Raw genomic sequence first — 144,179 nt, forward strand, 5'->3', positions numbered from 1 at the left:
CAATAAATGACCTCAAAATGCGTGAAAACAAAAGTACGAAGATGAAAAATTGATGACTCACCAGTGAACCGTAGTTTGTTGGCCGGTTGTGTCATCTAGAGCACTCAAAACGATGATATCTCACGTTCACTGTCATGTCTCTATCAGAACTCAAGATCACTACAAGACAAAAGCACAAATGAATTGAAAATGACCCTTTGAGCCCTTATATAGGTGTTGACCAAATTTTTCAAAGTGCTCGAATTTGCGCAAAAATCACACCCTTGGCTAATTGGACCGTTCTGGATCCATTTTCAGGATCAAATTCGAAATCTAACACATCTAAGAGCCTCAAAAAAGCATTTTAAAATTTTGGGGACCGACGCAATCGAACGCTTGTGCAGCCCAAATATTTCTGATACTTTGTAATCCTTGGAATCCTTTCAACTTTACATTCTCCATATTTTCAAAATTCATTTTGAAAATAGTCAACTCAAGTCAACTATGGCTAAATCTGGTCAACTTTTGGTCAAACTTGGTCTTTGCGACTTCGCAATCATTTCAAATCAACCTTGAATCTTCTTTAGATTTTTTTGATCTCTTCTAGATTCTGCTGAATCTCAAATTTCTTCTATATCTAATGATATACTGCTTTAAATCATATTTCTGGTGTGTCATCTTTCGATTTCGCTCCCGAGGGGGCAGGATGATTACATCATTAAATACTTAATGCTCGGGGCATCTAGTTCCCATCTTATGTTCTCATCACTTGAGGCATCTCATCGCTCAGGGCATCTTGTTCCCTTCTATCGGGCATCTTTGCCATCTATCTTATCTTTTCATCAATTGATCAACCTTATAACAACTCTTCTCAAAGTTCGATGGACAGGTATTGGGATAGTCTAAACCCCGACTCCTGAGGATCAAGCCTTGTTCTGGGGATGATTCTACGACTCATGATTGGACCTTGTTATCTTTTATCAATCTTAGGTATCTAGGTGTTCTATTTGGATCCTTGAAGATTAAACTCCGTTCTAGAGATAATCTTCTAAATGCTTATCAATCTTAGGTATCTAGGTGCTCTATCTGGATCCTTGAAGATTAAACTCCGTTCTGGAGATAATCTTCTAAATGCTTACCAATTTTAGGTATCTGGACGTTCTGTCTAGATCCTTAAAGATTATGCTTCATTCTGGAGGTAGTCTTTTAAATGTTATCGATCTTAGGTATCTAAGTGCTCTACTTGAATTCCTTGGGATTAAGGTCTGTTCTAGAGATAGTCCTTAAAAGCTTATCAATTGGTCTCTGTGTAATCAACTTCGAAACCAATCTCATGTTCGCATCATGCTTTCTGATTATCTTTGAATTGAACGTGTTGCTCGTACATTCATTCAAAGAGGGGCAAAATGTAATACTCCAAAATTGGCTCATTGCCATTATACCAATTCTAGTCTATTTTTGATAATTTCTACGTCCTATTCTAATAGGCAATTCTCATTCTGCTATTCGCTACTTGACTTAATTGTCAGATGCAGAAAACGCTAATCTGCATTCATCATATTTCTTATTTAATTCTTATAGTACGTACTCATATTAGTCGCATTAAACCTACTTGATATAATTGTAATTTAATTATTAAGTATTTATACTTTAATTAAATTAAATTATATCCTAAGGCTAATGTACTATGAAATTAAATTTATTTAATTTAATAAATACGCCTATCTTGATTAATTAAATGTAATTATTTAATTAAATAAGAAAGGTATTTCTAATTAATTAAACGAAATTATTTAATTAAATGGAGTACTTACTTCTAATTAATTAAACAAAGTTATTTAATTAAATGGGAAGTCATTCCTAATTAATTAAATGAAGTTATTTAATTAAATAAGAAAAGTGTCTCTAATTAATTAAAAGATTATCTAATTAAATAGAAATAGTAATTATGAGAGTATATCTCATTTTATTAAATTAAATATCTCAACAAAATCTCTCTTTAGTTCAAAAAGGGAAATTTCCAGTTCACTATTGATCAAAAATGAGTTAAATCAGTTAACTCCTTTTTCTACTCAAATTAAATCAGTTAACTCCTTATTCTACTCAAATTAAATCTGTTAACTCCCTTTAATTTGGGAATTTCCCTTTATGACTGAACTTCACCTTTAATCCTAACCGTTGATTGAAATCGATCTCAACCGTTGATGGATTCCAGGAAAGTCTATTTAAGAGACCCTCATCTCTTCATTTTAAGAGGAGGTTGAATGAGAATTTGCATCGAATTGCTGCTGATTTGTGCAATCATTTGAGCTCCCTACTTTCATATTCATTTTCTAGTTTAATTCTCATATAGATTTAATATGCATACATTTAGTATAATTTCTTTTACTTGTTCTTAGATTAAATGCATACTCCATTCTAGATTAATCTGCATAATCATATAGATTAATTTTGTTTCAAATCTTTCGTTCTTACAGGGTCTGGTTGCTTAAACACCTCGAATCTAAGGATATCTAACAAGCAATTCCCTTTAGATAGAAGGCAACATGTCGTCTTGCCGGCTGATTTTCATATGAACAATCCACAATGTTCATTCCGGGATGAATCCGCAAACAATGACCATGTTGAAGTGTGTGTGTGTTAGCATAGGCCACATATTCACGCATACAGCTATGCCTCCCAACCACAAACACACATAAAGCACAACATCCAAGGCTAACACTCACGCCAGATAGTATGATGGTTGAACCAAGAACCTAAGACAATGCAAGGAGTAAAGGTCCTGGTCAAACACTCAATAGGCTACTATGTAGGCACTAACATCATGGAGAGTCGCTTGGCATCCAAAAGCCCAAGCTCGGATCTGTGTAGCTCAACTCCCTCAACGGAAGGTCAATACACCGTGTAGCTCAACTCCCTCAATGGAAGGCCAATACACAAAAGTACCATTTTATTATTTTAAGTTTTATTACCACACACCCATTTTCTTTAGTTATCACTTAATCAAGCTCCTCTCAGCCATATCCATGGCGTCATGATTGTCGAGGTGCAAAATAAAAGCTCCCTCCATATGCTACCCTACCCTACCCATGCTTATCCTACGACAAGTGCCCGTGGGCATGCATACTCCTGTCCCAACCCCAATGATCATAACTTCTAGCAATACCATGGAAGATTGGGCCTCGCAAGTCACCTGACAAATGTACGTGCACGTACTCATGTGTGGCGCACCACTATCACGAAGATCACAACACAAGGACAGGAATGAGAACACAATGCAAAGAAAACACCCAACTGAAAGCAACACGGGAAGGATGGATTCTACATTAATGTCAAAGCCAATAAAACCATACATCATAAAATCACTCAACCGACCTCAATCCGAGAGGATGGATTCTACATGAATTCCAATGATGCAACAAGACCAAACATCATGAACTCACTCAACCAACTTCAATCCAAGAGTATAGATTCTACACAAATCTTAGCGCTCATGAAACAAAAGCAAAGGTCTAAAAGAAACAATAACACTAGGTATAAAATCACTTAACTGAACACAACGTCGGGAGTACGGATGCAACACGCATCCCAATGCAACATAAAAGTGCAAAAGTGGTATGACTGATATCCAAATGGATCATCCAAGTCCACGACCCACATTGTGCCAAGAAAATTTGAGAAAACAGGGTGGCACACAAAACGAGGTAAAAAACCCAAATTTTAGAAAAATTCCAAAATTAAAACCCATTTGACCTTTGGGTTCAAAAACCCCAAAAATCCAAAAATAAATGGAATTAGACACCGTATGCAAAAACGGCCAGCATAACAACGTAAAATCCCAAACCCTCATCCCAGAAAACAAGGAAATGTTCATACCAGCCCAACCGGGTAGAACTAGCATACAAAAACAGAGGGGAACACTAGTTCTCAGCCTCCAAACAAATGGCTACCAAAAACAGAAGCAGAAATGGAGCAGAAACAATAAAATAGGAAAGCCCTACCTTACAGCCGCAAGGGCAAAATGGGAATCTGAACCATAAAATAAATATCTCGCAGAAGTAGCTGAAAATCGCGACAATCCAAGGTTTCCCCGAGCTGGATCCAACGAGCCCAACCTCGCGACGATCCCACGCCCGTAGCTCCCTGGTGCAGGAGCACCTATCAAGACAATGAAGAAGACCTTGGTACCAAATAAAGACAATGGAGAAAGGACCTCTTTGAAGATTAATTGGAACATTCTAAGGCCAATAATGGCATATTGTAATGGACAAAGTACATTGAAGGTCAAAGGTCCTGATAAAGCCCGATGGGCAACATAATGTAATAAAATGGCCAAATGAGCCATAAGTGATAGTTGGGAGTAGTTTCTTGTTTTAGGCATTTAATAAGGTCATAGGACCAATTCCAAGTCAATAGCATAAGTTAGAAGGTTAGAAAATGCATAGAAACCATAGTTTGTAATTTGAATTTTAAATCCAAACGGTCATATAGTGTTTTGGAAGGAAAATAGTAACTTGTTATTTGTTTGATTAAATAAACATTTCCAACCAACTTGGTCAGTTGGGCAGGTATTCTAAGGTCTATTTAAGATGTCTCAGCCATATGAAAGGGAGAAACATTGGTATGTACAGAAAAGCACAGGAATTGTACGGACAACCAAGAATTGAATAAGATTTTTGAGTTTTTCTTGCTTATTTGAAGTATATTTGATGGTGTAACCTTTCTTTTATGCTGATCTAGGGTTATATTGTGAGGTTTTGCATCCATCTTGAGATGTTTTTTTTATCAAATTACAGTTATTATTGCTGCTGTCACGCTGAAACTGTGAGTTTTGCTTTGATTTTTCAATAGGAAATGAGGGTACCATCCTAGTTTTGTACATCTAACCCACGGGATGGACCCTAAATGCCCTAACATGTCTAACTAATTATGAAAATGCAAGAAAAGTGAAGATTTGCAGGTTATTGTGAAAGAAATGCAAAGTTGAGTGTTGGAAGGATTAATTTGGGTACCCAAATGAGTGCTAGGTGTTATGCAACCGTACATATGGATTAAGAAGGCATATTTTTTATATGATATTCTTTGAAGACATGATGAGTGGATGGTGAATCCTGAGTTTTAGATCCTGGAAGTGTGTGCTTGATCCAGATTGGTGATACCCTTGATTTTGAGGGTTTTAAGGCTTGGATTTCAGGGTTTCATATCAAAAGTCCTCATAGGATGAAATTGATGATGGATTTGTCTAATTAGGCACAAATTATGATGAATCTATGAATTTGGTGGAATTGGGATAAGTATTTTGCATAGTTTCTTGGTAAAACCTCATGTTTTACCCTTGAAAAACAGTGACAGTCATGATCTTTGGCATATTTTTCCAAAGGAGTCCATATTAAGTTTTGAGTATGTTATAGAACTCTGAAAAGGGTATCTGAAAAGCCTATTTATTTTCTTTGTGTTTTGGAAAATTTTGGAGAAAAATCAAGAAAACAGGGTCTGCTGATCCAAAGAAGAGAATAGCCTAGTAAAGGGCAAAACTGGTCTTTTTTGTATCTACCGAAGATTTGAGGGTTTGGAAACCTTAGAAACATGTTGGTTGAAGTTGTTTAAGGTGTGTAGAGGTGGAGGAAACACTTGGTGAAGGTAAATCCAAGTTTGGAGTCTTTGGTGGCATTGTGTGCTTTTGGGCACACCATTGAAACATAGGGGCTTGGGTCCATACTGTGTTTGAATTTGCAAGTTTGTGGGTAGTTCCTTCAACCTCTGCATCACTCCCACAATGAACAAAACAGTAAATCCTCATGAAGAGGATTTTGGGTTTTACTCTCCAACTTTCCAATTTGAAAGTGAGAAGTGAGGAATTAAATTCTTCTTTGGATACTTATTCACTTTTCGAGTGAATAATCGATTAGGGCAAATAACCAGCCAACCTAGTTAAACCCCAAATTGACCCAAATGAAAACAGGCTATTCCTATAAATAGAAATTCATCTATGGCAAAGCTGCCAAAAATTAAAATAAATCAATTAAAAAGCCCGAAAATCCAAAAACACATAAATTTCCTTAATAACTTTCGTGATAATGCGAACCTCTAAATGCACAGACACGCTTACTGGTCTAATCACATAATGCAAATGAGTTTGAATTTAATAATCACCGAAATTTTTAATTTAAACACTTTACTTAAGGATATGTCGACCATACCAGGACGACATTGGTAAAATATGAAAGGCTGAATCACTAACTCCATGTACCACTGCCAGGGATATAAATCCTGCACACTAAACAACACGATTAAGGGCAATTGCATATAATAACATATCCGAAGCAATAAATGCATTAAATTACCTAATTTAACCATTTAATTAATTATATTAAAATAATCTATTTACATCACTCACGTTCGCATAAAGCATAACAACGCAGGAATGAAGTAAATAACCATAGCATTAAATCCATCACATAACATAATCAGAGATATGTCCAAATACCAAGTAACCAGATCTCAACATAAAACACACTGTCATTTCAAAATGGCATCATCATGCAATATGATTAACTGAACAACATAATAGTATAACATCTACAATATTGGAATCAAAGTGTAACATCTGACCTTCAGGTCCTCTCAAATGTAAACATAACATGAGTAACAAATATCTCTCTAATAAAAAATATAACAAGGTAAATGTCTGCAACACATAACCAAATAATCCCACATGAACAATCCATTTCTAATCATTAATGCATTTAATAAAGATTGATTACTCTACATTAAAAAGACATTTAAAACACATAAGCAAATACAGTCATAAACATGACTAACTACTGCTGCAGGAACCTAGTCTAGTGTAGCATGGTAATAGAACATAGTGCAATCTATGCACACATCTCAAGGTAATCACAAAACAACCTCATGATACCACATTGATCTTGGTAACCACTGGCACAAACCTCAGTGAACCAAAAATCACATCATAATCTCAAAGATCAGTCAAAAGCATAATCAAAGCAACTGATACAGAAACATAAATCTGAACACCTCGACGGTGTAGACCACTCAGGGTCACAATCATGATCCCATCACAACAAAAGATCAGCAAGGTTGCATCCATCAGGATGACTTACAAAAGTCAAACGGGAGAGGCACTACATGCTTGAAATTTTGCTTGGAAATCATTTTGCGCTCTTTTGTTCACGATGGTGAAAAATGATTCAAAATGCGATCATATACCCTTATTTCATAGCATTTAATGCTTAGTGCGTTTACAACTATCCACTCGACTCCTTAAGCAATTACGCTTAACTCGGCTTCCATTTTCTTTCTACCACTCAACATATTCTAAAGTTTCCCTTACTCAATTAGAATTTCCTTTCACTCGGCATCCACTACTAATTCGGCTGCAACTAATCACTTGGCTTCTACTAATTTTGGTAGACAACTTGGCATGTATTGGGATTTTTACTTGGCATCTGAAGGCAACTCGGCGACACTTGTGAAAACTTGAAATTTTAATTTTGCATCTCTATTCATGCTGGTCTTCTCCTTTTCAATACTCACTTGTCTTGGAATTGATGTATGATAAAACATTAAATATTAGTCCCACGTACCTTCTTTTTCTTAGTTGGATGAAGTGTGACCACTTGACCTTTTAGCGGAAGTGATCCCTCCATTGGATGTGTTGCCTCCATCTTTCTTCTTCCATGTCTTATTCATTTCTCCTTTAATGTGTTCAACATCTACCTTCTCTTTTCCTTTGTTGAACTCTCAGTTGGGTGCCTTTGACCTTGTTGGACAATTTTTGCTGATATGATCAGTCTTCAAACAACTAAAACATGTAGTTTGACTCAACCATCTGCTATAGTTTCCACTAAAATGTGTTCTTATGCAATTTTTATGGATGTGTCCATATTCTTGACAATAGTGATAGCTATACCTAGTGTTGTAGTCCCAATTGTAGTGATATCCATGATTATCTGACCTTGCTAGCTGATTAGGTGTCCACATAGGCTTTGATCTACACTCAAAAGCTCTCTGTCCATACTTCTTGTAGTTGTAGCAATGACCTTCAAATCTTGGTGCTATGATGGTTCTAGTCATATAGTCATGTGCTTGATGTTCTTGCTTGTTGCACTTGTGGTAATGACCCATGTTCTTAGGTTTGTCATACTGATGGGCGTTCTTGCTCCTACACACACTAGAAGTATGTCCTTTTTTTACCACAAAAATGACAAGTAGGTTTAGTGTTCTTACCTTTGTCACTTCTTTCTTCTGCAGTCTTGGATGACTCTCCTCTTTCAGTGCTGGTGTATCCTAGTTTTGAAGTATCATTGCTAGCTCTTGGTGATTTCAGAAGTTGTTCAAAGTACTTGATAGCTTCATTGGGTTTGTTGAAGCTTTCTACAATCTCCTTCTCTCTTTTTAGGACATTTTGTATCTTTAATGTGGACATCTCAATGTCCTTGACATTTAGTTCATGATGTGAATTCATCATCTGGCTTAAGGTGTCTAGCTGCATATTGGAAATTCTTGCAAGCTCAATTGACTTTTCCTCCAACCTGTTGGCAAGGTTTCTCTTGTCTTCTTCTATGATAGCCTTATCTTCAATGGCTCTTTTCTTCTTTTTAGTCACTTCACAAAGCATCATGGCTTGTGATTCTTGTTTAAGCTTGAGAGTTATGATCTCTTCTACTTGGGCTCTATTCTTTTCCATCAGGTTTGCTATTGCTACATAAAACTCCTTGGAATTTCCATTTGCAAACACTTTTGAGGTGTCAATCTCCTTGTACTGTGTATCATTCTTAGCTATGGCAATTTCTCTTCTTCTCTTTAAGGATTTCCTCAGTTCTTCCCTAGCTTCTTCCAGAGAATGCAGAATGAGGTGTATCTCAATCTCCTAGTTCTCTATGATCTTCCCAAGTTTGCAGACTTCCATTTCCAGATCTTTTTCTCCAAGCTATAAGGCTTCTCCTTGTGAGAACTTAGCTCTGATATCAATTGTTGGAATTTACAAGTGGAAAGATTTACTTTTGAGAGAGGGGGGGGGGGGGGGGGTTGGTGAATGAGAAGTAACAAACTTTAACCTCTAGAACTTTTAACTGAGATCAATAACATGCATCTAACATCTCTAATAAACATGAAAGTAAAGACATGCATGAAAATAGATAACACAACATTTTGGTCACCCAGAAACCTTCCAAGATGAGAAGGTAAAACTGGGGTGGGGATGACACCCACAACTTATCACTACAACAATATGTAACCAGTTAAGGTTACAAAGTTTGACCATAAAAAATGGTCTGCCCTGTTAAAGGCTTTACACCCTGTTAAAAGTGACCTGGTTAAAGGATTTACAAACATTCACTTGAAATGTCACTCTATTAAAGGATTTACAACCCTATTAAGGATTTATAATATGGCCACTAAACCAACCTATCATCATAGGATTTTCATTCTCCTAATACAATGGTTAGAAAGTATAGTAGAATGTCTTGACCTGATAACTTACAATCTTCAATTGCTAATTCTAGATCCTTGTTCTGCTCAATCTAATATGATCCTTCTTGATTTGATATAACTTTGTTCATAGTGCTGATGCTCTTGTTTTGATCCACTTGATTGTACAACATTGTTCTTCCTCTAAGTCTTTACACCTCTTAAAACTTTGCTAACTCATGCATTCCACATGACCTCTTACTCTTCCATTCAATTCTCTCTCAACTGTAATTATGGGGTTTTGACCTCCTTATAAAGGTTTTGGAGACTTAGGGTTAGGTATGAATCTACAATCGAGATTCATCCTTCTTTTCCTGCTCAAATCTTTACACTTTCCCTATTGGTTGCATGCTGATTACATAGGAAATTAATAGATTCGATCTTATCTTTTAATCCTTCGAGATTCATCTTGAGTCGGCTCAAAAATGGTTTACATCTGAGTTTGTGAAGGCACAAACTCATATGTTGATTTTGTGTTACTCGACACTTACTGATTACTGATGCTTGACACATATAGGATTTATGTCTTGCTCGGCTCCTATAGTAACTCTGTCTCGCTCGGTATCTACTTTGCTTGGCACTTGTAGTGACTCGACACTTGAAACTTGCTCAACACTTGAAATTTACTCGACACCTGTTGGATTTCTAGCTTGGCACATATTGTAGCTCGGCATCTATATTATACTCGACATCAACCTTAGAATTTTCTTAAGTGTATTGACACTCAATTGTCAAAACCAATCTGAGACCAACAAATACAATGATAAGCACAAAGAAACCCCCATATTTAAATGAAAAAATGAAGATGGGGTCAAGAATCATAAAAAACTACAACACCAAGTAATAATTGAATTGACCATGTACACTATTTCTTTACCATCTCCTCTAGTTATTTCTTTGTATCACATTATGTGCAATGATTTCAATCTTAAATGATTGAAACCTACAACTATCAATGCAGGAACATCATTACAAATACATATAGAACGAAAAACAACCATCAAATAATCATTTTTTCATAAGATAATAGATAATCCACATAAACCATATTTTTAAAATGATAAAAGGAAGAAAGTGTCCAGTTTCACAAACAATACAATACCAACTAATGATTATATGGATAATGCACACTATTTCTTTATCATTTCCTCTATTTATCTCTTTCTACCATATTACATGCAACAATTTTAAGCTTAAATGATTAAAACCAACAACTATCAGTGCATGAAAATAAATACAAACTCATATTAAACGATAAACAACCGTGAGAGAATGGTTTTTTCTAAAGAGAACATATAACCCACCCCAATTAAAATGAAAAATGGAAGAAAGTGTTGTGTTTCACAAAAAATACAACACCAACTAACGATTATATGGACAATGTACACTATTTATTCCCACTTCCTCTAATTATTTCTTTCTATGACATTACATGCATCGATTTCAAGGTGAAACAATTGAAACTTGCATTAATGACTGCAAGAGAATCATTACAAACACTTTGTGAAAGTTTTGCTACTTCATTATTGATGATAACCCCTTTGTCATTGCTACTTAAGGATAACTCACTTGGTAGTAAAAGAAGATAATCATTGATGAAGAACTACAAGCATCGAGAAACCTTTGCAGGAGCTTAAGTTTGCAGTAAAAACTCAAAAAAAAAAGCAGTTATAGGGTTCAAAGGACATAGTAATTGGGTAACCCACATGTGCTAACATGACATTAGATTAACTACACACATGTTGAGGTGATTAGTTATAGGGTGAGGTGCAATGAAGTCAGGTGCTCCATTGGGCATAATAAGATAGGGTTTTGATTAATGTAAGGGACACCGTGTTTTAATAAAAATGACACCTTCATCACCTTTTGTACCTAGTGAACAATTTCACAGTACAAACAACTTAGTCATTCATGGTTAAGTGATTAGTTACTAGAGTTATGGTCTTTTAGTTTTGACTATTCAATTGTCAGTCTCTGGGGGGTCTAGGGAATGAGTTTCGGGTGTATGTTTTGAAATGAGATTTGTGAACCACTTCCAGTTCTGTAGTCCCTATAGAGAGATCTGCAAATACCTAAAAGTCAAAACTTTAGCTTCAAGGTTTACCATAAAAATCAGTAAAATCAAACATACGATTTAGAAAATTTAGATTCACTAAGTTAGCTTAGGCAGTTACTAGACCATTGCACTTCCTTTTTAAGATAAGTACTAGTTATTATTAAATAAATATACAAGTAGTTGCATGTTTTTGTACATGCAACAATAAGCCGATAGAAGTTAGGATTTGAAAAAGTAGATCATTTATAATATGTAGAAAGAATTGTTAAAATAATATATGTCCAATCAAATCTTATTTATTAAGTTATTTTTTTAAATTTAAATTTAATTTAATTTTTTAAAATTCTTTAAAATGTCTAAAGTTTTGAGTGTTGCAAAATGTACCATACAACATCAATAAATAAAAATTCAATCCACTAATAAAATTTTAACTTTTGAAAATACAAATGTGATTATATATAAGATTAGAGGCTATGATTTTGATGTGGTAAAGAAATTATCCTTCATGACATTTATTATATATTCTTGTTTTATGTACATCATGTGCTAAGCATATTAATTGAAAATTCAATCAAAGATAATATGATAATAATTTTTTTTTTTTTAGACATTTACTATTATGTACAACATTTCAATCACAATCTACAAAAATAAACATGAAAGCAAAATAATAGTAAAAATGGACTAAACTTTTCTTAAAAAATCAGCAAACTTTATTATCATATTTAAATAAATAAAATAAGTAAAGTAAAATATAAAAAAATGAATGTTAATGTCAAATATAAAATGATAAATTTTGGAATTATTTTTTAGTGTTTAAAAAGAAATCCTATTAAAATATTAAGTCATTAATGTCTAGTTAAAAAACATGAGTAATTAAAATAAAAAAAAATCTCAATACTTAGTGAGTTTATTAAATTTATATTATACTTATTATTATGAATTACAAATCTTAACATACAATAAAAAACTATAACTAATAAGAGAAATAATAAATTACCATAATGAAATTCTCAAAGAGGTATTGAGTACCTAAAACTTGTTTGTGGATGACCTCCAAAAAAAAGTTAAAAATTTAAAATACTTTTCAAATTATAGTTTTTTTACAATATTTCATAAATATTCATCTCTCATTCGTAGTTCAATAATTGCATAATTTTTTATTTTAAATTGTAACTAATTTTCCTAATAATGTAATATTTTATTCAATCACAATTTGAAAAAATAAACATGAAAGCATTTTTTTAAAAAAGGAGTTGGATTAAACTTTTCTTAAAAAATCAAACTTTATTCATACATTTAAATGAATAAAATAACTAACCTAAAATATAAAGAATTGAATGTTAATGTCAAATATAAATGACAAATTTTCATGAGAGTTTGTAATTTTTTTTAAGTATTTAAAAAGAATTGCTATAAAAATATTAAGTCATTAATGTTCAATTTAAAAATTATGACTATTTTTTAGTTACACATTTTAAAAATTAGTAACAAATTAATTAGAAAAAGGATCAACAATAGTAGTTAAAGTTATATAAAATCTTTAATAATTAGTAAGTTTCTTATATTTGCATTATACTTATTACTAATAGTTGCACTATGTATGTTGAATGATTAGTCCATAGGAGTAATGTGACTTGTACAATGAAGACTATATCTCCAAAAAAAATGGTATTAAATTTGTCATAGACAGCTTAAAAGATAATCCCAAATAACAAATGTAACATCTAATATCAATCTGAATGGACATTTTTTTGATACAAGAAATACAAGATACATGTTCAAATTATTTTTTCTAATTTTTAATTGTACATTTGAATAATTTTTATTCAAATAATATTCAAATCACTTACAATTGTTTTAGCACCTAGTTTAATCTCATCAAATATAATCAATCTTATTCTTGATATCAAAAGTTGGGAGCACAAATGTAACATCATGACACATAACATTGTCTTGGTTTAGAATAATAACTTTAGAAAAATACCATAACTCATTATTTATTCACAATATCTAGTAGCATACCGAAAACATTGAGTCAATCAATTGACATCAATGCCAATCTAAGAATTAATTCACCTCTCATCAAATTTGTATCAATCTTCATCAATGTAATCACTTAGCATCACTACACTAGTTAAACATAACATAAAGTAGCTAGTACAAATGTTATTTAATTAAATTTAAATTATAAATATTGTCTTTCTTTTGAACAAATTAGATAATGTTCAAATCTCATAAGCTAGACAAAATAAAATCTTAGTAATATAAAAAATATCAAATTTTTATAAAAACATTATATTACTCAAAATCTATCATTATGATACCATATCATTTTAAAAATATGTTCAAATAATTCAATGATATAATGAAACAAAATAGTAACTAATAATTAATGATATAAATAGATATAAAATACATATTATAATTTTTAATATAATTTAAAAATATTTTTGAATTCAAATGATAAGTAGATATTTAGAGAAAAATAGAAATCTTAGTTAATCTTAATTATATTTAAGAATAAAATTCAATTATATAATATTTTTTAATCTATCATTTATATCACACTCTATAATTTATTACCAAGAACCATAAATTAAGAAGAATAAAATACGATAAAATAAAATTTGATTGAAAAAAATAAAAAAAATTAAAGTAAACTTTTCATGAATCACAAATTTTATAAATATATTTTTACATAATTACAATATTTCAAATTTAAATATCTACAATAGAAAATTTTTATCATGCAAATGCAAATTCTAAAAATTTCATTCTCAACAAAAATTAGAAACTTGTTTCTAGAATTAAAATTGAAAATCTCAAAATTTAAAAAAAGAAAGAAACTTTCATTATTATAAAATTAAATAACTTATTTAATTTTTAAAATTAAAAAGTATGCATCTTATCTTTATAAAATTCATTTTTTTAAAACATGTTATACAACTATAGTTTAGCTTGGCAATTAAAAGTTTAGGCTATGCTTTTAATTTTTTATTATATTTCTAATAAAGGTTTGAAAACAAAAACAAAAATAGAAATCAACTTATAAAAGGAAAAAATACAATCTTTAATGATGTTTACCATAACAAAATATAAATAATAACAAAGAAATTAACAAAATAAAAGAATAGTCTAATTCTTAAAAATGAATAAACAACAACGAAACAAAAATATAATGAGAGATCTAAGATTTTAAAAAAAAAGCTGCACATTTTGAGGAAAATAACTCATCCTCGTAAAATGATTATAAGTCTTTTACTCTCAAATCCATTTTTGTATATTTGTAAATTTTGAAATATACTTACACAAAAATAATTTTAAAATAGATCTCTCTGTTCTCAAACAAAATTGCACAATTAAAAATAAATGAATCTACCAAGAAAATCAATGGTTCTCTCTATTCATCTACAAATAAAAAATATTATTAAATAAATATATTATCCAATTTATTTATCAAGCATATATATTATTGTAGACATTCTATCATTTGCGAGAGGCCACATGTAAGGCATGCATGGTGTCTTTTTTAGAGAGCACTCCCTCAACAAACCAAGTGCCATTTACATGGAAAGACATTCTAAGCTTAAAAATAGTTCCACGCCGAGGTAGGAGAAATTCTTCTCCATAAAAGGAAAAAAAAATAAAAATGACCGACCTTCTGAATGTTCAAGCTAATACATTCTGTAGTAATTCAACGACGGTACTTGAAGAATGCCTCGCGATTATCTCTCTGAGAAAATAAACAACAATAATTATTGCTGCCGTCATATCTCGCATATCCACGGTCTAAGAAACGACCTTGAACAGTTACAGGATTTTGATTTTCGCGCGTTCTCTGTAACCTTCAGCTTCGCTTCGTTTCCCCTGCAAGTACTTCCATTTCTATTTCATTTTAGCAGAGAAGCTGCCAATGCAAAGCGCCCTTGCTCCTATATAACAGGTGGATAACGTGCATTTCAAAATACTAATTGAATTGTATGTTGGTTTCTTGATCACAAGCTTGAAACCCTAGTATGGAGACACTTAATTTGAATTCTACAAAATTATCAGCGTGTTTATCAAAGATTAGATTTCCAAATAGACCTTATACGTGGATAATGGAAATTGCTGTTTTTGTGTACATTTTTTGGTGTTTTTTTGCAGGATTCGGCACGATATGAGCAGCAAGGGCAATGAGGGGATTTTGGAAACCATGCGGGCTGTTTTGGGCGCGGAGACTTCGGACATGGAAATGATTCGAGCTCTTCACCTTGCGAAAAACGACGTTACGGCTGCTATTAACATAATTTTCGACGCCCCCAGTTTTCAGAACAGAGAAAAAATTAATGTTAAACGCACTACTTCTGGAAACGGAGCCAGGGTTTCAAGTGCAGAGAGCAATCTCAGTGGAGGTGTGGCGCACTCCGATATCAGGTGCTTGGATAACAAGGTTCCCCCTTCTTCTCAAAATGCGCACGGTTCGTTGAGTTTGAAACGGGCAAGTGATCGCATGGAAAGATGTAGCAATGGGGTTTCTACTGTTGTTTGCATTGATAAGTCTTCAGTTGCCGATGGGTGGTGGTTAGTAGGCTGTGCGGATGTCACGGCTTATTCGACATGCAAGGGCCGAAAGCTGGGACTTGGGGAGGCTGTAATATTTTCTTTTCCTAGGAATAATAGTAATAATGGTACCGCTGCTAAGGGCGGTTCTAAAACTTGGGGAAGGGGAAGACCTGCTGCTTCCTTTTCTGAAATTGTGAGGTTTTCCACGAAGCAGTCCGGTGAGGTGAGTTTTCAACGCTCTTTTTTCTAAGATATATGCATGTTTTTTTGCAACCATGGAAATGTGGTGTAGCCAAACGAAAGTCTTATTTTGCGCATTTATGTTAAATAATAAATACGATAAGATTTAACACTTCTCTGTGAATCATAATAAATAGTAATCGAAGTAAGGTTGTAGCCAAATGAGTCTAAGGTTTGTCTTACAGGTTTTTCCGTTGTATACCGTAAGATATATTACCAAAATTTATTGTAAATCACAATAAATCACAAATAATACTATTTGCGCAGCCAAATAAGTAAGGGTCCGTGTCTATGCTTCACTACATGGACTTGTACAGCACCAGTGGAGTGTAGTGATCGATAGTAAGATTACTTGTGAAACTCATATGATATGTCCAACTGCTGCCTTTCCGCATTCCATTCCGTTCTCTTGACAGCAAGGTCATACAATCTTACTATTTATCATGTTGCCTGTCATAGTGGAGAGGTTTCAAGTGGTCTAAATTTTAACGCGATAGACCGTTGTTTGTGGTCTTCTATGCAGATCCGGATCTTGTCTCCGTCACATATATGTTCTTTCTGATATCCAGGAGGTTCTTTGCTCGGCCTTCTTTTAGTTCGTTGTCACTCGTTCTACATGTGTAGGGTCTTGGGTTTCTAGATCGACATTAATGTCTGAAGTACGATAAATTCTCATTGACTAGGAAAACTCCATCATATATCTTGTAAGAAGATTGTGTGTATAATGAGAGTGTTATAATTGACTCAAAGTTTACAAAGTAGATAGTGGACAGATAGGGGAGCAAAAAATGATTCCAATATGTCCTTTTTGGTATTTTGAAGATGTTTGGAACAATCTCAGATACTTCAATGGCTGACTGTCGACATCTTCATCCCGTGCTTGATTTATTTTCTCTAAACATTGGTATCACCTTATTTTTCCTTCTGTGCATCCAATACCTGACAGCCTGGCTTAATCGTTGGCTGCGGCTGTCATTAATCGTGGTGTATGAGAAGGCACAACAAGTGGGTTTATTTACCATCTAGAAGCAGTACATTTTTCAGCAGATCTTGTGCTCACTCAATTTGGGATGAGAAATGCAGGTTGGCCGTATTCCTACAGAATGGGCCCGCTGTCTTATACCTTTGATCAACTCGGAGAAGGTCAAAATAGAGGGACGGTGCAAAGCGGCTCCTGAAAATCTTGGACTTATGGACAATATACTCCTTTCCGTCAGGTTAGTGCGGACTTCCTTCACAATTTATTACATTGCTATAAAGTGAATAACTAGTTGGAACTTTTCCTGCAAGGCATTATTTGAAGTGTGAAGCTTGAGTAACCAGTAGAAAATTGCAGTTACTTGTACGGTGTCCGAGTCAGTACTGAAGGCACTCTACGTTATTCTGCTTTTAAAGTTTTATGTACGGACTAGTGTTTGCTTGCACATATTCATCATGCTGAATCGACATGTATTAAGCATACCTATACGATTACACTTTTGTGATGGGATCTTGTTATAAACTTTTTTGGTGCTGTGTACAGCTTGTACATAAATAGTGCTATGCTTCAAAATTGTGCACAAAGTTCATCAAAGCTGGTTCGCTTTTCAACAGATGATGCTACTTTTCATCCTCTTCCAGCTCTGTTTAAATTGCTCGGCAAAGAACCTGTTAAAAAGGTAAGTTCCTTGAAATTTGATAGGATGTGAAAGTTGTTCTATTGCATGATTCTTTTCCAGAGGACTTTCTGTGATGTTTGGAAAGGATGACTACATGTAGAAGGTAGAAATTTAAATAACAAGTGAATTTTGAAAAGCATACCAAGATATGGCTCAGAACCTAGATGCTTTATATCCTTTGATGATATTGAGCAACAGAACTCCTCAAGTCTTTAAATAATTTATGTACTCAATTCTTTGGTTTTCAGGCAGATTTTACTCCTGAAGATATTCAGCTAACCCGAAAGCAATCTCTAGATGCTAAGGTATTCAAGAGAATTATGTTTTAACTTTGTGTTTGTCCATCCATTGACAACCTTTTTCTTCTGCAAAGGTTTCTAAACTTCTGGCTGGTGACCAGGGCACTTCTGGAATACCATCATCATTGTTGCCTGCAGACAAAAGGAGGAAATTAGCTTCTGATGGAAGTAAACAAGACGTTGATATTGAAGAGTGTCTGTCTGATTCTGATTTGAACAAGCTTGTTGGTACATCAGATAGCTGCAATCTGGAGGTGATTAAGCATATAAAATCTTGATGCTTATTTTGTCCATCGTTGATTAAATGTCAAATGACAACACATTGATCTCAAAACAATAATTCCTTGCAGGAGATGGAGCCACCCTGTACTCTGCAGTGTGAATTGCGCCGATATCAGAAGCAAGCTTTGTACTGGATGTCTAAATTGGAGAAGGGAGCAGAAATAGAGGCGGCAGCAAGAACTCTTCATCCCTGTTGGGATGAATACCATCTTGATGACAAGTACGAAGTACTCAAACTTGAAGTAAGGCTTTGCTGTTTTACTACATTCTATTAAAAAGGTTGTTGATAACAATATATTTTTGCAGGATGGCAACTGCAGTATTTATTAATTCATTTTCGGGGGATGCCACCGTTGAGTTTCCCAGTGCCTTGCAATTGACTCGAGGAGGGGTATTTCACGTTTCCTTTGATCTATTAAAGAGTTATATTTCTCTGCATTTTTGCATGCAATTGCTAGTTAAGGTGGGTGAATTTGCTGTGCCTTGAAGATTTTGGCAGATGCCATGGGGCTTGGAAAGACTGTCATGACAATATCACTTCTCCTTGCTAATTCTGGTAAAGGTGGAGTGAGCGGTATGGAATCTGTTGATCCATTCAATGAGAACAGTTATTGTGAAAGAACAGTGATTGATCCTTCTGGGATGGCTGTAGCTCCTGAATCACCTCTGTGCCCTAGCAAAAGGCAAATCGTAAGTATGCTAAAGAAGCCAAGCACCAGACTGCATAAAGGAGGGGGAAACCTTATAGTATGCCCAATGACATTGCTTGGTCAGTGGAAGGTATAACAGACTTTTCAGCTGAATATGTTTTACTTCGGAACCACAGCATTTAAGCTTTTGGCTCCTTTTATTTACAGAAGCAGAAGCATGCTTGGTGAAAATTGGTGAACCTGATTTTGATTCAAGCATCTCATTTTTCATGCTTCTTTTAATACCAAGGTTTTTCATGCTTCTTTAGTACCAAGGTTGTGACATGAATGCTATTTAATGTTCATTTGTAGACGGAAATTGAAACACATGCACAACCTGGAGCCATGTCTGTGCATGTTCATTATGGACAAAGCAGAACAAAGGACATCAAAACTCTTTTGCAACATGATGTAGTCTTGACAACTTATGGGGTCTTATCATCAGAATACCAACCAGAGGTTGGTTGATAAAATTTCCATTTTAAATGGTTAATTTGTCTTGAAGCTTGATACAATCTATACATAGCATGAATAGCCTTTTCCTTTTTAATTTGCAGAATTCTCAAGATGAAGGTGTCCTTCACTCGATACACTGGTATAGGGTAGTTCTTGATGAAGCACATAGTATAAAGTCTCCTAAGAGCCAGTCATCCCTGGCTGCTTATGCACTTGTTGCTGATTGTCGTTGGTGTCTCACTGGAACCCCAATTCAGGTATATGGTATGTTTTTTTCCAAATGTTACAGACATTGATTTATTGATTTAAACATTTTAGATTTGTATTTTAGATACAGCATCAGCATGGATCCCTGACTTATTGAGCCTTAGTTGCGTCTATGAGATTGTTGTAATACTGTGCTTACTATAGCTTCTGTTGGCTAGATACATAATCCCCTAGAGATACATAGACAAGCCTATAATAGAGCACGATGATGTCTATAAATTCAATAATTAATTGTTGAAAAGGTAGACCATATGAAACTATTATTCTCATTGCTGAATACTAGATGATAGTAAACACAGTCACAACCGTGCAACTTGTAGAACACAGTTATGTATAGAAAATGATAAATCATCTCATATATTCTTTATCTTTCAACTTGTCAAATCAGCATTTGTTTGTGTAACCTCTTTCCCTTTTTTTGTAATCTTTCTTCATTTTCTCTTCCTATTTAATCATTTTTGTTCCCTTGCCCATAGGACATGTCCTTTCTTCAGTATTTCTTCTACCGTAATTTCTTTGCTATAATTTTTTTGATGTTATTTGTTGTTTCTGCATTAGTGTTTAGACATAGTTGCACAATTCTCTCTTAATGTTACAATTTGCATGCATTTTTTCTCAATTTGTTTAGCCTTTGCAAATTGTTATACATGTTTTGTAGAATGTCATAATGCTTTAGCTAGCAATTGTTGCTTGAATCCCTGAATTATCCATCATGAAATGGCAATTAGTACATATCATGGTAAATTAGCCAACTTAGGAAATACTTATATTTTTTAATATAAGTCTAGGTAGGTGAAACACGCTGAATAAATGTGTCAGAAAGTAAAGTCCACCAATACAATTGAGGGGGGGTGGGGGTGAATCATTTGTATGCTTTATCAAACTTAACTAATCAAATCGAACTTCAGTAACCAAAACAATATGCAATACCAAGAGATACAACATGCACAATTACACAATGATTTGTTAACTAGGGAAACCCTTGATCAGAGGGAAAACCTGATGGGGATTGAACCCACAAAATGATGTACTAATATAAAAGTTCCTTGTGAAAGGATGTGACTCTATCAGGAGCCAATTACAATACAATTAGTGCATATAGTCCTTGTTAGGAAACTTTGAATCCCTATCAAAAGATTCTAGCCCTGTTAGGAGCACAAAAAAGACAATTGAACCCACTCTCCAAATTGCTTCAGCATTGTTACATATAATAGATCTTTAGGATAACATATCTAAGTAGTGAGCTGGACCAATACAACAACTCCTTGGCCAATAGAGTTCCTTTGAAGTTCTCAAACCAATCTCAACATTATCCTTATCTCTACTCTTATCAAATTCACATCCTCTGACCACATCCATCAATACAATACAATGTGATACATACAATCAAGGAAACAACCTTTCCTTTATACCTTGTCCTAATACATAATTGAGTTGGCCTTTTGAGCTTCCCCAGTGTACAATTGATTACATAGGACCTCAATAATATATCACAATAAAGTTTCACATGCTTTTACACTTTACAACTTCCAAACTAAATCCCATTACAAGAGTTGACTACCAGTGAATGTATCACACGTTAGACTTCAGCCACCTCTACAAAATAATCTCTAGAATTTGCTAACATGAACATAGTGTCGCGAGCATGTCTTCAACCACCATCTAAGCTCGCTTACCTTGGTTCCACCTCTCTTACCACTTACTGCCAGTTCATCGATAGCTTGTTTCTTGCATATTGGCTTGCAACTAGTCTTCACTAAATCCATTGTAAGTGATCCAACCTTCATATTAATATGCGTGAACACAGATGTAGCACCTGAACATATCCCTAAATATGAATCTAAGCCCACATAGCTTAACTTGTCATATCCAAACCTCACTAATCAAATCTGCCATTGTGACGTACAAAAACTCTGTCAGACATGAACTCAAACACATATGTTGACATCAATGACAAACTTGTTATTAGTGCAACACATAAGCATCCAATCCAAGTGCCAACCATTGCCCCCTAAATCCTAACAATTTCCCCCTTTGGCATTGATGGTAATATATGATGAAAAACCAGAGTAACAAGAATTACTGTGATTCATGCGATTCAACAATTAGACTTGACACTCTTGATTTCTCTTAACTCGTTGAATCACCTCTACAATTTTTGAGGCATACATTGCTTGAATTGCCGATTTAGGTGATCTTGGGTGATTTTTGCCTAAATTGCTAAGTTATGTGTCTTATGACTTGGCAAAAAAAAAAAAAAATATAAAAAAACAATTCTTTTGCTGGTTTCATTTTTTTGGTTGCATCTCAATTATGAGTTATGATTACATAATTTTTTTATTGTTTGATCAATAGATATTGGTGTTTTGAAAACACAATAGATATATAGTTATAAATAACTTTGAGAATACCTTCCTTGACCAAATATACCATTAACTCCAGCATTCTTAGAAGATTAATTAGATCCTCTTTAACCTTTTTCAATCATATGCAACACTTAAAACCTTTCTTTAGATCAGATTTATGATATATCATGTTATCAATTTTTGTCTACTTCAGCTACAATTTACATTTTACATATGTGATGGATTTATTATTTATGTTTCTTCTTTATGTATGTTGGCTTCTATTTGATGATGTTATAGTGTGTTTAAGTTATGTTCAATGAAGGGTGCATGAAATAAGTTTTAAATTCTTAAAATGTTTAAATTTTAGGGGTTTTTTCACTTTGCCAATTCGTAGCTGATTCATGATTTGAGTAGGCTTTGCCGGTTCCGATCCAATTTCGAGTTTTGGTTCTTTGCTTTATAGTCATTAGGATCGCTGCCTTCTATTTGATAGTTCGACCTGCTCTTGAATTTGGTGAAATGAATTGCTTTGCACTTCTTTATATAGGCAATTTAAGGCGAACATATATGACTTTTGGCTAAGTCGACCTATCTATTAGTCCAAATGAATAGAGCTTTGATTGTACTAGATTAATGCAATCCTTGCATCAATTACTTTGAATCAGGTGGGGACATTTCCTAAAGCATACCTCTAAGGTATTCAAAAGTATCCTTAGCCAAAGGTTTATTGTAACAAACGAATTCTTTTAACTAAAAAGAATGGAACTAATATCCAATTTCAAGTAGAAATGAAAGTAATTCTTCAAATAACTTGTGAAACATAACATCTTAAAATCCATTTCATGAGATTTTAACTGAAATAACGATTAATTGAAATATCTACTAACTGAAATAACCATTTCCTATGATTCTTTGTATACAAGTAAATTATTACCATTTATACTATGATACAGGAGGAAATAGATGCATAGCAAGGATAGAGAAAGAACATACAAAAAGTAATTGGTGATTCTTTAACTGGTTGTGCAAGCCTTGACTTTCGGGTAAGAGGAGAAGCATTGACTTAGGGTTAACCTCCCAATAGTGGACCATATCCATCCCCACACAATCTTTTGAAAAGAAAGGTCCTCCCTATCCCGAGGCTAGGCTTGGGGTACTACTAGTCCAGCCATCCGAGCAATACCGCTGTTTACAATGTCTGCATAGTTATGGACGGACATGGTTGAATAATTGGTGCTATTGACATCATGTGATCTTTAGAAGGAAAGCATGTCTTTAACGACCTTGGCCAAGGTTTTTGGATGGGTTTCTAATACCTGATTACCATCGCTCGACTTGACAACAGAAAAACAATATAAATGGACATGCATGAGCTATTAAATGATTCTTTTAAAATAATATATTTATTGTATCACATCTGATTCTGTTTCATGTTCTTGCAAATCTTTCTCTCACGTCTTCACCCTCTTCCTTGGCCATACAACTGGGTGAGTCCTAGGTGTTCAAATCCTAGAGTAATCCAACTTTTTTTGCTGAACCTTAGTTGATGTAAAGAATATTATATATTTTCACTATTGTCATATGAAATATCCCTAACCGGATATTTGCTGATTTCTTTCCTAGGTAACATTCAAAACACACATATGTGAAGTTGCATAGTAAAAGTCGGTAATATAAATACCAAAGAACATCCCCAATAGTCGTATTATCCAGTTATTTCCTCCAAACCAATATTTAGAACTTAAACTGAAGGCATATGAATTACGAACAGCAGTAGAAAACCAGTTGATTTTCCAATAAATATGAACTTGTTCTTTTCAGATTAATATTCGGGATTTCAAGCATATAGAAATACATTACAGACCCACAATGATAAAACCAAAAAACTCTAATACAACTCCGTAAACACATTATTATATTATACAACAACAATACAATAACCAATACAAAAACCCAATCTTAAATACAAATTAACAGTCAGATTGGAATACTAGAATAAGAACTTGTAAGCGCAAATGAAACACTTGAATTGATGTCTCCCGGGACAATGAGTTTGTATTCACTGTCTGCTAGTACGAGGGGCTACGTCCTCAAACTAGTTGAAAGTTGAAGCTTTCTGAAAATTCTCACAAGAGAGAAAACTGAACTGAATCATAAATCAAGCATATCCAACAATGAGCCTCTTTCCCCCTTTAATACACAAACTAAGACTCTTCGACTGTCCTCTGGCTTTCGTTTGATTCCTTTGTGACTCTTCAACTTCGCTATGGCATTTTGTCTTATTCCTCCTTGACCTTTTGCCCTCTTTATAACATTAAATTGACCTTTTAATAATTTGAGTCTACATCTAATTGTCAATTTTAACATTATATAAAATAAGACTTCAATATTTCTAATGTCCCAAAAAGGGGACGTTACATCATACACAGTTTTTATGACCCAAGAACTTCTCTTCATGGACTTACAAGGAAAATAGTTTGATTCTGAAATCCATTAGTAACAGAGACATCTGACCATATCATATTCATTTGATCTCGACTTAACATGGGAATAATGGACTCATCGAATGCTTATTCAATATTAATGTATGGAATTCATGGACACATTTCTTACTGCTATAAATTCGAATGCAAATATATATATATATAACAAATTATGATTGGAAATGTTGACCAATCTAACCTAGTCAGGAAGACTTGGGGCTTGGCTTGATTCCATGCAGTCGATTCTTCTTAACGTGAGCAATCCAAAGTGCAGAGCTTAGAGTAACAATGAATACAACTTGTCCTTAATCATTCACAACAAATAAAAATAAGAGAAACATAGGAGAGCAGAGGTAAAAAATGTAGAATATGGGTTTTTGGTTCTCCTGACTTGTATATATAAAAGGAGGCATTTGAAATAATGAAGGCTTCCAAGAAGCCGTGATTCAAAGAGCAGTAATAAGAAAATAAGAAGAATCATCTTCTTGAATCATCGATAAAAAATGCCAAGTGTACATTCTTGCCTCTTATAAGGAAAGAATAAACATGAAAGAGAATTTGAAGGTTACGTAATCAAAAGGATAATTTATAAAGTTATATATATATATATATATATATATTATTATGATGGCATCATATTTAATATTTATCCAAGGTTGTACCTACTAAGTTATGCATATTTAAATACGTGTATCACCTGGAAGATTATTTTATCTCTATATCTTCTTATGGATATATATATATATATATATATATATATATATATATATATATATATATATATATATATATATATATATTATTATGATGGCATCATATTTAATATTTATCCAAGGTTGTACCTACTAAGTTATGCATATCTAAATACGTGTATCACCTGGAAGATTATTTTATCTCTATATCTTCTTATGGTGTACGCACATTTAGATATACATATTTCAATAGATATAATCTTGTTAGTTTGTGGTGATTGATCAGGGAAGTACTGTACATACTTCATAATTCTTTTGGTTTCGGGATTTTGGGCTGACATGTATGAAAAGCCCTCCGCTTCAAATAAAACATTTCTCATGAAGTGTTTATTTAATATGAAGATGGCAGAAGGTGGATCTGTTGTGGATCATTTTTAAATGAGTTTAATACTATTACTAGTCAATTATTTTCCGTGGGTATTAATTTTGATGAAGAAATTAGGGCTCTCTTGATTTTGTGTTCTTTGCCTTAAAGCTAGAATGACTTGGTAATGGCTTCGAGTAATTCTATTTTTGGATCTAATACCCTAAAATTTGATGATGTGATTGGTGTTATTCTGAGTGAGGAAACTCAAAGAAAAACCTTAAGTTTATCTACATCAGGAAGTGCTTTGAACGCACAAAGCAGAGGTAAAACGATTGAGAGGAAACAATTCTGGAAACAATGGGAAATCAAGAGGAAAGTCAAAGGGAAAGAGGTTTCAATCTAGAGGACCAAGAGATTGCTGGAATTGTGAAAAATTAGGGCATAAGAAGAAATATTGTTGGATTCGAAAAAACAATGAAGAAGATAAACCAAAAGGGAACAAGGAGGCAAATGTGGTATGTAACAAATTCAAAGAGGATGTTTTGCTTCTTTCTTTAGAACGTGTTGACGATTCATGGGTTTTAGATTTTGGTACTTCATTTCATGCTACAACTCATAGAGGTTATTTATTGATTATGTTAAAGGGGATTTTGGGCTAGTTTATTTGGGGGATAATGAACCCTGTCAGATTGTTGGAAAGAGAAAAGTTAAGATTAAGTTGTAAAATGGGAATCATTGGCTACTACATGAGGTAAGACATGTTTTTAGGCTGAGTAAGAATTTAATTTCAGCAAGGCAACTTGGTGATGAGGTTTGTGTAGTTACTTTTAATGATAAAAATTGGAAGGTTTCAAAAAGTTTCCTTGTAGTAGCAACTGTGTGAAAGTAGGCACCTTATATCTTTGTACATGTCATACTGTTATTTCTACTTTAATTGTTTCAGAGAAAAATGAATGTTCAAGAACAATTGTTATAGTTGAGCAGGGAGAACAAATAGTTGCTGTAGATTCTGATACAACGCTATGGCACAACAGGCTTGGGCACATGAGTGAGAAAGATATGAAAGTACTTCATTCAAAGCAAGTTTTACTAGGTCTGAAATGTGTTATATCTTTGTACATGTCATGCTGTTCCTTCTACTTTAATTGTTTAAGAGAAAAATGAATGTTCAGGAACAGTTACTGTAGTTGTGCAGGGAGAACAAATAGTTGCTGTAGATTCCGATACAACGCTATGGCACAATAGACTTGGGTACATGAGTGAGAAAGATATGAAAGCACTTCATTCAAAGCAAGTTTTATCAGGTTTGAAATGTGTTAACATGAATTTCTGTGAAATTTGTGTGTATGGAAAACAAAAGAGTGAATTTTGTGAAGAGTGGGAAGGAAAAGAAAAGTGAGAGATTAAAGCTTGTGCATACATATGTCTGGGGACCAGCTTAGGTATCTTCCCTCGGTGGCTCTCATTATTATGTTGCATTTATTGATTATGCAATTAGAAAAGTATGAATTTATTTCCTTGGACAGAAATTTGATGTATTTCAGACTTTTAAGAAATGGAAATGCTTGGTTGAGAACGAGACTGACAAAAAGCTAAAATGTCTTAGATGTAATAATGGTGGTGAGTATTGCAGTCATGAATTTGAAGATTATTGCTCCACTAATGGTATCCGTAGACATAAAACTGTTCCAAGGACTCCACAAGAAAATGGAGTGGCTGAACGCATGAATAGGACTATAATGGAGCGTGTAAGGAGCATGGGGTTGCATGTAGGCTTGCCCTTATCCATGTGGGCGGAGGCTGTCAATATTGCTGTATATATGATTAGTAGAGGTCCCTCTACTCATTTGGGTTGTGGTATTCTAGAGTAAGCATGGACTAGTAAGAAGGCGAGTTATTCTTTTCTCAGAACCTTCAGTTGTGAAGCATTTGCTCATATAGATTCTGAAAATAGAACCAAGCTGGAAGCTAAGACATTGATGAATTTGGTTATTGGCTTTGGGATTTTGAAAATCGTAAAATTGTAAGAAGCAAGGATGTCATATTCAATTAGAAAGTGTTGTACAAAGATCTACTGTAGCAACATGAGAAGAAAGAAGATGATTATGTAGTGCTGGATGGTATTAAAAAAGATGATGTTCCAACAATTCTTCATGATTTGCAACAGTCGCAACAACAAATACCACACACCCCAGTGAGTGTTAGACGGTCAACAAGGCTAAGTAGACCTCCAGAAAGATTTTCTCCTTCTTTGTACTCTATTTTACTAACATATGCTGGTGAACCTAAATGTTATGATGAAGCTGTGTAGGTGGATACTAAGATTCAGTGGGAGTTCGCAATGGTAGATGAAATGGACTCCTTGCTAGAAAATAAGACTTGGGATTTATGCAAGTTGCCTGCAGGTAAACGAGCTTTACAGAATAAATGGGTTTACAAGTTGAAAGAAGAGGATGGAGGTAAGAAAGAATTTAAAGCCAGGTTAGGTGTAAAAGGATTTGCATAGAAAAAGGGCATTGATTTTGATGAGATATTCTCTCTTGTTGTAAAAATGGCTTCAATTCGCACTGTTTTAAGTATTAGTTAGAAAACTTGCCAAAGCCAAAAACCCACCAAGCCCCCCAAATGTTTATTCAGGAAAAACTCGACGATTTTAAAAAAAAACTTGGGAAAACTCAGGAACTGAAAAAAACTGTTGAAATTTAATTAAAAATACGTTGGAACCCTTCTTCTCTCCCCTCCTCAAGCCTCTGATTGCACAATACAAACTGGTGTTGAAAAAAGTGAGATTTTTTGCCCTATATTGCTTTTCCAAATGCGCAGTCGAGTTTTTCTTAAAAACTCGCGGGTTTTTGGTAAAAACTCATCGATATTTTGGCGATTAATCAACGAGTTTTTTGCTGGAATCGAGTTTTAAAAATGGCGAGTTTTTCTGCTATTTACTCGCCGACTGAGAAAGCTTGGCGATTTCCTACTACTTGCCAATTACTTTGCGAGTGTGCCAACTATGATTGTGGCTACTAAAAATTTGCATTTAGAGCAACTTGATGTTAAAACAACCTTCCTTTATGGTTATTTGGATGAAAAGATATATATAACACAACCATAGGGATTTAAGGTCAAAGGTAAGGAGAACTTAGTGTGCAGATTGAAGAGAAGTTTATATAGCTTGAAGCAAACACCTCGACAATGGTATCTGAAATTTGACAATTTTATGCATGAGCATGGCTATAGTAGGTGCCATTCAGATCATTGTGTTTATTTTAAGAGGTTGGATGATGATAGTTACATTATTTTATATTTATATGTTGATGATATGCTTGTAGCAGGGTCTAACATGGATCACATTAAGAAGCTGAAACGTCAATTAGCACATTCATTTTCTATGAAGGATTTGGGGGCAGCAAAACAAATCTTTGGTATGAAGATTTGTAGAGATAGGAAGAACAAAAAATTGACATTATCTTAGGTTGATTATATTGCGAAGGTGTTGCAATGTTTCTCTGTGGAGAATGCTAAAGTTGTCAGCACACCATTACTTGGTCATTTGAAGTTGACTAAGGAGATGTGTCTAAAGACAGAAGAAGAGGAGGATAAGATGTCGAAGGTAACTTATGCTCCAGCTGTAGGAAGCTTGATGTATGCTATGGTATGTATAAGGCCAGATATTGCACATTTAGTGGGAGTCATTAGCAGGTATATGAGTCATCCAGGGTTTGAGCATTGGAATGTAGTAAAATGGATTCTCAGATATTTGAGAGGAACATCCAGTAAGTGTTTACATTTTGGGGGCTCTACTACTGACTTACAAGGATATGTTGACTTAGACTTGGTAGAGGATATTGATACCAGGCGGAGTAATATAGATTATGTATTTATTGTTGGTGGGGCAGCAGTGAGCTGGGTTTCTAGGTTATAGAAGGTGAATGCTTTATCCACTACAGAGGTAGAGTATGTTGCTGCTACAAAGGCAATCAAGGAGATGATATGGCTGCAGTTCTTCTTGGAAGAATTGGGACACCCTCAGAAGGATAATTATTTGTTTACAGATAGTCAGAGTGCCATTCATTTTGCAAAGAATTCTGCTTTGCATTCAAAGGAAAAACACATACAGTTGCAGTACCATTTCATTCGGTTAGTTTTGGATGATGGATAGTTAAAGCTGGACAAGATACATACCGATGACAATCCAACAGATATGATTACAAAGGCAGTGACAAGGGAGAAGATGAACTCCTCTTCAACTTTGGTTGGTTTTCTAGACTAAAGAGAATAAAAGAACAATAGAGTCCAGGGTGGTTTGATTTAGTGGGAGCCCTATGTGGTAGTGGTATTGCTACAAGATTAGTCTCCAAGTGGGAGATTGTTGTCTAGTGTGGAGCTTGATCAGTCCCCAAGTGGGAGATTGTTAGTTTGTGGTGACTTATTATCAAAGTACTGTAGATACTTCATAATTCTTTGCGGTAAAAATTTTTGGGCCCTATTTTATCTAGATTTTGGGCCGACATGTAATAATTAATTATAACCCTAAAGCGGTAAAAATACTTGTATAAAAGAGCTTAGGGTTAAGGATTTTCATTGAGTGTGATGTGATAATTGTTTCTTGCGGTGGTATTGCACTATAAAGGATTACAGATTGTAATTAGGTTGTAATCAGTGGATCGTAATAATATTGGACTTGTTGTTTGGTGGATGTAGCCTAGGGATTGGGTGAATTACGTTAAATCTTGGTGTCTTGTGTTCTTTTCTATGCGATCTATTATTTTCTAATATTGTTTATATTTACATGTAATTGTTATTTCTGTGTAAGGTTAATCCTAACAAATTTTGTATAAATTAATACTATGGTGTCACCTCTTTTTTATATCTATGTGCACGTACATAAATATGTATTATATTGAAGTGATGAGAGTGTCAACCATAAGCCATTAAAGGTATTTACTTTAGTTAAGTTAAAATGTCTAATGATTTGATGTTTATTCAATAGCTCATGCGTGTTCAATGATTGTATCTTGTTATACAAGTCACTAGGTCCTTATCAAGATAGTTAGAGGTCATACCTATTTATCAGATAAATGGACTAAGGTAGTACCCCATTCTGTAGATCCCGTTAAGCAATACTTCTCCCCTTTATCTGCTCCTGAAATCACTCTTGCAACATTTTCCACAATAATAACAAGTTCCATGATAAATCCATAATAACAATTAATATAGATATTAGTAAGGAAATTAGTTAATAACCATAATTTCGAAACCAAGCAACTGCTAACTACTATCATCATCATATGACAAATAAGGGATATTAAACAGTTATACAAACTAATTGATGACAACCAATTCCATAGGATACAATAGTAATATTTAACCACCCTTTTCACATGAATAGGAAAGAAAAATCCATTCAACTCAACGGCTATAATAATTTAAATTAGGTCAAAATTCGGGATGTAACATTTAGTAAAGATATCTGCTATTTGTTCCTTTGTACTAACATCTTGATTTCCTTTTCTGCAACCTTGTCTCTTAGAAAATGATACTTTATAGCAATGTGTTTTGTCTTTGAATGTAAAATTGGATTCTTTGACATGCTTATTGTGCTTGTGTTGGCACAATGAATAGTAATAGGTTTTGGAAACTCAATGCCTATATCCTTTAAAATCTGTTTCATCCAAATGATCTGATTACAATTGTTTGCTCGTGCCATATACTCTGCTTCTATTATAGATTGTGAAATACACTCTTGTTTCTTGCTTAGCCAAGAAACCAATCTTCTTCCTCGAGAGAATGCACCATCACTAGTACTCTTCATATGGTTGACATTACCTGTCCAATCTGCATTACTGTATGCACAAAGAGTGAAATCATACGATTTATCATACCATAACTCAAAATATGATATACTTTTCAAATATTTGAATATTCTTTTTACTGTTGGCTAGGTGTGTTTCTTTAGGGTCTGGCTGAAATCTTGCAACAATTCTAATTGCATTTGCTGTATCTGACCTTGTGTGAGTTAGATATTGCAATTCTCATATCATTGAATTGTACCTTGTTTGCATTGCACTAGGAGGCTCATCCTTACTTGACAATTTGCATCTTGTAGCCATAGGTGTACCAACTGGCTTATAGTTCTCTAATCCAAATCATAGACATTTCAAATTCATTATTCATTTCCTCCAAAAATTTGTCACTAGCCTCATAATTGCCTCCAAATACAATATTATCGAAAAATACTACAATTATCAATAAACCATCAAAATTCTTGCTCAAATACATGTTATTGTTTTGCATTACCTTTCTTGAATCCCAAGCTTAGGAAGTGGTTGTTTAATTTTGCATACCATGCTCTAGGAGCCGATTTCAGCCCATATAATGCCTTCTTCACTCTGTAAACCATGTCTTTTTCTTCTGTAAGTGCAAAACCATCTAGTTGCTCAATGTAGACTTCTTCCTCAAGTTGGCCATTCAAGAATGCTAACTTGACATCCATTTTATATAACTTAAAGTTTTCGTTAGATGCATATGCTAAGAACATTCTTACCGCTTCAAGTCTTACAACAGGGGCAAAAGTCTCTTCAAAGTCAATTCCTTCTTGTTGTCACTATCCTTTGCAAACTAATTTTGCTTTGTTTGTTACTAGCATTTTTGTGCCAATAACATTCTTATCTTTAGGTCTAGGTACGAATTCCCAAGTCTTATTCTTTTTTATTTGATCAAGTTCTCTCATATTTTTCATTCAATATTTATCTTTGCATGCCTCATCTGTTGTCTTAGGTTCAAGTTGTGAGATCAAACATATTTCTTCATTTACCTTGTTCCTTATCATTACTCCTCTAGTTGTGCTTCCAGTGATCTATTCCATAGGATGATTTCTTGCAACATATTTTGGTGTCCTTTGCTCTTCTCTAGGCTCTTGTCCAAGTTCTCTAGTTTCCTCAGTATGTACCTTCAAATCATTACCTATCTCATAGAACAATTCTTGTTTGACATTTTGATTATTAGGCCTTTGACTTGTGCTTGCTTCATTATCATAATCATAATCAAGTATTCTCTCTTGTATCCTAAATTTTTCATAAACTCTTACATTTGCACTCTCAACTATCATTCTCTATCTCTAATTATAACATCCGTATGCTTTTCTCTTCAATGAATAACTAAGAAATATACCTTGATCGCTTCTAGAATCAAACTTTCCTATGTCAACTTCTCTCTATATGTAGCATTTGCTTCCAAAGATTCTAAAGTATTTCACTGTAGGTGTATGCCCAAACCAAAGTTCGTAGGGTGTCTTATTAGTAGCTTGTTTGATCTGAACTCTGTTCATAGTGTATATTGCTATAGTAACTGATAATGAGAGTACTTCAAATTCTTAGATTGACATATTGACACCTTTGTCATTGATGTCAATGAGGGAGAATAGCACATGAAAAACTCATATATGTATAGTATATGTATGGGGGAGAGTATTCAAAAGAAAGAGAATTACTATGTTACCCCGAGTTTTCGGTACGGGGACAGCGGGACGGGTTTCCGGGACGACAATTTTTTTTGGCTATTTTGGGGACGAGGGGGTTGGGGGGGGACGACAAACAGGGATGGCTATATATATATAATATAGGGAAATTTTAAAATATACATGTCATTCATATGAAACTAAGCACAAAGCATGTCATTTAAACATTATAGAACCATAACATACAACATTTGAATGCCATCTAGGAAATAATAACTGATTTTAATACTCAATTGTCAAAATGCATATCAATATCAGTGAACAATATCATAATGATAAACATGATAAATTTGAAAATCTAAATCTAAATATGCCTAAAGCTATATGCTCAAAGGCTAGACGACTAACATAAAGTAATAAGTATCAATGTATCATAATCATGTTCGCGTTCAACATAAAAAACATAACATAGAAAATGAAGCAGACTGCTGCTCCTATTTTGCCTCACGTTTGGAGGTGTGGGGTCCACCTCGGCAACCTAGTAAGGAGCTTTAAAATTATTCTTTAATATTTGCTTTTAAATTATTTGCATAAAAGAAATTAATTATTTTTTTAAAAATTAAAAATAAATAAATTTGGGGACAGCTAGCTGTACTCGGTATGATTGGGGGACATCTAGGCATCCCCTTTCCATTTCAGGGACGGGGACGACCAGCCGTCCCCCTTTGTTCTAGCCGTCCTTGAGTTTCGGGGATGTCCCCTAGTAATTTGCCTTTTTTGGGGACGGCTGGGGGATGTCCCATACTCATCCCCTTGTCCCTTGGACATCCCTGTTTCCGAAACTCCTGTTTTTAGGCCAGGTATGCATCCCCAGAGAACATAAGAGAATTGAGAATTGATGTCAATAAGGAAGTATTTAGAAAGTTAGATTTGGTTGATTAATTTTTGGGAGATCGTTAGGATGTTGGCATTCATGTTTTTTCATCATATGTTTCCATCAATGACAAACTTGTCATGAGTGCAACACATAAGCATCCAACCCAAGTTCCAACTACTTGACAATCTCCCCTTAATCTTAACAAAAGGATCATTATACATGTCTGTAATGTCCGTTCTTAAGATCTTCTTGATTTTGCCCTAAATTAACAATTCCAAACTAACTTAATAATAATATAATCAATTGCAATAGGTAACATCCTACAACACAATGATAAGTTGCGAGTCTCTCATCTGGGAGGTCTTGGTTTCGAGTCTACTCGAACTTAACAAATAATTGGGTTCAAGTCTACTCAAACTTAACAAATAACAATAATTAATCTCACCAAATAATAATAATTGATCTCGACTTCTACCCATTATCTATAAAAAAAACAATTGCAATGCTTAAAATTGGATAATCCTGGTAATAAATCTTGCAAACAATAGAAGTAGGAATATGTGATAACAACTAAATTTACAAAGTATTAACATTAAATATCAAGATTTCATGATAATGTGTAAATCCATATGAACATCAATCATATTTATTTTGATGTACCTCAATAGCATAAATAAAATTTCCAAGGTATATTCATATGGTAACCATATCTACAAATTTATTGAAAATGTTTGCAAATTGTAATCTCAAGGATGGTTTTCTTTGTATTGCAGAGCACAGGTGAATTCCCATCAATCCATCTCGTGGTGGTGTACGTGAGAAAACCCTCACATGTAGATTAACTTGTTTGCCTCGTGGCCCACAAACACGGTAGGTTAGCAGGTTCATTCCATCTCTTAGTCGACCTTGGAGGCTGCTATGCTTCTCAATCAAGCCTATGAACACTTATTTGCCTCCCAACTCACAAATATGGCAGAATTTTTGGTCCATCCATTTTGGGGCGGTTTGCTTGATAAGATCCTAAAGCCTAGAGGCATGATTGGATTTCTGGTCCTCAGCAAAGCATGGCAGGATTTCTTGTTCATCAATCTTGGGATTGCGTGCTTGGTATATCATGAAATTAGAGGGTTGACCATCCTTCCTATTTGCAAGCTATTTCTAATAAAATTAAAACTGCTTTCCTATAGGAATTGGGTAAATGCATCCACTAATAAATAATCATAGAAGAAATGTTATAAAATTGCTCACAAATAAAAATTACTTGATTTCTTTGAATTACATCTGTATATCTTAATTAATTCTAATCCAATATTATATTCAAACTTATCACTAATTATGAGGAATGCTGAAGCAATATTATTTATTCCTTACATGTTGATTTTCCTTCTTGTTTTTTTAATTCACATTTGATTTCTTCCTCTAATGAGGCTTCCTCCTTTTATACCCTCCAAGGCAGGAAAGGTCTCAATCCTTAGTCTTAAAAAGAGACATGTTATACAACTGTCATCTTTCTACTTTGCATCTGCTGCCCTTCCTGATTGAAGTAATCAAGGAAAACAAGGGGCTGCTTTTTACAATAATTTCTGCCGCTAAGGATGAATATCTCTATAAGGAAAATGCTAACTGATTATGATTATTATTTCTCTGCTTTCCTTTAAGAGGAGAATGGTTAGATTTATAAATATGTATTTATTTATGACGAGGATTTGATAGTCCATGCTTCTCTAGATTGCTTTGTCCTCGAGCAATTTTAAATTGGGATGATAAATTTTTTTGGTTCCTTTCCAAGTGGAATCTTCTGTAGGGAATTGTACCATTGGGCACGGGTGGCGTTTGATAGCTCAAGATGTAACCATCCATTCCCAACTATCTGCTCCCATGGGGCAGTCAAGTGAGGAATAGGATCCCTTCCCGCTTCAGTTGTTAGTCAGGTGGGTGGATCACCGCTAATGACCTAGCTGCTGGCCCTACCATTTTAACCCGAGCCCTACAATTCTATGGGTGATGGCCGTTCGATCGAACATTCCTTATAGCCGCCCCCCGGGTGCAGCGGCGAATCATTCCAAAAGATGCAGAGAACAAAGCTAAATGGTGTGTAGAGGCCTATAGATAGTAGGGGCTTATCGATGTGCGTGCATAAGAGCATCAAGAATGAGTTTGTTCCATAACTTTCTATCTAAGATATTAATGATGGCCTTGGGTTACAAAATTAATTTCCTTGTACTAGCAAGCGGGGGCAATTGTTGACATGGTATCATGTTGACCTAACACCCTCTCAAGACAAGAAACATGGAAGTAACTTCAGCTCGTAAGAAAGTTTGTCTATCCTTTATATAATCATATATAGGCAATAGAATCATGGCTTGATTTTTTAACACAAGCACCCTTGACAAAATATTGTTTAGAAAATTGAGTTACTCACTTGAGCTGTTGTTTCATTTCTTCGATCAGCATACATCTTCTTTTGGTTTTACGCATGGTGCAAGTTATTTTTAGGTGCATTTTAAATGGTTATACTTTGTTGCATTAAGTGTCTAGCTCTCATAACTATTAAAATAATATATTTAATATAATGGTCATGTAAGGCTCTATTTTTAGAGATAGATATTTTTAGTGCTTTATGTTGTTTTTTCTATGCTCATTTAACCATGGGTACTGATTTGTCCTCCCAGCCATAAACACCCCATGATTGTCTTCCTTGAGCAATGCTTATTATCCATAAAGCAAATTATGCGTAATGTATCTATGCCTTTTGTGGTGCCCTTTTAACTAAGAGATGCCACTCTTCCAAGTGACTCCACTTATTATATTATTGATATAATATAATACTTTAACATTATAATAATAATAATAATAATATCACATAATAATATAATTATATTAACTCACAATAATAATAAATTAAATATAGTATCAGTATAATTAGTATATGATAATAATGATACTATCACAACCTTTGTGTTTTCTACTGTTGGTCTGAAGGAATTGGGACCATAGCTACAATATTATTAACACTCCCTCTTAGCTAGGGAGGAATCCTTCTTGATAGCTTCTAGTGCGTCATCCTAACACAATCCTCAACACTCCCTCTTAGCTAGGGATGATCTACTTAGATATTTGAGTTTTAGAGTAACGTCCACCATGATTACTCCTGAAGGATGTGATGTAGGTGCATCTTGGCTGTAAGAGCGATCTTGCATCGACCAAAAATATTTCATTTTAGTTGTTTGAATAAAGGTTGTCTTAATGCAGAGTTGTTGTCTATGGAGGCTTGCTAGTCTTACAAGCTCGAAATGGCCTAATTTTAGAGGTGGATGTTCATTCTTGGATATTTCAGTCTACCAGTCGAGGCTCAGTGCCATATCATGAGTATTCATGGATTTATTGTGGATTTTGGTTTGCAATTTTGGTATAAAAACTTCAGGCTCATTGTTGAAGGCCTAAAAGTGCCCGAAGGAGGCTCGAAAACTCCATGGATGGGTGCCTGTGCAAATTTGAGCTTGTAGATTAGAAGCTAAGGTTTTCGAAAAGTGGTTATAATAGCCAATCAGAGCAATGGTTCGAGAGTTATGGCCTTCCGAAGTTCGGCTGACCAAAACTTCCAAAATAAATGTCAAAAATGTATTTGGTTGACTCTATATGTATTTTTAGGGTCTATCGACCCTAGGTATTGAGTTTGAGTATCTAGAACCTTCCCGGGTGGCATAAAATTGCCTATTTAAGAAATGCCTGAACATTGTCTAGGACAACGCTGGGTGATAGTTCACAGCTTTGTCTTGTAGATTATTGTAATGAAGACGCCCATGCTGGTTAGCATACTGTAATTCTGCATTTGCGGCGATAATAAGAAGCCCATATTCTATTCTCGCAAATTGTTGTTATTTCTTTTTTCCCTTATGTGTTTATAGTATTTAGGGGAGCACCATTCATCAAGATGGCTCTATAATGGTGGCTCCATCATGGCTGTTCCCATGAATGCAAATTTTGGCAAACACAAGTGTTCATCATAGAGTCACGAATGTGATGTCGGCACCTTATGATGACAGTTACTATAGCTACTCCAAGAGGGTGACTTAACACCAATGTTTAGTCATGGAGTCCCTCACATGATCACCATGGCTACTCCTAGAGGGTGGGTCCATCATGGCTACTCCCATGAATGGAAATATAAATTAGCACAAGTACCCATCGTGGAATCACTTGACGTGATGTTTGGTGACTCAACACCAGTGTTTAGTCGTGGAGTCCCTCACATGACCACCATGGCTACTCCCAAAGGGTGGGTCCATCATGGCTACTAGGAAATATAAATTAGCCCAAGTACCCATCATGGAATCACTCAATGGCTCCATCATGGTTGTTCCCATGAATAGAAATTTTGGCAAACACAACTGTTCATCATAGAGTCACTAATGTGATGTCATCACCTTATGATGATGGTCACCATAGCTACTCCCAGAGGGTGACTCAACACCAGTGTTTAGTCATGGAGTCCCTCACACGACCACCATGGCTACTCCCAGAGGGTGGGTCCATCATGGCTACTCCCATGAATGGAAATATAAATTAGCATAAGTACCCATAATGGAATCCCTCGAAGTGATGTCTGGTGCCTCAACACTAGTGTTTAGTCATGGAGTCCCTCACATGACACCATGGCTACTCCCAGAGGGTGGGTCCTCATGGCTACTCCCATGAAAGGAAATATAAATTAGCACAAGTACCCATCATGGAATCACTCGACGTGATGTCATCATCTCATCATTACATTCACCATAGTTACTCCTAGAGGGCGGATCCACCATAGCTACTGCCAAAGGGTGGAACAGGGCTTTCACTTCAAGCTTCTCTCTCACAGAGAAGAATGCATTACAAGGGCTGACACCTTAAATTTCTCCATTTCAGAGAAAAATGCAACAAGGGCTGATGCCTCAAATTTCTCTCTCAAAGAAAAATGCTAAGGGCTGTTACTTCAAATTTCCCATTCTCAGAGAAAAAAGCTACAAGGGCTGATGTAGTCTGTTGAATGTGCCAATTTAATTATGTTGTAATTGGGTTGTTAGTCCACAATGAGTAGCTGGCTAGTTGGCTGTTCCCAATGGTCAGTAGTTTTAACCGAGGACTCCTATATATGTACTCATTTTGTTGTGTTAGGGTTGTGATTCACCGTGCATGCATTGCATATCAAATTAAGTGGTATAAATGCTCTATCTTATTGGATTTATACTTCCCATTTTATGTTATGTAGCAATATCTTATGTTCAGCAAGTTATATTCTCGTCTTCTTTAGGTAGTAAGTAACATCACCTTAGTTGAGTAAACACTGACATTAAATTATAAAAAATAGCAATAAAATAGAATATGTTTGAAATTCAATTAGGTTTAATGAATAGTCAAAAGGCTTGAAACAAAGAGTTGGTACTCCCTCAAACAAGAGATGTAAAAGGGCGATCATTTTCTTTGAGGATGACATCCATACATAATCATTATTGAGTAGATCATCAGTTGTGAACAAAGTTAGCAATCAGTCAATCGATAATAAATTATTATTCTCAATGGTAGTAATGAAAGAAGACAGCTCTATTCTTGTGAAGGGTGGCAACTAGTTTTGTGTGAAGGATGGTGACTTCTCCAAGAAATTTATATAAAGGGTAGATCATTTCATTGAGAGCATCATTCAATAAACAATCAATTCATAAAGGAAACAAGGAATGATTAATTTGGGAATATAATATTACATGATTCTGCAAGTAAACTAAATTATGTTATCAAGAGTGGTGACAGCGTGAGAAAGGGTGTGACTCTTTCATGAAGAAGATATATATAATCATTTCAAACATCAATCTTTCAATCCATCATTTAAAAAATTAAATATCAACCATTTAAACATTAATTGTTCAACATCAACCATCCAAGACAACAATTTAGAATATAAACTCAGCAGAAATTCAGAAATACTTGACAATAAAAATAATTCCGAAAATCAATCCAAGCAATAACCTTTTATTAAATTCCAGATCAACACGTGGGGCACACAGTAGAATATTAGTAGGATAGTTTCAGAAAGTGCCGGGGGTGTAGGAAGGGTAGGGAAGCTACGTAACTACCATTCCAGATGCCCTTTTGAGCAGACTCAAAGATTTTTAGGGTTTCAGGTGCCTGGCCTGTTCGTACAACACCAAACCCTAAGTGGGCCAATTTACAAAAGAACTAGGCTTATCAGCAACTTATGTTTTGAAAACACCTTCAAATGGATTCATTAACACTTCAACTCATCACAAGAGCTTCTTCAGATTCCAACACACATCCTCATAGCATTGGTTGTACAAACAATTGAACTCCTGCAAGTATTTGTTCACTGTTGTTCTTCTTCCCTAGCCGGGCTATGGCAGAGCTCGCCTAGGGTAAGAGGTTAAAAATAGCAAAACATAGTTTCTGAACTTCTCAAAAAGGGAACATAAAGTACATGGGGTCTACTATCTATCCTCAAGAGGAGAATTCAAGATAGGACCATTTTATTGAGCCAAACCTTGAACAGGCCAGTAAACTGGCCAGAAGAGCTTGAATTTTATTTTCCTAATTTAAATGTACAAAAGCCTTTACCAAAACACGAAAATCAAGAGAACAAATTAATCTAACTATACACAGTGCAAAGTGTGAAGATTTAATCCATTAGGCACTAGTTGCAATTGGACTATGATAAATTTTCCAGAAAACTATGCTGCAACTGTATCGTTCAATCTTCACTACACCATCCAATCTCTATACATTGTCATAGGAGGGCTTAAAAATGTCCACTCATTGTGATCCAACAGTTGGTTTGGGTCCCTAACTGTTTTGGATTGAAATAATATTTCTTGCAAATGTTGTCATGCAACTTTGCAGAGTTGCAAATGTTGTCATGACAACATTTTGACAACTTGAGCAATTTTCTATTTCCCTTTACAACCTTGACTCCTACTGATGCAGAATGACATGAAATTATCCCTTAAGTATGTCTAACATCAATATACCTCATTTTGTGTATTTTTGAGCTAATTTGCCTACTATGCCAAATTTGGGTCATATTACAACTTTTGGCCATTACAATGACAAATTTTTGCCCATCCTTGGCAATGTCAAACAAACACATCTAAAACCTTCATGGACTCACTTTTTGGACTCTAGGATATTTCTTATTCAAACCATGACCCTTATAGGGTCTTACACACCAAAATTTTGAGGGTTGTGAACACATAACCCTAGGCGTTCCTGCACCAGACGGCTTCTAAAATTCAAGGTTTTGTCATGCAAATTGCGTCTCACAATTGTAGGCTTCTTGTGCTTGGTGTTCACATGAGCACAGCTTATCACGAGAATATAGATCTGAATATCATGTCTCATCTTTGATCTTTAAGACCTGTAATGAGGCTCTTTTTGGATGGCCCAATTTGACTTATGATGACCATTTATTTGCAATTGTGTGACTTCTGTTATCTGAGCGAACATGTGGCAACATTGTTATGTTATAGTCTCTTTTCTTACATAAGTACCTGTGGGAAAAGTGAGTGACATGTTCCTATATGTAATACAGAGAAGAAAAGATAGTCCTGCTCAGGTTATATTTTAATTTGAGAATTATTACTTGTTTGAATGTTGCTATAACATTGAAAAAGTAAGGCAGATTCGTGCTTTGGTGTCTTCCTTAAGGCTTATATTTCAAGTAGGAGTTAAATGCATGGTTGGAATGAATATCCCAATGATTCTTAATGCTTCAATACTTACATAAGTATTGGCCATATCATTTGGAATACTACAAGGGCAATGGTAGGGTTTTGTATTCAATATTTCATTGCTTGTGAAACTGGCATTTCCTTTATGGCAACATAATGTCTTAATTGCTGTCAGCAATTATCAAACTATGAATAAATCAAAATAAATATTTTTTGAGTACTTTACACATTTGCAAGAGATTGATGCAATTTTGAGTTTGATTTTGCATTATTTAGATGTTTATTTTTTGTATTGCTTTCTCATCTATGGTTAATGAAATAATAATTGATTCATTCAGGAATTAATTACAAAGGAGACAAAAACTCCTTAAAAAGAGATTACAAGCGAAGTTCTAAACAGAAACAAAAGACTGAAAAGAAACATTCTAAATAAGAACTAACCACGAAATGGAAACATCCTAAGTGAATGACCATTATAGAAACATTACGTGATTCCTTTAACATCCTCTCTTAATGTTCATTCTAGTAACTACCCTATAGAAAAGTTGACATAATATGCAGGTTCTTCCTATGTTACCCTAGGTTTCTGGGATGAAGGGATGGGGAAATTGGTTTCTAGGATGGAATTTTTTTTTCTCTGAGCAGGGTACGACAGGGGATGGCAGTGGGAACAGCTATATAAAAAATAGGGAAAATTTTAAATTAATAGGGAAATTTTAAATATTCATATAAAAACTTGAATAAAGCATATGCTTATATGAATTATAGAACCTTAACATATAATGTTTGTACTAAATAATTTAACTTTAGAGTTAACACGAGAGTGGAAATATAACAAATTATCAGAATTGATTCATTGAACCATTAATTTTACAGGACAACCACTGAAAGGTTTCCGGAAGTTATTGGGTTTCCGGGACGTCCCAGAAACAGGGACGGGTCAAACTTTGCTGGAAACACCTCCCTGGGTAACACAGGGTTCTTCAAAAGGCTCTATTACATGAGCCTGCTTTGGAGACCCTACCTGGTTGAACTTCTGATCAGCCAACCGACCAAGTTTACCATAGTCCTTCCAGCATGATATTGGGTAGTAAAATTATTTCTCGTATACAGAGACACGAGGATCAGCTCCAAAAATCATCAAAACCTTTTTTTAGGAAAAATCCAGAACGATATTTTTTGTTTATTAAACCTTAAGATAACAGAAAATCCACGGCCAGAGAAAACCAAGATTTTTGGGAAAAAATGATTAAAACAATAAAATCCTTTAACATCAGAAAAATCATGATTTTTGGGAGAAAATCATGAAAACAAATGCAGCTCACAGAACCCTTCTTTTCTGTAAACCCTAGGTGCAATTTGCAAGAACCTATTATTGTTAAAAATCATCAAAACAAAGCATTCAGATTGGAGATCTAAGAAAAAACCCTATGTGCAGCGCAAAAGAACCAGAAAGTTCCTTTTGTGCAGTTTTGTCAAAAAGAAAAAAATGTGGGGAACAAACTGAAGTTTTGCTAGGGAAAATAGTGTGTGCCCTGAGAAATAAATGATGCAGTCTGTAAACTTCTTCTGGGCTTTAAAGTAGCTTTAGAAAAAACAATGGAAATAAAATCACAGCCCAATCGTGCCTGCAAATCCATTGCTCAACATAAAAAACACCGCCCATAAGTAGAAATTAAATTCTTCCACAGATTTTCACTTGACACCTAGAAAAAGAATGCAAAAAAGCTCACAATGATGAAAATGCAGAAAACTCTTGATCTGGAAAACAAAAACTGTTCTGAAAACATTATCAAAAAACTTCTACTTACGATTTTTTATAAAAAATCCAAGTTGCTGATTCGGGTATGGATACGGGGTTAGAGTACGTGGGTATGACAAATTTTTCCCCCTTTGTGGATTCCGGTTTGTCTAGACTCTATATATGTATGTATTTATGTTCAAACATCTAAGTTATGATAACCAAAAGAAGAGTGATACTCATAAATCCATATTGGCCAATAAAATTATAATTAAATAATTGTAATATTGTATTACTAATATAGTTTCAGATTACATGCATTACAAATTTACATCAATCCGAACATGATCAAAAAACGTAACGATTGGCTGGTTTATACAAATCTATCAACAATAATATACTCAGATCTTAAAATAAAATAAAAAATCAATCCTTGACCTTGAAATGAATCGAAGTGGGTTTCTGTTCGCTACTGTCATAAAGTGAGGGCATTACATAGACCAATTTTAACTTGAATAATATTAGCAAGCTGTTGCAAGACACTATCTAAAGCTGATACAAAGAGCATGCTGATGAACAAATGAGAAATACATACATAACTGACCTACTGCCTTGGGGTACTTCCTGGGTGCCCATGTTCATTGTGTGTCCTTCTATGAAGGACCCACAGAGAACCCATGAAGTACCCTGGAAGAACCAGTACCAAAACTGTACCATTACCAGGACCCGGGCCTAAACAGCACTACCCGGCAACTGAGTAAAAAATTGTAAAAAACTACTGGAACTTAATTTCAGGTATGAAACCACGAATTCTAAAGTTTCTATAACAAAACATAAGACTGAAAAGAAACATTCTAAATAAGAACCGAGTATGAAATGGAAAGATCTTAACTGAATGGCCACTATAGAAACATAACATATTTCCTTTAATAGTTAAATGGCCACTTCATTTTTTAATGCATAATTTTATAACCATTCAATATTTTGGTTTTTGGCGTATTATCTTTGCTTCTTGTTATTAAAATTTGGATTCTATCTGGACATGTATGAACAACTCTATTTAATTTTCCATGGTAAGTCTTGCCGGAGCTAGGGCATGGCACACTGATTATGCTTCCAGAGCAATATTGTACTGTGAAAGACTCCCAATTTTTCACCTTATCATGAGCTGTTTTTTATGGCGTTAGGTAGGTTAGCAAGCTTGAGTTAGGATGACACTGTTAAGGTGGGATGTAGTTTTGTGATTATATGAAGTTTACCACAAGGTCTTGAAGATGCATGATTATGCTCAGGAAAGTATATTAATTGGTCACTGGCTTACAGGGTAGTAGTATGCTATTTTTATGCATTTGATCGCCTTGGTGTTGAATGGGCTTTGGGACTGTGGGTTGCCAGGGGACAGTTGTTCATGTGGTAGCATGAGTTGATTGGTTGCGTGGGTGGCCTCAGGATTTAATAGTTGATACTATCAGCTGTATGCTTTTCTTTTGGCACGAGAAACTCTTGCAACACTTACTTTGCTGCTTCTTGTAGTTTTCTGAAAACCAAGAGAAAATTAATGTCTTATTCAACTTGGCATAGCTTATACCTTTTAGCTCTGTGGTGTAACATGACTAAACTACTGAACCGAAAGAATGCAAATACTAACATACAAAATTTAAGAAGAAAAACATTAAAACATTCTAATCTAATTTTTTTTACTAGAGATATTACTAATAAATCAATTTGCATCTTTTAAATGAAATAGGAAGCTTATATTAAGGAAAGATATCTTTTCATTTATCGGTTCTATCTAAATAACTTCATCAATCAAGTAGAAGAGAAGCTTAGAAATTTACTGTGATTGTATAAGCATTTGGAAATCACTCCAAATTCCTTTGTCCCTCAAGTGTAACAATGAGGGAAAATACCATCATAGTTTTTTACTTTTTACCTCCCAACCATGGATCTATTGATCTTCCCACGTGGTTCAGCCCTTTGTAGTGGTGTAACACGATTGATAGGTTAAGCCATCAAAGCCCAGTGTTTGGTTCCTACACAACTCTAATCAGTTACACACCCTATCTACTCCTAACTAGTATGATCTCTGACTAGTTAATGTATCTCGACCAACTGAACTTATTGAGACTAGCATAACATAGCGTCGTCACCTTGGCCAAGGTTTCTAGTTGCAAGTGCAATTAAGACATGAAGACTTGTTCAAACCCCTACATGACTTGGTTAGACAACTCGCATCTTGATCTAAGAAGGTCATTTTCGTTCAAGATTCACAACTCAACTAGTCCTACGCCTAATCTTTTAATCTCTGGATGCAATGGAACAACAATGAAATTCATTTTCTTTTTCACACTTATGTAAGGACATACTTATCATTAACATCTAGTAATGTTAATCAATTGTTCTTGGTTGTTTATTGTATTGATTTACCAAATTATTGTTTCTACTATATGTTAGCTTGTGGTCTAGGTTTGCTTTCCATTAAGCATTACCTTGGATGATAATAATCCTGGTATGTAAAGGGTTAAGTGGACGTTTCTTACTCTTCATGCTCTCATGAATGTACTGTCTCTTCCCTTCTTCATGCATCTACATACCGATCGTCTTGCCACTTAACCCTCTACACACTGGTTTACTCTTACTAGTAAGTGATTTCAGATACTCTAGTGTAAATATCTCATTACCTCATGATTTCAAGTTCCCTATACATTGCTCAATGTTATCCAGAATAGAATTACATAGATGTCCATGACAGATTAAAAGTGTCTCTAGTTGACTCAGTAATCAGGTCTAGAGGTTGTAGTAATAGAATGGAAAATATCTCATTTGGTTTATATTCAATTCTAATTTTCTTGCAGAAATATCCTTTACTTTGCTTCCAGAACAGCGCTATAATTAGCTTACAAGTGATCTGTTAAACCACTATATCATTTTTGTCTTTACATTTGACAATAAGAAAAACATGATCTGCTGAACAAGCATAAATAACCTCTAACCAGCGGTCTAGTATGTCTGCTGTAATTCCTTCAGGAATATGATAGTCAGCTGTAATTCAGCTTTAATTGTAGACAGGATTATGTTATTCAGCTGTAATTCAGCTTTAATAGTGGACAGGAATATGATATTTGGCTGTAATTCCTTATGAAAAATAGAAAAGACATTAGCTACAGTTCGTGACCAGGAAATATGTTTTCCTTTCTGGCTTAGGTTGAAAGATCGTTCTGCCAATCCACTCTTTACTTTCACAGCTGCATCTCTGTCTCTTCCTGTGAGAATGAAAAACCTAAAATGACATCGTGTGAGAGAAGTGTCTGTGTTCTAACACTAAGCTTTCTCACTGCCTATATAATATTTGGACTTCAAACTTTTCCCCATTTTCCTCTTTTAAAACGGTTTTGGAGATTTTACTTGATTTGCAATTTATTTCACTGAATTTGGGAGTTTATTATCAAATCTTCTCTCACATGCATTAATATCTTCACTCTGAAGGAGTTGCAAATACCTTTTCTCATCATTGCTTAAGCCTTGGATTTTATTATCCACATGGCTGAGTAATATCTCTTCCATGTGCATTCATATCAATTTCCCAATTTCTTAATCTGCAGCAAGTGCTGTTTTACATATTAAATTACAATTTCATTTATCCGATAAATTTGGATTTAATTCTAAGATATCTTTTGGCGTTGCACAACGAAGAAGCAAATATCTTTAAAGCAGCCTTAACACTCGTGTGGCCGATAACTTATATGCCCAAACTTGTGTTACCCCAATGGCATTCGGCCATTTGTTATATCATTTATGAATGGAATATGATATGAATTAGACCGTACTATTTCTTTAGTGAAATTCAACTACATGTGAAATTACAATTTCATTTATCCGATAAAATTAGATTCAACTATTAGATATCTTTTGTTGTCGCACAAGGAATAAAGAAATATCTTATAAGCAGTTTAAAAATATAAATGTTAGTGCAGCCTTTACACATGTGGCCGATAACTTATATGTCCAAACTTGCGTTACCCCTATGGCATTTGGCCATTTGTTATATCATTTATGAAGAGTATGATATGAATTAGATTGTACTGTTTCTTTAGTGAAATTCAATCTTTCTTAATTGGGAATAGGATTCAATACTTATGTTTACGTGTATTCATTTTTGTGTTTATTAGTTTAATAATGCACACATTTAAAGCATGTGTGTTTATACATACTATGTATATACCCATATATTTCTTATATAAACAAAATGAATTTATTAACAAAGTATTAAGATTAAATCCAGATATTTTGATTAATTTAACATATATTTAGAGGTTTGTAAACAAAGGCTAAACTCATGTCATAAGTCTAGTTTAGGTGAAACCCTAATCACTTAACTATCTAGGTTTGATAGATATAGAAACCTAGAACACAATTCACTTTTTTGGGCTTAGTATCAAACCTGACCTAGCCAATGCTTACAAGTTAGGAACTTAGATAGCTTTTAATCTAAGTTACCGATTCAAATGTGGATTCCGAAGCCGATTCCGAAAGCGGATACGAGATGTGGGGACTTTTTTTTTCAATGCAGATGCAGGAGGAAATGTGTATCTATATTGAAAAAATGTATATAAATATATATTATATATATAATATATGCAAAGAAATGCAAGAAATATCAAATATACTAATATATGCAAAGAAATGCAAGAAGTATACAAAAAAAAATTATTTGATAGTATGACTATGAATCTATGATACTTAACCCTTTACTAGAATTCAAGATATTTCAAAATTCATATGATATATCAATTTCAATATGTGCTTGTCCAACATTAGCATTTAGTCTTAGACAATAAGTTCAAATGGACCATGTTCAAGATTCCAACAAAATAAAAACATAGTTAATGATTGAAGATTCAATCAATCAGAGTTTGACTCTGAATCATAAGGATTCGCAAGAAAATCCACATTCACATCATCATCTCCAACTGCTGAAAGATCATTTGAACCAAACATGGTTCCACTTATGCTAGATGCACCACGTGCCACGCTATCATCATCACCGTCTCCAATTGTAATAAGATCATGAAGTGTTGCATCCAAATCTGCGCACTCAGGGGCTACATCCCAAAGCTTTAATTGCCCCTTCCTTGTAATGATCATTCTTATGTGACAAAAGACACAAGTTGGTGTGGACAAAGACCAAGTCCTCAGCTTTCTTGGAGCTCAATTGGTTGTGCTTCACTAAATGAATAAAGGAGTATGTAAGGAGTATGTACTCCAATTCCTTTCAGCAGCAGAAGAACTAGCAACCTAGATAGTTGTCACAAAACATACAAATGAAAAGCAAATTAATTTTAAAGAATGTGTGAAACACTAAATTCTAGAATGCAAGTGTAAACATAAAAGTTTAAAGCAAATTTAGAAAACAAAATAAAAAACTTACTTGTGATGGGACCTTGATTGCAAGAGGTTGAAGATGCTTGAAAGGTTGACCATACATGTACCACCATGTGATAGCTCCTATTCTATTTTGGTCCTTTAGTGCAAATGGAGAATGCCTTAACCCTAAAGCAAACAACTCAAATTCTTCCCTCACCTTTTCATGCATTTCTTCCAGTGGGAAGAGTCTTGTAAGAGCTTTGTGGCACCCCTCAGCAACCTCCTCATCCGCAAATGGTGCAACTCTACCCACCATACCAACTAGCTCCTCACTATAGTACCTAGGAGATAAGGCATATGCAAGGAGGTGCAATGGGGTAGTCATCTTATTCCAGCGATGGTGGATAATTGCTTGCACTTGTTTGCATAAGGCTTCCCATTGTGTGGGGTCACTCTCATGTGCTTGTATAGAATGTTTTACCTTCTCAACCATGGTGTCCATGCCGTCATACACATCCCCCAAGCAAGTTGTATTTGTATTAGCAAAACGGAGCATAGTCATGATGGGCTCGGTCAAATCCAATACATATGCCACACGAGCCCACCAACTCTCATTCAAGATCAAATCCCCGATCCTTTGTGCTCTTTCTGAATTTGAGATCAACCATACGTCCCATTGATTACCAATGACCATTTGGCTTAATGCAGCTTTTACCTTGAGGAGTCGTCTCATAACAATTGTATGAGATGCAAAATGGGTATCAGCAACCTAAGCAAGTTAACAATATGTCAATTGACAATATAATAATAAATTTTAATTTTTAATTAAATTACAAAACCGTGAAATTTAGTAATTAAAAAAAATTAATTTACCTTCAGCAACTCCAATTTGGAGTATGTTCTAAAAATGGATTGTGACACGTGATGGTTGGTCACAAACATCTGTATGTCCTCCCCCCTCTCTGTATATTTTCTTCACCCACTATACTTCAGTGCCAATCCTCTGCATGATCAAGTTAAGGGAGTGAACAGTGCATGGGGTCCAAAAAATATGCTCATACCGACTCTCAACCAAAGTACCCGCACCCCTACAATTTTTGGCATTGTCTGCAACCACCTGTATCACATCCTCACTACCCCCCATCTCGATGCCCTTGATGAGAATTCTAGAAATGAATTCGAAATCCTTCACTTGCCCCTCACAATCAATAGCCTTCTCCTTTGGGGGAAACTGCAATCACATTAATCAGTGGCCGATTTCTTGTATCCTTCCAACCATCTGACACAATAGTTAGATTCGAAGTTTTCCAAGATTTTTTGATTGGTTGAAGGTCTTTCTCTCTAAGTATCTTCTTTTTTTGCAATAGAGTGCTATGCACCTTTTCATACCCCAGGCTTGTGTAGTCAGTGGGTGATTCTTTGGTTGCTGCCACCATTTCCTTCCAATATGGCGATCTCACCAAGTTGAAAGGAAGCCCATTCACATAGAGGCAACGAGCAATAGCTTCATTAGTGCAGTCTCTTGCCTTGAATTTTAAATGTGGTGTGCAATGGGCCTCTTTTTTGGGTACCATTTTTGCCTTTGCACATTCCAAATCCTTTGCCAGCAGGGCCCCATAAAATGAAGCTTCACTCGAGAATATGAGCTATTGAAAGGTTTTCCTTTGTTATTTTGACAATAATTGCACTTTCAATAGTATGAGCCACATCCTAAAACTTGTGATATTTGTGTTGTATGTCTCCACAAAGATGAACCTATATCAATTTTGAAATTATCAATCCCTCCCCTCCTTGGCCCCCACTGAACTTTGACTAACACTACCACTAGTATCCATTCTTGCCTAGTTTTTTGCAACCTATTCTATAAGAAAATAAATAAATTTTAATTAGGTCTTAACAACTATGAACATCATGCATACAAGTGGAAAGAAGGGAGAAAAAATGACTAAAATAGATACCAAAGTTGCTTCTATGTATCTTTCAAAAAAAAAAATTGAAAAAAAACTATAAAGAAATCTTCAAGAACTTGAAAAAAAAATCAAAAACTCTAAAAAATTCATCTAAATACTCAAGAATGGGATTGATCAATTACCTTGAATGATTTAAACTCCTTTGAGAAAGCTATCTCTCCCTCTTCGATTTATCCTCTTCAAAAATGCTGAACTTGGCTTCACAATGACAATGAAAACTAGAGACCAAATGAGAAGTGGTTGTAGGTGCAAACAAAGTTCCAAAATGAGTTGTGGATGCTTCAATATCCACCTTTAGGGTTGTTTTAGGGTTTCATAGCAAAAAAAACCTAAAAAGGCAATTACAACACATGTTTAATTGGCAACTTAAGTCTTATAAAATGTTTTTAATGGTTTTTTTTTCACTTTACCAGTTGTAGGGCCTGTGGATGCTCTAGGATGCGTCTTGAAGCCCTGCGTATGCTGCCCGGAAGCCAGCCATAGGCTCCCGGTTGCGTCTTGAAGCCAAGACGCATTGGGGAGCTTGCGGCCAAGACGCATCCGGGAGCTTGCGGCTGGCTTCCAGCCAGCATCCACAGGGCTTCAAGACACATCCCAGAGCCTACGGCCGGCCAGCACCCGCAGGGCTTCCGAACACATCTCGGATCCGTCTGCATCCGATGCGGAAGCCTCTGCCTTCTGAGACGAATCGGTATCCTAGCTTTTAATTCATGATCATGTTTACCTTCCCTTCTTGATGATACCTTTCCTACTTTCTCGGAGGATTATGATCTCCCTGCAACCACTAGGTCAAAGAAATTTAGTTAGCCCAAAATCATTTCCATTATTTAACCCGTGCAATATGTGTAGATGTAAATCAAAATTATGATCATAACATAAAATCATTCCACATATACTGTATAGATTATGAACCATTGTTCCATTGCATTTACATGAAATCAAAGCATCTATTTATAATTTAATCAATACAATCATAACAAAGCATAAGTGAACAAGAGGATTGTAACATGTTGCCAATGTGGGATAGTAGTTAAGAGGGATGTGACATGTTGCCATAATAGAACAGTAGCTAACAGTTCTCAGAAGGTATTGACTGAGCCAATAGTTGGCTATACATGAGTAGCAAGATTCGTTTATAGTTTGGTTGTCATCATTCCATGTTGCTTTGCACCTACATTGTTGAAGGATGGAGATCCCTGTTAGATGGACTCTTGCAAATTAAAAGTTAAAAATTTATGCAATTTCTGCAATTTAAGGGAAAGTATTTGTAGTTTGCACACTTTTGTGTTATTGATTAGACCTTTTTGTTGAATTGCTTGAATTCTGCGTAACTTGAGTATTGCTATTGTTTTTTAACTGGTGCAGAATAACTTGGAAGATGTGTACAGTCTTCTTCGCTTTCTTCGTGTTGAGCCTTGGAGCAATTGGGGATGGTATATTTAATTGCCTGGTCCCATTTTACCTTAGTAGCTAGATTATATATTACTGTTCTGTATGTCCAGAGATGATCTTGTACATACTCGTGTACCTGCTTTGATTTTATTTGAGCTTTTGAAGTTATAAATATTTTTTCTAGGGCTCTGTTTCTTCAAGGAAATAGTATCTGCATAAATCTGTGATCAAAATGATATTGGCAGCCTTAAAAGAATAAGTAAAATGGATAATGTGTATATTTTGCTTCTGCCTTACATTTATATATTTTATAAAGAAACATCAAATTTGCTTATGCATATTATGTGACAGGTGCTTCTCATGCCTGCTACGCTTCAGAAGGCTAATAAATTAGAAACGCATTGTTTGTTTGTTGATGTTTGTAGATATTGTAATAAGTGGATATAATATGAATTTTGTGTGGACTTTGGACATGTTTCAGTCTTGCTGTAGTTAATGACTTTCATTTGTTTGGATGGTTGACAAATGTGCAATGAAATCAAAGCAATTAGAATGTTCTTTTTAATATTCATTTCTAGTTGTACGGTTATCAAAATTTATTTTATTCTCCTCCCTTTTCCAGGCATCTACCCAAGCAAAACCATATGTCATCTATTTGTATTTAAATGATTTTCTTACAGCTTCACAGCACACCCAAGGCATCTTGTTTTGGCATGCACAATATTGTGCCCCATTTGATAGCTGCTAATAAGATTATGTTGTGTTTTTTTATAGATATAAGGATGCTAACTTCTTTTTTACATTGGTTAGCAATAAATGAACAGAAATGACAGACTGACATGGAAGAATTACAAAAACAAAAAAGAACATTTACACATGTTAGAGGAATGGTGATTTTGTTTTTATAATCTATTTCATCATCTTTGTATGAAGATCAGAGAATTGCAAGAATGTTATAAGGATTGAGTTGCTGAGTTGAAATGAGAATATGACCTTCATTGTTAATCTCTTCTTCAATAGCCGCCAATTCTTTTAGGAAGTACAAAGGTTCTTCTTTACAATCCGGTTCTTGATAAGATAATATGTGATAAGGTTGATTATGTTCTTTAAGATGCTAGGTGCTCTGATCGCGACCACCTTTTGTTAGAGTAATTATTTTATTGTTTCCATGACCTTGTAGTCCACATGCTGGTTATTTTGTTGTTCCCATGACCTTGTTCCTATACCCACAATTTTGGCGACTACACTTCTTATGCCAAGAGATATAACTACAATGACAGGGAGTGGGTGGTATGACTGTGTTCACAACCACCTTTTTTGATGGCATATAACAAAGTTAAATCTCTAGTAGGTGGCTATTGAATCTCAAAATATAGAAACTATGATTGCCTTTTTAAAACAATGATAGTTTTAATAATTGATATAATTATAGTATTTGAATGTACACATTCAAAGCATTGTATATAGAAATTATAATTATAATTTATAATATGCTTTTTGAAGTCAAGGAATCTATTGGGCTTCTCTCCTATAGCTCAAACATATAATGTAGGAGCATCTTGGGTTTGCTCGGTGGCTACTTTGGAGTTCATGGGAGGAGGCTTGCTAGTTGCTTTGGAGGGTGCTTGGACTGATACTCGGTTGAAGAAGAGGTGTTCGGTAGAGGTTACTCGGTCATCTCTTGGCAGTTCTTCGTTGAGAACTCGGTAGATCAATGGACTCAGCGATCCTAGAGGTACTTGGTTGTCGAAGGAGCTCCACATAGCTTGGGCACTTGGTTGTCAAAGGTCGTCAAAGGTACTCGATGATGCTCGAAGAAATCGACACACTGGGAGTTCGGTGAAGCTTGGTTACAATGTTGCTTGAGTTGCTCGATCTTTGAAGGAGTTTGGTTGCTAGAGGTACTCGGTCACCAAAGAAGTAGAACTCGACATATACTGGGGAGCTCGACTTATACTGCATGGTTCAGTTGCTGTGTTGACTGAGTGACTCAGTCAATGAAGGGGCTTAGTTATGCTTGGAGGATTTGCAGATACTCGGCATGGTTTTTCTGATGCTCGGATTGGTCTTGGTTCTGTGTTAACCAATTTGTTTATGGGTCGACTTGAGCATTTAATTTGGGTTGTAGGTATTTAATATTGCAACCGACTTGTTGCTTGCTTGGGCATTTAATGTAAGGGTTTATTTTAATTTGTAATTGCTAGGCTGACTTGTGGCTTAGTTGGGTATAAGTAAGGGGTCTTGTGGAGTCTTAAGGCATTCATTGGAGTGGAGTGAATCATTATGATGGAGTGTGTGAAATTCAGTTCATAGTGGGAACAACAGAGTAGTTGAAGGGCGAGTTTGTGAGTAGAGCTAGTAGCTAAGGCTTGGGAAACAAGGAGATTGCTTGGTGGGCTTGCGAGCACAAGTTTAGATCTTCCTTAGAGGTTTCTACCAGAGTCTGGATCTGGACATAGCTTGGGTTTGGGTTGAATTTTGAGGGATCTTGCATAACCGTTTTATTGTAATTGCTATTGTATTTGGACATAATTGGGAAGGCCTTATAGCTTGGCACATTGAATGTAAATAGTTATTTTATGAATAAAGTGTTGTGAATTGGTATCAAATCTTGCATTCTTGTGTTGTTTCCATTGTGTGGTTATTTGTTGGGGGTATCTCCTTTGGGGATTCTCCTGCCTTGCACTGCATCAGATGGTGTCAAAGCGAAGGTTGTTCCTGAGCGTGTAGACAGATTGCTGAAGTTGAGGCAGTTTGCACCAGGACCTTGAGTTGGGAGAAGTTGATCTGGTGGTGGATTATTCTTTCTGGAGTCTTAGATAAATTGGTTGTGAGGTGGCAAATCGTGGTTCTAACTTACAATTGCAGAGGACTTACAGATGGATCGATGGATGCAAAGATGGAAGGTTGATCTTGTTGGAGCATGATCACAGAGAGTTTGTGTGATGTGTATTGCAGATCTGTTTTCTAGGACTTGCGATTTGTTCTTGGTTGGTCATGCGAGGTGGCGGGTTGCGATCTGACTTGCAAACAACTCGATGTTGTCACAAGGAGCGTGGCAAGGATTTGTTGCAGAGGGTTTGTGAAGATCTTGGAAGATGTCTCTAGAAGATTTGACCCAAGGATGATTGCAAAACTCCATGATGTGGTGGAGAAGAGGCTTTTTGAGATGTCTGTTCAGTTGGAAGCTAGTTTGGTTGATCGAGTTAAGGACGGGATGGTTGAGTTGCATATATGTTTGTGGAGCTAGAGTCTACTGATCTGGAAGAGAGTTGTCTAGCTGGTTAAAAGACTTGTCTGTGAGAGAAGATGGCATAACAAGGTTGCAGAGGAGGTAACAAAGGTATGTGAGGTTGGTTTTGATCAGTTTGTGAAGTCTAATGTGAAACTTGCAGAGTAATCGGTCGTTGTTGCTGAAATGCCTAAGCTTATTGGGGAGATTCCTAATCTTGTTGATGCTGAGGTTGATGCTTGGTCAATGAAGGGGCTCGGTTATGCTTGGAGGATTTGCTGATACTCGGTGTGGTTTCATTGATGCTCGGTTTGGTCTTGGTTTTGTGTTAACTGAGTTGTTTGTGGGCCGACTTGAGCATTTAATTTGGTTTGTAGGTATTTAATGTGTTGCAACCGACTTGTGGCTTGCATGGGCATTTAATGTAAGGGTTTATTTTAAATTGTAATTGCTAGGCCGACTTGTGGGTTAGTTGGGTATAAGTGAGGGGGTCTTGTGGAGTCTTAAGGCATTCACTGGAGTGGAGTGAATCATTATGATGGAGCATGTGAAATTCAGTTCAGAGTGTGAACTATAGAGTAGTTGAAGGGCGAGTTTTCTTGAGTATGTATCGAATGTTGAATGTGAGGCAATTTACAATACGATTGTGGCGGAGTTGAGAGTTTGTGAACCGAGAGGCTTGGGAAACAAGCAGATTTCTTGGTGGGCTTGCGAGCACAAGTTTAGATCTTCTTTAGAGGTTTCTACCAGAGTGTGGATTTGGACTAGCTTGGGTTTGGGTTGGATCTTGCAAAACTGTTTTATTGTAATTGCTATTGTATTTGGCCGTAATTGGGAAGGCCTTCCAACCTGACACATTGCATGCAAACATTTATTTTATGAATAAAGTGTTATGAATTGGTATCAGATCTTGCATTGTTGTGTTGTTTCCACTGTGTGGTTATTTGCTGGGGACTAGGACATCTCCTTTGGGGATTCTCCTACCTCACACTGTATCACATTAAAATAGTTTGAGAAGAAACATTCTCATTACAATTCAAGCTGTTTTACTATGAATTACAAACCTCTTTGAGATGAATTGACCAAAGCAAGAAAGTAAATTTTGCACCAACACAATATGCCACTTGGAGAAAATTTTACATTTGGAACTATTTCCTAATCTTCAATTCCTTTATTTAGTGAAGCATGCTACTAATGCACTTGTACATCTTCCCAAGAATATGAGTATGTACATCCTCCTTAGAACACGAATATTCAAATCCTTAAGTTATATGAGGGCGAAAACAGGTTGTATGGATATGACTTATTTCACATTCCACCGAAAAGGTACCAGTAGCCAATATTTCCTTCTCCCTCTTCCCTTTTTGGCTTCTTCCACTTGTATTCTATTCATGTGTCACTATCATAAGTTGCATTTGTCTTCGTAATTTAAGCATCCTTTGTAGTAGAATGAAATTAAAACATGGATCAAAAATTGAGTCTCAACTATTTTGAAGAATGCCTTCTTTGTAAAGGTCCAAAACAATAGTAATGACGTGTGGTTGTTGCAAACCAACATTTGTCCTCCTTTCCATCTACCTGCACTTGTTTTATCCTCTTATTTCCAATGTATTTGAGTGCATAATTTGTACCATACATGCAACAAGTGGTTTAGTAGATGTATTTGATGTAGATAATACTATCTACCTACTATCTTGAAGGCTTATGCTGCATTAGTAAGCATGTGTGTTGCGTTTTCAACCTCCTCAACTATTCTCCTAGGATCTAAAATTGAATCTCAACACCTGTGTGTTTCTTAAGCATTAGGAGGCAAGGTCCATCAATGCATTTAACCATGATTTTGATGAGCAGGTGGTCTAATATTCATCGACTCTTTCATTATTATGTTTGAGATATTTATTTTATCCATTTTTCTGTAACCTTGATGAATGGGTTAGCATCAGAATAACTTTTATATTTCTTCTAAGAGAATATTTTTCAAATTAGTCCTACTAGGGCCCACGTGGGTGTTGTCTAGCATTCATCCGACCATCCATGATTAGCTGCAGCCATATATTATCCATTTTGCCTTCTATGTCAATAGGTTTACTTTAGAATTCTTCTTTTCAAGAAAATGGTTCTCAAGCTAGGTAAGCTAGGTACCACATAATTCAAGATCATCTTTACTTCCCTTGTTGACAAGCCTTTTTTTTTAAAAGGAGATTGAGCAACATAGAAGGAACTATCATTACCAAAATAGAAATTGGTATCTACCTCATCTTTGCAACCTTCCTTGTCATCATGTTTAACATGTGTAATTAGGCCTAGTGATGATGAACCTATGGCTAATATTTCCCCTTTGGTTCATTTCACTCACCTCAAAAGAGGGAGATGCAGGTTGTCTACCTGAACCTTGTGGTACACACAACAAAGCCCCTCGCAAATAATCTTAATACCCTCACTCTTCTCCTTAATCATGTCTATTCATCAAGACAAAAAAAAAATCCCCAGTAACGTGTCCAGTTGGTAAACAGATTTGTCATTCTAGAATTTAAGTGACTCGCCCTATGGAAAATGACAAATGTCTTAAAAGTTGGAGGCAATGAAATATAAATCTTCTTCTATGTTTGAGAGAGGCAGGTCCCTTGTATGATGTTTTTTTTGGAATTTTATTTACTTTGAACTTGAGACTACAAAAAGGAGAAAATATAAAGCCAAAGGAAAATAATCATCATGAAACCTACTGGCATACATAGGGATACAAAACAGGAATGCAAAAATGATAACAAGCACAGAGGGGATTTTTACGATAAAGGTCATTTTGATATGTAATGACAATGAAAGAAGGGTGACAAATATTAACCGAGGAAAAGATGGGTAGCCTTGACACTTTGAACAGACAAGAATTAGTAATAATATAGATCATCCAAAACATATGATTCCAATGTTTCCTTCATTCTTCGTGAAATTATAGAAATTCCTAAATAATTATGTATAAAGTGTGAACATAAAAGTTCTCCAAATTTCTCTAGAAAAATGTCTGTTATTTCCCTTCTTTAAAACTCTTCCTCTCTACATTGCAAATGGCCTTGTGTTTATAGGCTTCATAGGATAACTAGCTAGTAAGTAACTTGATGACCGTACCCAACTAGCTTTAAGAAATAAAGATTATCTGGTTAGGATTTCCATCATTTTTACACAAGCGAGGCTCATTCGCTAGCTTCAAGCTACGGTAAGTGACATAATTTCAAAAAAGGCAAGTCAAAATGGTTTTCATGAAAGAGAGAACAGATATTTATCTTGTCCAACTGGAAATGTGTGTTCTTGTAATCATGAATAACTTGGTCTGTGAGGAAACTGAACTTTCCTTCTGTTTGGTTATATGTCTCCACATATTGTTTGTGTACTTTCAGAGTACTTCTAACATGATGTGTTGTTTTGTTCTTTTAAAATGTTTTCTCATGTAGCATCAAAATAAATATGCTCGCTTTGGTTGTCACTTTTCATATTTGAAATAATATGCATTTTCAAGTTACCCTCCACATGAATTATTTTCCCCTTTGCAAAAGCATCTGTTTAATTACCTAATTCAGAATCCGATAGGCTCACCATAATCTCCATGTTGTAATGCACTACAGTTTGACCATATAATACATAAAAAAGATCTAAAATGCTTCATAATTGAATGGTGTTCACATTTAGATGTCCCATACAAATTGTATTTATCAATCACATGTTGGTAAGAAGATTGCTGATAAGGTTCCGTAGTATTTTGTAAGGCCAAGCTTTTTGTATTTATTAAACTCATATGTCCATACTCTGACATGACATATTTGACGTTTACATCATGAATGAGGTTTGCAGTACACAAAGTGCTTCCTAGCTGTGCAAGATTAGACATCCAAACTGATTTACAAAAGGAGGTCTGTTGGTTGTATTTGGAGTATGATTGGTATCAAATGTATTTGTTAAAAATAAAAAGGGACCATAACACCAGTGAGACTAAGAATATATATACTGTAGTCCTCATTACACCATGCTTGAATTCAACACTTGGTCCCTTTGCAATGAAAACTGCTGTACATTCTGCCATCAAAAGTTGACTCATTGTCTGGTTTTCATTTAATTCATAGGCCTATTATTTTGGTCTTTACAAAACGATTGTCAATTCAGTGCAGTTAGATTATGATTGCATTTGGTTTTACTGTTAGTTCTGTTATCATGCTGATGCTTTTTTCTGCATAACAAATAACTTAATAAGCATTCCAGTTTTGTGCAGTTCTAGTTTAATGATCACAACAAATTATGTTTCATACATTGCTTCATTCTCCTCAAAGATTAAAATTTGTGTTCTCAAATGTTAATCTACTTGCCATTTTTTGAAGAAACACATTGTGGTGGTTTATAGGTGGTACAAATTGATTCAGAAGCCATTTGAGGAGGGCGATGAACGTGGATTGAAGCTTGTTCAAGCTATCTTGCAACCATTAATGTTGCGGAGGACAAAAGATAGTACTGACAAGGATGGCAGGTGTATTTTTAGTGATCATTTTGTTTCCCTGAAATTCTGAATCTCGTTTGACTTTTGAGTGATTGCTGATGCCTTGTATCATGTTCTTTCCTGTGTATCCAGACCTATCATTGTTCTTCCTCCAGCCAGTGTCCAAGTAGTCTATTGTGAGCTTACAGAATCTGAGAAAGATTTCTATGGGGCCTTATTTAAAAGATCTAAGGTCGGTTACACTGACATTTTTAAATCTCTGAAAACCTAGCCACAATTTCCCATATTCACCTAGTTAGTGTAAACTTGTAACATCCATTATAACATTTGGAGTGTACTTGCTTTGCAGGTCAAGTTTGACCAGTTTGTGGAACAGGGCAGAGTTCTCCACAATTATGCTTCTATTTTGGAGCTACTTTTGAGGTTACGCCAATGTTGTGACCATCCTTTTCTTGTTATGAGGTGGGTTTATAATTTAAAGTGCCTTGTACACAAATTATGGACATGTGTAATGCATATTAAGATGCTGAGTGCCTTCCTTTTGATTTGAATTACTTAGTTTGTAAGTAGTAGAGTATTCTAGAAAGATCTCTTTAACAGGAAGGTTATTTGTTTTTGATCGATATCATAGGCCTAGTTATTTGCATTTCTGACAACTAAAGAGAAATAACACTAATACAGGCAAGTTGCATCAATCTTTCAAACTCGAAGGAAAAATTGGTTTCATATATAATTTTAAATGATAAAGGTAAAAAGCACAGACCATTTTTGTTTGTACCATCTACATAAATGAAAATACAAGCGTAAAAACACACGATATAACATTGTGAGTTTAATAGATTCAAGTTTCATTTTTTCATTCCAAGTGGGAGTGACAAGTACTGGCTACAAGTACGTAAACTATTTTTTTGACTGTTAAATGGCAGCCTTTTAAGCTGTGAAACACACCATAAATTCAAACCCACAAGCACACCAGCCCAATGTAGGCAGAGGGCTTGCAAGTACAATGGACTAGTGGGGGTTTGAAGTTTTGAACCTTGGTGGTAGCCTCCTCAACAAAGTGTTAGAAGTTAGAACTGCTACTCTAAATGAGTCACCTGCCAGTATATAAGCTATTTTTTAAGTTAGCGTGAAAATTTTGATTTGTTTGAAATCTCGTATGCTACAATCATCTGCCCTCTACAATATTTCTTCAGATGAAAGTAGCTAAGTTTGAGAATTAAAGCTTCAACTTATCTGAAGTGTTCAATGAGCTGAGATGAGTTAACAAACGTTGAGTTGCAGTAGCAGGATCTCACACAAAGATTTCAGATCTATAAAAAGGCAAGAGACTCTCTGTAGGTAGAGTAGGTATAAGAAAGAAATTTTGAGTTGACAAATAAATGCTTCATCGATTAGATTTATTTTGTGAACATTTAGCATCCACATCACAATATTGTTTGTGTCTGACATAGCTACATAATGGAAGAACCTTATAGTAAAACATCCTCAGGGATTTTATATAAATGTAGTGCATTACTCATTTATTGTCTTGAAAGTTCTTGGTAAAAGATATCTGATGACTCCTTTATTGCCATCAGCCGTGGTGATACACAAGAGTATTCTGATCTGGATAAGCTTGCAAAACGTTTTCTTAAAGGAGGTCAGCAGGCTGAAAATGGGGAATCCAAATCTGCACTTTCTAAGGCTTATATTCAAGAGGTGGTTGAAGAAATTCGTAAAGGGGAAAAGGCTGAGTGTCCAATTTGCCTTGAAGCTGTTGAAGATGCAGTCCTCACTCCGTGTGCACACTGCATGTGTCGTGAATGTCTTCTTGCAAGCTGGCGCAGCACTATGAGTGGGTCTTGCCCTATATGTAGGTATTGTCTTCCTGACATCATATTTTTATATTTTCACATTTGACCAATTTTATCTGGAAATGTTAAATTTATGTAAAAATGGTATAATTGATTTTAGATTACACAACACTATGAAATGGTCTTGTCCAATGCATAGGTTTTATTCTCACTGTTGGTTTTCCTCTTGTATATGTTACTTCTAAGTTCTGGCTCCTATCTAATTGTGTGGTGTATGCAAAGAGCTACAAATGAGATCTAAATGTTTATGTTGTGTATATCTTCTATTACTTTCAGGAAAGCATTAACTAGGCACGATCTTATCACGGCGCCCAGAGAAAGTAGATTCCATGTAGACGTTGAAAAAAATTGGACAGAGTCATCAAAAATTTCGGCTCTGCTAGGATATCTGGAAGACCTTAGACCATTGGGATCTAAGAGCATTGTCTTTAGCCAGTGGACAGCCTTTTTAGACTTGTTGCAAATACCTCTTTACAGGTACTTCATTCTTTCCCACTTAAAACAATTTCATGCAATATTTTCTGTAAAATATGATTTGACCATTGGTCATACACCATGGCAACTGGCTGGATATTTCATATTTGTTAGGAGTAGCTTTTCTTCAATACCCAGTTTATGAATAGCTTTTTCAAATGCAGATCAAATAAGTTGGAAGAGTTCTACAAGAGGTTTTGCTTATTATTAGTAATTCCTGTTCCTTTGTGGATATTTTTGACTTATGAAGTGAACATTGTGTAGAGATTGTTAACCCTGAAAATTTTGTCATTTTTTATAGTTATTGGAGTTATCAGGTAATGGCAAGATCTTACTTCCACACATCCTTAGTGCAAATATTAATTCCAAATGGGATTGCAAGATATTTCACTGTATTATATTATAGTGTCTTTTTTGGCCTAGGACGTAGCCCATGGTTTAGTTAATATCAGTCAAGTGGAATTCAATTTTGTGTTAACTACTTTGGCATCTGAAAGAACTTAAGATGCCTCCAGGGCCTCAAAACTTCCTGCTGTGAAATGAGGCACTGACAAACATAGCCAAGTAATTTATAAATAGACTTAGCTCATTTCCGGAATTTGTAAATTCATAAAATAGTTGACTTGGAAGATAAGTGGGAAGATGCATTTTCTGTGTTTGGTTGTAAGAATTGGAATTGGAATAAGTTTCCTGTATTTCAATTAAAAAATTGATTCCGACCTTAAACCTAGTTTCAAGTTCTTTAGCTTTAGGTGAATGTTAATTGTCTATTGATTATGCCTTTCAGACTAATCTGTGCCCTGATTTACAAGAGCTTGCAGCCAAACCTCAGATCTTAATCACACAATCTGAGGTGGTATATAAATGTTAATGGTTAACCGTCCATTTGTTATGCCTCGACTCACACCTGGCTGACAGCCAACCTTAGTTCTCCGTCACAATACATAAATGCAGGCACAATTTGAATCCACCCCAAATATGGAGAGAAAAATTGAACTGACTATTTATTTTAAAAATCTGCAGCCACAGAAACACATTATACAGTGCTAATCTTTGAACAGTCCTATGAAAAAATAAAGAAATGTTAACGGGTCTTAAAGAGGAATCTGGCCTACAGAGATTCACTACCTTTCATGTGATACTGAGTAGTAGTACCTTTGAAATGATATTTTAGAAAACTGCTGATTAATTTCAGTTTGTGCTGAATAGCAACCTGGACTGAAAATGATGTCTCGTATTCCCGGGGTATAACGAGATGTATTCTTCTTTACCATAGTCTGCACTAATCATTGGTAGAATAGCTAATACCCAGATTGAGAAAACCATGGACAGGCACAAAGAACGTTATTCTAAAAAGTGGCCTATAACCAGGTGGAGAAAACAAAGAAACTTATACTCTATCATTCAAAGAAACTGTATCAATGCTCTCGATGAGGGTTTTGTCATAAAATGCGTCCAGCAATTTTCAGTGAGAATAATGTCTATTCATGTGGTAGTCTAGGAAGGCAAGCAGACCTGACAACCCATCAAATTGAGGTTACAAAAAAGTGGAATTGGAATTTGCTTTTTTAGTTCCACCTTTTTGGAGGGAAAAGTGGTATACCCATTTTGGGCTAAAAGCAGTACTCCGGAATTCTATTTCCACTTTTACATTTTACAAACGCATGTCGAATTTGAGAATGCAGCTATTTAGATTTTCCAATTCCTGCTCAATTCCTGCTACCAAATGGGGCATAAGTGTTTATGGGTTATTAAATTATTCTCATCTGTGTTTCTAATCTATGTAAGATTGCATTAGACTCTAGACTGAGATATTTCTCTGATTGTTGCTTTTGAATTACAGTTGTACTGTTCCTCTTTTTTGTATTTTTTATTTGAGGTACTCAATGAGCTTAATCATTAATTTTGAACCCTTTTTCAACTTTTCAGCAGTGTTGACAATAACTAGGCCACTTGCATCAATTTCCTCCCTTTTGTTGATGCAAGTTTTATGCCACTGCAACATGTAGAACTGAATACTTACTATTCCGGGACCGAACACCAGACCTCCAACTCTCTTTTGAATAAGGATGCTCATATGCTAAACAATGTACATTAATTTTGTGATCAAATGAGACAACCTCAAGGATCCTTCTTATTGTGGACTTTCACTTAGTTACAATGATGTTATTATAAAGGGACATACACTATTCATTTAATGGATATCAACTTGACTTTAACTTACTTCCAATGTACAAAGTATTAGAAACTACTAAGGGAAAGGGTTTAAACTTTAAGAAGCTAATCCACTCTTAGGACGCAAGAAATGGTGGATGTGTTTGTGATTCTACTAGATCTAGTTTAGGAGAAAGGGTTTAAAAAGCTAATCTACTCCTAGAATGCAAGAAATTGTGAATGTCTTTGTGACTCTACTAGACTTAGTTTAGCCATCGACATCAACCAAGCTAGTGCAATATCGTTAGTTAAATGTAAGATGTTCAAACTACCACCATTCCATTAACCTCACCCATCGATGTATATCAATGTGCAAGCAATAATTGAAGTTAAGTTCATTAATATGCCATTCGACGATGTAAAGCAAACTTACAATCAACAAATAGCTAGTGGTTTGGTCTAAGTGAGTTTACCAAAGGTGCATCCAAAATATCATCCATTCAACTACTTCTACATGGAATAAAATCTACTTTAAGGGAGGAAATGTAGAAACCATGCAATACTATAAAGCAACACATTTAATCCACCATGAAGACCAATAATATATAAATAATTACTCAGATAAATTTATAGCAACAATTTCAACAAGTCTCCTCTTCTACTCGAAAACGAATCTTAAGTCTCCTCTCACAATCTCCTAACCACTTGAGTTACAAATGAGGAGGCTTTGGCCTTTTATAGTTGTTCAATTACTGTGAAGGACCAAGACTGATTCAAGATGAAAGGCTAGGATTGATTAATTACAAACCCTAATTAGGGTTGCATGAATGCATGACCTTGCAGACCAATAAAAAAATTACAATGCTTTTGAGAGCCAATGAGAAAATAGATAAGGTATAGACACTAGATGCCTGCCATAAATACACTTAGTGTAGTATGATTGAATGTGCTTGAACATGTGTAATTGGAGCCTTCTAATTGGGTGATGACGAGTGGGAAAACATCTCATAGATTTGATTGTTTCTTTCATGATGAGGAAATTTCTCTTGATAGTCAACATTATCAAGCCATCAATTGTGATGGCATATTCCCAAATTGCTTCATCTTATAAGATATCTTCTCATTGCCACAATTTTGAACTTGTTTGTACACACAAACTTGATGCCCCTTTCGATGCCTTGATTTTGATCCTCTTCAAGTGATGCTGTTTTTCATATAGCTGGATCTTTCAAAGTGAACTTGGATTTCCAGAAGAAATTCAAGTTTTTGACAATTTTTTTTGCTTGTTGGCTTGTGAATTTGTTCTTTATCACTGTCCTTTGTTTTGAACCCCATTTTGATCTCATTACTTTCAACTTTGAGCATCATCTTTCTTGTCCTTTAGCATCTTCACCTATTCTTTCTGATCTCAAACCACTTCCTTGTTTGAAGTCTTGAACTTGGTCTTGCCACATCTCTTTATCCTCTAAACATCTTCTTGCTCTGTATTCAGTATTTGCCTACAAAACAATTGGAATTTAATAAAGTCATTAAATGATAAGCATAAATGATATTAAGGAATTCTGAATGTCTACATGATATAAAATTGCATCTACATCAACTTTCCTCTACTAAACCAATTTGATCAAGAACTCTCAATTTTCTAAGGTCCAATTTTTCTAATTTCTACCCAGATTTCTTGTCTTGCAAATTCTAATTCTCATTTCTGTTGTTTTTAAGATCAGTTTGCTTTCCTTTTGCAAGTTTTAAGTTCTGATTTTACAAAATCAGAGATTTATCTCTTCAAACTCTTATTCCAAAATTGACCTTTATAGCAAAGTAATGAGAATCGTTGCGATTCGTCCGATTTAGATGATTCAACTTGACCCTCCCGATTTTTTCTAACTCATTGAATCACCTTGGCAGTTTTTGAGGCGTAAATCGCCGAAATCGGCAGTTTAGGTGATTTTGGGCAATTTTTGCCTAAATCGCTGAGTTATGTGCCTAATGACTTGGCAAAAAAAATTTAATTTTTTTTTTCGGTTTCTTTTTTTATGGTTGCATCTCAATTATGAGTTATGATTATTTAAATTTTTTATTGTTCGATTAGCAGATATTGGTATTTTGGAAACACATAAGATATATAGTTACAAATAACTTTGAGAATACCTTCCTCGACCGAACATACCATAACTCCAACATTCTTAGAAGATTAATTCGATCCTTAACCTCTTTCAATCATATGCAACACTTAATACCTTTCATTAGATCAGATATATGATAAATCATATTATCAATTTCTATTTACTTAAGCTACAATGTACATTTTACCTATGTGATGGATTTATCATTTATGTTTCTTGTTTATGTATGTTAGCTTCTATTTGCTGATGTTATAGTGTGTTTAAGTTATATTCAATAAATGGTGCATGAAATAAGTTTTAAATTGTTAAAATCTTTATATTTCTAGGGTTTTTTCACTTTGCCGATTTGTAGATGATTCATAGGCAATTTGCGATTTGAGTAGGCCTTTCCAATTCTGATCCAATTCCAAGTTTTGGTTCTTTGCTTTATAGTCATTAGGATTGCTGCCTTCTATTTGATAGTTCGACTTGCTCTTGAATTTGGTGAAATGAATTGCTTTGCACTCCTTTGTATAGGCAATCTAAGGTGAACATATATGACTTTTGGCTGGGCTGACCTGTCTATTAATAAGCCAATCAAATCAATTCCATTAAAAAATTAGAATTCCTCCCATAAGGCTGACTTGTTCGTATAATTTGAAATTGTTAATTTTAGCAATCTGAAATGCTCAATATCAATTTGGACAAGCCCAGCCTTAAATCATCTTGAATGAAGTCAAATTCCACTTCATTGTTTCTGAGTTTTTTTTATCAACTCTGACTGATTTTTTTCTTGAGCTCTAATCAGGTTTGGATGGAGGTTTTGTAATGTTGAGATTATAAATCCCATGTTTGAGAAAATCCTATCTAGGATGGAGATCATGCATCCATCCTTCATACATTATTGCTTTTCGCATTTCAAGATATGCCCTTTATGGCAGAGATTTTGAATTCTTGAGATTTTAAATCTCAAGTTTTGAAGAATTCTGCTCTAGGACTGGAGCAATTGTTTTTATTTTCCAACCCACAACCTTCCCTAGACTATGGCGGAAATTTTGAAAAGTTGAGAGTTTACTTGGGTGGAAATCCCAAGATATCGAGATTTTTGATCCTAAATATGGAGGAATTCCACCCAAAATAAGTTTTGTAATTTTTAATCACCTTGCTATCAAATTTTCATTTCAAGCTTTCATAAAGGAGTCCAATTTTGTATTTAACTAAACTCTTTGCATCATATGGAGTCATGACGGAAATCCTAGGCTCTTGGAATTGCTGATCTCCAATATGGAGAATGGAATGGAGATGCTGTTTTGAAATCTCAATGAAAACTCATGAAACAGCAAGGTTGTGGCGGTTTATTGAAGATTTGGAGATTATAAATCCTAGCATTGGGCAGATTCTACTCAATGTCAGGATTAAACTTGATTTTTACATGAATTTTAACTTCCCTTCAACTCTTTCCAGCATTACTCCATGTTCACCAACAGTAACCCTTGGTTTATAATTTGCATTTGGAGCTGACAAGAGCCCCATTTCAATCTGATTTCACTCCACTTTGCTCTCAAAGAATTGGCCCTCCAAATTTCATTGCACCCACTAGTTTCGAGATTGCTACCATCAAGTCAAAAGGCAACTATAGCTGGGGCAGTTTTATTAGATTCCAAGAATTTTACAAGGGCAAAGATCCTAACATTTTGAGATTTCTGACCTTTTACTTTACATTGCTTCATTTAGTCAATCCAAGTTTAAATTTTTGTTTGAAAATGAGTTTTGTTCCATTGCAACATGCAGAATTGAATACTTAATGTTTTGAGGAGAAACGCCAAACACTCAATCCTCGCTTGATATAAGGTCATCTCTCGTGCTAAGCTTGCAAAGTTAGATTATGAAATGACTTCAAAAGTAAGATTATGAAATGACTTCAAGGTTACTTATTAATCGTGGACTTTGCTAAGTTTTATGATGTGATGTGCTGGTTGTCACAAAGGGACTTACGCTATTAATTCAATTTATATCAACTCTTGCATATTTAAAGATTTGGCTTCACAACTTCCAATGAGAAATATGATTTTGATCTTCACGCCTTTCCACTTCAACTGAAACTTGAACTTATTGCTACTTCTACCTCTAACTAGGAATGAAAGGAATCATGGATGACTTGGACTCTACTAGATGTAATCTCACCAACGACTTCACCCATCTTGGACAAGATTATAAGGAACACTTAGAATGGTTTTCAAATCAATATCTCATCTCCAATCCCATCAAATTGATGCGAACTAAAGATTAAACATCAATTGAAGTTAAGTGCATTCTATCATTGACTTACCACACAAGGTACTCCTACCATCAACAAGAGGCTAGTAGCCCAAAAATGTTTGAGTTTAGCAAATAAACATCCACAACAACTTCCATTCAACTAATCTACTCCAACATGAAAAGAAATCTACTCCAAGTGAAAGATTGAGGAAATCATGTAAGACTACAAAATAATATTACTAATTTACTACAAAGAACTAACAATGAATTATCAATTACTTTGACAAGCACTATAGCAACAACTTCATCAAGTCTTTCCCTTAGTTTATCTATTTTGGTCTCCTATGCTAGCAACTCTCTACTACTATAATCTCCTAAGCTCATTACAAATGAGATCTTGGCCTTTTATTCTAGTTCCCTTACAATGAAGGGCCAAGATCAATCCAAGATCAAAGGCTAGGATTTCTTCCCACAAACCCTAATTAAGGTTGCCAAACTTATAACCAATTACATGGGGTCTTCAATTTATGGGCCAATAAGAAAATTACAATGATTTTGATAGTCAACAAAAAACAAGACATTTTGTATGTTGTGATTGGCTATGGTTGAAATTGAAATTTTTAGATTGGAGGAGACAACCAATTGCCACCTCATCATCCTTATCTTGTGGTTGGAGTCTTGGCTTGTAAAATGTGTTTGTTAAAATTGCAAATATTTCTTGCTTGATTGTTAGAAAGTATTTCTCAACATTTGAGATTTTCTCCATCCTTTGAAATTTCCTCCTGGAATTGACTTGAATCCATAGTTGCCGGATTTGTCCCCTGCTGCCCGGATTCGGGTTCGGGTTCGTACGGGTCCGGATTCATCCTTGGGTTCGGTTCGGATCCGGGCTGGGTCCTTAGTTTTGACTGTGGATTCGTCTGGGTCCTTGCTGAAGTGAACCCAGATGAACCCACAACGAACCCAAGGCTAAAACAACATTAAAGAGTGTATTTTTAAAATTGTTGTCTTATGCAACTCTCAAAGGAACTTAATAAAAAACATTTCACTCATCTAATCCCTTATGTCAAGGAGGAGGACGATGATATAGCAGCATATGGGACTAGTGGAACCAGTTTGGGTTCCAATGATGAAGATCTAGATACAGTTGCAGTCGGGGATGAAGCCATTGATCCCTCGTTTTGTGATGATCCATTTGACCCTTGAAGGGCATTTGATACTATGATTATTGATAAACTACTAAAAACTTGTCATCTATCATCATGTTTCAATCTTTATTACTTGATAAACTAGTCTTTCTTTTGCAATTTAGTAATTCAATGTATTATTTGATGAACTAGTGTATGTTTTGCAATTTAGTAATTCAATGTATAATTTTCTTTACAATCATGAAGATAGATTAATGAGCGAGTATTTAATGCTTTTAGATTCAGGTAAAAATAGGTTTTGAAGGGACCCAAAACCCTTTGGCATTTGGCATTGATCAATGATCAAGCAACAATTGTTCATATTGTGAAATGACCTTGTTTTGCAACTATGCATGTTTTCTCTTGTGTGAATGTGTTTATATATATATATACTCACGAACCCACCCACGAACCCAAATGGGGAAATAAAAAATTGCCCGAATCCACGAACCGAACCCGAACCTGAACCCATCCCCGAACCTGAATCGGCAACTTAGCTTGAATCACTTGTATCTTGGTGAATCCGTGAACTTGATCTTTCTTGAGTCTCTTTGAATATGTCCTCATGTAGCTGGATCTTTAGTGCTTTACTGAATATCCTCGTGATTTCAATTTGAATTTGTGGGTTGATAGCTTGAACATGAATCTTTCCTTCTCACTTGAGTCCTCGTGCTTGAGTAATCTTCTTGTGGCATCTACTTGGTTCTCGTCTTGAAGTCTTAAGCTCATCCTTGATGTCATCTCCATCTTTCGCCTTGCAAAATGGAAAATAAAGCTTCATTAAGTTCACAAAAGAAATCTGAAAATAAATTCGCATTAATAATGAACGAAAAGGATTTCTCTTATTCAAGATTAAGGCTTTTTATCTTCTTGAAATGATCAATGTTTTGGGTATTTCTAGAGGCTTGGAAGAAAAAATTCTTGGGTGGAAATCCTAAGGCAAGAGAATTTGCACAGTGGCAATCCTCTGGAGAGAGGTTTTGCACCAAGCATGATAAAATAATCATCCCAATTTTAGTTAGCATTAAAATTCCTTTCTTTTACATCTCTTAAATCTACCCATTTACCCATTTGATTTGACTTTCATTTTGCATGAGCAAAAATAAGGCTAATGGGAGAGGGGAAAATTCTAAGTTGGGAGGATTATTATGGTGGGAATCCTTTGGAGAGAGGATTTGCACAGTGGGAATCCTTTGGAGAGAATTTCCATGGTGGGAATCCTCTAGTCAGAGGATTTCCACCAAATATGATTTTGCCCTTTTCCACAATCATTTTAAACTTTTCTCTTGTTGTCATTAAATCTCTCCCTAAGTGGCATCCCTCATCTTCAACTCTTGTTTAGAATGATAAAATGGAGTGGTGGAATTCTTGACATTGGAGGATTCCATTGGTGGAAATCTTGAGCTTAGAGGATTTTCATGGTGGGAACCCTCTGGTCAGAGGATTTCCATCGAATTCACTTAGTGCTTCATTTCCTTACTTCTAGAAATCCATCGTTTCTCATCAATTCCACTTCAACACGCCATCCTTTTAACTCTAACACTTGCTTGGAGTCAATTGTGACACAAAATAAAAAAGGGGGAAATTTTGGTTTGAGAGGTTTAATGTGGCGAGAATCCTTTGGTCAAAGGATTTCCAATAAACATGATTTTGCACCTCCTTGGCTTAAAGTTCATCCCATTTTGACCTTCCTTGACAATTTCTTGCTCTATTTTTACTCAAGATGTTGAGTTCATGCTTTAGTGTAATGACCCCAAATCAGATCCTTACATTTTGGAGAAGAATTAAAAATTATCATATTGGATGCCTCCCTCTCTCCTTGCTTCTCCCTTATTAAATACTCGATATTCCCAATGGTCGTGTCCCTTGAAACTTATTTTAATAATAATGTTATAATTAGAATATAATTAATTTAATAATCTATTAAATTTCATTAATTTATTGTTATTAGTTATGTTTAATACATTAATATTATAGTATATGATCATTATATGAAATATATCTTTTTATTATTACATCAAGATAACTATAGTTATTATTATTCCCTCATAATATAATTATATTTTATTCTTTTTTATTATTTTAATAATTACTTATTATTTAATCCTATTAAAGTGGGGTTATTAATTTTATTCAATATTTATTTCTTAGATTACTATATTTTAATAATTATTTAATATTAAACCTTATTTCAGGGGGGATATCAGTCCTCCCCTCTTGAATTTGTTTGTCCTCAAGCAATTTATAACTCAAATTCATTCTTTCCCCTACATATGTGTTAAAATATTTGCAAAGTACACATGTTAGTATATAATGGTCTATGAATGAAGACACAAAGTAGACACATTAATGCAAGAAGACACAATGCAAACACGAGGTAGACATAAGGATGCATGAAGACACAAAACAAACACATTGATGCATGAAGACACGATGTAGACACAGTATACATGTTAGAATGTTGCTTACAAATTGAAATAAGAAAAGGTAAGGAAATGTTTTTACCACTTTGATCGTGAATGTCGTGCTCCTTTCCCCTATCTCGAAATCAAAAGTTCTTGAAGATGCATATTTAAAACAACTTTTCTATAGCTAGTACTATAATAGGGTGTATCATTCCATAGTGGATGGTAGATTTACTATTGCTCGAGGTTGGACACATGTAGCTTGGGGCTTCCTTAGATTTTTAATCTATATTGGGATTCTCTTGCCTCAACGCGATTGATTTACTCCTCCCCCTATGCACACTCCCTACCCACTAGGAACATGCTTAATTTTGACGTGGATGGTAGATTTACTGCTTCTCGAGGTTGGATATGGTCAACGTTGGGCTCTCTCAGATCTTTAATCCATAATGAGATTCTCTCGCCCCAAGCGACCAATTTACTCTTCCCTCTGTGCACACTCCCTACCCACTATGTATATGTTTAGTTTCATTATGGATGGAAGGTTTATTGCTTCTCGAGTTTGGACACGCTTAACTTGGGGCTCCCTCATATCTTAAAATCCATATTGGGATTCTTATGCCCCAACGTGATTGATATATTGCTCACCCTATGCACACTCCCTATCCATCATGAATTTAAACACAAATCATGTCTCCTTTTGAGACCCAAAAGGGATTTTTATCCAATTTACTTATCCTTTTATCTTTCAATTTAGTCACAACATTAGTTTAAACATGTTACGCAAAACATTATTACTCATATAAGCATTAATATGGTAATCTCTTATTTAAAAAAAAAAATCATGTTAATCATTTAAATATATTCCATGCATGCATTTATCATCATGAATAAAATATTTATTGACCTTATCTTACTTTTGATTTTTTAACATATTATAATTATATTAAAATTTCAATAGTTAATAAGAAACAATACAAGCATACCTCTAGAAAATCAATCACAACTCCACGTCAATGTCCATGTATGGTTTCCTTGGTAATTTAAATTAAATTATGTGCCATGTAATATTGTACCTATTTTGGAATTGTGTTCCAAGTTTAATATGATAACTTTATTTTCCATGGGCTGTAATTACTCTTTCTTTATAACCATTCAAACTGATTTTCATTTTAACATAATGTAGTCTTTTGTCTTTCAATGGAAACAACTTGAATGGGATAAGGATAAACTTCAAACACAGCTCGGTTACCGAAAATTCGTTTTGCCTCCACAAGGCTTCTTTTGCATATACATCTAACTCATCTTGAATCTGCTGATTTACTATTGCTTCTATCTAGTACAGCCTTCAATGCATAGTTTAACATGTGAATGCATGTGTGATTGGGAGCTATAAGATCCTTCCTTTCATAGTTCTACAGTACATGACTTTATCCCCAACACGTGTTTTTCCCTTAGAACAGAGTCAACATAAAGGACACAACCACTGTATATTTGGGAATTCCAAACATCAAAAGATCCATATGGAACCGCACAGATTTTAATGTCATAGATCTGCCCTCCTTCCTCTGCATAAAAATTTGTAATTCCAAGCGCAATGCTAACATCCTCTCCAGATGAGACAAAATCTATGAATTCCGATCTGTTATAGATTGCTTTCACTTTACTGGTGTGACCTTGAATTCACACAAGTTCATCAAGGAAAATCGATTTGAAATGACATCTGATACTGTTGATAGTACCCATGTCATAAATCACTAAACATCCTGGACTGTTGATGCTGGCAATGACCAATGATAAATGCAGTGATAATGAATTATATCAGAATGTACATATGACTGGTAATTGCAAATGTAATGATGAATCCTCTTAATACGGGTGGACAGATCTAAGCAATGCTGCAGTCCCAGAATGCAGTTTATGTAAGATGGTTGTTTCTGATTTTACAATATAATATATGCACTATATCCTGTATAGCTGTCTTTGATCTTCAAATATATTATATGCTGCAAGTTACAGGATAACAAGTAATCTCGGCAGAGATCTGCCGTCTGTGATATTTAGAATTATACATGCAATCTTCTTTGTCACACTAGCCATCTCAGATATATCTCTATTGATATATGCTCTTATATGGATGCCGTCTCTGATATACAATTATGATACTTGCAGCAGCTGTTGCAGTCACAACCTTTCTATACTTTATACACGAGTGACTCCTTAAAGGGAAATATAGGTGATAATATCAAATCTTCTTTTCTGGTACACCTGACTGCAAGCCTTCCATTGATATTTGAGACTCAGAGTCAAAAACCATTATAGATTTTTCTTCATCAGATATATTGTTTGCATTATCGTTTACAGGATGGCAGAATTGTTGCTCTGATACCAATTGTAATGACCCCAAATCAGATCCTTACATTTTGGAGAAGAATTAAAAATAATCATTTTGAATACCTCCCTCTCTCCTTGCTTCTCCCTTATTAAATACCTGATATTCCCAATGGTTGTGTCCCTTGACACTAATTTTAATAATAATGTTATAATTAGAATATAATTAATTCAATAATCTATTAAATTTCATTAATTTATTGTTATTAGTTATGTTTAATACATTAATATTATAGTATATGATCATTATATGATATATATTTTTTATTATTACATCAAGATAACTATAGTTATTATTATTCACTCATAATATAATTATATTTTATTCTTTTATATTATTTTAATAATTACTTATTATTTAATCCTATTAAAGTGGGGGTATTAATATTTATTTCTTAGATTACTATATTTTAATAATTATTTAATATTAAACCTTGTTTTAGCGGGGATATCACATTTAGACCAGATTTTGAATGCCTTAAGAGGGTGGTGGAATGTTGAGCTTTGGAGGATTAATGCAATGGGAATCCTAAGGAGAGAGGATTTCCATGGTGGGAATCCTCTGGTCCAAGGATTTCCACCAAATATGATTTTGTCACTTAAACTCCCAAAACTTGCCTTTTCAAATCCCTTATGCTATTCATTTTCAACTTTCCATGCCTTAGTGTAATTTTGGATCAGTTCTGAGTCGTCAAGGAGAAGGGTGGAAATCCAAAGGAGAGAAGATTTCCACCAAACATGATTGTAGCAGTTACCCTTAGGAAAATTACCATTTTCCCTTCTCTCATCGCTTTAACATTGTATCAATCAATTTGCTGATTTACTAAGGATCCCTCACAAACAAGTTTGCCCCACATTTCTTTATCCCAAGGTGAGATTTTGTGGAGAAACTATAGCTGGTTGAAATTCTTTGATCAGAGGATTTCCACTACTCTCCAAATTTGCTCACAATCCTTCTCCATCTCCCAAGCATGTAAACCTAGGTTGTATGGGTACACGAACCCACACCCCTGGTACACATACCCACGTACCCAAGTATCGGGTACTTTTACCCCAAGTATTGGGTACTTAATGGATAGCATCATAGTTAAGGACAGTGATTTAGATTTTTGATCCTTGTTTTGGTGTTTTGTTTGCATATCAATTTGTTGTTTGTCAAGCTCAATAATTAATCAGTTTGGAACTTTGATACAATACTGATTAACAAAACTCTTTATCACTGTTCAAGTCAGAAGTTTATCATTTGCAGTATGTCATTGTTATATGGTTTATGATCTTGTTCATGTTTAAAGTCTGCCTTCTTTGCTATGCATCTAAATGTTTATCATAAATTATTATGACATACATAATTGTAAATCTGAAACTGAAAATAATACATTACATATGCAAACTTTATCACTGTTCTTGTAAACAATTGTCATAATTCATAATTTCAGATTTTCTTTAAATATTAAATTATATTAAAAAAAGATTTGCGTACCCCATTTGAAAAACAGTCATACCTGTACTGTACCTGAGCCTTAAGTACCCAAGTACTCCCATCCCTGTGCAACCTTGACATAAACCTTTCTCACTTAGACTAAAACTCTAACCTTCCACCAGGACTAGGCTATGAAAACACATCAAAGGGACACCAAAACCCTTGCACAAACCCCATATAAATAATACTTCCAAGCAAGCTAAAATTGCTCAAACTCATCCTCAAACTTGGGGACTTAAAAATGTTGCCAACCAACACCAACTAAGACAACAACTACTGCTAAAGCAAAAAGAGGGGGTCCCCATTTGCAATGGGGCAATGGTTTGAAAACTCGACAACAAGGCTACTGATCATGATTCTCAATCTGATTTTCCATTTTAACTAGCTGAAAGCTCGTTGCCCTATAAGAAGTCAATCCATTCTCACTTTCACTCTTCATCATTTTTCTTCAAGATTTCAATCAATTTCATCCTTTCATCATCATCTCCATCCTTCTTCGTCAATTTGACATTTCAAACTCACCTAAGGCTGCCTTCAATCTTGGGTGGAGATTTCAAATTGTTGAGATTATACTTGGGGCGGAAATCCTAAGATCTGGAGAGTTCCCCATTGTTTTGCATGTTGAAATTCTATCTTATTTTTGCCCACTTATTTTCCCCCAATCTCTTGCTCACTTATCCGTTGACTCCAAATCCAACTTGAATCTCATATTCACATCAATGCCATTTGGGTTTATCTCATCAATTGTTCATGTTCAGTTCCCTTTTGATGGTGATTTTAATTTTCAACTTAGAGACTGATTGACTCAAAACCAGTACTCACTCTCCTAAGTGGGCAAAGTTGCTCAAACTCACCTCTCAGACTTGGAGACTTGAAAATTGTTACCACCTAAAACTACTACTACTGCCAAAGTAAAAAAGGGGGTTCCCCATTTGCAATGGGGCAATCATGTGAAAACCTCACCACACCCCACTGGCTTTCTTGCATACCAAAAATTGTTCTTTATATCCCTTTCTTCCTATCAATTCACTTGTCTGTCATATCAATTCTAATGCATTAAAACTTCAATCTTTTTAATATTTGATGCTCTGCAGCTCTGATTCATCATTATAAGACTAGACTATCCTACTAGCATTGCTCATTTCTTCAATTAATATTTTGCAAAGACCTCTTCTTCTGGATTAATGCATTAACCATTGTTTTGAAGTGTTTATTTGAGTGTACCTATTGAAATGCCCTTTATTACTTTAAGTAGTTGATATATATATTTCATAGTAACGTGAAGACGTGTAACCCCCCGCCCCGTTGGCCCGCGTTTTCCGAGACGGGGACACACTGGGGATTGGGGACTCCGTCCCCTCGTCCCGTGTGGCGCCATCAGATTCCGCCACCTCAGTTGAGGATGGTGGGATGTCCGAGTGTTGACTATTTATGTTCAATGTTTGATGTTCCTATTCAATGTAATGTTCAAGTATTTACTCTTTTACATCTTTATATCTTGTATTTTTAAGTGCCATATGTATAGTATATACAACCCCCCCTTGTTGCCCACCACTGCCCCCCCCGCCACCCCTGTCGTCCCCAAATTAAAACCCCCGTCCCAGAAACTTGTCCCCCTGTTTTGCCGTCCCCTAGGGCAGTGTAACTATGAATTATATTTGCTTCTAGGCACCCTAGATAAATACATTTTATTGCAGACTAAACTGCCAATAAAGAAATTCCTGTTTTCTTACATCCATTTGTTGTTATTTGTAGTTGTGTCCTTTATGTGTTGTGTTCCATATTCAATGCTTAAAGTATCTTTACACTAGCAGCTAGGATTTCCCAATTTTCCTATGTTGTATTTCTCTTTGTAACATAGGTTTTATCATTTAGACATTCTGAAGCATTGTTATTTTCTTTTCTTGTTACTGCAGTTGTAGCACTCAATACACTTTCTGGTATTTTTTTCTTGTTCACTTAAGTTCGTTTCTGTTATTTGCAGAGGGAATTTCCAGTTTGTCCGCTTGGATGGGACACTGAATCAACAACAGAGAGAAAGAGTGATACGGGAGTTCAGTGAAAATCCTCGTATTTTGGTAGGTTTGTATTCTTTAATGCAATTCATGCTACTGAAAAATTGAATTGGGTGCTTATATAATATATATTATTGATATTGCTTTTGCAGGTGATGTTAATTTCCTTGAAGGCTGGAGGTGTGGGAATAAATCTTACTGCAGCTTCTAATGTTTTTCTATTGGTATGCTCTCTCTGTCAACCAATTAATTAATCTTTGCCTCCCTAATCAAGTGGATTAGAGATTTTAACCTTGTCAGAAATTCTTGCCAACTCTCTTTTGTAATACCTAGTTGTTGCATTATTGTTCCTAGTTAAGAATAGATCATATATAATGTAGGTTCTAGTTTTTTGGTTGTGAAATTCTGCAACTTAGGCAATTCAGTAGGTTATATCATTGGAGCAAAAACTGTTCGAAGAATTAATTGGCAAAGTATAAGATTTGTTGGAAAAACTGGAAAAAATTTAGAAAATAAGAGAATCTTGAAAAAAAAAAAAAAATTGTAGAAAAAGAGGCAAAATCTATTTTTTAAAAACTTAGGGCATTTTCATAGCATAGAATATAGAAAGCCAAAAAAAAAAACTCACGAATTGTAGAATTTAGATTTTGTCGTTTATATTCATATTGTTGATTGCATATGTGAATATTCAGTTAAACTTATTAAGAGGGCAGTCACAATAGTTGCCCAAGTGAGAGATCAAATATTAGCCACGTGTATGAAGTACCTGAGATCACAATGAATTGTAGAAAATAGATTTTCTCGTTTATATTCATATTCTTGATTGCACAGGCAAATATTATGTTGATTTTTCTTAGAGGGCTGTCACCAAATAGCTGTCGAAGTCTGTGATCAAATATTAGCCAAGTCTATGAAGGACTTTCAAAGAGGGCAGTCTCCAAATAGTTCTATAAGTCCGAGGTAAAATATTAGCAAGCCTGTGAAGTAACTGAGATTGAAATATATTAGAAAGCAATCTAGCTACTGTTAGGAATTTATATCAAAATTGTTGTGATCAAAATTGCCCTATTGATATTCATGAAACAACTTGAATGTCCTAAGGTTTGTTTAATAAACATATGGCCCAACTTCATTATTCAACATGACAATATCTCAGTTTTTATAAGCACACAGGAAAACACTTCCTTTTGCAATATGGATCTCTCAGTTGGCCGAGACCCTATCCTTCAATGGTAGATTTCTTTCTGCCAAGGAAAGACCTTCAGTCTTTTCCTGGTCTCTTCTATGTGTTTCTGTTTATTGCTTTCTTTATTGGTCTTTCTGAGACACCTTTTGGTGATCTTGCTGGGGTTGGTTTCCTTGTTTGTACTTTTTCAGCCCCTTAGACCTTTTTGCTGGTCTCTTTTTGCTGGTCTTTTGTTGGACATTAATAAATTTATCTTATCATATCTTTGCTCAAGGTGTCTATAGATATTTTGTAGTCATGTAGAACTTCCCTACCCCAATGCTCAAATACTAATATAAAATTCTATGTCACATCTTGTTATCACATTAGGCCAAGATCTTCACTAGAATTTCTAATGGCCCATTATTGCATGCATCACAAAATCTTCTAATATAGTGCCACATAATTTTTTCATTATCGCAAGTAGATAAAATCAGTTGCAGAATGTACTGATAAAGATAAAGATGTCTCAAGCGTGGCCCTAAATTCTGAAGGTTCCATTTCTAGTGATAGTAATGCTATAGTTATTGAGAGCAAACAACAATCTCTCGTTAGTCTAGAATTACATGTAAGAAACATAAATGTAAATGCCTTTATGTTACCATTGGAGGCTGCAATTGGTGTGTTATCAAATGGAAATAAACATTCGGAAGACAGCACAAATTTTAGTGAAAATTCTGGATACGTCTTATCTTTTTCTAATCTTCATTGCCTATTAGAAGGTTTTGATGAAGCTTTTGAAGTAAGAGCCAATCCTCTCATTGAATTGCATGCTGATAAAAATGTGGAAAGGTTAGAAGAATGTGGCTTGTATACTGATTTTGCAGGAGTTAATGAGGCTGAAACCATACATTGTGAATAAGATGAAGAACATGTATGTATTAAACTTAAGGCTTGGAGAAGCTATGAGTCTGAAGAAAATATGCTGACTCTTGTTCCCTCCAGCAACAGTCTTTGTGACAGCATAAAAGCAGACCAAAGTGCACTAGCAAATGGCCATCAGATGAATGATTTTGTTTTATCTGAGCTCAAAAATGGAGTTGCAGTAGACTACACCAATGGAGCATACAACAGAGTGAAGAACCTTGCTTACAAGGTCACTCGCTGGAGTTTCCTAAGTCTAGTGAAACTATGGTGGAGCCTCTTGTGGATTTTGAATTGGCAGATGCTTTTCAAAGACATTGATCTTTTTCAACATGTTATGTACTTCTCCCAGCCAGTGAATGGTTTCATACGATTCGTAATTTGCCCCATCTCATGAGGTAGGTTTTCCTGCCTGTACATATTTGTAAATATGCTTTTGGCTGCTCAATTTTGGTGTGCGTAGGCTGGTTTGTTTGTTTTCAGTTCTGGTTGTTTGTTTTAGTGGTTTTGTTGCGTTGCCCTCCTTCTTGGTGCAGGAGCACCCACATAAAATATTTTGGACGTGATTTTTGCATGAAGAATTTATCCCGATTTTGTCTTTACGATAAGATCTTTTCTTGGGATTTGTACAGATCATTGTGGGGTTATTCTTCCCCATTCTATATTGATCTAGAATACTCTGTAAGCTGTTCTTCGTATTTTGTAATAATCTAGAATTTTCCGTAGGCCATCTTAGCAAGTATAAATAGAGTTTTAGGTTTAGGTTTAGGTTTAGGGCAAGTTTTTGGGATATGAAATTACGGGGAGAAGAAATCTGTAGGAGAGCAAATGTATATACTGTTCATTTGATGAATTAATTAAGAAGAATTTTATTATATATATCTTGTTGGTGCTGGTTCCTTTTGATATTTGCCTCCATTGACTTTATCTCTGCATCATTTTTGGTATCAGAGTTTGGGGAAAGCTCCTGAGGCAATTAGATTTTTTGTCTGGATCAAAGTCAGAAGTTGAAACATCAAACATGGTCACCAATGCTGAATTGGCAAAGAAGATGCAAGAACATGAGAAAATCAATAAGTGTTTATTAGATGAATTTGAGAAGATGAAGGGCCAGATAGAAAAGATAGCAAAGATTTCCTTAGAGCAAGAGGAAGAAGGGGAAGAAGAGGATACCTTTGAGCAGGAGGTGGTTAACTTACCTGCAGACCAAAGATACTTCATAGAAGCCCTTGATAGAGTTGGTAAGAAGGATGCCAAAGGTGACCTACCCATCTTCTCGGGAAAGATGGATGTTGATGTTGTTGTGGATTGGATAGAAGCCTTGAACAACCATTTTGAATGTGAAAATATAGTAGAAAAGAACAAGGTAAAAATTGCCAAGTCAAAGTTGAAGGGACCAGCTCTCACTTGGTGGAATTTCATTCAAGGAGAAAGGGTCAAAGAAGGTAAGAACATGATAACTTCATGGGAAAGGATGTGTGCCAAGGTGAGAGAAGCATACTTACCTGAGGATTATGAAATCCAACTTCATCGAGGGAGACAAAGTTTAAGACAAAAGGAGCTAGATGTCACTGCCTATATTGAAGAATTCAAAAAATTAAGCTTGAGGGCAAAGCAGAGTGAATGTGAAAGTGTAAAAGTTGCTAGATATCTCAATGGATTGAGGTTGAACATTCAAGAACTTAATTTATTGTGTCCTGATATAGTACAGAAGTGTTATCAACTAGCTTTGAAGGTGGAAGCCAAATTGAAAAGAAGGCAAGAACAAAATAGCAGAGGAAGAGGAAGAAATCAAATGGGAAGAGGAAATTTCCAAGGAAGAGGACAAAACCATGAAGATCATAAGGAGATAAAACAAGAAACTAGTCAAAGCGAAGGAAATTTCAGAGGTAGAAGAGGTAGTTCAAGAGGTGGATTTGGTGGTAGAAGGGCAAGTCCAATTATTTGTTTCAATTGCAATAAGGAGAGACATTATGCATCTAGGTGTTCAGATAGAGCAAGTTCAAGTTCACAAGGTGAAAGAAGAACACATTTGGTACAAGATGATGAATACTAAGAGAAGGAGATGGCTGACTTAGATAGTGTACTTGAAAGAGGAGAAAGTTTAATGATGAAAATAACACTTTTGAAAGTGCCTACTACCATGGAACCACCACAAAGGAAAACTATCTTTAGGACTGCTTGCAAATCCGGAGGTAAGGTATGTAGAGTCATTATTGACTCAAGATCTACTGAGAATTTAGTTTCTCTTGAGATGGTTCAGAAGTTAAAACTTAGGAGGATACCTCATCCTTTTCCTTATAAGGTTTCATGGCTAACAAAGGGTCAACAAACTCTTGTAAATGAGCAAGCATGGGTTGATTTTCAGATTGGAAAGTATAAGGACAGAATTTTGTGTGATATAGTTGACATGGATGCATGCCACCTATTATTTGGTAGGCCTTGGTAGTATGATTTGCAAGCACAACATGATGGAAAACTCAATATATACACCATCAAGAAGGATGGAAAAGTGATTAGATTGATTCCATTTGCTGATCATGAAGAAGTGGAAGAAAATAAAGAGAGGGAAGCCAAAATTATGATGGTTGATAAAAATGAATTCTTACAGGACATGAAGGATGAACCTAAACCTTGTTTTCTTTTGCTGCCTAACCCACAACCACAAGAACCCATTGGAAATGACAGAAAGGACGCTGAAACAAAGAAGACAATTCCTAATGAAGTGAAAGAACTTTTGGATAAGTATGAAGGTTTGATTTCAGAAGGTATGCCAAAGTCTTTACCACCTATACGAGACATTAGTCATTGTATTGATTTCATTCCTGGAGCTACTTTACCCAATAAGGCTTCATACAAGATGACACCTCAACAAAATGAGGAGATTGCTAGACAAGTAAAGGAGTTACTCGATTCTGGCTTGATTACGAAAAGCTGAAGCCCATGTGCTGTACTTGCTGTTTTGGCACCCAAGAAGGAAGGAACCCGGAGGTTGTGCATTGATTCTAGAGCCATTAATAAGATTACAATCAGATATTGGTTTCCACTGCCAAGAATTGAATATTTGCTTGATTGTTTGGGAGGTGCAAAGTATTTCTCCAAGATTGACTTAAAAAGTGGGTACCATCAAATAAGGATAAGAGTTGGAGATAATGGAAGACAGTATTCAAAACCAATGATGGATTATTCGAATGGAAGGTAATGCCATTTGGACTCTCTAATGCTCCTAGTACCTTCATGAGACTTATGAATGAAATACTCAAAAGACTTCAATGGTAAGTTCATCATAGTATATTTAGATGACATATTGATTTTCAGCAAGACAAAGGAAGAACACCTAGAGCACATTGACATGGTTTTGAGAAGACTTATGAGGAGAAATTGATAATAAATCTGGAAAAGTGTTTGTTCATGCAAGAGGAGCTGACATATCTTGGTTTTGTTATCTCTCAAGGTAGCTTGAAGATGGATAAAGATAAGGTAAGTGCTATACTATCCTGGCCACCCCCAAGAATAGTTGGAGATGTTAGAAGCTTTCATGGTCTTGCTACATTTTATAGGAAATTCATAAGAAATTTCAATCATATATGTGCTCCTATGTTAGAAACTATTAAAGGAGGAAGGAAGTGTAAGTTTGCATGGAGTCAATCAGCAAATGAAGCTTTTGAATTGCTCAAGAAAAATGTTAGTGAGCAGCCAATTTTTTCTTTATCTGATTTTAACAAAGTTTTCCAAGTAGAATGTGATGCTAGCAAGGTTGCTATAGGGGCAGTTCTTAGTCAAGAAGGAAAACCAATGGCTTTCTCAAGTGAAAAACTCAATGAAGCCAAGTAGAAATACTCTTCATATGACTTAGAAATGTATGCATTGGTTCAAGCTCTCAAAAGGTGGAGACACTACTTGTTGCCAAAGGAGTTTGTTGTGTATACCGATAACCAAGCCCTTAGTTTTCTGAATAGTCAAGACAAATTAAGTCATAGGCACATGAAATGGGTGGAGTATTTATAGGCCTATACCTTCACCATCAAGCATAAGAAGGGCATATCAACCAAGGTTGTTGATGCTCTTAGTAGAAGGAATTTGACTATCTCCAAGATACAGTTAGAAAGTGTGGGAATTGAAGCACTCAAGGACATGTATGTAGCAGATCCAGATTTTGGCGATATCTACAAGGTATGTATGGAGTTTGGTGAAAGATACCATGCTAATTTTCCTTATTTTTTGATACAAGACAAAATTTTTTCACAGGAGGGCAACTATGTGTACCCAGGTGCTCTATGAGGAAAAACATTATCAAAGAGAAGCATAGTGGAACAATGGGTGGACATTTTGGTTTGGATAAAACCTTAGAATTGGTTAGAAGGTACTACTATTGGCCTAAACTTCAGACTGATGTTAGAAACTTTGTAGAAACATGTATGATTTGTCAAAGGGCCAAAGGAAGGACTACAAATGCAAGGCTTTATCAACCTTTGCCAATACCATCTAGACGCTGGGAAAGCATAACAATGGATTTTGTAATGGGGCTGCCACAGACACAAAAGGGGCATGGTAGTGTATCTGTTGTAGTAGATAGGTTTAGCAAAATGGCTCACTTCTTACCATGTAAGTCGACCTACGATGCCTCTCATATAGCAGATCTCTTTTTCAAGGAAGTCATAAGGATTCATGGGCTACCTCTCAACATAGTTTTAGACAGGGATGTGAAGTTTGTAGGACATTTTTGGAAAATTTTATGGAGGAAACTTGGAACCAATTTATCATTCTCATCAACTTACCACCCTCAAACTGATGGCCAAACATAGGTAGTTAATAGAACATTGGGCAATTTGTTAAGAACACTCACAAGACAACATGCAGCAAAATGGGATGTAATCTTGCCCCAATCTGAATTTGCATATAATGACTCCATCAATAGAAGTACAGGAAAGTCACCATTTCAAGTGGTGTATGGAATTCATCCTAGAGGGATTTTTGAATTAAGAGACATGAGTCACAGCAACAAGTTAGTGCCCAAGGAGAAGAATTTGCTACAGACATAAAAGAAATCCATGATGAAGTCAAAGCACAACTCCAACAAATCTCTGACAAGTATAAGAAGCATGCAGATCAGAAATGGACACTTAGAATTTGAAGTGGGAGATTTAGTATGGGCAAATTTCAAGAAAGAGAGGATACCAAAAGGTAAATCTACCAAGCTTATGTTGAGAAAACTAGGTCCTTGTCAAATATTGGAGAAGTTTGGAACCAATGCTTATGAGATTCGATTGCCACTTGAGATTGACATTTCTCCCATCTTCAACATAGCAGACCTCACACCATTCAAAGAACCCAGTGAAGAAATTGATACAGGACAGATTGCTGATACAGAAGACATTCAACGTCTACCATTTAAGCAAACACCACAGCTAGAAAGGATACTTGACGCCAAAGTCATAAAGTAGACAAGAGGAAAAGAGTCCAAGCAATATTTGGTAAAACTCAAAGGTTATTCGGATGCAGATGCTATGTGGATGACTGAACAAGATATCAAGAAGCAAGGTACCACTATACAAGCACTCATCTCAAGTGGGCTTGAGATAAAATTTCCTGGGGAGTATGGTGCATGAGCACCCGCATAAAATATTTTGGACGTGATGTCTGCATAAAGAATTTATCCCGATTTTTTCTTTACGATAAGATCTTTTCTTGGGATTTGTACAGATCATTGTGGGGTCATTCTTCTCCATTCTATATTGATCTAGAATATTTTGTACGCTGTTCTTTGTATTTTGTAATAATCTAGAATTTTTCGTAGACCGTCTTAGCAAGTATAAATAGAGTTTTAGGTTTAGGTTTAGGTTTAGGGCAAGTTTTTGGGATATGAAATTACGGGGAGAAGAAATCTGTAGGAGAGCAAATGTATATACTGTTCATTTGATGAATTAATTAAGAAGAATTTTATTATATATATCTTGCTAGTGCTGGTTCCTTTTGATATTGCCTCCATTGAATTTATCTTTGCATCACTTCCCTCTGCCCATTTGCAAGCAACTCCCGGCTTTCTAGTTCTCTATGACTCTATGCCCATTATTTAAGGCACTCATCCTTTCAATCAGAGATGCTGGAGTTCTTTGTTTTTGTGTCAAAAGAAGTCCCCCTGTAGAGCCAATGTTAGTTTCCCCATTAAATTTCCACAATTTAGCCCCCCTTTGTGCCCATGTTGAAGAAAAACATTCTTTCTTTAGTGCACATATATCCTTGAACCTTATTGAACTGGGTTCAAAATGGTTCATTGGTATGAAGTAGTTCATGAGGTCCTGCTGGTTCAAATGAATTTAACAATTTAAAAAGTTCAATGGGTTCAAGGTGTTTTGATTTGGTATAGTCAAGTTCAAAGGGCACGTGTAGGTGTTGGAATGCAAAAGTTCAATACTTTCCAAAGGTTCAGAGGTTCACAGTTTAAGGTTGAAGGTCTCTTGGTTTGAACCCAAGTTCCCAGATTTAAAGATCAACAACATACATAGGTTCAAATTTCAGTTCTATGATCCAGTTGCAAGGTGCAGGTTGTTGGTTTTTGTACATGATAAGTGACCCCTTTTCACTAGATATGACTATAATCATGTATACAACCCTAACACATACAAGTTCATTGTGATTGATGGTGAGATTGATACAAGATACTCAAATGTATCATAACAATCTAGACTCCATGAAGATATAGCCTTGGATGATAGACATGATGAATCAGAATTAAGGGTGCTAGAGAAAGGAATTTCAAATGAATGACGACTACACATTTTTGAGGGTAACCATTGTATTAACATCCATTAGCGCTGTAGTGGGAAGTCATCAACTGATCATCTTCTCAATTAAAAGCCAAGAGATTACTTGATGAACTTGATAGACATTCAAAATTCATCAATGAATGATCTCCTATATTTGCAATAAGTGTATGAGAAGCATCTTGGAGAACTAGGGTTTGAGTAGGGATCTCATTGATTTAAGTATTAGGTTCAATTAAGAATGCATCTTTGTATGAGCACGCATTGCCAACATATAAGGGAACTTCTTGCATAGTTTGTGCCAAAATGAGGATTCTCCCAAGATATTCTCAGCCGTGATGATTGCATTAACATCACCATTTTGTGCCCTGTGCAATGGATCTTATAGTGATGAATGAACAATGGTCCCCTATCAAGTCACAAGCTTGCTCTTATGAGTGAACTCGATTTCCAAAGGGATGATCCATCATTGTAGAGACATTCCTTCGGGAACTCTCATCTAGAAACATTCAGTCTTCCAAAGTTCTTGTGAATAGAGGTGAGGAAATTGATCAAGTATAATGAAGAGGGGCCCATGCGATTATTCCACATAGCATTGACATTTCCGATATCCGATTTGGTATTTTGAGCCACATTGCTGGCATTATTGAAGATGATCATTGCACAACGTTCAAGCTGATAATATGGTGTCAAGTCATAATTGGATTGTGCAATCCTTTCCTAAAGGCAAGCTCTATATTCGAACAAAAGTCTAGATAACAGTTCTAGATGATAGTAGCAAGTCTCTTTGTCTAAGATCTTCACTAGTAAAGATGGATAATTGTCAACCCAAACCTTGGCAAGATAGTCGTCTCCTTTTGTATAGATGAGGGAGAGATTATATCTTCAAGCAAAACCCAATATGTATCGTGGAATCCCAAAGAAGGCATCGACTCGAGAGGTGAGAAAGCATCTATACCCACTCCACTTTGATTGCAAGAACACAAACATCCATGTATTCACTTGCTTGTGATATCGACAGAGAGACCTGCTACAAATCTTCCATCTTTACTGTTGAAATGAAATCAACGTGATTGTTAATCGAACCCAATATATAAAAGCACAGTTGGGACACAAAATGTGTTTGATAGAATGCTTTCCCAATAGCACATCAAACAGCACTTCTTTCTTCCCCACATCACTGAAGGACTTGATGGAGCTATGGACAAATGGTGAATCATATGTTTTTGCTTATATTGTATGCCATGAAGTATGTGTCGGGGCAGTGGTCTATCAAACATCTTAGGATGACTATGGAAGTTGAAGTCCAGCTGTTAGCCTTAAATTTGACATCACATTCTCTCGGTTCTTTATTTAATAATGTTTATAACTGTTTATAGTCTGAATTTTACGTTATAATGAGATAAGTAAATAAGAGGGACATAAGTTAGGAATTTAGTTATCAAGATTCAAAACTGAATGATGCTTTGGGAGAAGTTTATTTATTGTAAAAGATCAAACGTATGGGGGTTCTGCTTCTTTAAAAAAAGTCTGTGTGCTACAGAAAGGAGGGATATTTTTCTGCATGTGCTTGTAACAGGGAGGGTGCAAATTTTCGTTTGATGCATTTGTTGTACAAGTTCTAAGTTTGTGAACTCAAAATTTCATTTGGTGTTGAATAAATGTTGGAAGCTTTGTTATATCTGTGAAACTGTCATTGCTTTCCCTAGTATATATTGAACTATGTTTTGAATATGATTAATTTCAATGCCATCAGCAAATATAAGCTCAGCTGATTTTGGAACTTAGTCTCCTGATTAAGTTGGTTGTTTCAAAGAGTTATGTACTTTTTGTGTTCTCTTAATTAGTCTTAGTTTGTGAATGTGAGGAAGTGGGCTGTGTATCAGTTCCTTGTATTTATTTTCTTTGTATTGAGGTTTCTTTCGCATGTATTCTATGTTTACAGATAGATATTTGTGATCCTTTATCACTTTCAGGTTAAAGGTATATCCATTTGTAGTTTAGTGAATTCGTCGCAAATCTTGCACGGGGAGCTGTACCCTAGACAATATAGAGGGCAGTTATGCACTTCAAATCCAAAGCAGTCCAACTGTTAGTCGCAGATGATTGTCTTCCTGATTTGGGTATTTCAGGGTCAAGTTTTAAGTGTTTTTGTTGAAGACAAATCTGTTCACTAACAACAAGATAAGGAGGTCAATGCAACTTTAGATCCAACAACTTAGTCCCATCTTATTAATGAATAGAAGATCTGATGTTCATGGTATTTCTTAATAAACTTAAGAGTCTCTCAGTTTTACAACTTATCATGTTGTTAACTGAAGTCTCATTATTCAAAGTATTTCGTGGAGATTCTATTTGGGCATGAAGTAAGATACTCTCTTCCTAATCGACAAATAGGCTAATAATTTTCATTCCATAATATCTCAATGCCACCTATTTTCTGATAAGAATAATTTAATTCCCCTTCCAAATTATATAACAACCAGTTATATCTTATCATATGATTAGAACCAAGATAAAATGCAATTACAATGTGTGCTCGCCCGCCCTGGAATAATAGCATAATAATTAAGCAAGCATCTTATGCCACCACTGGCTACAATCTTTTGTGATGATTATGTGCCAATATACTGAGAGTTCCACATATAAAGAAAAATAGTCACCAGCAAAGTGTTAATTATAGTCATCATTGAATATAATCACAAATCCTTTCTTAACAAGGCCAAAATTCCTATTTGAATAACTTTCTCTGTGTAACTAAACATGAAGTGAAAATACAAGAGGAACTTACTTTTGTGAGCATCGAAATTCTACTTTCATTTTCCTTTCAACCTAGAGAGAATTAAGTAATATTACTAAATAGTTTAATACCTATTAGTAAATAGATTGCATGATTCTATGGACAAGTAAACATATTTCTTAATTAATTAAGGGACAATTACATAATACCCTTGTACTAGTTAATAGATCTTAATGGCATTGATTTCAAGTGGATTAGCTATTGTCAAAACAGGTAACATCAGTAAATGATACTCATAAGAAAGGGAATCACTTCACCTTAACATTCTGCATATTGTAGAGCTAAAATGGGACCTTGGAAATTATTATTTTATTAATCAAACATCTTGTATCTGCATGGAAATGTGAATACGATTTCATCATTATTAAAACCAATACCGGCTAATCTCAGCACTGACACAACTTGAAACATGACATATTTACTTAAAATCAATAACCTTACTTTAGTTGTCATTTTCTTTTGGTACCATATCCTTTAAGGCTTTATCCTAAATATGGAAAATCCTTTCTTAACAACGAGAAGAGCAATATTCTAAATTCAATACCCATTTGTAAGATGTCATACCTAGGTTTCAGGAGAGCTTAATGTATTTCTGATTTTGGTGCTGAAATTTACAGTCCTTCCACCTGACATAATTACTTAAAATCAATAACCTTGCTTTAGTTGTTATTTTCTTTTGGTACCATATCCTTTAAGGCTTTATCCTAAATATGGAAAATCCTTTCTTAACAATGAGGAGCAATATTCTAAATTCAATACCCATTTGTAAGATGTCATTCCTACGTTTCAGGAGAGCTTAATGTATTTCTGATTTTGGTGCTGAAATTTACAGTCCTTCCACCTGACTCATGCTGTCTCTCTGCCTCAAGTCTTTTATCTCGCTTGAGAACCACTGCCGTACTGAATGTCACTAGATTTGCCATCTTTTACATATGTGCTCGACTGTGATGCCTTATACTCTGAACGAGAATAACAAGCTAGTAATAAATAGCATTTGCCATTTAAGGCTGGAGCTGCCTGTGTCAAAGATAGCAGTAAAATCTGAGTTGGGTTTCTATTTCCAATCGCTCCATATTACTGAACTTGCATATAATTCTTCAATGGTATGACCACTAGCATCGGATTTTAATGTTGAATTCTCTTGCAGACTAAAAAGTAAGCCTATCAGCAAAATCACCATTCTGCGCAGAAATTTTACTAGCCATTAAGCTATCTCTATCCAGACGCTTCTTTAGTCAAACTCTTCCCAAACTGGCATCAGCACCAAAAATGTAGGAGCACCAACAGTGAGCACAACCAATAAGCACCGCTATGACCTTTCACCCATCCAATATCCACAGCGGCCATCCTATTGCCTTCCCTTTCATTGGTGGCTAGCTGCAATCTTGCGCTCTTTGAATCTACACAATCATGCAAAGGCTTCTTTTTCTCCTCCCACATGTAACATCACTACCTGGAACAGCTTTGTGGCAGAGCACCATGCCCTTTCGCTATGTCATCATACCTTCTATCTTCTTCCTATGTAATTTCTTCCGTCTGTCACTTAACTACCTGGAATGGCTCTGTGGCAGAGAGAACATGCCCTTTTGCTGTGTTATCATACCTTCTCTTTTCTTCCTATGCAATTTCTTCTGTCTTCTTCAGTCCTTACACACACTCCTGCAGTTTGGACTTGCCCTTTTTAAGACACGGAAAGGCTCACCATGCTTATTAAATGCGTGGCCATCCCTATTATACTTGCACCTTCCCTCATGAATAAGATTCCTGGTTTTTCTCTGCAATCCTCTCTCTCCCCTTTGTCCTTTATAGCCTTGTACTTTTTTAAAATAATTTTTTCTCCATTCACCACCAACAGCCATTTTAAGAGGTCCTGACACGGATGCGACAGTCAAATATATGTGTGTTTTTTTTGAATGTTGTATCAAGCCATATCCATATTGGGAGTCTTAAAATATGGTTGTGTCCTTACGTATCTTTGTCCATGCGACTTTGGTAAAATATGAACAGCAGCTTGCCTCGAATTCAGAATCCAATCGAAATGTAAAAAAACTAGTGTTGAAATGTTAAAAGATAGAATATCTGCACTTCGCTGAAAATTCAAAATAAGAAAAGCAAAAGGAACAAATTGAAATGATAAAAATGAATTGCGATAAATTTAGTGAGTGCGTTCTGGTGAAGAACAACTTCCAAGAGACAGGTACAGAAAACTAATAGCAGGCTTACAGATAAAATTTTATGTTTTTTCTTCAACAACTGTTTGTGCTGAAGTCTTATATTTATTAAGTTTTCCCCCATAAGAAGCTATTTCTTATTTATATTTAGTATTCCTGAATTGTGAATATTACCAAAGTAATTATTTGATTGAATCCATTTTCCAATGTTGTACTTTTCTCATAATAATACTGAAAAATTACATGGATAATGTTGTGATTTATAGTCAAATGTTTTCTTGATTATAAATCAGAAGTGTTGCAGCATATCATAAATATCGATTTAACTGTCTTCCAACATGCAGCCTTGCATTAAAGTTGGATAACCAAGATTAACCAGGTGATATTATGCAGACGCTCCCTGCCCCATTAATATTTCCATGGTAAACTAAAATAAATTTAAAATCAATAGAAGCTTCAATGATATCCAGCATAGAACTACACTCTGTGAGCTACCATAGACTATCAAAAGTTACACCCTGGTTCAGATAACAACCAAAGCATTGCAGATTACACTCTGGTTCAGATAACAACCAAAGCATTGCAGAAATGCCTCCTTGTCAGCCCAAACATGAAAAAACAACCAATACCTAGCAGTAAACGAGATGTCAAATTTGACAAGAGGGCATATTGTGATGAAAGTCCCTGATTCTATCCATCCATTCTCAATCGTCTGTTTCCCACCTGTATTTAGGTCCAACTGTAGAACTACAACATGAACTTGATCATCCATAGCAGGATTGGTGTACACAGATGGCACTTCAAAGTGCAAATTATGTTAAGATTTAACAGCACGAGGTACCTTGCTTTACATGTCATAAATACATCTAAAATTATGGCCCACCAAGACTGGTATCCTCAAGTTTTATAAATCCATCGGCCTGTCATACTGCAGGAGATTTTTTCATAGGGCTTTTATCATGGGCTGAAAGTCTGGTGGAAAGCAAATTGATTTGTTCTTGCTGAATCAATATGACCTTCCTCAACTCCTAAGGTCCTCGTACTAATCAAATTCTCTGCATCAGTTTTGGGGCTGAGTGTTTAAACTACTTTGGAAGGTGCAGGGACTGGAGGTTGTAATGTAATATAGGTAAGTGGGTTCTTGATGCTACAAATAATCTCTAACAACTTCAGCTCATTACCTATGGTGTCGGAAATTTAATAGATTTGTATCATGCAGCCTGTGATATAAGCATGGATAAACTCACCAATGACAATCATGCAATCTGATCTAGGCACAGATAAACATAGGAAAAACAATTGTTAACAATTTTACTTTAGATCAAATTGGAGCAGGGATATTAACATGGATGTTTTGGCAACAATTGTGTTTGTGTTCTTCAGGATTTGCAACTATTAGCACACGTGGGAAACAAATATGTGTGCATGGTGGGGGAATTTAACCCTGTTGAAGAGTTTCTATGAGCCATTGCTAGAAAGGGAATGTATGCATAGAGAAATGGGCATTGAATCAACCTAAAAGATCTCTGAGTGTAATTGTTAAAGAAAGAACAATTGTCCAAGATCTTGTCACCCCCTCTCTTAGTAGCACACATCCACAACCATTCTTGCTAAATTTGCCTTGTTAAATCAGCCAACATAAAAAATGATCAAACTTCTAGCCAATATCAGGTAATGATGAGTAGATTTATAGCCAAGCTCGTAATATAGTGGGAAATGAAATGGACGAGTTGAAAAATAGTGGAAAGGACATTTGGCATGAGATAGATAGCTTGCATGCATGAAAGCAAGACATGACCTCAAATTAGGGGGGATAGTTAATTGCTATTAAAATAGTTGGGCTGTGTAAAGCAACTGGACTGGGGGATAAAAATGTTGGGATTTAATCCCATAAATGTAATATTCCCCTATAGGTGCTGGGTGTCATACATATTAGTTACCATAGAAGCTATGATGAAAGGTGTAAGAATTCCATTAACTGCTACTTTTTAACTCCAGTCAAGATGGAGTAGCAGTTCTTATTTCTACAGATGATGTCTAGTCAGCCAGGAGATTGATAGCTTTCTTAGGTTTGCAGTTCTTATTTATTGTGGGTTGCAATTGTTAGACATAAGTTTCAAGTTCTTCATTCTATCTCGTAAGGACAGAGATCAACCAAAGTGAAGATCTTATGTTCTCCACATTAACTCTCAAGATTTGATGAGCTTTGGCCTGCTTTAACAACTGCCAGGTAGCTCGAGCTTTACCTTGGCTGTTGAAGCTTATACAAAGCCTCAGTTAAAGACGAAAGTTTCCCATGGTATCGTGACACAACACTCTAGTTCTGATTGGATCCATATTTCTCCATGAGAAGACCAAGGATGGTCTGGGTAGACCTGTTTCACTTTATGAGCTTTTAGCAGTTCTTTCATTCAGGAAATCACTGATAACATTATTTCAAGGATTTGCTCAATGTTTTATTTCTTTCTTGAAAAGCGCTGGTATATTTATCTTTTGATTTTTAAATAAGTTATGATTTAGTAAATGTGATTCTTAAGAGGTATGCGTCCCTATAGTTGTGTCAGAGACTTAAAATGGATGTCCGCATTTTTCAGGAGTGGACAGCTCGCCTCATTTGCTGTATAAAAATATATAAGACAATGTTGAAAGGAAAAATATACCTAAAACCCCAACACACGCTGAAAAGTGGGGAGGATTTTCAATATTGAAAACAAAAAAAGCAGGGGGAGGATTGTCATTGAAAATGCAACACACATCACTTTTAATTAAGATATTAGATTTACACAGTCCATGGTGATTGATTGAATTTGATAGCTTCTGGATTTAACCATGTGAATGAATTGCCGACCATAAACCCACTAAATCGTGTTTGGGAGGTTGGAAAGTGAATGCCTAACCTATTGTAACAGCTGTCACTTCATTGCATCCCTTCCATCTGCAAATTTGGGATTTCTTTTGCTGTTCATAAACTGCCCCCACATCCTCGTCTCAAAAGTTCGGAGGAACACTGGTAAATCTTGATTAAACAAAGAGTTAAGATGCTGATGTGCCATTCTAGTATTAATGACGATTATCTTTGGAGATGTTCAACGGGCATGTCTCAACACCCTTTATTAAAGGCACGAGTTAAAGAGTTAAAAATATCACTGATCAAATTCATTCATTTCAAATGTTTGTGTATCCTTTATCATTCATTTCAAATGTTTGTGTAATTTTTTTTCTATTTGTTGCATGTATCATGATTAATCTTTTGTATATCATAAAACCATAAATAGGCAAAAAATCATTTTTCTAATATCGAGGAAGCTTTTCCTTTAAGCTGGGTGTAGAATGAAAATGAAGATGCATCATGTGATTGATGAAAATTCCCTTTTTTCTTTGTAAAGGATCCTTGGTGGAACCCAGCTGTTGAGGAGCAGGCTATAATGCGCATTCATCGCATTGGTCAAACAAGAGCTGTTTCGATTAAACGTTTCATTATGAAGGTGCATTATACTGACTAACATTTACTTGGAATATTTGATTAGACAGCTTTTTCCATGTCTTATAGATATAGTTACTCTTATAACTAGATGAATAGGAGCATTTGGTAAGACATTTTTCGCTTTTCCTTTTAACTTCTATGCAGGATACTGTAGAAGAGAGGATGCAGCAGGTTCAAGCACGTAAACAACGGATGATTTCTGGAGCATTGACAGACCAAGAGGTTCGATCTGCACGGATTGAGGAGCTGAAAATGCTCTTTAGATAATAATGTGATCAAGATCTACCCATTTCAACAGCTGCTGACGTTAGTAATGTGTAAATGTTTGTTATATTATTAGTTTACTTAATTTCTTGGTCTTACTCAAGATAAAGCATACTGGCTCACTCATGGTTGAGGAAACATCAAGAAAATGGACGACAAAGAAACACATGGAATGTGAAAAAGAGTTCAGCATTTAAGGGCATCATTCTATTCCTTGTTGGGAACTTCATATTCAGGAGCTTTAAGGCTTAAAGATTCCATGAATAAGGTTTGTGGAAACGGGAGGTGATAATTTAAGGACCAAGTTCGACCACCTTGTCAAGCCAAAAAAGGCCGTGTAAAGTTTGTAATGATACTCAACGTAAATACTTACTGTTGTGAAAATTTCAAGAAAAAATGTATCTTAAACTTTACAACTGAAGCTATTCTTCAGGATGCCCATTGTATTGTACTCACGTGTATTCGATAATCTGTCTGGAAATGTTGGGCGGTCAACATTAAAATCTGTTGTTTCAATTCTCTATTTTAGTGTCCTTACAGGTGGTAGAGTGCTCAACTCATAAGAGATAACCATATGACCCAGAACTCGATTGCAGAGTTTGAAGGTACCTCAAGGATACGGAAATACAAGATTTTGATTAGAAAATTCAGCAGCATTTTTCTTGCACAATTATTCCTGCGAGGTACTCGTTAGATACTTCTGTCTAAGTGACTTGTTTGGGCAAAGTAAGTTGGTAATTTTTCATCATCTTGGTTTATTTCAGGTAATGTATTAAGTTATTAACTGGATAGAGACTGCCCATGACAAAAAAATTAAATTGAGCTTTGTTGGTGCTTGGGGATGTTCACTTTCTAGAATTAAACTGGATGTGGTATAGTTGTAGGGAACTGAGAGGGACACTAAACTGACTAGTTAAATCATGTCTTCCAAGTTAGCTGGAATTTCTAAAAAATTTATGCTACAAGCATTTAATTAGAGATTTTGGCGTTTGATTTGCGGGGCAAATTATTTGGTTTAAGGCCGGTAAATGTTTCAATATATAGACCTGTCATAATATGACGACAAACATTTGAACATTGAAACATATCTTAGTATATTGTTAAAACGCTTATATAATCTGAACTACACGCGAGACATTTGATCCGTAAATGGATCTGAAGACGAGTATATTGCATTTCGACACGCATCATAAATAAAAGTGAAACCAAATTTTCATGGGGGCCAAATTGAGTATCTTCACATGGATGGGTTCCTCTTGGTGTAATTATTAATATTCAGACGGTTGAAATGTCTTCCTTAAATTGTAACTATCATTCGTATGACCTATCAACATCTTCATGATAAGTGCACAATATTAGTATATAACATAGTTACACCGCCTTGCAAGACGGGGGACGACAAGAGGGGGAACATAGGGGCCTTGATAGTTACACCGCCTTGCAAGACGGGGGATGACAAGATAGGGGGGAAATAGGGGCCTTGATTTGGGAAAGGGGGGTGGTGGGGGAGCAGGGGTGTATATACTATACATATGGCACTTAAAATGCTAGTTATGAAAATATGTACTACAATTATACAATATAACTTGATATAATTATATAAAAATGTAAAAGACAGTAAATTTAAACAATAAAAAATTAAAATTGAACATTGCATTGAAGTTTTGAATTGCAACATCATGATTCATGATCAAATGACAAACAAACAATGGACATTGACATTGAACATTAGTAAATATTAGTCTATATATTAGTCTTTAGATCAATAGTATGAGTATTTAGATTTTACTATCTAAAAGTAATCAATGATCATATGAGTCATGACATAAATATGATTACAATAAGTATCATGTGCCATGAATCATGATATCAAAAAAAGTATATAATAATATAATGCAAACAAAAAAAATGTCTCCTTGCACCCACAATAAAGGTGTCTCCGTTGCATTCCCCCACACCCACACAGGAGACGTCTCACGATCTTCGACATAGGTGGTGCTCTAAGTGGCGCCACCTAAAACGTCTAGATGTCATCCCCTTGTCTCGAAGACATCTTCGTTTCCAAGACGGCCTAGTTTTTTTCTTTTTCTTTTTGGGGGTTTAGAGCGCCACCCAAAACGTCGAGATGTCATCCCCTTGTCCCGAGGACGTCCTCATCTCCAAGATGGCCTAGTCTTTTTCTATTTCTTTTTGGGGGGACGTGATTTTACGTTACACAAGTATATGATTTTACGTTACACATAAAAGAGCTTGCTATTTTAGAATTTATGAGCTTGCTATTTTAGAATTTATTTGTATACCTTGTTGGAAAATTATGGAACTCAAGTATTAATCCATGTTCATTAAATTACACTTTTTCACACTTTTGTTCCTAATGAAAAGTTGTGCAATTATTAAAATTAAGACGGTTGAATGTCATCTTCCTTAAATTAATTTATCATTCCTATGACCTATCACTGTCTTCATGGTAAACATATGTTAGTATAGTTTTATGGTACACGTCAAAGAGCTTGCTATTTTAGAATTTCTCCATATGCCTTCTTGGGAAATTATGAAACTATTACTCATTTCATTAAATTACACCATTTCACACTTTTTCAGTTGTTGATGCAACAAATCTTTTTGCACTGCTTGTAAAATTACCGTTGACATATCAAATGTTAGTCTTTACATTTTCAAATATCAAGATATCATCCAAATCCACATAAATTATCATGAACTTAACTAGAAATAGTTTCTGACACCTCTTCATTAGTTCTATTGTTTCTCTTTACATTTTCGAGCAACAAAATATCATCCAAATAAATTGTCACAATTCTTATACGAATTAGTTTCTAACACCTTTATTGTTTGTCTAGTGAATGCTCAAACAAGAAATCGTTTCAAACACATGTTTCATTTGCCTAGTGAATGTTCTTGGTGCATTTGGTAGCCCAAATAATAAGTCAAGTCTCTTGAACACCTCATTCATTTGTCTTGCAATTTTATCACACCCTTTTCCAATTTGCTCGTACAACCCATCACACCCTTTTCCAAGCTGTTAGTACGCCCCATCCTTTGTGGTGCAATTTTACATATCCCCTCTAATTAGATTCTCACCCACTTCTCTAATTAGATTTGGTGATATGCACTCGTCAAATTGATCTTTATGAAGTGTCTAGCTCCACTTAAGAAATCTATTGGATCATCAGGTCATAGAAATGCAAATATGTATTTCATTGGCTTGTCAATGAATTGCAAATTCATGCACATGCTAGAGTCCATCCTTATCTTCTCCATCCTTCTCGGTGTTTTGTATAGTTGGCACTTCTCCACTCTTGGGTATTAGTTTACTAGTATGGATGGTATTGCTTAAATTATTACTCATCCATATCCAATAACTTTTGGACTTTTCACCTCGTGTAGTCTAGGATAAAGAATCCTCGAAGGAGATGACCAACCTTTGTAGCTAGATATGTTGCGATAGAAATATTCAGACAAACACTCATGGAAGAAGTATCTTTATATATCACAAGGTTGGCTTGCAAATTCAGATATTACATAAATAAACCTCATTCCCAATCATCATTGTCAATATACAACTATGAAGAAGTTGATACATTCAGTGTCCTCATCAACATGCTTGCAGCTGATCATTTTTCAAAATTAGGACAACTTCTACGCAACCTAGTTACCCCAATTGCTTCTATGAATCCTTCTACACAAACAAGAACCACTACCCTACTTATATACAAGATCACCAACCATATTTTGACTTATTCGATCATTAAATCCCAAGATAAAGGAAATATGTTACAAAAATATAGTCCATAACCTACATCGACAAGAACACCCCAAATAGATACATCATGTCATGTAGACATTCAAGTGGGTTGGCCCTACATAGAATAATGCACTATTAAGTATCACGTGTAGTATATCTTCATCACAAGTTGCAATTTGCCACCTTGATCGTTAGAACAAGTATGCTAGACTAGGACCAAACCAACTTAAGATAACTTTATCTAGAAACCTTAGAACAAGCTATGAAGCTAGACATAAGGTCTCCTTGATGTGTAGAACACACCATGACAATTGCATATGATAATGAGGCAACTGGATTGGTTGATAACCAAAACAACATGAAGAATTGTCCAAATAAACAAAGAATAGAAAAAAATATTTTTGGGTGATGCAAGGTTGTTGATGGAACAACCTAGGTGACTTGAAAATGTTCGTAAAAGAAACTTATGAATATTTAATCAGGTTGAAGACATGAATCCCATGCTCTTTCTTCACCCACTTGTATTCATCCAAATCACTTAATTGATTACCTCCACTGTCTTTGCTAATGATATATTCCTCACTTGTATGGTATATGTTTTGCAAATGATCGCTCTTATTTCCTTCAAAGCTATACTGATTACTTGAATATTGACACCATTTCATGTTTGATACTATCTTGATATAGGTTCCATGATTTTGTTTTGCATCTTCATTCCATAACAATCCTTATAGTTAACATCAATGGATGCTTCAATTGTTTACAAATATGATCAGTTGGAGTAGGGATAATAACATGGTAATCTTCTAGGGTTCATCCTTGTTGGCAACATGTTTACAAATATGCCAATCTTCAATTTCCTTTGGTTCAGTAGCCTTCGTACAAGTGTTGATTACCCTAATCTCGTCCAATAATCTACCAACACCAACAATCTATCTCAAGAAACTAGGTTTGTTTGGCATCGGAAAAATTACTAACTTTGACAACCAACCAATCTTCCTTGTGCAACATTCAATAATTGTAGGTCAGATCCAATCTTCTACCACCTCACAACCAGGTTCACAAGTGTGATATTCAATTCTTTCAAGTGCTCTATTGTCAAAGTTAGAGATTTAGATAACCAAGTGTGATAACCAATCTTTTTCCTTCCACCTTGCACTAACCTTCAATTGATGTAGATGAGACCCTTAACTTTTGCTAGTCCACAACAACAGGGCTAGTAAGTTAGAGATTGAATTTTGAGTGCTTGTTCAACAATGATGTAGAACTTTACTCTGATACCACTTGATGCAGTCAAGGACAAAGAATCTTGAACAGAGACATCCAATCCTTGCAAGTAGGGATGCTACAATGAAAATACTTAAACAAACAAAAGGACATGAACACTGATGAAAGAAGTATTAGTAGATTATCATTAGGTTTGTCTACAAATACAAATGTAATAGAAATAAGCCTCATTCCTGGCCACCATTGCCAACATAAAAGTGCTAACAAGTCAGATACATTCACTGTCCTCATCAACATGCTTGCAATTATTCATCTTCAAAATTAGGATGACTTCTATAGACCCTAGTTACCCCAGTTGCTTCTAATAATCTCTCTGTAAGCAAGAACCTCTACCTTTCTTATAATCAAGATCGCCATCCACAGGTTGATTAATCTGTTCATTAAATCTTAAGATGAAACATTTTTCAATTAGATAGGCCAAGACCTAAATCTATATGATCAAACCCAAATATATACATCATACCCTGCAGACACTTGAGAGGGTTGGCCATACGTAGAATAATTCACCGTTAAGCATCACGTGTCGTAAATCTTCATCCCAAATTGTAGTTCTCCACCTTGATTGTTAGTACAGGTAAGCCAAAATAAGGCTAGACTAAACTTAAGATATCTTTGTCTAGAAATACTAGAACAAGCTGCAAGACTAGACATAAGGTCTCGATCTCCATGATGCCTAGACCATGCTATTATGATTACATAAGATAACAAGACAACTGGATCGATCGCCAACCAAAATAATAGGAAAATTTGTCCAAATGAAAAATAAATTGTAACAAAAAGGGGAAATTTTTGGGTGATGGAAGATTTCCAAAGACCTAATGATTAACTTGCATCACCCCTACATTCTTTATAGTTTTCATCTTACATGCTTCCTTGTCTAACAATCTAGATTTAAGATTCTTTCAATATTTCCAAGAGGTGATAACTTAGTTGGGGTTGTCTTATATAGCTCGATCAAGCGTTGGGTGGGGCTTCACCATATAGATTTCTATACATGATAGACCTAGACAATAATATCCACTTGAACACCTTGAATTTGACATTTTAGGAGACCAGGCTTTGACCATGTCTCCCACTTATGTAGTACATATGATGCAAGGCAATTTCACATGTCAAGGTCGGAATGGGATCGTGTGTCACATCTTGTCATATTACCCACCAGATGAATGTGAAGTTGAATCTCACCCTCACTCTTACATGCTTCCTTGGTTAACAAGCTTGATTCAAGATTCTTTTGAAATTTATAAGAGGTGATAACTCAATCGATACTTGTTTTGAAATTTGACTTATGTAGATTCCTCTTCAATTACATGGGTCATTTATTCTTTTTTTTTTGTCTCAACCTTTTTGCATGTGTTATTTATTCTATTTATGTCCCTACCTTTGGAGATTCAGGATTAAAAAAGATCCAAGATTTGTTCTTTCATCTTAGGAGAGAGAAACCAGTAGTGGGGAACCTTAAGGTCATGCTTCTCAAAATTCTACATTGAAAATTTGAGTCACTTCAATTAATTTTACAATAGCTTACTTGTACAAGTCTCCTTCTTATATCTAATGTTTAATAGTCACATCATCAAATATGATCATAGTGTCTGCGATAACTGCTTCTCTCCAATAGACATGTGCTATATTACCTTCACTCACAATTCTATTCCTTCTTTTTGCTATACCATTATAATGTGGAGTCGTAGGTGCTGAAACCTATTTTCTAGTTCCATTGTCTGCATAAAAGTTGTTAAACTGATTTGATGTAAATTGTCCTTCTCTATCAGATCCCAAAATTTTTAATCCTCAGATGAGATTAATTTTCAACTTTAGCTTTGGATATCTTAAAGTTGTCAAAACCTTTTAACTTTTCTCTTCAAAATGCAAACCAAATCATCCTTGTAAAATCATCAATGAAAAGAATGAAATGCCTTTCACCATAGAATGTCCTTGCCTTTTTAGATCTGCACAAAACTGTATTAACTATCTCCCACTTCTCTAAGTAGTATAAACCTTACTAGAAAATGAACTTTTCATTTGTTTAGCCATCATACTGTAATGAAATAACTTGCACAATGGAAGAGATAATACAAAATATTCTACAAATATTTGATAATAATTGAGAGTAATAGGCCACTTCTTAGGGGGCAACTTCCAAATTTCTCCAATGAGAACACACTTCACAATATGATCTTGAAATAAGACTCACAACCTCCTATATATACCTAATTATGCTTAGGCTGAGTAGACACAATCCTATATAACACCTAGGCTGACCTACCTACCTAAATAATAATATAATAATGATAAAATGACTTGAATAAGGATTAAGATAACCACAAGTTGACTATTCATAACCCTATATACACCAATATGAAGGGCATAGCATGCCCCCTCTCTTCAAAGAAGCATTGTCCTCAATGCTAACCAAGTGTGGATTTTTTTGAACGAACTCCTTATCCTGCCATGTGGCCTCTTCAACTAGTAAATTCTTCCATCTAATGAGATACTGGGTGAGGGTTCTATTCCTCAGCTTCTTCGTGTGTGTTTGAAGAATGCACTTTAGTTCCAAAATTCTTCTTCTCTTCTTCATCAAGCTTTGGTAGTACTATTTGAGTAGGAATATTTTGCCCAATTACCTTCTCCAAATAAAAAACATGAAAAACTGGATTTATCTTTGTTGTTGGTGGCAACTCTAGCTTGTAGGCAACACTGCCAATCTTTTGCATGATTTGGTATGGTCTATAATATCTTGGAGAAAACTTATTATTCTTTTTTTGTTTCTTCATTGAGCTTTGTTTATAAGGCTACAATCTCGAGAAGACCTAATCCCCAACTTCAAAATTTCTTTCAGTACGATGTTGGTCTAGCCATTGCTACATTTGGGCCCGAATGCCACCTGTCACCCAAGCAACCGTACCACAAATTGGCTCTCATCAGACGGGCACCAGACTTTTGATGTCGCAAATTGTGACGGCAAGGGCATTCGTCGCAATTGTGATAGATAGAACTATCGTAACTTGGAAGAAGGAAAGGGCAAGAGTTCATCTTCACGCCATCCCAATTGCGATAGTAGACCATTGCACTTACGATGGCTTCAACTTTCAGTCTTGCATCACAAGTGCGACGGGTATACGATAATTGTACTCTGGGAGCGACAACTATCTATTGAAACATGCTGTCTCAAGTGCAATTGGTATGCGATACTGTGCTATGAGAGCAACAACTATCCATCATAACAAGCCGATGCAATTGCGATGGGTAGCCGAATTATTAAAAAGAATTGCTGCTTGTCCAATGAGGTCCTTTTACTGATGAGAAGATTATCAGTTCTTTTTTGCAGCAGTGAAAATCAGTATACATGACCAACCTGTAAATTCAGTGGGCAGATGTTCTATGTACAAAATACAATGGGACATTGGAGTCTAATTTTTTTTATATAACCATATTATAGATGATATTTTTGAAAGTATAATAATGAGTGGCTTACACCTTTTTTTCTAGTTGGTTATGTGAACAAGATTCGAGTGCTCATCTGCTTTTGAAGACCATAGGCAAAAGGAGCCAAATATGTGTTTAACTTTAAATCATGCTAAAAGCGGAGTCATTTGAAGCAATCACAGAGGCTACATGACCAAGTTAGACATGCAAAGCTCAATAATATAAGAAATGTTATACAAGGGATAGAGATTTGACACATCTTACAAATGTATGTAAATGGCTATTTGTAATCATTTGTCATACATTTCGTAGATTGTCTCTAGTTCCTCTACATCTTTGTATTCAGAGTATGATAGGGTGCTCGCTAGAGCATCCATTGTGGCTGTGTGTATCTCCTCTTTTAGCTAATAGACACTGAGTGGGATAGTTGGTTCAACATATTTAACCTCGACATGGGTCCAGTAGGCATCTCCACTGGGCATATTGACTTGCGTGGTCTGATGAGGACAAAGAGTGTATCTAGAGATAGATACTCTATGTTGTTTATTGACAATTTTTCTAGAGTGATGTGGATTGTTTATTTAAAAGAAAAGTCAGAAGCCTTTCATATGTTTGAAGTGTATAAGACAAAAGTAGAAAGAGAAACTAGTAGGGCATTAAAGCACTTGAGATCAGACCACAAGAATTCAAAGGCTACTATGATAGTGTCACACATTAGTGTGCCTTACTAGTTGCATCAATCTATCGGTTTAGAATTCCTTTTCTTTTGTTGGCAGCAATGACAACACCTTTGATGACTAAGTTTACCGATCTTTTTACTGGTTAGTCTTTGACACTTAGGCCAACAACTATTAGTACAATTAAATAAAAAATGAGAACCTCAAGCTAGCACCAATGTACAGTGCTTGGAAAAATATCAACTTTAAAAAAGGATCACCTCAAGCTTAGGTTGCATGTGAAACTTACATAGTTTTTAGTTGAAACTCATTGCTTTTGGAAAAACTAGATCACTTGAGCATAAAATGATTGTGTCACCATGAAAAGCACATATTATGTCCTAAATAAAAAATTGCTTGGAAAATAGAACCCAAATGACTGAGATAGATAGATAGATGAAATTTTAACGTCCACGAGAATAAACATAGCCTACGAGACAACTTTCCCAATTAACCAAATTTAATAGTTCAATTCTTTTTTTGTGCAAGTTGATGATTATGGACTACATCCACTAGAGAAACAACCATCCACTTATTCTGTTATCCAGTGAAAAGCAGATTACTATTTGATTATTTCACATCACATAACCACTTATTTATCAAATTTTTTGAGGTGGTTTACAAGGTCAGTTAACGAAATAAACTCTAACTCTTATAAAATTATCGAGCAAGGATACATGATGAGTGTACATAATTTGCATAATATGTCAAAGCTTTACAACACTTCCAATTTCCATCTGCTAGCTTGAAAAACATGAATTTATTGACCATTAAACTATGGGAATATATGAGGGTGCTACCATGGAATTCGTTGAACCATTTGACTTGAAGAAGTGCTCTAGCTTCCCCAAGAACTAGCCAAGCTCTTATTTCTTGAGAAGTTGTGCAAAAGAACCTTTATTCCTACATATTTAACATACATATGGACCATCTAATCCTGTAGCTCATATTTTCAGATTGGAAACTTGAACCACATCATAGAATGGAATATTACTCGCAACAATATTTTCTAGGAATAAAAACATTACATATAGTCTCATAGCCATCTAATACCTTGAAACAAATTAAGTGAAAATGTAGAGAAGTATATCCAATAAATAATGCAACTTGGAATATAAAGGCTTAAAAAGAAACAACCAATTTAAAAGATTATGTTTCTCTTTGCAAAAACAAATCAACCAAACTCCAAAGATAAAAAAGTGCCCTACAATCCTACACATGTTTGCTTATAGAAGAAATGAAAACGAAAAAGAAATGATCTAATGAGCACTATAACAACCACTAATGATAGTTCAATAAAAAATAAAAAATACCTAAGGTAGAAGAAATTTAGAGTAGACTATCATGTCACTCATATCATTTTATTGTCAGTTCATCCTCCCCATCTTTAATTTTTTTTGAACATCTACATCCAGAGGAATCTAATTTTGTAATTTCAAGAGTTCTTTAATGACCCAAGTGTTCTTGGAGTCTTAACTAAATACATCTTATAATTTGTAGAGCTCATAACATCAAACAATGCCATTTCTTTCTCCAATCTGCTCCATTTGTTCCCATGGTAATTGACTATTTAGAATCTCCCACATACCCTCCTCTTGACTTTCATCACTACTTGAATGATAGGGGTTAGATCTATGACAATGAATATAGTACTGGTATCAAATTCTTAATGCAACTATATCAATTAGGCATTCTCACTAATATTCTTTAGTATTATGTAAGGGACGATTTTCATTAGCTTCAATTTGTTGTATTTGCCTTGACGTGATTGTTATCTAAGAAAATAAACCATAATTTTATCACCCTCTTGATACACCCCTTCTCTGGGATGCAGACAATATTTCTTTTATATGGTTAGTTGCAGCTAACATCTTGTCCATTGTTGCACATCTTGGATATAACTCATGAAGTCCACTAGTTAGTTAACCCTCCATCCGTTTGTAAGGCCAATGAGTTAAGTGACCCCCTTATGATTGTTTCCAAAAACAATTTAGAAGGAAACACTAACAATAGACCTGCTGATGCTCAAAACTTAAAGCAAAATCAACTAATAAAAAAACCAAATTCCATTACCTCCATTAAAGCAAATGATCCAAATTTCTATTTTCTAGCCAATTTGTCCATTAGCTTGAAGCCTAAACTATAGTGTAGTTTACTATCAAGATTTGTCCACAAAATTCTCTAGAAGGACATGAAAAGCTCAATAATATAAGAAATTTTATATAAGAGACATAGATTTGACATGTCTTACAAATGTCAATAAATGACCATTTGTAATCATTTGTCATACAAGTGCCAATTGATATCAGTGTATCCTTTATATTCATGGCATCTGCGTGGATGCACATTTTTGTTATCAAATCAATCTATTTTGGTTATCATTCACATATAATTTTGTATAGGGTTCTATTCTCAAAACTTTAAAGCTATTTGAATTACAATAGCATTTACATGACAATGATGCAATAAATGTGAAGTGTAAAAGGAATTCAATTAGATGGTTTAAAATGAAAAGAAAATAAAACACATTAAGAATAATTAAAATATAAATATAGAAAGAAAACTATAATTGCTATTTTGATGTCAAATAAAGTGAAAAGAGAAGCACGACTCAAATTTCAATTATAAGACATAAAGATTCTATTTTGTCAATTAATCTCTTATCATCCTTTCAAATTTTAGTTGTAGGAGTACATATTGTCATGGATAAACCATAATCGTAGCATAGAGATAGCTTATAAGATAGTGGTTAAGTCTATGCCCTGGCATCTATTTTCTTTGCACAAGCGTGACTATGGCTATTCAAAACTTCATTGAGAATAGCCGAATATCCCATGAATGAAAGACCTCTAACAAAAATGCAAACCTGTTGGATTTTTTAGCTCCACATGATATCGTATACATATAAATTGAAATTTCATATTGAACTATGACGTCCTACATTTCCTAAAACCAAGAGAATCACACAGTTAATTGTCATGCAATCATAGGTTAAGGTTGAGCTTCACTTGGTTTCAAGAATAGTTTAATATTCTCTATTAATGAGGGCCAACCACATGAAGGTGGAAGTGTTGAAAATATGAGGTAGGCTAGGTTATTGAGAGGGAAGGGGTGAATTAGGAACCAATAAAGCTTAATCTTATTTCACCAATTAATCCTTCATATACTATTATGATCTAATTGCATGCATGAAAGAGTGAAAGCAAATAAACATTCATAGAAATTTGACACAAGATATGGTGACCCAGAAGCCTTCCAAATAGAAAGTAAAACTAGGGTGGGGATGATACCCACAAGCTTTAGTACTGCAGTATAAGATTGGTCTTTTAAGGCTTACAATTGATCACTTTTGATGGTCTGCCTTGTTAGGAGCAATAAGGACTATGAAGTCCACCTTGTCAAAGGATTTACAAAACATACAATGAAGTATGCACTCAGTAAAGAGATTTATCAAAGATTGTTAAGTCTACCCTATTAAAGGATTTGACTGATGCACCTGTTAAGATGAACCAGTGGCTGATCTCTGATCTACAACTCTAATTTTCTGGTTGAGATTCCTTGAATTGTAATGATCACCTTGCTATGATAGATGAATCTTTTCTATCTCTTATAATACTTGTAGCCTTCTTTAATTCACACTTCTGCTCATCATATGCTTGCATACCATATTTAGATATGATATAATGCATTACATATATACTAATCCAAATCACAATTTAATGAAGTCCATTACAATACAAGTTTCAACATAATCCACAAGGTTGGCTCAACTACTATAACATGGGTCCTAAAGACAAACTCGGTGATGTTTTGATACTCGACAACCACTACCAACACTTGGCATTTTTGGCACTCGGTTGATGAAGAGGCTTGGTTCATACTAATCACTTCCAAGTAGCTTGAACTTAGTGATCATTGTGTGACTTGGTAAACACTGTGAAACTTGACATATATTAAATCACTTGGTTGACATTCCATGGTTTGCTCAACACTAGTTTCACATCACTAACACTAATGGCTTGGTAGACATTGAAGAACATGGTTAACACTATGAAACTTAGTTAACACTATGGAACTCGATTAACACTAGAGTTTCCATCACTTGCACTAAACAACTTGGTAAACACTGCTACACTTGGTATGAACTAGACATAGGTTCTGAAGCTTGACAACAACTAAGAAACTTAGTAGCAACTGTATATTGACTAAGTGTGAATCAATAATAGACAAATTGATCTTAATGTCAACAATCTCCCCTTTTGGCATTAGTGACAAAAACACTTATCATCAAAAAAATGAATACTCTAAATTATAAGTCAAAACATTCTTTTATCTCCATTCAGTGTCTACAACTCAGTAACATACTCTATTTTCAAGTTTTTCAAAATTGCTTTTGTAAAAGATGTTTTCTGCGTATTTGTTAATACAATACTGTTCTCTCATACATATATCTGGAGTACTACTCCCCCATACATGTATTCTTTACATGTCTTTACATATACTTCTCCCTCGTTATACATATATGTATTCATCTATATTTCTCCCCCTTTTTGATATAAATACCATAGGTGTATATTATGTTGGAATAATTTAGAATAATTGAGAGGGGGAGGGGGTGAATCAATTATCCAAGGTCCAAATGTATAAATAAAACTTTTTACAACTTGCACGTGTCCATAAGATTATGCAATCACTTAAAACTTGTAGGTTACTGTTAAACCAACTTGTAGAAATGTAAACATGAAACATAAAAAATTCATCAACACACTTGACACACTGATTTACGTGGAAACCCAATTTGGGAAAAACCACTAGTAGCATGCTACTCTTTTTCACTCTTTTGAAGTGATGCCCTATAAAAGGCCAACCCTGTTAAAGGTTACAACACACACTGTTAAATGTCACCCTGTTAAAGGATTTTAATCACCCTATTAGAAGTGAGCTTTGTTAGAGGAATTTAGACCATTCACTTGAAATTTCATTTGGTTAAAGGATTTACAAATGGCTGTTAGGTCAACCTTAATCCAAAGGATTTACTCTAGACTGATACAATTATTAGAGAATAAAAGTAAGGCTTGATCTGATAACAACTTACAACTCCATTTGTAGATTATAGATCTCTATTTCAGTCCTCCATTTTACTTGGCCTTCACTCTTTGCAACTCTGATAGCTTGTTCACCCCTCAAGCATTCATATCCTTAAGCCTTCTTGCTTAACATGCCATTGCAAAATCTTTTTTAGGTCACTTGATGGAGCAAAACACTTTACTCCTTTTTTTCCTTAGGTTCTCACACATGACAACCTTTGCTTCTAACCAATCATTCCTATAAATAGGAAATTAAGATCTTTTACTGCTCATTCTCCATCGTCCAATTTAGGATTAGGATAGATTAGGTAGGATACAATGAATCTATCCCATATTCCACATCTCTTTTAGATACTTCTCCTTGAATCCTATTTGAATTCACCTAAAACTGATTTACCTTGAATTTTGTGCCTCAAAGTCATCAATCTTATCTTTCACCTGGTTCACATAATCCAAGAAAACAAACTTGTTGACTTAGATCCATCGAATTCATGATCTTTAAAATAATGCAACCATTCAACATTATCTTGCTTCTAAGGTTTCACATGTACTGCGTTGCTCAACATCCTCTATAAAATTACTCGGCATGAACTAAAGTTTACTGGTGCTTGACATCAACTAAAATTTATTCGACATCCATTGTTATGCTTGACATGCACTAGAATAGACTTTTACGTGGCTCCAACTGATTTTTTGCTTGGCTTGCATTGACTTTTCTTGACACCTACTATCCACTCGGTCAAGCTTGGCAGACAAACTTTGTGTAACTTGTTCTTCTAAACTTTCTTGGTGTAACCAACCTTTGTAACCTTATGTAGATTATCAATTCATCATGTTATCACTGTCTTAACTGATTCTTGTACTCCTTTACATAATCATAACTCAACCTTTCCTCTAGGTTCTATTGTTACATCTTTTGATCAAATCCCCTTCATCAATCAAATAAGTGATAGTACTTAAATAATATAAGCAGTTGTCTTACTAGCAAATAACAGGTTTGACATCAGTGAAAAAATAATGATTGAAACATTTTTATCATACTTCTTCAACATACTTTGTTCTCAACAATCTCCTCTTTGTGCTATTTTCAATCTATTCTCAACAATCTCCCTCTTTGGCATTGATGGAAAACCAAACTAATCAACCAAGCTGACTAGGTTAAAATAGTAAGATAATACCAAAAAGAAAATGATTCCTTGTATTGAAATGTCTCCCTCTATCAACAACTTCCATCTTTTGAATAGGTTATAAAATTATTCCTTATAACTCCCTTTGAATTTCTTCTTATATATCACCCTCTTACTAGGTAGATTTTATAATTTCTCTATTTTTTTCTCCTGATCAGCAACTATCTCCCTCTAAGATTAATTTTAATTCATTCTTGTATTTCTCCTTAGTTTTCCTTTTGATCAATAAATCTCTCCCTTTATGTCCCTCTTTGACAACAATGCCAAAGACTTGTCATCTTAACATGTAGATATTGGCTTCTTCAGTTTCTCCCTCTGTCACCTTACTAGTGATTGATTTGTAGTTTCAACTCTTTGATTACTTTAGATAGCTCCTAAAGTAAGATCCATTGCATCAATGTGTAACATGTGAACATCAACTTGCTTGATGCAGAACACTCCTCTTGTTACTTAGATAGCCTTTGATAAGGGTATCACCCCTAGTTTACCTCTTAGATACTCATGAGCATCCTTAGGTAATGCTTTTGTGAAGATATTAACAATTTTCTCTTTAGTGTTAACATATTCCATCTTCACCTCTTTATCTTGAACTAATTCTCTCAAGTAATGATACTTGATTGAAATGTGCTTAGTCTTTGTGTGCATCATAAGATTCTTTGATGTGTTGATAGAACTTGTATTATCACAATAAAGTGTCACTAGTTCTGTGATCTCTTCCTTTATACCTTTGAGTAACTGTTTGATCCATACAATAATTGTACAATTTATAGTAGTAGCAACATATTTAGCTTCAACAATAGATTGTGAAGTACAATTTTGTTTTTTGCTAGTCCATGTGACCAGCCTTTTGCCTAATAAAAATGCTCCTCCATTGGTGCTGTTTCCGTCATCAATGTTTCTAGCCCAATCAACATCAATGTAGTCTCTTAATTCAAATTTCTCATTCTTCTTATAATATAGACCATACTCCTCTATTCCTTTCAGATATCTCATTATTCTCTTTACAACCATCAAGTGATTCTCCCTGAGATTAGTAGAGAATTTTGCAACTATCCCTATAGATAATGCAATGTCAAGTCTACTATGTACTACATATTTTAATTTTCTAATCATAGACCTGTACAATGTTTGATTTACCTCAGTTGAATCATCATTCTTTGACAACTTGTATCTTGTCACCATAGGTGTACTTACATGTTTGGAATCCTCCAATCCAAAAGTTTTCAGTATTTCCTTGACATACTTTGACTGAGTGATGTATATACCATATTTCATTTGATATACTTGCAAATCCACAAAGAATTTGATCTCTCTAACATAGACATTTTAAATTCTTACTTCATTTCATTTGCAAAAGCCTTAAATAAAGCATCTTGTCCTCCAAATATGATATCATCAACAAAAATTTCAAATAACAAAATACCTTTGCCTTTCTTTGTCTTCATATATAGATTATTGTTATCATTAGTCTTTTCAAATCCAATCTTCACAAGATAATTATGAAGTCTCTCATACCATGCTTTTGGTGCTTGTTTCAAACCATATAGAGCTTTGTGTAATCTATATACCATGTTCTTATTGTTAACATCAACAAATTCTTCTGGCTATTCTATGCAAACTTCTTCCTCTAATATGCCATTCAAAAATGCAGATTTAACATCCATTTGATAAACTTTGAAACCTTTGTATGCATAATAAGAAAGTAAAGGTCTTACTCCTTACAATCTAGTAACAAGGGAAAATGTCTCTCCATAGTCAATTCCTTCCTCTTGTGCATATCCCTTACAAACCAATCTTGTCTTTTTCCTTGTGACTTCATCATTTTCATCTAGATTATTTTTGAATACCCATTTGGTGCCAATCACATTATTGTCTTCTGGTCTAGGAACTAGAGTCCATGTTTTTTTTTTCTCAATTTGTTCAATCTCTTCTTCCATGGGTTTACTCCAGTCCACATCTTCTAGAGCATCTCTCATTGATTTGGGTTTCTTCATACTTAGTAAACATGTATCATTTCTCAATCTATTTCTTGTCATTGGTCTAGGATCTTTATCTCTAATAATTTGTGTAGTAGGATGATGTCTTTTGACATATTTGGACAATCTTGGTTCAACTCTAGCTTCCTCATTTTGTCTTTTAGCTTCAAAGTTACTGTGTACAACTCTGTCAGGTAGTTCAACATCTCTTTCATGTACACTAATCTTAGAATCAAAATGTGCATCAAATTTATTCTGTAACTTGACATCTGAATTTAGCTTGGTTCCTGAATGCAACTCAACATTCATAGTCTGTGACTCGACAGTCACTGAAACTTGTTGTTAGTTTGTAGCTTGATTTGCATCTTCTTCTTCAGTAGGCATATCTTCATAAAAGTATACAAATGATTTGTATTCTTCTGGTTCTTTCATAGGTTCAGCGTCATGTACCTCTGTATATTCATCAAAATTTACATTTGCACTTTTCACAACTTTGTTAGTGTTAGTATTTAAACACTTATAAGCTTTACTTCTTGTGGAATATCCTAAGAATACACCTTCTTCACTTTTTGCATCTAGTTTACCATTCCTAAAGTCTTTAAGAATGTAACATTTTCTTTCAAATATCTTAAAGTATTTTACATTGTGTGAGTATCCATATCATAGTTCAAAAGGTGTTGAATGAGTACCTTTCTTGACTTATACACGGTTCAAGGTATAGACAGCTATACTTACAACTTCTCTCCAATATTTCAAAGCAACATTTTTCTCCATCATGAGTGTTCTAGCATAGTCCATTATAGATCTATTCCTCCTTTCAGCTATTTCATTTTGTACAGGGGTTCTAGGTGCAGATGTCTATCTTTTGATTCCTCTGTCATTACAGGACATCTCAAACTCATTTGATGTGAATTCTTCTCCTCTATTAGATCTCAAATACTTTAGACTTTTATTTGTTTCCTTCTCAACTCTTGCTAAGTACCACTTAAACATTTGGAAAGCATCAGATTTTTGTTTCAAAAGCATAACTGTCATTATTCTAAAATAGTCATCAATAAACAACATAATGTACTTATCTCCTTTGTAGCTTTGCACCTCATTTGGTCCACACAAGACAGTCTGAATAATCTCTAGTATTCCTTTAGAGGTATGAGTTTTACTCTTAAAAATTGACATTGTCATTTTGCCTAATTGACATTGTTTGCACATTATATTATCATGCTTTTTCAACTTAGGAAAACCTCTAACTTTTCTCATGTTACTGATATTGACTAGGTTATCAAAATTGACATGACATAATCTTTTGTGCCATAGCCACACATCGTCAAATTTTACAACTAGAGAAGTATCATCCTTTACATCAAGATAGAATAGATTACTCTTGGTTTGATCACCATTTCCAATTAGTTTTCCATTTGTGTCATATATCTTAGCAACCTTGTTTTCAAACTCAACCTTACATCCCAAATTATTCAGTTGTGACACACTCAACAAATTATAGTTAAGTCCTTCAACATAGTAATCATTGGCACATAAAATCTTATCTGTGAGCTTGATAGAATCTTTTCCTTTTATCAAACAGGATGCATCATTACCAAATCTTACACTATTTCCATCATAATAATTTAGGGTAATGAACTTACTTTTGTCTCCAGTCATGTGATGTGAACACCCACTCTCAACGATCCATTTGTCATTCTTGTTCACACAAGTCACAAGTGCAATTGCCTCATCTTCATCAAATTTTTCCTTCATTGCAACATACAACCCTTCATCATCATGTTCATCAGATTCATTTCTTGTTTCCTCTTTAACAATATAGCATGACTTTTTGCTTTTGTCTTTGTAATCCTTGCCATCTTCATTTCTTCTACTGTTGTACTTGTCACCATCTTTGTAATTCTTCTTCTCTGGACATCTAGCAACAACATGAACAACCTCATTGTGATTGAAACAAATGATAGGTAATTTACCTTTGAACTTGCCTTTACCTTTTTGAAATCTTCTTGCCAATAGTGCTTCAAGCTGTTCTACATCCTCCTCATCTGTATCACTGTCACTAGACACATACTTTTTATTTTTCTTCTTTTTCTTCTCATTAGGTTCCTTTAATGACACCTTAGCTTTGAAAGGAAATTCAATATTTTCAGGTTTTTAATTATCAAAGTTGGATAGCTCAAAGGTACTGAGTCTACCTACTAGACCTTCAAGTGATAGTTTATTCCCTGGTATGCATCTTAATTTTTTGAATTGCAGAAACTCTAATAACATATATAGGCAACAATGTCCTTAAAAATTTGCTTAGTATAGTATCATCATCTATATTACTAGTAGCTCCTCTTATTGCATTGACAACTTCTTTTATCCTTGCAACATATTGAGCAATAATTTTACCTTCTTCCATTCTCATATCATCAAACTTACCTCTGAGACTTTCAACTTTATCTCTTAGAACATTTGCATCTCCTCTATAGATGGTAGTCAAGGCATCCCACATTTTCTTTGCACTATCAAGACCTTTGATATCATCAAATTTGACATTGCTTAGGGTAGAGGAGATCTCCAACATTGTCTAGTTATGTTCTTTCTTCTTTTTCATATCCTCAGTAATTTGGGGCACCAACAAGATCAACATGCTCAGTGGAAATGGTAGATTGTGCATGATCTCCAAGTCCTCCAACATGTAGCTTCATTAAAATTTTTCATGCAGGAAAGTTATTTCTATTGAGATTGGGCACTTCTCTTTTTGACATCTTGATCTTTGTGCTTCTAGTACCTTCAAATTGGTCCTCTTAAGCAGATGGCTCTAATACCAATTGTTGGAATACTTTAGAATAAATAAGAGGGGGAGGGGGTGAATTAGTTATCCAAGGTCTAGATGTATAAATAAAACTTTTTACAGCTTTGTGAACCCATACAACATCTATCTTCATGCATGCATCCATAAGATTATGCAATCACTTAAAACTTGTAGGTTATTGTCAAATCAAATTGCAGAAATGTAAACATGAAACATAAAAGATTCATCAACACACTTGACATAATGATTTACATGAAAACCGAATGTGGAAAAAATCACCACATGCTACTCTTTTTCACTCTTCTGAAGTGATGCCCTGTGAAAGGCCAACCCTGTTAAAGGTTACAATACACACTGTTAAATGCAACCTTGTTAAATGATTTCAATCACCTTGTTAAGAGCGAGCTTTGTTAGAGGACTTTAAACCATTCACTTGGAATGTCACCCGGTTAAAGGATTTACAAATGACTGATAGGTCAACCTTAATCCAAAGGATTTACCTTAGACTGATACAATTATTAGAGAGTAAAAGTAAGGCTTGATTTGATAACAACTTACAACTCCATTTTCAGATTATAGATCTTTATTTTAGTTCTCCATTCTGCTTTCCCTTCACTCTTTGCAACTTTGATAGCTTGTTCACCCTTCAAGCATTCATATCCTTAAGCCTTCTTTCTTAACATGCCATTGCAAACTCTTCTTTTAGGTCACTTGATGAAGCAAAACCCTTGACTCCTTGTCTTCCTTAAGTTCTTGCACATGACAACCTTTACTTTTGACCAATCATTCCTATAAATATGATATTAATTTCTTTTGCTACTCATTCTCCATTGTCCAATTTAGGGTTAGGACAAATTAGGTAGGATACAATGAATCTATCCTATATTCCATATCTCTTCTAGAAACTTCTCCTTGAATCTTCTTTGAATTCGCCTAAAAATGGTTTACCTTGAATTCTGCGCCTCTAGCTCATCAATTTTATCTTCCACTCGGTTCACATAATCTAAGAAAACAAACTTGTTGGCTCAGATCCATCAAATTCACAATGTTTAAAACAATGTAGCTACTCGACATTATCTTGCTTTTGATGCTCGACACATACTTTGTTGCTCAACATCCTCTGTAAAATTACTCGACACAAACAAAATTTTATTGGTGCTTGACATTAACTAAACTTTACTCGGCATCTACTGTTCTACTCGAAATACACTAGAATAGATTTTTACTCAACTCCAACTGATTTTCTGCTTGGCTTGCACTAACTTTGCTCAACACCTACTATCCACTTGGTCAAGCTTGGCAGATAAATTTTGTGTAAGTTGTTCTTCTAAACTTTTTTAGTGTAACCAACCTTTGTAACATTAAGTACATTATCAATACATTATATTATCACTATCTTAATTGATTCTTGTACTCCTTTACATAATCACAACCTTTCCTCTAGGTGCTATTTTTATATCTTTTGATCAAATCCTCTTCATCAATCAAATAAGTGATACTACTTAAATCATATAAGTAGTTGTCTTAACAAAAAATAGCAGGTTTGATATCAGTGACAAAACAATGATTGAAACATTTTTATCATACTTCTTCAACATACTTTGTTCTCAAAAATCTCCTCTTTTTGCTATTTTGAATCTATTCTCAACATATTATAGGTTAATACCAAAATGTGACAAGAATTCAGAGTGAAACTTCAAGACTAATGCCATTGTCTTGTCCCAATTTTCTTGTAACACTTTTCTTGCATGCAATGCAATATGAAATTTTGTTGATAACTCCATCATGTGATCAACTATGGAGAAGTTATTGTCATGGATGAGTGTCTTGAATTGTGAAATATGTGTTTGCAATGTATCCATGTTTGGAAGAATCATGTCTTGGATTTCTGCAAGTGTGGCACTGATCTTGGCTTCTTCCCTTAATAATCCTTCTTGTGAATTTGTCAAAATTTTTATCTTTGAATAATGAGCAGAACTATAGCTCGGGTCAAGTGACAACTAGTGTGCACTGGCCTTCATGTCTTCATTTATCTTTGGTAGTTTAATTTATTAAGTGAAGATAGATGTATCACACAACTTAACAAATAATAAAGTGACACTATTTATAGATGTTTCCAATGAAACAAGAATAGTAGACAATTCTACTTGGTTTATTGCAATTTTCTAGCCACTTATTCCAATACTTTGTTCTCAAACTTTCTTTCTACTCTTTGTAGAAACTTTTCTTGTCCATTCAAGTCTTCATTGAATTTCTAGAAAATATCTGCTAGCTAGTCCAAAATAGGTTGTGTACTATCAACCTCAATACTCAATGCTTTACAAATATGTCCTTTATATCTTCAAGCACTTGGGTTTTCTTTCTCTTCTCTTCTCTAAGCTTTTGTAATAATTCACCTAGGGTATTCATTTTATCAGGAGTGAGAGTAGAGATATCCTAGTTTGGAATAACTATATCCTTTTTTGTTCAATTTCTTCTTCTTTACCCTTTCCCTTATTTGAAACTTAAGTACGGGATTGAGACTTGTTCTCAACTATCATTGTACTAGCTATATGTGGAATATAAACAATAGTAGAAATTGAGGGGCTTGCAAAAAATGTAGATATGAAACTAATAGTAGAAATACCTTGTTTCTGCATGATAAATCTTGATGATGGAGGCACTTGCTACTCGGTAGATGAAGTGGTGGTCACTTTAGTTAATGGAATACTTAGCTGAATAGGTCCTGAGCTTGGTTGGGTGCTGGGTGTTGTAGTGGTAACCACAATCAACTATGTAGAAGCTTTCTCTAAGCTAGATGGCACTAAGGCTTTGCTTAGAGAATGAGGAAATGAGGCCATTACTACTGCTGCAATCTTTTCTGAATCAGTCTCCTCAATACCTTAAATTTCTAGAAGACTTCCTCTAGTAGCTTCCTATTCTTCCTCCTTATCATCCATATTTAAATCATCTTCATCATCATCATTTTCTTCCACATCCTTCTCCTCCTCATCATCATCCTTGTCATCCACATTGATACAAAAGTCACTAGGTTGATGCAATTGATAGATATTCTTCCATGTAGTTGTAGCTGCCTTAATTACATACTCAATGTCTTTTAACAATATCATACATGTGTTTAATTTGAGAGTGAGATTCTTCTCATTTTTCTTCATTGGTTCTTTCACTTCCTTATTGTTGAGACTCGACATGAGTTGCCTCAAGATCTACTCAAAGATGTCTTTTGTAGTATGCTTTGTAGTTTCCTATTTAGGCTTAATTGCCTACATAAGCTCATTAGGAATTTGTTGTGCAAGATCACCAGGTACTTCCACTTTCCTAGCTTTGACATAAGAATGTCCTCAATTTGCCTTTTCTTTTTAGGATTTTTGGTTTCATACTTGAGTGCCTTGAATTTTTCCATCCTAGATCCTTCTTCCATCTTCTTTAATTTTTCTTGAAGTGTAGGAGCTATCTTCTGAAAGATAATTTGTTTGTCATCTTCTTCTTCTCCTAACTTCCATTTTCTTCTGGTCTTAATTGACCACCTTATAAACACAACAGGGGATGATTTGGTAGGTTTTTTTATGATAACCTTTTCTTTCTTTTTGGGAGGCTCTTTCTCCTCATATTTTGTTTCTTCTTCTTCATCCTTTGCATCATCTTCTTCCACATCATCACCTTTTCCTTCTGTTAGCAGAAGAGTAGAACTTTCTTGTCTTAGTTTTTCTATCCTCTTCTTTCCTTTTTTTAACTTCTTGAGGATGCTTAATTTTAGGTTCTATTCTCACCTTTGTTTCATCATAGGTTCTAAAATATGTGGCTTTAGGATCCATAGGCTCATTCAATAGAGCCTCAATGATATCTCTAGTTTCATCTATGTTAACCTCATACTCTAGAGGCTTAACCCATACTATTCTAGGCCTGACTGCCTGAATATATACCTTGTCACAATCTACCATAAAAAAAAATCATCCTTGTAGTCTTCTACAAGATTCACAGATATCCTATATCTATTCTGCATCTTCTCTTTGAATGTTTCAAAGTAGTTGTCCATGATACTATCAAAATTTTCACCCATCTTTGCTATATACTCATTTATTTGATATAATATAGGGATATCTTTTCTCCATACTATTGATCTTTTAGAAGGGAAGAATTTTTGCACAAAGAAAAATAAACAAGTCAAAAGTAAACCAAACTTACACAGATTGTTCTTGGAACCTTTGATGCTCTCCATGTTTTTATTGAATTGATTCAATAACAACTTGGAAGGTTGAATGTCATGTTATTCTTGACTACTTTGAGAGCCAGATCAATTGCTTCACATGACACACTATTGAGATGACTAGAGATGTAGATCTTATGAGCAATGATATGGATGCCAAATTTCAATTCCATGTCAGTTACATTGCTAATCTTCATTCCTCTACCATCCCACTCGGCAAGAGTTTTCTTCTCTAGTTCAAACTGACCTAGGGTTTTGGTTGTCCTTACTTTATTCAATATTGGGAGACCAATGATTTGGTGAATCATTTTCTTTATTATCTGAATAGGTTGCTCTAACCATAATTGCCCATTTTGAACTTACCTCAAGTTAAATCTTATCCATTTTGACTAAAATTTCCTTGGCATATGTGAAATTTTTGTTAAACCCTTAGCTTCTAGATGTTGATGTTTATTTTTAGAACACCATTTACACATTACTCATTAAATGTTTCATTCATCTCATGAGTCCCTAGCTTTTGAATAGAACATTTATAATATGAATGGATATCATGTATGAGTAATACCATGGGAAAATTTTTTGATTGTGCACCAGCTAGGTCGAGCATTTTTGCAATTTCTGGACTCAATTTAAAGTTTGGTGCCTTGTAATCAACTCCGCAGACCAACATTTTTGACCCTTTCTTTGATTTGCTTCTAGAAGATGCCATGCTTGGTAGAGTTTCTCAATATTTCTTCAACAAAAAAACACTCAAATCATTCTAAGCTCTAAAATTGCTCTTCTTAACTAGCCCCAGAAATTCACGGTGAAACAATGCATTCACTTTCTTCCTTTTAATGAATTTCCTCTTTACAATCACCATTAATGCTTGGTACATTTGTTGACTTGGTGAAAAATTTCCTTCCACTTGGTTCAAATTTTAGTGCTCGGTAGACATTTATAGCTCGACAGAGTCATTGTTACTTGGTAGAGTCTTCAACAACTCGATGTCCACATACAATACTTTAGTGTATCTTGACCTTGCTCAGAAGGGTCTTGCAACCAAACCTAGCTCAGTAAGGTCTATGATTTCTACAATTACTCAGTGATCCTTGTGCATCTTAAATGCTGATATGGATCTCTTCTTGCTGAATGGAACTAATGAGAGATGAATGTTTTAGAGTCTTAGTTCTAGTTACTCCCATAGGGATTCAAGTTGAGATGCTTGTCACCCAACTCTTGAATGACATTTGCTTCATGACTCAGACTTGCATTCTTAGGAGATTTTGTTATCCATTGCTATGTCATCTACTTTTTGATATTGTTAGCTTTGGCTTGCTTTTCATCTTCAATTCTTCCTGTGTTCATACAGTTCTTGGCAAGATGTCCAAGTTCTATACAGATGAAGCATCTTTTAGTAGTGTCTCTTTTTCTCAAATGATGTTTCGCACAATTTTCTCCAATGTGCCCAAATTTTCCATAGTAGTGACATTTGCACCATGTATTTTAATCCCATCCAAAGATTGCTTTCACAATCTGTTTCACTGGATTTAATATCTTGGATTTGAATTCAAAAGATTTGTGTCCTTATTTCTTGCAATTGTGACATTTACCTTCAAACTTAAGTTTTTCCTTGCATTCACTTTCTTTATGACCATGCTTATTGCAGCTATAACACTTTTCATAGAATTTTTTTTTACCATTACTCCAACATTTTTTTGATGTATGACTTATCTTACCACAATTATTGTAAGTTGATCTTTGATTCTTTAGAGCTCCTTGCTAAGATGATTCACCTTCTAATATGTATCCTATTCCAACTTTGCCTTTATGTCTATACTGACTTTGTTTATTCAATCATACTTTCTTGAGATTTCAACATCCTTTCATTGGTTTTCTTTTTAGTGATTAGATCATTTTGTAGTCTTTCATTCTCTGACCTTAGATTCATAAGCTCTTAATTTGCATTTGTGAGCTGATCAATGAAGTCTGTTTGCAAAAGGGATAGATGCTAAATTTCATTGTTCTTTTCTTCTATCTCTTTTTTGCCTTTTTCTTTTTCTCCTATGACTGCACATATTCTTATTGATTGGATTTCTTGTCCCCTTTTCAACTTTATAACTTCTTTTTGAAGATTAGAATTATTTTCTAATAGGTCTTTGATTGCTTCATCAACTTCATCTGAGTTTCTTTTTGGATAGATATCTTCAATTCTTTCTTCAATATAGACATTTCCATTCATTTGTATTGCAAGATTTTATCCTCTTTTCAATGATTGAGAGAGGTGCTCCTTTGCTTTCTTTAGTTTCCCAATGGCTAATTTAAGATCTAAATTTTCATTGTTAATAGCCTTATCTAGCCTGTATACCTCCATTACCTTTGATATTTTCTCAAGCTATTAAACTTCTTCTGTGAGAACCACAAAGCTCTGATATCAATTGTTGGAAACATGAGGTAGGCAAGGTTACTATGAGGGGAGAGGTGAATCAGTAATTGATAAAGCTTAATCTTATTTCACCAATTAATCCTTCATATACTATTATGATCTAATTGCATGCATGATAGAGTGAAAGAAAATAAACATTTATAGTAATTTGACACAAAATATGGTGATCTAGAAACCTTCCAAATAGAAAGTAAAACTGGGGTGGGGATGATACCCACAAGCTTTAGTATTGCAGTATAAATTTGGCCCGTTAAGGATTACAATTGATTACTTCTAATGATTTTCCTTGTTAGGAGCAATAAGGATTGCGAGTTCTACCTTGTCAAAGGATTTACAAAACATACAATAGAGTATGCACTCAGTAAAGAGATTTACCAAAGACTGTTAAGTCTACCATGTTAAAGGATATTAATGATGCACCTATTAGGATGAACCAACGGCTAATTTCTGATCTGCAACTCTAATTTTCTTGTTGAGATTCCTTGAATTGTAATGTTCACCTTGCTATGATAGATGAATCTTTGTTGTCCCTTATACTACTTGTAGCCTTCTTTAATTCACACTTCTACTCATCATATGCTTGCATACCATATTTAAATATGATGTAATGTATTACATATATATTAATCCAAATTATAATTTAATGAAGTCAGCTACAATATAAGTTTCAACATAATCCACAAAGTCGGCCCAACTACTGTAACATGGGTCTTAAAGACAAACTTGATGATGTTATGATTCTTGACAACCACTATCAACACTCAACATTGTATGACACTTTGTTGATGAAGAGGCTTGATTCATACTAATCACGTCCAAGTAGCTTAAAATCAATCATCACTGTGTGACTTAGTGAGCATTTTGAAACCCGACATTTACTGAATCACTTAGTTGACATTGCATGACTTAGTCAACACTAGATTCACATCACTAACATTGCTAGCTCGGTAGACACTGGAGAACATGGTTAACACTAAGGAACTTGATTAACACTATGAAACTCAGTTAACGCTATGAAACTTGATTAACACTATGGATCTTGGTTAACACTAGAGTTTCCATCACTTGCACTAAACAACTCGGTAAACGCTACCACACTTGGAATGAACTGTACATAGGTTCTGAAGTTTAGTTGCAACCAAGAAACTCGATAGCAACTGTATATTGACTAAGTGTGAGTCACTAATAGAAAAATTGACCTTAATGTCAATAGGAAGCTCATTTGGCCCTACCCCTTGTAACATCTAAATTACTCATTAATATCTAAAATATTTAAGAAATGATCAATCTTTAAAGTACTTGGAATGTCCTCATCACCTCCTGCTACTCTCAGGGGAAGTCCATATTCATTTCTCATGAGAAATTCATAACAATTCTTTAGTGATTCCCATACATCTAACATGCATACATCTAGGAATGTCCTCATCACCTTCTGCATAAAATGAATCCAATATTACAAAACAATCCCTAAGAAATAATAGTTCAAGTGAAATAAACACATGAAAAATTAGAGAGAAAAAGCAGAATCTACTTACCAATAGGTGTTGCCATTGCATCTATGGCCATGCTACATGTTGGGTGAGTTCTATTATTTTTCTATTGTGTCAAGGTTTCTTTGTTTGTATACATACATAGACACACACATATGTATGTGTATGTATGTATATATATACACATATATACATATATATGTATATATGTGTATACACATATATACATATACATATATATATATATATATATGTATATATGTATATACACATATACATATATATATGTATATATGTGTATATGTATATACACATATACATATATATATGTATATATGTATATACACATATATACATATATATATATATATTTATATATGTATATACACATATATACATATATATATGTATATGTGTATATACATATATATACATACATTCATACATATATACATACATATATACATACATACACATAGATACACATACATATATACATACATATTAATAGACACATACATAAACACACACACACACACACACACACACACACACACACACACACACACACACACACACACACACAAGTACATACATACATATATACATACATATGCAATGAAGAAATAATTTGAGCAATACTAATGATAGTGGTATCAATAGAGAAAATAGGTGGCAATGAAACATTCAACACACTAGGAAGAGTGTAAAAATTAGCTGGAATAGAAGGTCCTATAGGTGGGACAATAGGAACCATAGGAGGAGGATTAGGATTAAGTGTAAGGAACACTATTGTATGAAGGTTTTGAGATAGGAAATGAAGTAGGTGGAACACTCATCTGTAGAGAAGAAATAGTAAGACTACTAATAGGAGGATTAAATGGTTGAATATAAGTAGTCACAATAGGAGCAACATAAGAAGGAATGCTAGAGATAGGTTTGGAAAGAGACATGGTAGGTTCAACACTAGTGATACATGAAGCCATTCCTATTTCAGATGCGGCTTGAGCTGAAGGTTTAATGTGAGTGTAAAAAATGGGATCAATACCACACAAAAGATCCATTTCTGTCATTACAAATCACTTTATTAAGAGCATCAAAAGAAGCCATCGTATTAATATTGTGATTCTCTTGAAGAAGTCAATCATGCATTTTATCAATCTTAGTAGCAATCTTATGAACTTGTTCAGGAGGAAACCTTAAAGCCTCATCCTCATCATGAAATGAATGAGAAGAGTCATGCTCCATAGAAGGATTAGGTTTTTGAGAAACCATAGGATACTATGAGTAGGGCTTAAGGTATATAGAGAAGCTTCTAAACATGTATCTCTTTATATTTCCCTCAACAGGTGAATAGAGAAGCTTCTCTTTATGTATATGTATGTATATATACATACACACACATATGTATGTGTCTATGTATGTATGTATGTATATATAGAGAAGCTTCTTTCTATGTATATGTATGTGAATATATACATATGTACACACACATATGTGTGTGTCTATGTATGTATGTATGCATGTGTATATACAGAGAGATCTTTTTAAAGGTGTTTATAACATCTTAGTACAACAAAAAAATTGATCCAACTGCATACATATTCTAGAATAAAAATAATAAAATAATAAAATTCACTCAACCCGTGCTAAGTAACTTACCTCAAAATCCTGCACACAAATAATGTAGACTAGGAAAAATGGGTAGAGTTCACAAGCAATTTTACAAAAACATATCATAGAAGATATTTTTATAAAGAAACAAGCCATAACCCAGTTAAATGGGTCTAATTTCTAATTGGCTGGGTTGATTACAAATTCCTATAGAACTATCATCAGATTAAGTACAATAAAATGAACAATCAATTGTTCCTAGCTAGCAGGATCAAATACAATTTTCAAAGGTGATAAAATTGCATATGTTGATGCATCACTTGCATGCCGAGCACGAAGCATATTCCCCAACTTATAATGAATGGTTAGATATAAAGGCTCCATAATGATGCAGAGGTAAGGGTGGTGGCAGTCAAAACCAAGTTAATCCCACTTAAACATATAAGGGAAGTACAAGGTTCCCCAAACCCTCTACAAAGAAAAAAGTGTACAAACAACTCCAACACCTCCCCAATGATTAGGATGAGTGTCTTAGGCCAAATTAAGGTGTATTCTAAAGGTGTCAACCTATTTTTGGTCCTCAAGTAACATCCAACACCCAAATCCCTCAAATTGTCCTAAAGGTCTAATTGATTTCCTAGTAGCCTTGCAACGACAGAAAAGTGAACTTTCCTCTCAAACTTTTCAAAACAAACCCCCCACCCACCCCCCCCCCAAAATGGTGGATTTGGATACCCATTGAGCCATAATACAACATATCAGAAGGGTTAAATGTGTTCCTTTGGACCATAACTTGCTATTACCATACCATGGCTCAAAAATGCATGAAAAGAGGGCAATTTAACAAAGCAACTACAAGTTTCTTATATTCCCAAGACCCCAAATTAGTCTCCTATAAACCCTTAAAGGTAGGGTTTTCTAAATGTCCTCCTTCCAAGCACCTTCAAACTCAATTAAAGGTTGTTTTTCCTTGTATCCAACATACCAAAGAACTTAAAATCATTAAACACTAACCTCTAATTGCTAGAACTCCTACTGCTGCTCCATAGCCATGAATTTATTGCCCTTTACTTCACAAACACCAATGGTGATCACCAATGCTTAGAACTTCCTATCAAAACATTGTTAGATATGATTTGTACATACTTTTACAAGATCATTCCATGACAATTAGACTCTTACATTCATGGAATGATCAACATTTCAAGTAGAAATTCAAACTTGTTAATGAAAACAATCAAACCCTTAAAGCATCGACAACAAAATTGAAAGAAATGAACCCCAAAAATATTTGTGCATAAGGGATTGATAAAAAAATATGAAAAAAGGTTTATGAGATCATAAGAATACAAGAAATCAATGATAGTCAAGCCACCATGCACCAAATTCTTGAAAAATGAAGTTTTTATTGGCTCTCTTTACACAGTCTGTACAATTGATCAATCCCAGTACTATTGTCCCTGTACAATGCCTCAAAATTGACTTAATAGCATCCCTTAAAACTATTCCAACTGATTTGGATTAGTTTTAATGTCTAGTTATGCCTAAAACTCATTAAATATAATTTTCCCCCAAAATGGAACTAACTGTTGGGATTCAAATATTTGAATGGGCAGAGATTGCAAGAAATTTTACAAAAACATATCATAGAAGATATTTTTAGAAAGAAACAAGCCATAACCTAGTTAAATTGGTCTAGTTGTTGTTTAGCTAGGTTGATTATGAATTCCTATAGAATTGTCATAAGATTAGGTACAATAAAATGAACAATCAACTATTCCCAGCTAGCAAGATCAAATACAATTTTTCAACATGATAAAATTGCATATGAAGATGTATGTATGTATGTATATGTATATGTATATACACATACATATACATAAAGAGAAGCTTCTCTATTCACCTACTGAGGGAAATATAAAGAGGTACATGTTTAGAAGGAAAAAAGAACATTTACATAGGCACCTCTTCTCCCCTTGAAGAAAATCATAGAGTAAGGGCACAAAGATCACAAGGGCATGACAAGGCAATGAAATGGAGCAATCAAAAGGGAATGAAAACAAAATTCTAGATCTCCACTAATTCCCACCAATGCTCATAGATCTCCACCTTCATTCAGAGCTCTCCACAATTGATCAAAACAAATGGGGAATGATTAATGTCATTTTTTTTAATAATCCATTGTCCATGGAGGGGCGTGATAGCCACCTAACTAAGATCATTGTCCATGGAGGGGCGTGATAGCCACCTAACTAAGATTCCAACTAGCCCCTTCCCACTAGTAGGTTGAACCCTTTAGGCCCCCCCCCCCCCCCCCGTTTATCATTGCGGTAAGCAATAATCTGCTTTCCTTGTAGGGGCCCTACCCCTCTGTAGATATACATACATACATACATAGACACATAAATATGTGTGTGCATGTATGTATATATACATATGTATACATACATACATACATACATACAAATGTACACACAAATATATATACATACATATACACATACATCCATCCATCCATCCATACATACATACATATACATATATACATACATACATATCTACATACATGCATGAAAACAACAATGCACTTTGTAAGAGTTTACAATTGTTCAACAAAATTAATGTTTTACAATAAAATGCAATTGATGAACTATTAGCTCAAAAGAAAGAACATGGTGTTTAAACAATACAGAAAGTGCTTGACATGAGAGGCTCACAAGTGAGGGTGTTAACCAATCTTGAAAACTTGAATGTTGAAATGAAAGCTATTGATGATCAAACACCTATGTTAGAGTTACAACACAATGTGAAGTTGATTTTTGATATGGTAGAGGTAGGTATTCAGAAGTTTGATAATCAAAATTGAAGGCAGAAGAGAGAAGGAGAAGGAGGGACTTTATAAAGAGAAGGAGAAGGAGCGGTTTTAGAAAGAGACTGCATGATAGAAACAATAACTAGAAAATATAGAGGATATTATGGCAGCCACTGGATAGAATCTAAAAAAGTGTTGTAGTAGGTACTATGGAATTGGAATCACTTGCAAGTGCCTTTGAGAATTTATTGTCCAAATATCAAGAGGACTGCAAGTTGTGCAATTTTTCATGTATTGATCTACATTTTCTTATAAGAGTGTTTCAAGTATTGGCATAGTCTCCTTGCGATGATCCTAAGTATTAATTGGTTGTAAGAGTGTTTCAAGGTTGGAGATGATTTATATTGAAGTTGATGAAAGATCAACCCCACAACTCCCAAGAATCACCTGCATGCAAACACTTGTTATGTAAGAGAGAAGCAAAAAGTTATGGAGGCAAAAATTGCCAGATCCATAGATGAGACATTCTTGATGAGCAAAAAAGTAGATTGCTATAGTAAAAAATTAATGGATTTCAATAATTTTTTACAATGAGAGATCATCCTTATAAAGGACATTGAAACCATAAAAAGGTCTAACCTAGGTTGCATAATAATAATTACTAAAAGACTTAATTATTATATGCCTAAAGTTTAGCTTAAGCAACTAGAGTTTATTAGAAAATATCTAATTACTCTAACACCCCCCTTAAGATAAACTTAGGGAGTAGATAAAAACCTAGAAACTACTACTTAAAGTAGATTTGGGTCTCGACAAAAAAGGCTTGATGAGGTACCCAAGCACAACCAAATCTCTAAAAAGAGGAGAAATAGAGAAAACCACATTAAAAAAAAATCTACTCCAAAAAGAGATGGAAATAATGCTAAGAAGACTAATGAATGATTGAAGAAGCCTCCAAATTAGGGAATATCCTAGAAGATAGGAAAAATAGATGATCATGAAGAACACCATTGAAGCATGTAGAAGATACAAATCTCTATCAAAAGTAACTACTGATCTAAAGAACCTCCACTAAAATATAACCTAACTAGGTAGAGAAGACTGTAATCTACATTAAATTAGGAGGCACACAAAGGAAAAGAACTAAACTCAAAAATACAGATGACATGAAATACCAAAGCTTGAAGAGCTGATCAATTGAATCAGGGAAGCATGAGAAACAATAGAAAACCCCCCCTAATGTAGACAAGGGTGATGTGACAAAAAACTAGAAAAGTGGGCTAAAAGAACTAAATGTCAATTAAACATGATCAAGATGCACAAAAGATTACATATGTGTGTACTAAGGTGATCAATCTCAGACATGTCATGAGGCTAATGTCATGAAAGGGACACTCATTGGATAAAGGAAGATGGCAAACAAAGGAAAAACATTAACCCCCCATGAAACTTTATTAGAGTAGTGCATGTACAATAAGGCACAAGACATAATGGATCCCAAGAATACAATAATTTGCATGAGTGTCCTCACATGACACTACTCAAATTAGAAGGAAAAACAAGGAAAACAACTGAAATAAAAATACAAATGAAATATGGCACCCTATCTTAGTGCATTTGCAAGAATGCATATAAATAATTTCTAAATAGACCATAAAAGAAATAAGACTAGTACAATAGATATACAAGTCATGAAAAATCATCTAAAGCAAAGAAATTGATCCCCAAATCTAAAACAAACAAGATATCCATTAGAATGCAAAAATACAAAAGATTGAATAGAATGTTCCTGGAGTAGAATCTAAAAAACAACTAGCATCACTAGAAAGATCTTAAAAATAGCTTTCTAACGATATAAAGAATTCCCAAATTGGAGATCAGATGCTCAAGATATGTCTCCCAGAGTGAAAAATTTTACCCTTGACTTTGACAATAGAAAAAGCCATAAAAAAGCATGAAAACTAAAAATAACCTGCATCACTAGAATGACCTCATAACCAACTTTTTGATGATATCTTGTTTGTGGAAAACAGAGTCTGTATGCCTAGGATATGAGCAAAAAAGAGAAGGTAGGTCAAAATAGAGGTTGAGGAGGTGACAAAAACACTAATGCAATGCTAATGTAGTGCTGGAGTTAGCAAGTGATGAGCCCAAATTTGATAGTTAAACAACCATTGAGGCAAAAAAGAAGCCTGAAAAATGAGCCCCGCTAGAAACATAGAGCCGGGCAAAGGGCCAATGCCAAAAAAAAATTTGGTGGTCAAAAAGGTAGATGCCATGTGTTAATTTTGGCCATGTGGGAAATAAAAACATGTGGTCTCCATGAAAAACATGCCACTTGTAAAAAAAACAAAAACAAAAAAACAAGTTTAGGCTCCCCACAAGAACTTCAATTGCTACGAGTTCCAAGGGAGAAGTTTTCCAAGGCACAAGGTAGAACATGGGTGGTGGCAAAAAAAAGGGAAGGCACCTAAGAAGGTGCGCATGGAGCAGTGGCACCAAAAAACACACAACCTCCAAAAATTATGCCAAAAATGATGGATAACTCTGTATTGCAATTGTGCCAAAGTTTTCAGCCAAAATTTGTGAACAAAAAACCATAAAACACCTGTTCCATGCCAAAAATATTGAAGAGGTGCCACCCATACAAAGTGTTGTATGAGAACCACAAACAAATTTTGCATTGAAGACTCATTGAACGATAGAAATCTGGGATCGTTGAGGTGGTACAAGGGTTGGTAAAAGCCCGCACATCACCACATCAAGGAAATCACCAACTCCCCACCAAAAGAATGTAGGTCCAAAGCACACAGTCAACTAAGGGTCCTAAGGTAATGAAAGACATGCCTTAGAAAGTGTTCCCATAAAATGCTCCAATCAAATACAAATCTGCTAATAAAGATAACAAAAAACAGTGAAGAATCCAATAAACTCCATGTAAAAGCCAAATTTGGTGAATGGAAAGATATCAAATTTGGTGTACGGGCTCTTAGATCCATTTACATTCAAAATCCACTATCAAGAAAAATGATGGAGGCTTAATAGCCACAAGAAACACTTGCACTTGCATTATATTGGAAAATCATAGTCAATATGCAAAACAACACCACTTTGCCTAAAAAATTGTTAACCCCAAAGTGAGCATAGAAATTGGAGCCAATGGTGGAGCTCAAGGAAAGAGGCAACAAACAATACCACAATAATGTTTATCCTATTGATGTGCCAGAGAGGACACCAAAATCAGTGGAAAAAAAATGCCACAAAGAACGTGCCAAAATAGGAGAGTTATGGGCCAAAAAAACATGGTTGATGGATGGGAAATGTCTCCAAAGATAAAATGGCCACTAATAGAAAATTCCACTAAAAAATTGACCAAAGAAAAAGATAACACACACATAATGAGGGTGATTGCTGATACCCCAATCATGTCACCAGAAGAAATTTTAGGAAACTCCCCTTTTTTTAATTAACCCACAAAATTCATGGAGATGCATGGGCTCAGTGGGGTGTGGACTCCAAAAAAAATGGCCCACATGTACTTTCTATGAGTATATTGTGTTGAAATTCTTTAGAATAATTGAGGGGCAGGGGGGTGAATCAATTATTCAAGGTCCAGATGTATAAATACAACTTTTCTTAGCTTTGTGAAGCTATAATTTTTTTATCATCATGCATACATCCATAAGATTATGCAATCACTTAAAAATTTGTAGGTTACTGTGAAATCAATTTGCAAAAATGTAAACATAAAACATAATGGATTCAACAACACATTTGACAAAATGATTTATGTGGAAACCTGATTTGGGAAAAACCACAAGTAACTTGCTAATCTTTTTCACTGTTCTGAAGTGACACCTTGTGAAAGGCCAACCCTGTTAAAGGTTACAATACACACTATTAAATGTGACCTTGTCAAAGGATTTGAATCACCCTATTAGGAGTGAGCCTTGTTAGAGGACTTTAGACCATTCGTTTGGAATGTCACCCGATTAAAGGATTTACAAATGACAGTTAGGTCAACCTTAATCCAAAGGATTTAACCTAGACTAATACAATTATTAGAGAGTAATAGTAAGGCTTGATTTGATAACAACTTAAAACTCCATTTGTAGATTAAAAATCTCTATTTTAGTCCTCCATTCTGCTTGGCTTTCACACATTTCAATCTTGATAGCTTGTTCACCCTTCAAGCATTCGTAGCCTTAAGCCTTCTTGCTTAACATGCCAATGCAAAATCTTCACTTAGGTCACTTGATGAAGTAATACCCCTTGACTCCTTGTCTTCCTTAGGTTCTCGTGCATGAAAACCCTTGCTTTTGATCAACCATCCCTACAAATAAAGAATTAAGATCTTTTGTTGTTCATTCTCCATCGTCCAATTTAGGGTTAGGACAAATTAGGTAGGATTTAGTGAATTTACCCCTAATTCCATATTGCTTCTAGAAACTTCTCCTTTAATCCTCTTTAAATTCACCTCAAAATGGTTTACCATGAATTATGTGCCACCAACTTATCAATCTTATCTTCCATCTGGTTCACACAATCCAAGAAAATAAATTTGTTGGTTTAGATCCATTAAATTCACGATCTTTCTGATAATGCTGGCACTCAACATGAAATTTCTTTTGATGCTTGACACATACTATGTTGTTCAAAATTAATCAACAAATCACTCGGCATGAACTAAAGTTTACTGGTGCTTGACATCAACTAAAATTTACTCGACATCCACTATTTTGCTCAACACCTACTATTATTCAGTCAATCTTGGTAGAAAAACTTAGTTTAACTTGTTCTTTTGAACTTGCTTAGTGTAACCAACCTTTGAAACCTTAAGTAGATTATCAATTCACTATGATATCACTATCTTAGCTGATTCATGTACTCCTTTGTATATCATAACTCAACCTTTCCTCTAGGTGCTTTTGTTACATCTTTTTGATCAAATCCTCTTCATTAATCAAACAAGTGATGGTACTTAAATCATATAAGCAGTTGTCTTACCAACAAAAAGTAGGTTTGACATTAGTGATGAAACAATGATTGAAACACATTTATCATGCTTGTATCAATCTATTTTCAACATATCAAGGGGCATGAGAGTATGAAATCAAAGCCACACACATCCAATCTTGCATGCATGGGGGCTGAGGTATTCCATCTTAGATTGGTCCACCAAACATCATTACTTCCAAACAATTGGGCCATCACCAAAAATCCATTGCCTCCAAATTTACAAAGGCCCATGAAATTTGATTGGAGACAGAGATCGAGGTAGGGATGACATGATTTAATCTTGTGTGGTAGAGCTGGAACCACCAAAATTCATGGTGGGTATTGGTACAAAAAATGTTCTTCAATGAAGGCCCAAGACATGAGGCCCAAAACAAGAGAACAACTTCCAAAAGTTTATTAAAACAAAAAACTTGCCTCTCTATTCTTTCCCGTTCAATAAAAAAAAGTGAAAAAAAGCACTACCTCATTTTGCATGCCCAAGTCAATACGACCTAGATGCAATTTTTTTTTGCCTTAGATTTCAAGAGCATCCAAACCAGACATATTTTATATGGAAATGGGGGTTTTTGAGTGCTCTAAGATCAACGGTGATGTTCATTTTTTCTCAAAGTGCCTAAAAATCTAATAAAAAATATTGAAAGATTAGATCTAAAAATTGATTGCAAATCTCTCATGAACATAATAGGGGCATGAAGATCTGAAGCTTTGATACCATGTTGAAGTTGATGAAAGATCAAACCCACAACTCCCAAGAATCACCTACATGCAAACAACTATTACATAAGAGCGAAGCAAAAAGTTATGGAGGCAAAAATTGGCAGATCCATAGATGAGACATTCTTGATGAGTAAAAAAGTAGAGTGCTATAATAAAAAATGAATGGATCTCAATGAATTTTTATAATGAGAGATCATCCTTATAAAGGACATCAAAACCCTAAAAAGGTCTAACCTAGGTTGCATAATAATAAATAATAAAAGAATTAATTATGATATGCCTAAATTTTAGCTAAAAAAACTAGAGTTAATTAGAAAATATCTAATTACTCCAACAATTTCAACATCCTTTGCATGGTTTAGAGGTAATTTCATTGTGGAAAAGGCTTCTACAAGGGAGTGAGCCTAGTAATTATGGAATTTACAAAAAGAAGAACTTGCTTCTTCAACTTCTTACAGTCAACTCTTTATTGAAGTTATTCTTCTAGTAGTGAGAATAGTTGCTACAAATTCCTGGGAGCCAAGGGACTCTAAACCTATGCTACATTTTCTATAGAGACAGGATAAGTTACCACTGGCTTCAATACTTCATAACATTCTAGATCATATAGTGATGCCCAAATTACCAAAAAAAAAAAAAAGATACTTTGGATATTCACAGGGAGAGTGTGCCAATACATGCATGATTACATCCTTGGCTACCATTGTTGGGCCAATGTATAGAGTTTTATTGTTTTATTATTTGGATTCTACAATATGTATGCAATTTGATCAATTTTTTTTATTGTGCTAAGATGTAATAAGTGTCTTAAGAAATATCTCTCTCTCTCTATATAAAGATATACATGTTTAGAAGGAAATATAAAAGAGATACATGTTTAGAAGGAAAAGAAAATAACATTTATATATCCCCTTAAAGAAAATAGTGGAGAAAGGGCATGAAGATCACAAGGACACAACACGACAACAAAATCATTGAGAAAGAGCACAAAAATGAGATGTAGAGATCACAAGGGCATGACAAAAAAATGCATTCATCAAAAGGGCATGAAAAAGTTTAGAGCTTTCCACTAACACAAGGAAGGATAGGAAAAACTAGGGCCAATGGCACACCCAACTCTTTGAACCACCCTGCAAGAGTTAACACAGTGGAAGCAAACACAAAGAACAAACAAAGGAGGAAGAAGAGTAAAATACATTCATTGATTCATCAAAATATCTTCATACATGCCTAGCTATAAGGCCTTCTAGGTTATGATGAATACAAAATACATTCACATTCAAAGATCTAACAACAAATTCACAGTTTCCAGTTCTGCTCTCAAAATCCCCTCCAAAAACTCTTAGCTGCCCTAGATCCTAGCCTAAACACTCTATTTATACTAGCCAAAATGGCTTATAGATCATTCTAGAACATGGAGAAGCCACAAGTCAGCTCCCAACAAATATTAAATGAAAATAAACTTAACATTAAATGCACAAGTTGGCCTACATCAACAATTAACTGTCCTAAAATTGATGTTTGAGAAAAATTGCGATATCTCCTAGCTATGATTGAGTTAGAACTTGCAGATCAAACTGTGGGTAGATATCTAGGTCCTTTACAACCCCTTAAGTGTGAAAATTATAATTCATCAAGGAAAAGTGCACATCTATTTCAAAAGTTAAGCACAAAAAAATATCACACAGAACTGCCAGAAATTGATGTTATGGGAGAATTGCCATAACTCCCAACCTATAAGGAGTAGAACTTTCACTCTAGAAAATAGATATTAATCTAAGTGCTCTTGAATTAATAAAGTGCACAACCCTTCATTCATTATGAAAAACTAGTTACATAGTCTGAAACAGGTGCCCAAAAACTAGAAAATGCAGTTTCAGCAGAACACAATTTCAACAATAATATAAAAACTGAAAAACATGTAGGATAGCAGTGCAACCCAGGATGCTCCTACATCAGAAAACCAAGGTTGGAATAAATTATTCTCCTAAATCATTGAGATGTCACAATCTAAGCTGAATCCAACTTAGATTGAGAAATCCATGAAGCATCTTCCATAAGTCTGTTCTTCCACTTCACCAATTATCTGATCCAATATCTATTCAACTTCTTCAATCTGATTCTTAGGATAGTCCTTTTGATACAAAAAATTCATCATCTAACTCATGATACTTGTATAAATTAGCAACATTAAATATAGGAGGTATATCCATGTCATTAGGTAACTCAACTTCATAAGTATTACCACTGTCAAACTTCTTCAAGATGTTACAAGGTCCAAACTTCTTCATTTTTAGCTTACTGTATGTTCCTTCTATAAATCTTCCTTTCTTCAAATGAACCATTACCTCATCACCAACTTGAAAATCATGATGTCTCCTAGTCTGATCAAAATTCTCCTTATACTTTTGATTACTTTGTTCTATCCTCAACTTCACTTCCTTTTGCAAAGATTTCATAAAATCAAAAAATTCTTCTCCTGCAACACTTCTCTTTTCTTCACTAACAATATCTCTCAAATTTGATACTCCTCAAGGCTTCATTCTAATAATAATCTCAAAAGATGTCTTCCTTGTACTCCTATTCACAGAATTATTATATGCAAATTCAGCTTGTGCTAATACCATCTCCCAATTACTTGACTTATTCCCAATTAAACATCTTAGAAAATTATCCAAGCTTCTATTTACAACATCTATCTATCCATATGTTTGTGGATGGAATGTAGAACTAAAATTCAACTCAGTACCCATCTTCTTCCATAAAGTTTTCTAAAAATAACCAACAAACTTACTATCTCTATCAGAATTAATACTTCTTGGTAATCCATGCAATCTTACAATCTCTTTGAAGAAAATTTTAGCAACATGCTTAGCATCTAATATTTTCTTACATGGTATGAAATGAGCCATCTTAGAAAATCTATCCACTATAACATATATGGAATCATACCCTTTCACTTTCTTAGGTAATTCAAGAAAAAAATCCATATTGATGTCACTCCAAGGTTTCTTAGGAACAATAATAGGTGTATACAAACCAGTATTTTGACTTACTCCTTTTGCAACTTGACAAACTTCACAACTCTTTACAAATTTCTCAACATTCTTATACATTTGTGGCCAATAATACTTCTCTTTCAGCAAACTCAATGTCTTATCAATTCCAAAATGTCCAACCAATCCACCACTATGATTTTCCTTAATCAGATTCAACCTCATAGAACTTCTAAGGAACACACAACTGAATGCTTTTGAACAACATAACTTCTTGAATGAAATTCTCATCATACTTACTTATGTGATCTATTAGATTTGGTGCTTTGCACTCTCTCCACACCTCAGAAAAATTAGGATCAGCATCATACAACTCTTTCATTTCATAAAAAACTAAGAACTTCAACCTTCATTTCAGTCAACAAAGAACGTCTTCTACTCAATGCATCAACAACTCTGTTAGTAACTCCACTCTTGTAATTAATGACAAATGTAAAATTCTACAAATACTCAACCCACTTCATATGTCTTTGATTCAATTTATGTTGACTTCCCAAGTATTGTAAAGCTTTATGATTAGTATACAACACAAACTCCTTAGGAATCAAATAATGTCTCCACTTCTTTAATGCTTGTACAATAGCATAAAACTCTTAATCATACATACAATACTTTCTTTTAGCATCATTCAACTTCTCACTAAAGAAAGCAACAAACTTACCTTCTTGACTTAATACAACTCCGATTGCATTACCACTTGCATCACATTCAACTTGAAATACTTTGTTGAAATTAAGCAAAGCCAATATAGGTAATTCAACAACTTTTTGTTTCAAAGTCTCAAAACTCTTATCAGCTCCATGTATCCACTTATCTCCTCTCATTGTCTCAATCATAACATTACAAAAAATGCTGAAACTCTTTATAAACTTTCTATTAAAATTAGCCAAACCATGAAATGATCTTACCTCACCCACATTCTTAGGTGTAGGCCACTCCAAAATTTATTTAACCTTCTTTTGATCCATCTTCAACCCATCAACTAAAATCACAAATCCCAAATACACAATCTCCTCTTGCATAAAAGAACACTTTTTTCCAGATTAATCAACAACTTTTCATCTTTCAACCTTTGTAATACTTGTCTAATATGATCAAAATGTTCTTCCTTAGTCTTACTAAATATTAGAATATCATCCAAATAAATAATTACAAACTTACCCAATAATCTATTCAGAACTTCATTCATCAACCTCATGAAAGTACTAGGTGCATTAATCAAACCAAAAGGCATAACCAACCATTCATACAAACCATATTTTGTCTTGAAAGTAGTTTTCCACTCATCAACTTCTCTAATTCTGATTTGATGATAGCCACTCTTTAAATCAATCTTGGTAAAATACTTTTCTCCACTCAAACTATTATGTCATCCATCCTCAACATAGGAAACCTATATTTCACTATGAGCTTGTTAATAGCTCTGGAATCAATACACATTCTCCATTCTTCATTCTTCTTAGGTGCTAATACAATAGGTACAACACATGGGCTCAAACTTTCTTTGATCAAACCTTTTGGCAACAACTCATGCACTTGTCTGTTAAGTTCTTCATTCTATGTAGGTGTCAATCTATATGGTGCTTTGTTTGGAAAACTAGCTTTAAGAATCAGATCCACACAATGACTTATGCTTCTTACTAGAGTTAAACCATCAGGAATATCCTCACTAACAATTTCTTTATATTCATTTATTAATTCTATAATTTCTTCTATCATTTTTTCATTACCAACTTTTGCTGCATGGTCATTACCACCAACACTCGGTCCTCTAGAAACTATGACAAAATAGACTTGATTCTTTTTCACTTCCTTTCCAAATTATTTCTCATTAACCATGCAAACTTTTATTTTAGTACAACTAACTTCATCTTTAAAGGCAACAATATTTGTTTCTTCTCATTTACTCTAAGAGTAAATTGATTCAATCTTCCATCATGCACATCATATCTATCATATTGCCAAGGTCTACCCAACAAAATATGACAACAATCCATGGACATAATATCACACAAAAATTTATCAAAGTAATGTCCAATTTTGAACTTCACAACACATTGTTCACTTACCAATATCTTATGCTCATCTTTGATCCATGAAACATGATAAGGTTTGGGATGTTTCAGCCTCTACAACTGTAAGTTTGTAACCAGCTCTTCTGATGCCAAATTTGTAGAACTTCCACTATCAATGATCACCTTGCAGCATTTCCATTCATCTTACATCTGGTCTTTAAAAGACTCCTTCTAAGGATAGGTTCCTCATCACTTCCCTTATTACATAAGGTTCTTCTCACCATCAGATTTTCTCTAGCCTAAGGTCCACTTGGTAACGTCTCAATGTCTCCTTGAATCACAACATTTTTATTATTTTTCCCACTTTCAAAAGATCTACATTCAAAAGATCTATGCCCTTCTTTGCCACATCTAAAAAAATTACCATAAAAACTACCTCTAGGATAAGAATTACCTCTTTCTCAGTAAGATCTAGTACCTCCTTAATATGAGCTACCACCTTTCCACTTGGTCTTGTCTTTGTCATCATTCTTCCATTCAAGTTTTCCTTTATCCTACACAAATTTTTTAGATCTGCCACCTTCACCATAAGATCTACATCTACCTCTCTAGAATCTACCACCTCTACCTCTTTGTCTTTGTTCATGCTTCTTTGCTAAGATCTCCTCAGCTTTCGAGGCATATTGGTATGCTTCTTCCACACTTTCCAACTTCATAAAACTTATTTCATCTTGAATACTAGATCTCAATCCATTTATGCACCTTGCAATTTTCTCAACATCATCATCCACATGTCCAGATCTGATGTCCAATCCATAGAATTCCTTAGTATACTCTTTCACAATCATGTCTTTTTGCTTTAAATTTTACATCTATCTCAACAAGATAACTTGGTGATCAATAGGAAGGAATTTTTTTCTTTACCTTGTTCATCATCTTCGACCAAGTTCTAATCTTCTCCTTTCCTCTCCTTTGTCTATCAGTTTGCAAATGCTCCCACCACAACAAAGAATGACCTTTTAGCCTAGTAACTACAATCTTCACCTTTCTATTATCACGAGTGTTTTCATACTCAAAGAACTTCTCCGTATCTCAGATCCAATATAACACAACATTGGTATCCAATTTTCCATCATAAGGAAAAAATTCTACAATAGGCTTTGAATTTTCCCTAGACAACACTCGCAACAATCTTTCTTCATCTTGATCTTCCTCAAGCTCTAAATTATGGTTTGGTGTTGTTGCTTCATCATCACTTATATCATCAAGATGTGCTCCTCTCCTCTGGTTGTCTCCACAGCATCTAATCTATCTACAATTTTTTTTTAATTGATCCAATATAGCATTATCAACATTTTCTTTATCACAAACTATCTTTACAAATTAGGTTCTTGCAAGATTGTAACCCTTTGCAAGTTATAGGTCAAATCTATAGATCTACAACCCTAGAACCAATATCCAAATTAGGGTTCTACACAATCCAATCTCCACAAGGATGAATCTCAAGCTTTGATACCACCTAACACAAGGAAGGATAGGGAAAAATAGGGCCAATGACACACCTAACTCTCCAAACCACCCTACAACAGTTAACACAATGAAAGAAAACACAAAGAACAAGAACCAAAGGAGGAAGAGGAGTAAAATGCTTCCATCAAATTATAAAAATATCTTCATACATGCCTAGTTGTAAGGCCTTCTAGATTATGGCCAATAAAAAATACATTCACATTCAAAGATCCAACAACAAATTCGCACTTTTCAGTTCTGCTCTCAAAATTCCTTCCAAAAACTCTTAACTGCCCTAGCTCCTAGCCTAAAAACTCTATTATAATAGGAAAAATGGCTTATAGATCATTATAGAACATGGAGAAGCCTCAATTTTGCTCCCAAAAAATATTAAATGAAAATAAACCTAACATTAAATACACAAGTTAGCCTGCATTAGCAATTAACTATCATGAAATTAATGTTCGAAAAAAATCACTATATCTCGTAGCTCTGATTGAGTTAGAACTTGCACTTTGAACTGTGGGTAGATATCTAGGTCCTATAAAACCTCTTAAGTGTGCAAATTTTGATTCATCAAGGAAAAGTGCACATCCATTCCGAAAGTTGAGCACATTAAACTATTGCACAAAATTGCCAAAATTTGACGTTCTGGGAGAATTGCCATAACTCCCAACCTATAAGGAGTTAGAAATTTTTCTCTAGAAAATAGATATTACTCTAGTCTCTCTTGAATCCTTGAAGTGTGCAGCCCTTCATTCATTATGGAAAATTAGTTTTATAATTTGAAATAGGCACCCAGAAACCAGAAAATGCAGTTTCAATAGAACATAGTTTCAACAACAAGATAAAAACTAAAAACATGCAGGATAACAGTGCAACTTAGGATGCTCCTACATCATCCACCCTCTTTCATGCATAAATCTAATTAAAAAAAAAAGGGGAATGATTTATGTCACATTTTTTGTTTGTCTATACTCATGTAAGCATTGCAATTACAATGCCAACATCAATATTGCAACAACATCAGGGATAATTGCAAAAAAACACATGAAAATCACCCCAAATTACACTGCCATCACAAATTTTTGTCACGATTTGACCCCAAATATTGTAGTGACCTATTGTTTCATTCAATTTTGTGCAATAGCTAAATTCTCCTTGAGTCTTGAAAGTACATGTTGTCGATGAAGCGAGTGATCCTCTACTAGTGATACTCTTAATGATGATGTGATAGAAGAAGGATGATATCCATAAAGTTCCAAAAATGGAGATATTTTTGATGAGCTATGAAAAGAAGTTTTGTACCACCATTCTACAAGAGGTAGCCAATCTACCTATTAAGATTGTTTCTCTGAAGTGAAAAAACATAGATATCCTTCCAAACATTTATTAACAACCTTAGTTTTCTCATTTGATTGAGTATGGTATGAAGAATGATGAGCCAAATGAGTACCCAAACATTAGAATAAATCTTTCCAAAAGTGACTAGTAAAAATAGGATCATGATCACTAACAATAACTTTAGGTGTACCATGTAGTTTTTGGATATTCTCCAAGAAAATTTTTGCCATTGTACTTTTTGTAAAAGGATGTGATAATGTAATGAAATTTGCATATTTAATGGGGTGATCAACTACTACCATGATGAAATTATGACCTTTAGATTTGGGAAGCCTTGTGATGAAGTCCACAGATACCTCTTCCCAACCTTGGCTAGGAATAGATAAGGGCTACAAGAGATCTGGTGTCCTAATTGTCTCCCTCTTATTTGTTTGAAAAACCAAACATTTAACCACAAAATTTTGAACATTACCTTGTAGCCCTTCCCAAAAAAAATTGATGATATGTCTTCAAAAATCCTAAATAACCACCAACTTGGGACTCGTGTAGCTATGTGAGAATCTTGTGTTTAAGAGTGGAATTCTTACAAAGTTACAAGTTCTCTTTATACCAAAGAATATTCCACTTTAAACAAAACTTATTTGAACTACTATGATCACTTTTTACTTGTTGGATGAGATTACATGTTGCAACATCATTTTTCCACTCTTCTTTGGCTTCTACCATCCAATTTTCTTGTAATATTGAAAGGGCACACAATAAGGCTTCATCTTTTTCATCTTTTTTGGAAAGTGCATCAGTCACAATATTTTCCTTCCCTTTCTCATATACAATCTCAAAGTCATATCCCAACATCGTAGTGACCCATTTTTGTTGCTCTTCTAAAGATTGTCTTAACCTTGAAGTGTTGACCCATTGAATAAGACCTCCATTGTTTAACCATGTGAAGGATTGCTAGCATTTCCTTCTCATAAATAGGTTTGAGCTGATTTTTACCTTTTCATTGTCGACTCTCAAAAGAAATCGGCCAACCTTCTTGCATGAGAACTGCTCCTATCCCATTTCCAAAAGTATCACATTCCACAACGAATTCCTTGGTGAAGTTTGGAGTGGAAAGCATTGGAGTTGTACAAATAACCTCTTTCAATCACTCAAATGCTACATTAGTGAATTCATTCTAATAAAAAGAATCCTTCTTCAATAGTGTGGTGAGGGGTGTTGCTATACAACCATAATTATTCACAAATATTCTATAGTACCCTATCAATCCTAAGAAACCCCTCATATTCTTAATAGTTTTTGGAATAGGCGATTCCATGATAGCCTTAATTTTATTAGGGTCCACCTTTAATCCTTGATGTGAAATGATGTGTCCCTGTTGGTGTAAATAAGTATTTACTTATTACACTTAAGTTTGACGTAGGTTAATGCATTATTTAATTATTTTGCATTATTTTACTATTATTTTAGGTGAGACACTTAGGAGTTTGTGAAATCTCATTGAGTTATGCAACTCTAATTATGTACATGGTGTCTACAACACAGAAGTATGCATCATTCACTGAGTTGTCATGATGAAAACATAGTTTTCCGCACTCCTCATTTAGCACATGTTGTCTACTCCACTGATTTGCGTGCTACACCATTGTAGCCTTATCCTCACACCATCACACTTAATCCCGTGCTTAGTGGAGGATAATGCATATCTGGTGGACATGTGCCTGGTTGTATGACATATCATGGTGTTGACTTCTATG

At 34.8% G+C, this 144,179-nt stretch overlaps 1 protein-coding gene across 3 annotated transcripts; it reads left to right on the forward strand.

Moving 5' to 3' along the window:
- The first annotated feature begins 15,046 nt into the window (after positions 1–15,046).
- Positions 15,047–96,618, forward strand: RAD5 (DNA/RNA helicase protein). 3 transcript variants are annotated; one of them, XR_016359262.1, is made up of 21 exons: positions 15,047–15,473; positions 15,677–16,298; positions 17,399–17,532; positions 17,838–17,973; positions 18,222–18,278; positions 18,374–18,526; positions 18,623–18,774; positions 18,861–18,945; positions 19,044–19,334; positions 19,556–19,702; positions 19,801–19,956; positions 52,339–52,406; positions 59,985–60,107; positions 60,210–60,309; positions 60,427–60,539; positions 61,658–61,932; positions 62,210–62,410; positions 78,370–78,463; positions 78,553–78,624; positions 95,611–95,709; positions 95,853–96,618. XR_016359262.1 is itself a non-coding variant. In XM_089811865.1 (21 exons), exons 2-21 carry the CDS (start codon positions 15,690–15,692, stop codon positions 95,973–95,975), a joined length of 3,192 nt encoding a protein of 1,063 aa, XP_089667991.1. In that variant the 5' UTR covers positions 15,137–15,473; positions 15,677–15,689; the 3' UTR covers positions 95,976–96,618. The 3 variants fall into 3 exon arrangements, 2 of the variants coding, with proteins under 2 accessions (XP_089667991.1, XP_089667992.1); XM_089811865.1 differs by having other exon boundaries at positions 15,137–15,473; positions 61,658–61,936; XM_089811866.1 differs by having other exon boundaries at positions 15,266–15,508; positions 61,658–61,936.
- Positions 96,619–144,179: the final 47,561 nt, after the last annotated feature.

The sequence above is a fragment of the Cupressus sempervirens genome, chromosome 11 (assembly GCF_028749045.1).
Source record: "Cupressus sempervirens isolate cs-2001-9-10 chromosome 11, ASM2874904v1, whole genome shotgun sequence".
NCBI classification, from domain to species: Eukaryota; Viridiplantae; Streptophyta; class Pinopsida; order Cupressales; family Cupressaceae; genus Cupressus; species Cupressus sempervirens.

Coding starts and splice junctions, on each gene's coding strand:
- RAD5 (XM_089811865.1), top strand. CDS start 15,690: ATGAGCAGCAAGGGCAATGAGGGGATTTTGGAAACCATGCGGGCTGTT. Junction 17,974..18,221: donor GCAAAGAACCTGTTAAAAAG/GTAAGTTCCTTG, acceptor TTTGGTTTTCAG/GCAGATTTTACTCCTGAAGA. Junction 78,464..78,552: donor GTGAAAATCCTCGTATTTTG/GTAGGTTTGTAT, acceptor TTGCTTTTGCAG/GTGATGTTAATTTCCTTGAA.